This window comes from Nesoenas mayeri (assembly GCF_963082525.1).
Source record: "Nesoenas mayeri genome assembly, chromosome: Z".
NCBI classification, from domain to species: domain Eukaryota; kingdom Metazoa; phylum Chordata; class Aves; order Columbiformes; family Columbidae; genus Nesoenas; species Nesoenas mayeri.
Genome location: NC_137542.1, coordinates 20,462,720 through 20,606,898, shown reverse-complemented (window position 1 = coordinate 20,606,898; position 144,179 = coordinate 20,462,720).

Here is a 144,179-nt window from a genome sequence, read left to right as displayed (position 1 = left end):
CCCTCCGGATGGGAGCATGACCGCCTGGCATATCAGTCATTCCTCCCAGTTTTGTGTTGTCTGCCAGCTTGCTGAGGGAAACACTGTTCCTCATGATCCAGATCATTAATGAGGATATTGACCAGATTTTGATCCAGTATTGATGACTGGGGTATATTGCTAGTTACTGGTCTCCAAGTAGACTTTGTTCCTACTGATCACCACCCTTTGGTCTGTCTGCTCATCCAGCCCATATGTATTAACAGCTTGTCAATGAGGACCTTTTGGAAGGCATTGTCAAAGGCATTACTGAATTCTAGGTAGACCATATCCACTGCTATCCCCTCATCTGTCGGACCAGTAATCCAGTAATTTCATCATAGAAGTTAATCAAGATGGTCAGGCATTTTTTTGTCTTTATGAATCTGTGATAACTACTCCTGGTGTGTTTCTTGTTCTTCATGGGCATATAAAATTTTTGACATCTTATAATTTTGATTGGTTTTCTCAAGTCTTCATCTTCAAGAATGACAAGATACAAAAATGATGAAAACCAACAAAGTTTAAATTAAGATTTAAGAAAAGTTTTAATTACTTCAAAGAGTTGCAGCAATAATACTGATTATGAATAATGGGTGATTAAGAGGTCTTCTTGTTTATCTTTCAGACTGTCAATAAAACCACTCTGAATTATTCTCTATTGTTTTACATCTCTTTTGATCAATATTTTCCAAGTACATTTAACACTTACATATCTGAGTCTCAGATAATACCTCCTCAGAATATGTAACTGATTGTTCTTCCACTCAGTTGAATTGCTATATACACATGGTTTTCCAGAAACCACAGGAAACAAACTTCAGTTGTGTGAGGACCACAAAACTAGAAAAAAATGGGTTGCACAGAATTCTAGTCTGAACTGTAAGCTCTCAAAATACTGTAGAATAGATGTAAGAGCAAGTAAATTTCAGTTTTAGCTGGACACATGATAGTAATCTTAATCTTTCACTTTGTCTTTTGTACCTTAGCTCAAATCATTGTTTGATGTCAAGGTTAAAAAAAAGCCAAAACACTTTTGTCTTTCTTGATATTTCCTATGCAATAGCATGGACCAACAATACAATCAAAAGATTATCTCTATAAATTCCTTTTTTGTCTGTACTGAGGTGTGTACATTACTTGTAAATAACCATTGAAAAAATCCCATGTGGCAAGATAATTTATTTAGCTATTTAATTTGAAAAGGGCTTTCTCTGTTTTACAGACTTTGGAAACAGAAGCTATTTAAACGAGGCTCTTACCTCCATTTAGGGATGCATTTGTTACTGTCTGTCTTGAATGGAATTTACAAGAATTCTCCTGTGAACAAAATACCATTCCGGTCCCTAATTGGGTGGTGACACTGAAGATTCTTAAAAAATATACACACCAAAATTAATACATATAAGCAGATTACAGCTGTGTAACTGGAGATAGAGTTAGCATTCAGTTATGTGCATTTACAAATCAGTCTTCAAATTTCATACAGCTTTGCTATGAATGTCAAGTATAGGGATGTTAAAAGTGTTTTAACCTGAATGTGCTTGCTGTTGGATAACTTCCTGTGACAAAATATTCCACCCACATAGGCTAGTAATTGCCACATCCACAAACATATAGCTTCTACGCAGTATTTCTTATATAGGGCTAGGTCTCATTGCCACCAGTGGGACACAACTCCATTTGGAACGGTGTCATTTCTTCCACTGCACTTGTAGAGTCCTGAATACCTGAATGGCAACACACGCACACACACAAAATAATATTAATTGAAGCAAAATTGTTTTAAAGATCTGTAGTCAGGAGACAAACTGAAAACATCTTTTATCTCTCCTCTTCTTTTTGGAACTCTAATAGGATACTAATAACCTCCTGCAATGTTCAAAGAACAGTGATGCACCAACCATTTGTTATCCCATGTGGATGCATCAGTACCAACAATTTTAGCATTCTCCTTTGTGTTTCACGGTCTGAACTGACAGAAGACTTTGGAAATAAACAATTGAAGAAGACATCCCCTAAAGGTAACTATCAAGTCCAATAAGGCTCAAATAAAATGGCCCAGCTGTCAGAGTAAAATACAGCATATCCACTTAGCTCTTGAAAGGAAAAGGTAACGCTAAACCAGTTGCTGGAGACAGCCCAGAGAGGTAGTGTCGCAGTGACAGCTGCACAAAAGGATCCACTGCATAACAGTGTTCAGATGAATGAATGCCAAACAATGTACAATAGCTACATAAGTAATTCTCTTCAAAGGACAAAATAAAGAACAGAAATACACTTTGTTTAAAAGTTATCATTACTGATAGTAAAACACACACAAATAGACAAAGCATAATTTGGAAGAAAAATGAAACATAGGCTTTGAAAATGGTCATAGCTTGAAATTAAGATTATGTCTCCAGAAAGCATTTTAATATAACAAGGTCAGAATGTTTGTAAGGATTAGTGTGTGTCTAGCCTTGGGCAAATGTAAAAAAAAACCAACCAAACAAACAAACAAAAAAAAGAAGTAAAAGATAGAATAGGAAATGTTTGGAGCTCAGGGGCAAGTCTAGGTCATTTGAACCACATATGGAAAGCACACATGCTTCAGAACAGCAAGAAAAAAAAGAACTATTCTTCCACTGCCAGAGTCTGAAAGTGGGATAGGTCATGCTACATGATGAAATGGTTGTCAGGTCATTTCTAATGGGCTATATAGGCCACTATCTGTTGCAATGCCTGCCAATGTTGTCTTTGGTTACAGTGATTTCTGTAACTGGAGGATGTTAGAACTTTATGTTGGGTTGGTTAATTAAATTATTTCATTTGAAGTGGCACTGAGACGTAATGCTGTTGTCGCTAAAGACTTGCAGTGAGAGTGATTCCTTGACCTTAAAGGAAAGTCAGTACATTTGAGTTTCAACATACATTACTTGGTCTTGGAAATCAGACCAAAATTATGACCAAAGTCAGTTGATTGTTGTTGTATAATCTACTGGAAGACAATGTTCAGTACTTACTCTGAAAGAGACTCTATCTCCTCAGTCCTTCCTGTTATCATCTAGTAGGATGTTACAGCTGTTTACCATGAGCTTGTTCTATATGTTCAGCCTGTTGTGTTTGTTAGTAACTGGATTGCACATATCCAGCCATTAGCTTGATCAAAAGGAAAGAGCTCTTGTAAGAGTGTCCCAAACATTGGCTAAACTGCACATCTCACTATTCTCACCTTGTGCAGGAGCAATTTTGTTAATTCCACTAAAAGGAGCTGAAAAGAGATGAGGTACACACAGTACATACACACAGTATGCTCCAGACCAGTGGAGAAGATGGGCTTTAAGTACCTCGTTGAAATTAGAAAAAGCAGTACTGTGAAACTTAGCCACCATGCTGTTGTAAGGCAGGGCGTTATTCTTACTTTTCGTGTGGAGAGATTTCCTACTTTATGTGAACTAAGAGTCATTTTCTCACCCTCTGAGCTTGACTCATCCACCCACACCAAAACACCATCCTCTACTGTGAAGGTCTCACCACAGCAACAACTTCAGGTGACTAATACTTCATGAGAGAAAGGGAGGGTGCACCAGGCAGATGAGACCCTTGTAGTTCAGAGGCTATTATAGGATGAATACTGCAAGTGTGGCATTCCTTGTATGTAGAAAAAAAATACTATATACTTCTTACTTCAGTTGATAACCTGAAGCATTATGGATTTAGTTATTTGTCTTGGATGTGGCATACTGATTATGGCTTTATGAACTTTCATGATCCCATTTTTTCTCTTGTATATATTCAAATTTCAAGTTGGCCTTAGGATTCCATGTTGTGCTTATTCATCTATTCTGTATTGAAAATGTGGCACGGTGCATATCTGAAACAAACTTGGGAAGCTACAATTGCTACCTGCATTCTGCCTGATCAGATATCTTACAAGGGATGACTAAACCAACAGGCTTCTGAGTCCCAGTTAAGAGTTAGGATCTTCCTCTGTGATCCATCATTTTTGACACAAAGCATTATTTGGGAGATCTCAGGTCCTGGTCTCTCAGGCACTAGCTAAGCAAGAGACTCATCAAGTTACAAGAATATGACAGTCAAGCACACTATCTGACCAAAGGATCTTTATCTAGCCAGCCAAGAGGCAGCTGAAAGAAAATCACTGTTTTCAAAAGAGAGGATATGCTGCCAAACAGCATCTTTCCCTGTAGTTAGAATGCTTGGCTCAGACGTGTGTCCTTACTTAAGCCTGATTCAGACCAGAGTCCTCTATATTGCTGCCAAACACCTAATCAGATGGAGGATATTACCAGAAGCATGGCACTTCTCCTGCTTCAGATGTTCTAATTTGTACTAAAAACACTTCACAAGCTCTTTGGAAGAGGAAATCCTTGAATTTTCTCTCCAAGAATTAATTGTACACACAGCATAGAAACCCAGTGAAGAGACCAACAAGTATCCAACATAGCTTCTTAGCCAGAGTGCTGTATCCTTTTCAAGTTCAAGAGCTAGTGACCCAATTAAAAACTAACCAATTATGCCACCACCTCTGTATTTAGCCAGTCTTTATTTTCCTTGCCCTCTGATTTATTTGACTTTCATCAGTCTTCGGTGTGTAGTCCTTTGAGAGCTGTCAGTCCACAACAGTAAAAATTTAGTCATTCAAACTGAATATACTTATTGCCTGCTACAACCAGAATACTATATTATCAGTATTATTGAAAGTGAGACTTGGATTAACAAATCAAAATAAAAAATACTGTAATAACCACATACAAAATGTGGTCAACCATGTGTTAAATCTATGCAACATCACATTTCTCTATCTCTGGATCTGGATGAGAGAACAAATGTTCTCTGACTGTTTGGAAGCCCCTAAAACACCTCTTTCCTCTAAAAATATGTCCTTTTCCTCTGTGCATCTCATAGTGGCAAGGAAAAAAAAATACCTGTCACTAATTTCTCCTGTATTCCTCTCCAGCCTGTTGAATTTGTCAAGTGTGAACATCTGGGAATCATCATATTTTCTGCTGACCACTGAATCAGCATAAAAGGAGGACATGATGAGCTCCAGCTGTTAAACCTCCTGCTTAGAGGATTAGAGAAATTAACCCACAGGATGTTTTACTACAGCACCAGGAGTTATATTAAAGATACATGTGTCATCTTCTCCAAAAGGAACATGTAAGGGAGCTTAGAGAATGTAAGCAGGGGTGAGCTGTGGGAATATCATCAAGCACTCCCAACTGATTATAACAGCAGAAGGACTTTTACATTCAGAACTTTCCCTAAGAAAACAAACCTTCTACTTTAAGTTCTCTTTTGCCATATACAGTCAAGGGCAACATGGATTGAACAAACAGCAACTGAAACCACTAGCAAAAAGCTTTCAGAATCAAGTTTGGGTCTTTACCTCAGCTAAGGCGTTTATATCTTTTCTCATCGCACTTATACATTTAGGCTTCAGTACATCAGAACAGAAAAATGTCTTCTCTGTAAAAATAATATTTGACAGGCAGACACATTCATTTGTTTCCAAGCCTGTACCCCTAAAACTAAACATGTCTATGCATTACATATATAAAAAGAAAAAATTACCCAAACAAAACAAACAAACAAAACCCCAAACAAACAGGCAAAACAAACAAAAAGAAAACAAACAGACCAAACAAGGAATCATGAGTGACATTCAAAGTCATGTTTATTGCCTTTCTTATTGCTATTTTTAATAATGTTAGCAGCCTTATAATGCCTAGAGAGACAGTTGAGACAGTTCAGAAGTCTGTAAAAACAATTTACCTACTGAGCAACAAAGTGTTACACTGGCATCACACAGATTCTAGACAAAGATGAAATTAGAAAGGGAAGTACAGCTATCTTGAGGCAAAATTAATGGGCTTCTGCAGTTTTCATTATCAAGTTGGTAAGGAAGAATAATAAAAATAGATCTCATTAGTGACATTGTTGCGTGGTATTTTCCCCATTATTATTTGCCTCAAAGTGTTCAGAAGAGTGGTCAGATTAAGCTGAACAAACTCCCAACCCCATTTTGGGGGACACACTCATCACCTCTAGGTGTGATCACATGTGCAGTTATGGAGTAAAGAAGGTAACCATCTCAGTAATGCTGGGACAGCCAGCTGCTTCCTTGTGGGGAGACAGGGGCTCAAATCAAACAGGGAACAGCATACCCTCCACTGACTATCCAGCATCAGTTTCTGAGCAATGAGGAGGGAATGCACTGCACACATTATAAACAGTGTGATGGAGATTGAGGAGGTGCCACTTCTTTTGAGAGAGGTCTCCCAGAATTACCCATGATTGCAAATGATGGCAACTTGCTTACTACTTGCCCTGTATTTTTGTCATTCACCTGTCTGAAAACATATTTGCATATTTCTGCATTAACTATATGAACCATACATGCCTCTTTATGCAAAAGCCTCGTAAGTATTTGGTGGTATAAAGGATCTTTATAAGAGAACATATTACAAGGACCACGTGGGCCTGGAGGGTGTAGTTTGTAACACCCTTTGTTATAAGTGGCATCTGGAGGAGTTAGAATCAGGTCCTTTATTTGACGGAAGAGCCTTTGATAGCAAATCCAGCATGACAGTGTCTTACACATATAAGACCATAAAATAAAAAGGTCTGTATGTAACAGAGAGGCAACGGTATCCTTTTGATCCTGAATGTGGGATTCATTCTTGCTTGCACTGATCATTTCCAGGTTCACTCATTTTCCATAGTGATTTCCTAGCTAACATGTAGCTTTCAGAGCTGTGGCTTTTACCCTAGTAATGAATTTTTTAAAAACAGTGTTTATCACTAGGTTTTTTTCCAGCTTGGTGAACAATTGTTCACAACCTCCTTTCTTAATCTAGAGCATAGTAATTGTGCTCTTGGCTGCTCTGATGGCATTCTTGATGTTTCTTAAATCATAACCTGATTTTTGTTTCAGTTAAGACATAAATTATTATAATTTCCCCACTGCAGATGTTTTCATTTTCCACTAGATACCTAGTGAATAGTACAGACAGAGGAGCATATGTGATCCAGTGTTTTTGAAATATCACAAAACAGTGAGTGAAAAACAACATGTGCATATTGACACTCTACTCTTCTCCTCTTCCAGGCTTTTATTTTTTTCTTTCAGGCATTTGTTACCTGTGTGTTCAGCTCACATGAAGTCTGAAAGGAAGATGGTGGCTGTAGCTATATCAGGCACTGACATATTCCTTAGCTGGCAGAGGCTGCAGTTTGCTGACTACCTGAATTAGGCTTGGGTACCTTAGCACATTTCAAAAGAGACAGCTTTACTGAAAGTGACACACAGCTTATGGACCCAAACCTGTAAGTGTAATTGCCTTTGCTATGTACTTCTATGTGTGAATTGCTAGATATTTGATGTAGAAAGCTGAGCAGGACTTGCAACCTCTTTAATATGAGCTAAGTTAAAGTAAATATTAAATACACTATGTGGATAATGAGTCATGTTTCCTTGACTGCTATCAGATATTTTAACACTATTCACAGTCATGACTTATATAGCATCAGAAACCTGTACAGCCTATCTTGGAAGTCTTAACACCTAAATTTCAAAGTATTCTGACTATGAGACATAAGGCACTAACATTACTTCTTAAACCATGCCTAAGCTTTCCATTCTTAGACAGTTGGATTAAAAAAAATATTATCCAGAAGATTATTTATTTACCCTCAACCTCACTTGGCCCACCTCCTTTTCCAACCCCTACCAGCCCAGGGAGGAATAAAAAGTATGCAGAAATGTCAAATTTAGAAGTTAAGCTATTTTAATTTTGAAGTCAGAGAAAATGTGTACTTCTTTTTTTATTTAGAATCATAATTTGCATTGTAAATATATTCACACCTATATATGACTAAATCTAACATTTTTAAAGCATTCAAATAATCTACTCATAGAAAAAACAATCTTCAAGTGAATTTCACAGAAAAGTCTCCATTAATATTATGCATGCAAATGATTCTATTTTATGTAATGAGAACTGTTTGAAGATGTTCAGTAAAGGTATGATACAGGAAAGAAATTAATTTATTTGCAGGATTGTATAGCTGAGAAATTATAAGAATACTTTCAATTTCATTAATTCAGTCTTCTTTTTACTTGAGCAATTGTAGCAGATGAATTAAACTACCATTAAGACTGTTTTTAAACACATCTTAAGAAAGGATTTTTTGCATGTTTTATTTCAAAGATATAGTTCATTACTCATGAACAGTAAATATTTGCCTTCTGGCAACAGCAGGCAAAGAGTATACTAATACTACCACATTTCATCTTTAAAACATGGTAGGAAATAGGAAGGGCTGGGCATGTGCAAAAGGAGATGAAACCAAAGTAACGATGAATGAATTATAAAAGAGAAAAAAATATAAGGAAAAGATAAAAAAAACTAGCATTTCAAATAGCGTATATAACCACACAGAACTAACTGATCTGTAGACTGTAAATAGAGTATATCTAATCCTAGATTTTGTACATTTTCCCTTTGTAAAATATTGTGTTCGTTAATGTGGTTTGGGAAAATAAATGAAGTAAATTTTAGAGGTTCTTTTTCCCCGTCACAGTCTCATGCCCCCTATTCTTTTTCCTCCTCCTTCAGCCTATATAACCTAAAATATTCCAGGAAGTAATTGAATGACTGAAACTATGGATGTGAAATGAAATAGTTAGCAGAAGACACATGACAGCTTTTTAAGGATGGACATGTAGATGGTTTGTATTAAAGGCCTGGATTTGTCCCATTTTTCACTATAGTACTGATATAAACAGGATTTTTACTTTTTCTGTTCTTTTCAGTGGCAGTAGAAAGAATGGCCTTGTATTCTGTGACTTCCACGTGCATGTGAAATTATTACAATAGACTCGTGACAATTTTTACCCTTTTTTAGAAATAGTATCATTGCCACCATTGAATAACTTCCAAAATGAACGTTGTGTGCCTATGTTTTGTGATCCTGTCAGTCTGCTCTGATATAACCATGCCTATCCTGTGAAGCAGAGGGCCAAGCAAAACTTACCAGAGAAGATGATGTGTCTAGCCTTGGTAAAGGCAAAGATACTGTGGTTAAGATGTTTAACAACTGGAGAATTGTTTGTTCTTAGTTATCTTTCCTAAGCCTATGGAGACAACAGGAAAGAGTATGTAAAACTTTCATTAGCTCACTATATAGATGCTACACTTATTGCAATATGAAAAGAAGGGATCTGTGGGAACTCATCTAACCCATTGCAAGCAGCAGTTCATGAGCACACATGAGTTTTGTATTTTTTTTTTCACTAACAGTGCCTTAAAACTCTGAATTTGCAGCCTTGGTCTTTCTTTGGGCTTTTCAATAAAAGCATTTAAGAAAAAAAAAAAAAAACAACTTTCTGTCACTTATCTGCCAACACCAGCCTTCCCTCCTCAAAGAAATGATGTGGTTATTACTTCTGCTTTTGCACTGACACATGCTGTTGTCATCTATGGACTGCCTGGGTAACAGTGCTGCCTAATCAGTACTGCTAGGGCTAAATCCTTGCTGCAGAAACCAAGTCCTTCCTCAGATGGAAAGAAGAGCAGCTGATTATTTACCTTTTATCCACAAGGCAGGTATTATGTACAAATGTTGGGCATAGACACCTGAGTGAAATCAGTTTAGTTTTATGAAATAAACAGCAGTTTCATACAATTTAGGAATTATTTGTCTAGGCTTTTGAGAAGATACCAGATTGGGAATTCTCATCCACACCCCTATCTTCTTCCATGACCTCTTACCTTGGATTATTTTTCTACCAAAACAAACTGAGTATTCTGTAAATTGTATTTATTATGTATAGTGCTTTGGAAATTTTCACATACCACAAGCTGAGTTTCCTCTTGCAGGAAGAACATAACAGTTTGATGTGATGCATAATCGTAAGCATCTGGAATATGGAGACTAAAAATACTGCAGAAATTATATTGTGCTTGTGAAGTGAAGGACAAACAACAACCAAAAAAACCCTCTTTCTAATCTTTCAGATATCAAGCAGTCTGGTTCAAATTTTCTGCATTAAAGGGACAAACTTTTTAAAACATTAATGAAAAGATGAGTGCACATATTTGTGTGTGTCCAATTTGTTTAGGTGTATTAGATCTGCAGCTCTATGCAGATGCAAAGCGTACACACTTTCATTCAGTCTGAAAAACCTGAGAATCTGCTAATTCATTTTTATGGATGGAAGACTTGTAGCAAATGAGCAATTATTGCACCAAATCTTGATATCTAAACTCACCCTGTCTTGCAATAATTTTTATCTCAGAAAAGCACTTATAAACCTCAGTAAAGATTTCCAGATTTAGCTCTGAATTGGTAAGTATATGAAAAAATAAAGTAAAAAACTAAAGGATTTCCTTCTTCAGTAGCTTTTAAATACTTGCTGAAATATTTGATACATTGCAGAAACAGATTCAATATTTGCTAGGTTTTTTGTACCTAATTATAAACATTAATGACTGAAGATATTATAATAAAATTCTGATATCAGTTTTCCTAAAATATTGTAAACCCAGGAATATGAATACTGGTTTAATACTCATTTTTACAATGATCATGACAGTAAATTATCTAAGCTGTGGTGAAATGTCTCAGCAGGTCTTATAATTTAGACATATTTACCTCCAGAACTGAATAGCTTTACCAGTACCTTTAAAATCAGCTAATTTTCTGTCAATGCAAGACATTGAGTATTTGGGACAATATTTGTCACCAGGAAGTCCCTCAGAAGTGCTTGATCTTTTTTGTTTCATTTTCTGAAATGTTATTACAAAATGTTTACATTGAGATGGATTCAGAAACTGTCAATGGTTGGACTTTGAAATGTTTGGAGCTCTGCAAGTAGGCCATGGCTGAAGCTACCTAGAAGACAAAATACCATCAATTTGCTGTATGTTTGTACACCATCATCTTGAAAGACTGTCCTAACTGGAAAGACCGGCTTAAGGCTCTCTGATTACTCAGTTTCTGCTTCTAGTCTTAAGAGACTCTTGTCCAGCCAAGTCCAGCAGCAAAGGTCAGGCATTAGTCAGAAAGATCTGGCTGCAACTTTTGTGGCAGGATCACACAAACCCTTCCAGAGTTGCTCATCATTAAGTAGGCAACTAATCTAGCAGTACTGTATCACACCAAGCAATGTCTGTCTCAAGTAATTGAAAAGACCCTAAAAGTTTCCTAGTACTTTATGCCGGGATATTTATAAACGTATGAATGACTTATTTCCTCTCCCTGAAAGACTCAAAGACCCTTGGAGCTCAGTTACGGTCACTGCTTCATTAAAGTTAATCTCATCCAGAGCAGAGAATCAATGAAACAGGATTTGATTAAGGAAACTGGTAATACAATATTAATAACAGCAAATTCCCACCACAAGTACAGTGCCCAGGGAAAGAATAAGATGAAATCAGAATGCAAAAAGTTTTTATTTAAGGGTAGTCAGAAAACAAAGAACTCAAACAATGATAGAGAAAAGTTGTTTAATATGAATATCACAGCAAAGTGTTTGCTGTTTTAAATCAATATTTAGACACTTGAATACATTTCTGAATTCTCTTTTTTTTCAAGAGTATTGAGTTCCTGGAATTTTCCAAGGCCAAGTACTGGCCATTTTATTGAGGGGTTTTTTGCTCAACTGAGGTAAAACCTGGTCCTATGTTACGCAAAACATTTACATTAGTGAAGAGATGCAGTCTTAGGAAAGAAGAGGACAGAAAGAGACTGAGTTATGGTGCTCATGGTGCTCATGCTCACTGAAATGAATATCATTAACAACAGTGTACAGAGGAGCGTGTTTCATTGCTGAAGTCTATTGTGTCTCTGGCATACTTCAGATCCTCAATATTGCTTTAAAGAAACGTTTCACTGAGGTGTGGAGCATAGACCTTTCATGGGCCGATCAACCATCACATATTAATAAAAGCAGACCATATACAGATTATAAAATAATAAAAGTGAGTACTCAGAATGCACAGACGAAATTTGATACTTTATAAGGTGAACTTAATCAGCAAGAGAATTACCTCACAGAAATTACAGACCCAGGAGGTAAAATTACTTTGTGCCTCCTGGCTGGTCTTCCTAAGCTTTGTGAGTGCATGTCAAAAGACAATAGGTGAGTTTCAGTGCACAAGTAGCTCTCAGGAGCACTGCTGGGCACTACCTACTGTAATGGTACTGGATACTGCTGAGGAGTAGAGGGGCCGTACATCCCTTTGCTGCAGGTATGATTTTTTTGCTGCACAGACTCTCACATCTTCTGCCATCCTCTTGCATTTCTGGGTTAGTGATACAGGGCTGGCAATCAGGTACTGGAGGAAGTTCATCTGTCCAGTTTCTTGTCAGAGACATTCTGGCACATGAGACGAGACTCGAATTTTCCAGGCGGAGTGCCCAAGCAAAGCTATTTTTAGCAGTGCTTTCATTTGAACAAAAAAGTGAGCCTGAGAAGGGTTACAAACAGTGATTCAGATAAGCTGGTCTTACACCATCTGCCCCTACAAGGGAGGGTGAGTAAATGTGTGCCTGGCATAGTAGAGGCTCCCTTTCTATACATTATAGCAAGATCAGGGTGCTACGCTCCCGTGAAGAGACTTTGAAGACTCTCAGTCAGATAAATGGATGGAGTTGAGCAGAAATTCACTCTTGAATAAACTGGTGCAAGTTATGCAACTGAGTGCTGGTACTGCCACAAATTAAATGAAAGATGAATAGGGTGAGAAATTGACTGATGGGTCAGGCTCAGAGGGTTCTAGTAAATGCGGTTATGTTGGGCTGGTGACCAGTCACTAGCAGGGTTTCTCAGGGATCCATCTTAGGGCCAGTACTCTTCAATGTCTTTATAAATTACTTAGACTCAGGACTTGAGAGATTGCTTAGTAAGTTTGCTGATGACACAAAATTGGGATGCTCTCAAGAGCAGAGAGGCTCTGCAGAGGGATCTGGACAAATTGGAGACATGGTTGATCACCAATCACAAGAAGTTCAACAAGAGCAAGTGCCAGATTTTGCACCTGAAACATGGCAACCCTGGCTGTACATACAGGCTGGAGGCTGAGACGCTGGAAAGCAGCTCTGCAGAGAGGGATTTGGGAGTTCTGGTCAATGGCAAGTTGAACATGAGCTAACAATGTGCCCTGACAGCCAATAGGGCCAGCCATGTCCTGGGTACATCAAGCTCAGCATTGCCAGCCGAGCGAGGGAGGTGATTGTCCTGCTCTGCACTGGTGCGGCCTCTCCTGGAGCACTGTGTGCAGTTCTGGGCAACACAGGATAAAACAGATATAAAGCTACTGAAGAGTGTCCAGAATAGGGCTATGAAGTTGATAAAGGGTCTGGAGAGGAAGCCGTTTGAGGAGGTGCTAAATTTGCTGTGTTTGTTCATCCCAGAGAAGAGGAGACTGAGGGGAGACCTCATGGAGGTCTACAGCTTCCTCACAAGGGGAGGAGGAAAAGCAGGTGTCAAACTCTTCTCTTTAGTGACCGATGACAGAACCCAAGGGAATGGCAGGAAGATGTGCCAGGGGAGGCTTAGGTTGGACATTAGGAAGAGGTTCTTCACCCAGGGGGTGGTATAGACCCGGAACAGTCTCCCCAGGGAGGTGTCACAGCCCCAAGCCTGACAGTGTTCAAGAAGAGACTGGACAATGCCCTCAGACACATGGTGTGAACTGTGGAGTTGTCATATGCATGGACAGGAGTTGGACTCAATGATCCTTGTGGGTCCCTTCTAACTCAGGACATTCTATGATCCTATTTTTTTTTAAAGATAAACTTCTGCAGTCAATGTTATGGGTGTTTATTAACCAGTTAGTCCACAGAAAATATTATCCTTTTTTAAACAAACAAACAAAACAACAACCAACCTAAAACTCAGCTCTTTCTTTGTTGAATATACTAGATGAAAAGAGATCATTTGCCAAATAGTACATGTATGCTGGTCATTTGTCTTAGACTAGCTTTACTAGTTACTGTGACTCTATTTAGAGTAATGCTTTCCTCAACAAAATTGATCTCGTTTCTTTCAGCATTCATAATTTCTTGAATTTTTCTTGGCTTCACTTTGAAAAATTGTTTATAGGTTTTTAATTGCAAACCCTACTAGAGGGAATCAGAGGAACACAGGATTTGTCCAATGTGATGAATGCCCCACCTCAGGGAAAAGTCAATACATGATTTGTTAGAGGAAGGCCAAAAAGCCTCAAAACACTTTCAGTCAGTCATGCAGGAGATCCCAATAGACCAATGCCTGAAAGACTAGATCTATGTACATGACCTTACTTGAATACAATTCTAAAAGTGTTATCATACTCCTGCACTATCCTGTCATAGTTTCTCCACCAGTCATATGTATTCTTTTCTGTGTGGATGAGTAGGAAGCATGAAGCTCAGACTACTTCCTACCTTAGGACCTGATCCAAATGTCAGAGCAGAAGACTAGGGTTTCTGTTGCAGCAAATGAAGATGGATGTGCTCTGCCTTCATTACTGATCTGAGCAGAAATCCACTGAGGCATGGAGATCAGTCTGCTGTTGCCACTGTGCCCTCAGTCAAGGTGAGACAGTGTTCTTCCCTTCAGCTCCTCACCTAAAACTTTATTTATATTCACACAGTTGTACACAATTGCACAGTCCACAGTGTACCACATTTCATACCAACCCATCAAAACTCTTGGCTGCTCATTGTCTAATACCTCTACCTTTGGTCTTGCTACAGACTGGTGCCTTAGTGATGTATGAAAGGGCTGCCTGTTCTGTGACATGACTCAGTTCCTGACAATTTTCCTCCATCTGTAAAATGGAGCTAATAATACCTTCGTCAACAGCTTGTTGTACATTTTAATTGCTTAATGTCTGAGAAATGCATTAATCTTCTGAAGTGCAAAACGTATGACAAATTTTATTTTAGTTTTATGTTTTTGATGCCGATGTTTGCTTCAGTGACATCCCCATAATGGGCTCAGTCATCTTAGTTTGGAAGTCAAACAGCTAGAGTGCAAAACTGGATTTTTTTTTTTTTCCTAATTGTTACACTGTTTATATCATAAGTCATAACTTCTGGGGCTCGGCTGGAAGAAATTAAGAAGGCAATAAAAATGTCAAACAAAGATGTAATTAATTTAGAAATAATCACTCATAATTTAGAGTTCATCATCCCAAAGCGTTATTTCATTTGATAGGTTTAGATCACTATAAAGACTGTGCTCCTTCTTGCATCCAAAACTACATAAAAAGGGACAGTAGTTTATGGCTGCTATATACTTGATGAGACATTAAAATTTTGCAGCACAGCAGAAGATGAGTAGAGGGTTAGGGGAGGGGTAAGATGCTTTTCAAGGTTGTATTTCCCCTGGGCTTTTGTGGTCACTGTCACTGTTCTAGAATGGCGTCTCAGGCTTGCCTTTTTTTTTTTTCTCTTTTCTTTTCTTTTTTTAATCTATTTTGTTTTGTTTTCTTTTATAGCTTACCTTATGTGCCTGTCTATGCTTTCTACATAATTAACTTAAACAATATTATGGAAGATGCAGTTAATTGATTTTTAAACTTCAGTTCAAACAGACCTCTATGCAAGATGTTACCAAGGGAAGCAGTGCACTATGTGTCTTTTCACAGGTATCTCTTGCCTATGTTTTCTTTTCAAAACAGTTAATAGACCAGTATCCTGTCTGCTAAATATACCTTCTTGGAAAATCCTTCACACTTTACTAGGATAACATCACAAGAATAAAGCCTCCAGAAGTCAGCCTTTCCTTTCCTTCTCCTTTCCTTCTCCTTTCCTTCTCCTTTCCTTCTCCTTTCCTTCTCCTTTCCTTCTCCTTTCCTTCTCCTTTCCTTCTCCTTTCCTTTCCTTTCCTTTCCTTTCCTTTCCTTTCCTTTCCTTTCCTTTCCTTTCCTTTCCTTTCCTTTCCTTTCCTTTCCTTTCCTTTCCTTTCCTTTCCTTTCCTTTCCTTTCCTTTCCTTTCCTTTCCTTTCCTTTCCTCTATTCCCCTTCTTTTTCCTAATTCTTCCCCACCAAAGGAAGAGAACCTTTTCCCCCTTTCCCCCTTTTTCCCTTTTCCCATTTTGCCCTTTCTCTTCCCTTCCCTGCCCTTCCCTTCCCTGCCCTGCCCTTCCACAATTCTTTATCTTTGCTAATTCTGAATGGGCTGTGAGTATGTTTCAGTAGTCACAGGTTTTAAATTTTACAGTCAAACAGAACAAAACAAACTCTTCTGACTCGCCAGGAAGCATGCTTTTCAGCTAATCATTTATTATGAATGTCATTCAGGTGCTTCCATTAATCTGTAACTGACAGGTGCACTGATTCTGTCACAATTACATAGGGCAATAGTGTCAGGAAAGATTATTAGGTTTATTTTAGTTCAAAATTCTCAAGGTTGTGTTTTCTAAGTATTTTGTAACTTAAGAGTTGAAGCATGTATTTGAAATTAATTGGATTTTCCCTGCTGGAAAATAATGACTTGATCTTTATTTTTCAGTCACTTTATGTCCATGAATTTATTTATTCCCCCCTCCCCCCACCTTAATGACTCTTCCCCAATAACTCTCTCTATCAGTGTCTCTTTAGGAAGCTTGTGAAATTATGCAAACTGTTGTTTTATGAAGAATTCACATAGATCTCGAATGAAAGTCTTCAAAAATCCTTAATTTAAAATGATGTACAGAATCCTAAGACTAGGTTATTATTCTGTTACATTCTGCAGGGTGAACCTTCAGGGACTCCTGGAAGAGTTTCTTCCTTTTTTAAGGTTTTGGACCAGTTCTCACATGGGCAATCCTTGTGCCCACGTCAAGAGCTAATTATGAACTTGGAAAAGATGTACATAAGTTTTGCTTTTTCAGCCAAAGTACTGATTGTCCAGCATAATAAAATACAGGCAGACCTGTGGAAAAGTATTCTTTCACATCATTATCAGGTGCTGAAAAGACATGTGTTTTTTCCTTAAAACAAATGAACAAACACACACACAAAACCACCCAAAACCAAAACCACAATTGGTTTTAACAGTAGCTACAGGTGGTTTTGGGTAAGCCAAGAGCTTGCACTTCTACCAGTCACATAATCTGAAGGTTCTCACCACAAGCATCCTGGGAAATATTTTTTTTAGGATTAAGTGCATGTCTGTAACATCACTGCTTAAATCTGTAGTATATTTAGTTTGTCCTCAGCCCAGTTTATGAATCACATTTTCTTTCAGAAGCTGGTCCAATATTTTCCTGTGGTTTACTGAAGCTTAACTGCTGGCACCATTAAAAAGTGTAATCATTTTTCCCCTCTCAATGACAGCAATTTTACTTTTATGATCTTCCTAAATCCCATCTCTAAACTTTAAGTAAGTCCAGAATGATGTTCTGCAATATGGGGAAAACAAACAATGTTATTCTCACTTCCGGTTTTCCATTGGGTTCTTCTGCTTATTGGAACCCGTTTTTAAATCACCTACCCTGTCTTATCCATACCCTGTGCAAGCCACTACAACCACCTGCTTATTTTCTCCTTGAAGGCTAATCAATTATTTTTCCTACCAGGCAATGAATCTGTGCTAGTAGGGACTTTTTTTTTTTTTTTTGCATGAGTCTACTGGGTTAACAAAGCTCAGCAAAATATAAACAAGGCTTAACTCAGCTGATTTCAGATACAAATGTCTTCTCAAAGCATCTTCCCTAACATTCTGAAAACAGTTTTCGTTCTGACACACTTTCATCTTTTTGTCCATCCACATTGATGTTCCTCCTAAATGTAGGTAGATGAGCTCATCTATCAGTTTTCAACTTTTGTTTCTGTCATCATATCTTTGAGGTTTCTGGGCACCTTCCTCTTCTTTCTTACTTCCTTCATACACCTGTGTCTCAGTCCCCGCTGGGCGTTGTAGATTTTTGCCTGCTTCCAGTTTAGTGGAAAAGACCAAAAAGATACCCTTCTCTACTCTTCAGATGGATTCCAAACTTAGTATGTCCCCAATTCCATCAGATACTACAAATGAAAGTCGGCAAGACTTTAGATTGAAAAACTAAGGCATCATCACCAAATTCAAGCAAATTTATTGAATTTATTAGTATGTATGTTGTGCCCCTTCAAACCAGATGTTTTGAAATCTTGGGGACCAAAAAATCCAGGGCATCAGCTACTGCTGGTATGTACAAATGGAAGACAGTCTACTACTAGAAGTTTGCTTCAGGTAGGAGGAAGATGGAAGATTATTAGAGGAAATAAAGACATACAGAAAATTCACAGTGTTATTATAAAAAGATTGTGTAAACTTGAGTTCAAGGCTTCAGTTTCACACAGTGTTGAGGCTTAAATTTAATCTGAAATGTTATGAACTGCTGCAAATCTCATCTGTTGGTTAGCTTACAAATCCCACAAGAGTTGAGGAAAACAGCCTTCACAGACCACTGTTATGCTATTGAGAATCTCTTCTAAATGTATGTTTTAAATTTACTTCTGCTTTAGCTTCTGACAAAGTAGTGTCCCCTATCCAGCAGGGACACTATCTATTAAAGTGACATTATTTATTAGAAAGCCGATGAATCAACCCCAGAGATTCACACTTAGGTGAGTGCTCACCAAACTAAATAAAAAAATGTAAGAGGTGAGAGGCTCTAGTAATATTTTCTGTTATTTAAGGAATGTACATATAATTTTAATTCACTTTGAATGAATGTCAGAAATCTATATAACATATATATGGATGCAAATTAAAAAGAAATTGTATCACTTTGTTGTATAAGTTAACACTGTGCATATAGAAAAGTAACAAAATATTTGAAAAAAATTATTTGGCAGAAAATATTAATTTTTAATACAAGCAGGTTTCCCTAATGTATATATATGGGGCTTGAGGTCCCCTGAGCAGGTTTCATGATAAATTTTGATAGTAAACTCCAGTTAAAGTGACCTAACCAGAAAAATGAGTAATGCCTAAAATGCCTCAAATAGGCTTTTAACTCACATTTAAGAGACAGTTATTGTATGTAATTATAAGTTAATTAAATATTGATTATTAAAAGAGTCTATTTTTGATTTAAAAGGTAAAGCTATAAGATAAACTGTGTTACTTTATTATTTAAAATTACAATGATAATAAATGTGCAATTACACGTTATTGTTATTAAGTAGGATTTGTCTCATTATTCAGCTCTAATTGGTATTAAACATTAAACAAGTCAGATATTGTTGTTAAGCATTGGAAAAACTGTTCTAAGTATCTAATACAGCTAGTGATAGTACTAATCCTGAACAGTCAAAGCATTTCTTTCAAGTTTGATGATGCTAGGATGTTTATTGCCAATTGATTTATTACATCATATTAATAACCCTAACCTTCTTTTTAATTTCACAGGCATGACAACTTCATTTATCTCCAATATTTCCACTGGATCATCAAGTCAGGATATTTTTTCTTAACTCTCAATCAATAGCAAATTATTATGTAGCAAGTAGAAAAATTTGCTTTCCATTTCTGTTAGTTTTCAGAGGCAACGAATAAACTGGTGAATTTGCTACCACTCCTTCACCTGCCAAATAGGAGAAACATTTTTTAAGCCATAGATTAAGGTACTGGATACTTTTGTCACCTTTTTGTTTTGGTGGAGAGTCCATTATATATTTACAATGAAATGTCATGGAAAACATCTGGTTTCCTTAAGTGTCTCTTGAATCAATATTCAAATCTTTGATTATGCTATATACCTCCAACATTTATTTCCCTATCTGGATCCATTTGCTGCCAATAAATTCTAGAGGTAGCTTAAGGTAGTAAACTACATTTTTCCACCAGTACAATGGGGAAAGCAAGGCAGAGAGAAACACGGAATCTCAATATAAAAATCATTTTAGCAAGAATAAGAGAATAAAAAGGTGAAACTACAGACTCTAGATGAAATAGATTTCCCTTCCTCTCATCCTTAAAAAATAAACACAAAAGAAGCAACAGGCAGACAGAAGAAACTTAACTAAATGCAGTTTCCCTAAGCAAGAACCTGCATGTGAGAACATAGTTGTATTTCCTTATAAATAATGTCACTGAAAGCTATGTGAGAACAGAGTTGGCTAGCTTGCTATGAAATCTGAAGGTAATTAGTCTTACATGTTACCAGTCATTTCTACTGTCAAGGAGATGGGAAGCACAGGGAAGACATCGGTAGGGGCATGTAGGGAGAGGTAAATGTTTGTTTCAGACTCTAGAAAAAAACAGGCTGTTATTATTTCTCAGTAATAACACTGGGGCTTTTTAAGTTTTAGAAATGACAAATGTCAGATTCGGTGCAACATTCCAACACCTGTTTCAGTCCCATCAGAATCAAGATGGGCCAAACAAGATAAAGTAAGGAAGATGAGATCAGAGGAGGAAAGGAAAGGAAAGATGAGATCAGAGTTTATTTTATCCAAAATTACTTTGACCTAATCAGGGCTGAGAGACAAGGCAACACTGACCTGATTTTGAAACTTCGGTGTTTCTCATTAAAAACCTTCAGGGAAAAATTATCAGTAGGCTATATGATATGAAGGATGAAGAAAATAAGGTGAAGTGCCACTTATTCTCGGAGTGTAAGCAGGAATGTCAAAGAAAAACTCCACAAGCCACCAGATCAGGAGTGGAACCACCTTTTCTTCATGTTACAGAATGGATCCTGATGTGTTGCCTGCAGAGTGGCCCTGCATGGAGGTGGACAGGTAGTGTGCCTAGCTTGCTCCTCTGTGCTGTATCAGTTGCATTAATGCATTTTGCTTACTTTCACAAGAGGAATGTGAAATGAAACAAAACCACAGACAAGCCTTCTTCATGGTCTGTCCCCTCTAGGAGCTGTCCCTGAGAACTGCCCATGTCACAACCCTACAACTCTGACTCTGCAGATGTCTTTTGCACACACCCAGGAGAGGGAGCTGGGTCATCTGTGCAGGTACACTCCTGGTCACCCCCTTCCTGCTCCAAAATAACACCACTCACCTGTTGAGAGCACATCTAGATTCCCTTCCCCTTCCCCTTCCCCTTCCCCTTCCCCTTCCCCTTCCCCTTCCCCTTCCCCTTCCCCTTCCCCTTCCCCTTCCCCTTCCCCTTCCCCTTCCCCTTCCCCTTCCCCTTCCCCTTCCCCTTCCCCTTCCCCTTCCCTTCCCTTCATGGCATTGTTTTCCCCCGATATAGTCTCAATTACTGAAGAGGTACTTGCCCTTGCCTAATCACATGTCCAAGTAAGAAAATATTGGCAAAAAATAATAAATCTGATTGCTTGCTGCAACCAAATGGTGTTGAATTTGGTGGCCATTCTTGCAATTTATAAATATGAATCATAAATATTAATATATTTTGCCTTAGGGGATCATAAATAGACTTTCTCCTGAAAATAAGAGTCAAAAGCTCTAATTAAGCTCACAAATGGAGAGCTGTTAAAAGTAACAACAGAGAAAAGATGAAATCTGGAAGATTTTTTAATTTCATCAGATTTGCCCCAAAAAAGCTTACATCAGATGAGAGAGCAGAGACTTTCTTTACCAGTTCACATATATAGCTGCAAGTGGAATTACCTCCCCCCCCAGCAGTGTTCATCAGAATAAATATGAAGACTCTTCAAGACCATGAGCAAAAAAGATAAGGAAATAGTCACAAAGTCACAAATCAACTGCATTTACTGATCTAGATGGAACATCAATAATTGTGAAAGTTAATAGATCTGTTTGATGTAATTCCAGGTAGGACTTTTGTAGACTTGTAGCAAATGGAATTCTCTGCATCTTGCATCATCAGGCAAAAAATTGCACAGCTCATTGTTCTCAGCTCTCTCATTTTTCAGTCTCAGAAATTCAAAGGCTTTGCATTTGAATTCACAATAGCAATAAAAAAGGGACATTGCCAAGCAAGACAACCCATTAACCAACTGGGAATGTGTTGATTTCAAGACTCCAGCCGTTTTTCACCATTGTAAACCAATGTCTTTGATGTTACTAATTGTCTACTTCAAGGTTATTAAGATGTCATCATACATACCAATGAGTAGCACATGTGTTGTACAGTGGACATTTACAAAACTAAATTACGTCTGCTATTTTCCTTACTACTGATGATATTCTCTGGCCAGTCCTGGTGATTACATGGACAGCACTTTGTGCTGTCCTGAATGACACTAAATCCAAACCTCATTGTGGCTAGGGATCTACTGCTCATCCTTTGTTTAGTAAGGACGTGTGTAATACTACAACACTTATATGACTTTCTATGCATCTCTGAGCATGCACTTTAAAGTGGTTTTGTCTTTCAGGGAGTTCCTATGTGTTTGTTTTAACATCCACTTTTTGTTGTGTGTCATATCATCATGTTTTTTTCTCTCCAGCTAACACTCTGGAAGGATGGAAGAGTTCAGTGAGCAAAAGTGATCATGCTGATGACTGAGACGAGATCATCCTGCACAACTAACAGTACAGAACATAATCCGGGACAGTGCTGAATCTCTTCAGACAGAATCAATAAAACACATCCAACCATGTACAGCTTGAAGCATATGAACAGTGTGATTTCAAAGTAACTACCTAAAATACCATAACTTGAACATATGAAAGTTTTGCACTATGTGTGTCAAACAGGTCAGCCTCTTTAATAACTGAAGGTACAGTGTCAAGAGAGAATTGGAAACCACATCTAAGCTGACTGTGACACCTTTTTGCTGTTTGAAATTGTTCACAGAAAGATGAAGTATTTATCACTTTTAAGGATTAAGTTCTGTCAGGAAAAATAGCTATTGGCTATTGGAAAAATGATGTTGCAATGTCGACACTTTCACATGGATAAAAAATGAGGGAGGTGACAAAAACTGTAACTTAGGCAAAACCTGAAGACTAAGGGTATCAGAAGGAAAGAAGTCCCCTTAAGACACAGTTAGGGATAAATTGCACTTAGATACAGATTTGCCTTTCCAAATAAAATTAAAGGAGTTTCTATGTACATACCAGAGGGGAAAAGTTGGTCTTTGTAAAGCGCTGTTTAGGAATATATAAAAAGGTTCTCTCGAAAAATGAAAATACCTTATTTCTGGAAAATGTAGTAGCTTTGTGGGAATTTAAAAGTAAATTGCCTATTGCAATTCTACTCTCCCTTGTTGCAAACCTTTTAAAAGACAACAGACCAGGAAACAGTTTAGAGTAGAAAAGAGGTTTTTAAGAAAATATGGAAACCATGCCAAGATGAAAAAAACCCCAGCAATTTGCAGTGCCCAATTTAGAAAATAAGTGTGTATGATTCTAGGAAGTGCTAGGAAAAAATATATTTACAAAATCAAAATTATAATCTGTAGCAATATTGAACTACTTTCACATCTAAAATAAATGAAATAATATATCCATATTTCAAATGTAAAAATACAGAATAGTGCAAAATTACTCAGTTTCACTTTGAATCAAATTTAAAAGTTGATTACTTAGAGTTACATTGCTAAGACAACTTTCTTTCTGTCTGATACCTAAAAGATGTTTTTACTTTCAACTGTCATAGTATTTGAGAAAGGCAATGCTTACAGTGTAATTTGCAAACATACCACTATGTAAAATATGTGGAAGCTGGTCCACTACATGCCATTCAAGTTAAATGTGTTAGGTTTGGGTGCATCTCCATGGTAGTTACTAATTAAAAAATGTGAATAAGTGTAACTTGTCTTCTGAGGTTTTTCCCTGGAGAACTTAACTTTAATGGTATAACAATCATTGATGCAGCCTGCTTTTCAATTATTAGACAAATATCATGTTGCTGGACTTGAGTATTTTTGAAATCAACACCTTGTCTTTTTTGGTGACACTGAAGTCAATATTAGTAACTTGCTAGGTGATTGAGGATCCTAGGTAATGTACATATTAACCTTATGAACAAAATTGTAGTGACCCCACATATGAATGATTAACCTTTTGTATGGCTTTTAAATGCATTTTTTTCCCTTTTGTCTTGTTCTTGTCATGTGTTTTCATAAATCAGTAATTCAACATGGTGAATTTTCTTTTCTTCTTTCTTTTTTTTTTTTTTTCCTTTAGGGTGTGTGTGTGTGTTTGTTGTTTTGTTTTGTTAGTCTGGGGGTTTTCTTGTTTGGTTTTTGTTTGTTTGTTTTGGTTTGGTTTTTTTGTTGGTTGGTTGCTTGCTTGGTTACTTGGTTTGGGTTTGGTTTGTTTGTCAATGATTATTTAGATTCATCACCAGGTTACTTTGGGACTATGAAATCTTGCATCTGTGAAAGTCTGAAACACCCTGAAAACATCTCTTCCTTCTTTCTGTTAACAAATCTGACAACTCTTCCTCTTGCCATTTTCCTTTTCTTTCCACCACACTGCAAGAAACTGAAAACTCGTCTCATTTGCAATTCCACAAATTGTGCAGAGTCAGCTAATGCTTCAAATGCAGGTTAATGACTTGACTAAAGTCTCACAGTTTGTCTGAGGTCACACAAGGAAAGAGCTCCACATTCCTTAGATTGTCTTGTCCTCCTTCTGTCTCTCTATTCCTAAATATAAATGAAAAAAAACCTTTTCTTCTCACTCATTGCCCCACTATTTTTAGGTGTCCTCTAGTGATTTCTTATGGAAACTATTTCAGCTTGCTCCTATCGGCCAGAAGATACCTCCAGGGATGCTTCCCCTCAGGAGAGCTTTAGGGATCAGAAAGGCTCTCTCACTGCTCAGTGCTGTGACTAAACCTCACCCCATGATCACTGACTTTAGACTAGCAGGAATAGCAGTCCTGGAGTTAACTTGCACTCACCTCCTTGTATTTTTAGACACTGATTCATTAGATTGTAAATAGATGTAATGCTTATGCTCTTTGATTTTAACAGCAAACAAATATGAAGAGGGGTATTGCTTTTAGAATTTGCAGCAAGAGAAAGAGAAAAGGTCTCCAGTTTGTAATTCTTATCCAATTATGTTAGGGATCTTTTTTTTCTTCCCAAGATTGTACTTGCCAGTCTGTATAATTAGCAAAGTGACTAGAGTTTCATAAATTCAGACAGGGCAGAGGGAGCCTGTTCTCCCTATGACTTCAGTAGGTCACACAAGAAGCAGCATCCCATTCATCTGACAATGGGACCATAAAGTGCACAGAACACTACAGTAGCCTCGCTTTGTCCAAAAGCTATATTAAAAAGGTGCTTTACATGATCTTTTCTCCCTCTATCCTATAGAAGTAGTAGCTTCTGATTCCTCAGTGAGGCAAGTAACACTCCTCCAAACGTAACATACTATACTTTCTTCCATGGAAGAGGAGTAAGTAAGAAGACTAAATGGGGACAGTGACAGAAGAAAAATAAACCTTACAGTCAGTTAAAACATTGTGTGCAGATATAGAGCCATAACAAATCCAGCGTGATGGCTGTGGAATTACAGTCAGTTCCTGTGCTCCCTTTGTCAGCACTGTCAAGCATTGCTGAAAGCAGCCAGCATGTCGCCTTCATCCTGGCAAAGGGAAGGTCTAGGGGCAAAGGAGGAGTGGACAGAGCACAGCTGCATGTGCTTGGCTCCCTTTTTGTGGTGTGCTCCATTGCCCTAGATCAAAGTGCAGACACATCCCAAGAGCCAGTTGTGCCTATCACCTTTGCTGAGCCAAGTACAGTTCAGTCATGGCCCACAGCCACAGTATGTTTTTTTTTGTAAATAGCCTGACATACCCAGACACATATATTGATTGTCTTCGAAACACATATGAAAAAGCTATGGAAACTGAAAGGAGCTGTACATTCTCATTGAGGGCAGAGTTTGTCCCTATGTGATGTTTTGGGGCCCTGGGAGGATGATCTGTTGTATTGCATTAGCACACAGTTGACAAGTGCTCTGGCAAGCTTACCTCAAAATTTCTGTGCCTTTGTGGTTTATGTCCAACCATAATGTTATTTGAACACATTTAATTAACTGCTGTACCTGTTTGAAGTCTCTGACATTATTATTTTTATGCCACTACAGCCTCATACTACTGCTTGCTGGTCATTATAGCAGCTTCCAAGATCAGTGCAATTCATTCTGGACTCAAAGATAATCTCACAGAAAATCCAATCAGTAAATTGATTAGGTATTAAATTACATTCTTTGTTAACACTCTCTATCTCTTCCCTTACAGTACAAAAAACCATATTACTTTCTTTTTTTCCCCTTCTTTTTCTCCCTTCTCTCTCCTACATTTCTGTTAATATTACTCTGCTGTCCCACTCACTAGTATGGCAGAGGTGACCTATGGATTAAATAGTATCTCCTTCTTCTTAAAAGAAAAAAAAAAAAAAGCCATTGGTTAGGTGAAGTCAGATATTAAAAACATGTAAAAACATGTCTGATCCCAGGATGCCTTAGAAATGTTCTTTAGACAACTTTTCCAAATGTGTTTCTGACACTAACATCTGTAGAAAATATTTCTGGCATTAAATTTTACTCTAGCACTAAGTCACTTCGAGTTGATTGCCACTGTACTTTGTAAATGCTTTGGGCTTTTTTTACCATAGGCTGTTCCCAGTAGTTTGGAGAACAAGTGATTTTTATGAGTTTGGTTTTGTTTTGTTTTGTTTTGTTTTTTGAAATGAAAATAATTGATTGCACTGAATCCAGCAATCACAGGAACTACACTCCTGTCAAGGCCAAATGTGGTATGTTCAACAGAAGTCATATTAAATACCAAGCTAACATCAGGTTGTTGCCTCCTGTGTTTGTAAGACAGCCTACAGAAATAAGCCTGTGATCCTGGTGAGGCAGGAGATTAGCTGTGATTCCTGTTATTGCTAATAGCTCTTGCATACTGTGTTCACCAATAGGAAGTCTGCCACTGCAGTCAATATGGCCAGGATTTCATCCTTGCAGTTTTGTTAGCCTTCCTTACAACTTGAATGTAGATTGCCTTTGTCTCACACACATCTCATCTACTATGTAAGTCTTCAAGCTCTTTAGGACAGGTTTTACAGTATGCATGATTTTGTAAAGCACTGAACTCTATTAGGCCCAAAGCAGCAACAGCAGAATTGTTAAAATAGTCACATATAAACACATCAGGTAGCAGCTATTACTGTTTAAAAAATTTCCTCAACTGTTTTTAAAAAACAGTGGCTTCATTTTGCTTTTGTTTTGTAGTTATTTAATGTTATTTAATGCACTTTGGCAACTTTTAGTCCAAGTATTTTAAAATCTCAGCACAAAATTCAACCATTATTTCTAAATGCGTTTTAATACACTATCTGAACTCATGCTTATAACACTGTGATATAAAGGAACCCCTTGCTGTACTTTCAAAATTAGGTCTCACATCAGAGCTGCTTGGCAGGTTTCAATGCTCCTGGTTTTTAATCCGGTAACTCTCAACTCTCCCTCTCCTTCCATGAATATGATGCATCCCTCATGTTTTTCTTGTCTCAATGAACATGACATTTTAACTTGTTCACTGACATCTCAAAATCAGCATGGTAGACACCCAGCTTCCCATTTTTCTTCTCAATACTCCTGTCTTTATTTGGATCTTAATGGCTTCACTATTTCCTATGTGGCCTTGCAGCCTAGGAGACATTTCTGAATCTGTTCTCTTTCCTCATCCTAATTCACAGCAGCGACCTCCTACAGCAGTTTTCCCCATGACTGGGAGGGAGGGTGCCTGTCTTTCTATAGGAAGTGTTTGCTTGGTTTGCCCTGACAACTGCCACCTCCATTTCACCATGTTCTTCACATGTATTTTGCTCCTTTCAGCACATTCAGGGCCCTCAGTTAAAAACACCCTGTTTTATGTATCAGAGTAAGAAGTTCTTCTTTGTTCTCATTTAGAGATGATTTCTGCAGAATTAAGTTCAAATTTTTAGCCATGCTCCTGGGCACTTCAATGCTTAACACTTCTGCCATTTTATTACTCTCTCCCATTTTAATCACACAGACATCTAAGTCACCCACTCATATAGTTCTCCCATTGTCTTTTCTCCTCTGCTTTTAATTCCTTGTACTGTGTCCCCAAACCAATTTGCTGAGGTCCCACATTCATCTCAGTCAAATTCATCCTGAAAGGTCTCATCCTGTAGTCTGCCCTCAAGACTACAAAAAACATAACAGTTACATTATGCTTTACCATTTTGGTTTTGGCTTGTCACAGATTATCATATGTTGCTGTGTCCCATCTCTTATCTATTCTTTCCACTATTTCTTTTAATATGTCTAGGTTCTAGACTTCAAGCTTATTGAAGATGAAATCTGTGTATTTATTTTGTGAGGGACTTAACTAATCTGTTGGTAGGATATAAATATCAAATAATTATTTTTCTTCCGATGTTGGATTTAGCAATACACAGAGAGGCATTAAATGTCAATTCCCCTTGCTTACTGAAGAGACAGCTGCCTAGGAAGCTCCCAGAAAACTACAGAAACAAGGTCTGCACTTGAGAAATAAAATACTATTATATCTAAGAGCCCTCTTTGAAATGGAAGGGTGAAGTCCCTGATGCACTACTATATACTGCTCTGAATGTCTGATGGATCAGGACCTTAGGTTGCAACATGATAAGCCAAATCTTCCTTGCCAGAGTCCTTACCAGAACACCTGACAGGACAAACCCCATTTACTGTTGGTCATTAAGCAGACCTGTCAAAAGTGGTGGGAAGGATTAAAAAAAAAAAAAAAAAAAAAAAAAAAAAAAAAAAAAAAAAATCAATCTAGCACCAGTAACTGGATTCTAACAATAATCCAATAATCTCCTACATGTCACTGATTACTTTCTCAGAGACGCAAGAGTTTACTGATTACTTTTAAATTATTAAAGCATGGATCTGTGAAACATGGGCCCATGTTTCTTCACAGACACATGGTTCAGTGAGTCCCCACATTTAAAACTGAAAAGAAAATGAATCCAGTATCTAATTCATTCCAACAAAGAGAACAAATTGGCAATTCAGCCTTAATTATTTATTTAGTTCTTCTTTACCTGGTAGCAAAAATTGTTGCTGTAGCACTTGCTAGACATTAACTGGGAGAAAAGGAAAAATTTGATAGCATATTCATTAGGCACAGCCTGGATACAATTGTAACATTATAGACAGTTGTTTGCTCCTTTGATCTGGGTTGCTTAGATAAAAATTTTAATCTGAAAATGTAATAAATTATTATTTCATATAGTGAGTATGATAACATAAAAATAAAAACAATGGCACATCTTATCATCCCAGACAACAAATAATGAGATTTTACCACCAATCATGCAATCTTCCTGGATTTAGTTCAAATACCAGATTTATTGTTATATTACTCTCAATGCATAATTCAAAATATCTAATTCATTGGGGTCATTAATTGGCATCAGTTGTTGTGAATTTAATACTCTGAGATTAAACTTTGTTTTCAGACTATGCTGAGTTAGAAAAATAATAATGTCCAGATTCAAGAAGATAATAAAAGATGTTAGTTTTTTTCATTGTGCTATGCACAGGAAAACTACTATATATTGTTTACAACATCCAATATGAACTCAGGTTTTTTTTAGACTTTAGACCTTAGAATCTTCTGATGCTGGTGCCTGTAGCAAAGTCAGAGATTTCTCAAATAATATGTCTCATAGTAGTGCACATTACTGTATCTGGGCGATGCTCAGCTGAGTATTGCAGAGGAGGGCTGAAAAGAACTAGATAAAGGACATCTCTGCAGAATATGGCATTTATGTGCAATTGCAGAAAAAATTCCTTGCACAAAATCATTCCTTTTATCCTCAACACATTTGTAGCACAAATTCCAACATAATAATAAATTAGCACATAGCAAAGCCTGTTAGTCGTTTCAGATTCAAATGCCATTCTGGGATAGATTTTAGGATACCACAGCCAAAACAGATTTGTAATTCTGTTGCAATTCCTCAGGTCCAGCCATTTATCTGAACCTTTCCTCCTCTATCTGTTCTGCCTATTTGCAAAGGGTTTCAAACTGTATTGAACAGGTTTTGGCTCTTTCCTGACATGCTTTCACACTCAGATCTATGTACCAAGTAGATTGATAACAGTGGGGAAAAGGAATGTTAAATCCAACACCCTTTTTTTTTTTTTTTCCCCCCCTGCAGTGTGAAGTTTATTTTGCTCAGTAAACTCTAGGCTAACTGTGAGATTTGAGATAAATTTTTTATTAGTTTATCTCTCCAATTGAATATCACATGATCCTGTATTTAATGTCACCGGGTTAGCTGTTACCCATGCATCTGCCAAGATTTTTCTGTCACCTTGGTGTCAAAATTCAAAATTGGTGATTAATAAAGTGAAGTAAGTGAAAAGAGAGCTGCAAGTTACTTAAAGTGATGAGCATGATATATGAATATCATTATCTTTTCCTTAAAGAACATTTATATGATTATATGAATGCAAAAAGGCAATGCAGTATTTTAGTCTTTCTCTAGTCACTGGAACACTCTGAAGCAGATGGACTGTGTGACTGATGATTCAATAATTGCACTCATTAAAAATGTTCACGCTTTTAATTCCCCCCACACACACATTCTGTGAAGAGCTGAGGAATGAAATGGTTTTGTCATTGTCAGCAGATAGATAATTGAGTTTGCTTTGATTTCCTGGGGTGCTCCTTCCCCACCCCCATGCTGTTGGATTGACATCTCCAGAAGCGTAGCAGAACATCTGAATCAAGCCCAGCTGTCTTAAAGGAGAAAAACACTATGTAAAGACTCCTTTCTCCCTCTTGGTGTTCACTTGTGTGCACTCAGCCAGCAACCTACCTTGGTAGAAGGCTGCATGTATTTGCTTTTCTGCCAGATTACCTCCCCCATGATACAGTTACCTACCTGTGGGGCTCCAGGAAAGGAAAGATAATTCTGTCTTCAACATATGCACAGAATTCTTCTCCTGTTTATTGTTGCCAGCTAGAATCAGCCTAAAGGTGACAGAGGGGAGAGAGTGTCCAGCTGCGCAAGTGCCTGATGCCTGGTATTGCAAGAACACATAATCAAAATAATCTCACAAAAAGCCAAGAAAAAAATCTAATGGGAAGAACAGTGATAAAAAGAGCCATCCTGCTTTCTCTGAAGACAAGGATAAAAAGTATCTCCCAGCTCTCTTGAAGGGGTGCTTCTTTTTGTTTCTGTCATTAAGATTAAAGTTTTGAGTTAGTATTTAAACTGGAAAAAAGCAAAAGCATTCTCCAAATGAGACATTACATTCACTCATTCTATCTACCCTATTGTTTGTGCACCCGTTTTCCAGATGCTACTCTAGGAACAAATACGGTAGAAGTTATGTAATCCATGGTTTTCTGACACTCTCCAGCTGCTCCAAAAGACACTCACACCATCCATAATTTGTCTTTTGCAAACTTCTAGCTCAGATCAGTGCAGCATCATGTTCAGCCTTTTTCAAACACGAGAAAGCCCTTTGCAACTCTGGTTAATGTCCTTGAAGTGGACTTACAGTGGTCTCATATTTTGGTTTCACTATTCTGTACCTGTGAGCAAAAGAACAATATTTTTTCTGCAAGGACATTCCCTTTCTTTGACTTCTTGAGTATGCTTCCTGTGATTTGGTTCTCCATAACACCATTTTGACCTGCTGTTAGACACTTGGGAGTCCTGGGCAGAATACATAAGTGCTTAGAAACTTCTAGAGCCCTATCTCTGTGTACCTCCTCTCTTAGATCTCTGCCAGCTGAAGCATACAGTACACAGACTTCAGCATAAAAACACAGATCTAAAAAAAAGTTAGTAGGTCCTTATAGAATCCTTCGCCTCAAATTCACTGCACCCTGTTATTCTTTGTGTCTATCAAGGAGAAAGTTTTTTACACACACCTTTGATCTGGGGGTTCTCTTCTTCATGTATATTGTTTCAAGAGCTGAAAAGGGTGTCCTGTGAGAAAAGCAGGCCCTCTTGTTCCTTGTTCACCTTTTGTCTTTGTGAACTCCCTGAACTGTTCACCTTGTCTTGATGCTTGGGAGAAGGCTGCATCTTCAGATCGGTTCCTTCCTCTACATCTAAAGTAGTTATTCCTTTTTCTCCTCATATAGGTGTAAATATTCCGTGCTTTATAGCTACTTAGCCAACAATCTGTTCACAGTCATAACTGTGAATGTTATTTCACCTTTTCCTTCCAAGATGCAATACAGTGATGGTTCTACACATGATGTAGTGGTATTTGAAGTTTATAAAAATAAGCTGTAATTTATCAAGTGCACATACATCTGCTAATTCATGACACTGTGGTAACTTTAAATAGGTTTGCCACTTAGCCAGCAAAAACAAACAGCAGAATTAGAGTGGACACTTGCATAGCAAAGTGACATGATTTACACACAGTTCAGTAGCCTTGTACCTTTACGAAGGCATTTCAGTTAACATTCATAGCAGTTTTTTAAAGTCTCATAATCAATAATTTGACAAGAAATGTATGGGGAAATGGATCCCTTAACAGTGTTTTCTTTCAAGGAAGAAGCTGTCCAGTGAATGTGGAAGTTTCTAAGTTGATGTCACGGTAGAGGATAGAGCAACATGAAACCCTCAGTAAGAAGCTAGGGATTCAGGAAGAAACCAAAACCTGCCTTGAAATAAAATATTTCACATAATCAGCTACAGTCTGATGGCATCAACAGATGACCATAGCTCAAGAATGCATAACTCTACTTAAAAGGAAAGGTCTGGTTAGAAATGAGACTCTATGGTTAGAAATGAGACTCTATGCCAGTCACACATCACACAGAACAAACCAAAGCTTCCTAGGCGAACAGCCACAATATGCAACTTGAGAATTTTTATCTGGAGCTAAGCATTATGGCTAGAACTTTTTTTTCACTAGGATGGATAGACCCAAGTTCATGCACTCTACTGTGCTCAAATGCTTGAAAACCTTGGGTACAGAGCCAGAGCAGTTCAGGGTTACCTCTTATTCAAACAAGGTCATTGACACATTTAAAGCAAAATATTTATCTGTCAAAGTAGGATGTTACATTTTAGGAGCCAAACACAACACACGACAGGTCTGTATTTAATTTTGAATGCATGCTCGAGCCCACACTGTGTTAAATATACCTTACATGGGCCTTGACTGGGTCCATCCTGCAGTATGGGTTTAGGAACACACCTGCCTGCCATGTATCTGCCATGTCTCCTCCAGGATCATTACATAGCAAACGATAAGTTAGGTGTCCTAAAAGTAAGAAAGCATCACAGGTAGCCAGCTCACACCCCTAATCATCTTTGTAATGCACTACTGGACTCTCTCCAGTAATTCCTTGTCCTTCTTAAACTGAGGAGCCCAGAACTGGACACAGTACCCCAGATGCGGCCTCACCACAGCAGAGTAGAGGGGGACAATGACGTCCCTCGACCTGTTGGTCACAATTTTCTTAATGCACCCCAGGATACCTTTGGCTTTCTTGGTCACAAGGGCACATTGTTGACTCACGGTCAACCTGTTGTCACCCAGAACTCCCAGGTCCTCCTCCTCAATGCTGCTTTCCAGCTAGTCTACCCCCAACCTGTACTGGTGCCTGGGGTTATTCCTCCCCAGTTGCAGGACCCAACAGTTGCCCTTTTTGAATTTCACCTGGTTCTTCTCTGTGCAGTCCTCCAGCCTGTCCAGGTGTCACTGAATGACAGCACAGCTTTCTGATGTGTCAACCCTTTCTCTCAGTTTCGTATCAGCAAACTTGCTGAGGGTGCACTCAGTCTTTTCATCCAGGTCATTGATGAACAGCTTGTAGAGGACTGGATCTAATAATGACCCCTGGGGAACCCCAGTAACTACAGGCCTCCAACCAGACTCTGCACCATTGATCGCAACCCTCTGAGCTCTGCCATTCAGCCAGTTCATGATCCATCTCACTGTGCATTCATCCGGCCAATACTTCCTGAGCTTGCCTATGAGGATTTTGTGAGAGATGGTGTCAAAAGCCTTGCTGAAGACAAGGTAGACAACATCCACTGTTCTTCCCTCATCTACCCAGTCAGTTATGCCATCACAGAAGACTATCATGTTGGTCAAACATGATTTGCCTTTGGTAAATCTATGCTGACAATTCTTGATAACCTTATTTTCCTCCACATGCTTGGAGATGATGTCCAGAATAAGTTGTTCCATCACCTTTCCAGGGATGGAGGTGAGGCTGACTGGCCTGTAGTTTCCTGGCTCCTCCTTCTTGCCCTTTTTGAAGGCTGGAGTGATGCTGTCTTCCTTGCAGTCCTCAGGCACCTCTCCTGTTCTCCAAGACCTTTCAAAGATGAAGAGTGGCTTAGCAGTAGCATTTGCCAACTCTCTCAGTACTTGTGGCTGCACTCCATCAGGGCCCATGGATTTATGGGTGTCCAGGTTGTGTAAATGATCTCTAACCTGATCATCCTCAGCTCAGGGGAGAGTCTTCCTTTTGCCAGACTTCATGTACAGTCTCTAGGGTCTGGGATACCTGAGGGCCAGTCTTAGCAGTAAAGATGGAAACGAAGAAGGCATTCAGTAATTCTGCCTTCTTTCTATCATCTGTCACCAGGACACCCTCCTTTTTCAGCAGTGGACCTACTTTTTCCTTAATCTTCCTTTTACTGCCTATGTACCTGAAGAAGCCTGTCGCTGTTTAATGCAGGGTGACAATAAACCATAGCAGATGCTTTGTTAATCCCGTCTCCTTCCCTGTCCCCGCCCCCACCCCCAGCCCCTTATCCCTACTAAGTAAATGCAATAGGAGGGCAAAAAGAGGCAAAGAGAGAGAGGACTTGCAAGTTGGAAAAGTGTAAAAATGTTTTATTAATGCTAATAATAAAATAGAGAATATAATACAAAATATACAAAACCAATCTTGAATTTCCCGGCACAGCTCAGCACCAGCTGTTCCAGCAGTTGCAGGGCAGGCACCCGGAAGTCCTGGGTTGGACTCTGCAGCAAAGTAGAACTGGATTCAGGGATGCAGGGTCTGTCTCTAGGCCTCAGATCACAGAGATGACAGGCAGGGTCCTCTCTGGATAACTACCATAGTCAAAGAGAGAGCGAGACCCTCATGATCTCCCACCTTTATATGGTGTATGACATGGATGGGATGGAATACTTCGCTGGTCAATTTTAGTCACCTGTTCTGTTGGCTTCTCCTTGCAAATACATGACGTACATTCTTATCAGTGACCTTGCATTCCATTGCTGTGTCTACCAAAACATGTAGCCAAATTCAGAAAAGTGCAGTTACTAAGAAGAACTTAGCTGAAAGGAAGATTCACTAATAGAGAAACTGGTCTTGTTTTTAACAAAACCAAGACAAAGCCCTTCTTGATATCTTTGACATCCTTGGCTAGATATGCTTCCAAGTAGAGCTTGGTCTTCCTCACCACAACCCCGCATACTTTAACAGCTTCCTTGTATTCCTCTCAGGTGGTCTGTCCCTTTGTCTACATTACATAAACATGCTTATTCCACCTGAGTTTTGACAGGAGCTCCTTACTCATCCATGTTGCCTCTTAGTCCCTTTACTTGATTTCTTCCTTATAGGTGTGCATTGGTCTTCAGCTTGAAGAAAGTGATATTTGAACAATAGCCAGCTCTCTTGCACACCCCTACCTTCTAGAGCCCTAACCCATGGAATTCTTCCAAGCAGGACTTTAAAGAGGCCAAAATTCAACATGCTGAATTCCATGGTTTTAGTCTTACTTATTGTCCTGCTTTCTCCACACAGGATTAATTCCTTACCTCCCAAACCCTTCAAAGAATGGCACTTCATGTTTCATTACTTTTCCTATCTCCCTTCTTTTCAGAGAAAATAGCAAGACACTGCCCTGCTCATAACAAGTTGCAAAACACAGCACTGTGAGTGCAATAACTGCAGGGGCATGCAGAGAAGCCACAAATGGGTAAGATAGAAATGGACTCTTGTGACTTTAAGGGAAAACGCTGAGATGGTGCATGACACAAAATAAATATTGATGCAGTCATTAGGTATTGAGTATTTAAAGGTATTGTTCCTTTATGAATTCAAGCATCGAAACTACTTTCTTCTCAAACTGTTGCTAACTCATTATTCATAATTGGTGTCTATTTATCATTAAATTTTTTTTGTGCATCATTGCCCCACCTGAAAAAGGTGATTGCATTTTACAGCCAGATGTGACTATTCTGTTGCATAAATAGGATAGAGGAAAAACAAACAAACAAACCCCACCACATTATCAAAGCAATGATATGCAAAGAAAAATACAAAAATATGAAAGTACTTCTAACAGCTGGCTCTAGATTCAGCATGTGTCATAGTGATCCCTGTTGTATATTGCAGTCCCCATGTACAGTGTGAGTAACATGGATAGCTCTCACAGGGGTCTCAGATGTCTATTTCAACATTTCAGTTGTAACTTGGAAATCAAAGCATATTTATCATCCTAGAAGCCACACTTAACCTTTTCTGGGGTAATCAAGGAGCACACATCTTTCAAAGGGACATACTTTACCCTCAAAGCCCTACAAGATATCTTACCTGTTCAGCCTCCAAGTGCCACCAGTCAAGTAATGTTGCTTTGCTTGGGTGTCCTTCTGTGGGATTCAGCTCCAGGAATCCACAACATCAACAGAAAGAGTGTTTAGGACAGTCTTTAGAATAGACTGTACCTTCTGCATTTTAGAGGCCCACCTGTAAGAATGTTTATGAAAACATTACTTGTTCTCAGGATTCCTTCTCCACATGTCAAATAATAAAAGTCTATCAATATCACTTCCTTTCAATGCTGATGCAGGGACTTCACTATCCAACTTTATTTCTCCAGAAATATTATGCAACGGTAGCATAATTCTACTTTAGAGTATCCTGCCACTGCAAAAAAAAAAAAAAAAAAAATCCCTGAAACCAATATTGTTTCCCCAACTTTTGCAGCCAGTGAGAACAGACTGTTTTTTTCAGGGTTTGCAACTATTTTAGATAGCTAAAGAAAAAAAAAAAAAAAAATCTTGCCTGGGTGGAAAATTTCTGTTGTAACTGATAGCAAATACGGAACATCTAATTTGCATATAGATGTCGAAGCTTGCAACAATATACTCCCCTGAGAGAGCTCTTGTTGTTTAACTATGTACACAGTCTGGCACAATGCTGCCCAGCACCTAATAAAAGATAAATTAAAACTTTTTTAAAACTCTAAGGCTGTGAATATCCTTAAACTATCAATTTACATTTGCAAAGAAAAGGCAGAACCATACCAAGCTAAGCCTCATTTAAGAGGAAAAGCAGAGGGTATGGCAGCAAGGGCAAGAGGGACAAATAACTTTGAGAGTAAACATCAGTCAGATGTACTAATGCTTTAATTCATCAGCCTAGATGAGTTTTATTACAATGTTGGGATCAAGCAATATCAAGGAGATAAAAAGCAGCACTGTGTAAAGGAGAGAGACTAACTGATTATTAACAAGGCTGAAAGAAAAACAGAGCCAGAATGGCTGAATAGTGAGGAGAAGACAAAAAGGAAGGTGGAGAGAGCAGAAGAAGAGCACAAGTGGAAGACTAAAGTACTGTCTACATTTTTTTTCTTTCTGTCAATCCTGTTTTTATCTTAATTTTCAGTGTTAGATCACAGACTGTAGCGAAGCAATCATACGTACTGTGCCAAGAGAAAGGGAAAACTAAAGGCTGTCAAGAGAAAAAAAGAAATCGACAGTAAGTTTGTTTCATAATTTCATTAAAATAAATTATTTTAAATGGAACTGTATATGATCAATATAAAGGATAGGTAACATAAACTCAGAATCAGAATCTGCACAGATTTTAAGTTAATCAAATGAAAAACCATGGTTGATGCAAGAAGGTTTTGAATTCTAGGAGAAGCAGAAGCAGAACAAAAAAAGCACAAAACTGGTCACACTGTCTCATAGCTCTAGAGCCAGATTTTGCAAAAGGATACATATGGTTCCCACTGACCCACACTGCAGCAAATTATACACTGTCCAGTGAGTTCTTCCATCCTGAATTTCAATTCAGTTCTCACAATACCTGTTAAAATGATTAATGTCCTGTGGTCTTCTATTTAATAGCAGTGTAGCCTTTAGTAGGACTTTGAGACTGAGTATGAAGAGAAGTGATTGAGAGCCTGAAGTACAGAAAGGGAGAGAAGACCACTTAGGGATGTTTCTACAGCTTTGTCATACCAGTGAATGAAGAACAGAACTTTTCTAAATATGTGGTTCTCCTTTAACTCATTAATTAGCAATACAGTTAAGAGAAGCATGCCATTTCTTTCTGTCATTGTTTTTTAGGGAGTATTCTTCCTCTAGTCTTGTTTTTTGCACTGTGTCTCCTCCTTACTACCCAGTGATAGGGACCATCTGGATGAAAGGAAACTAGAGTTTATCACTTATCAGCTGATTTAATTTTTATTCACACAAGTGCTGTGATTGGATTTTCATTTATATGACTATGTAAAATGAAATTATCTTCTGACTGCTCCTTTCACTTATCCACTCCTATGGTTGACAAAAATTATTTGCCCCTTAATCTTTTCACTCAAGTTTCCAACTCTGGTAACATAATGCTGTCTCTCATGCTTATGCTTATCTCCAGAGAGTCTGAATAATTTCCAAAATTAGTCTTTCCTGGCTCGTGTCTAGAAAGTTCACTAAATCATTTCGTCAAGCATGTGCAGAAATGGTTAAATTAGCATTTATAATAACATATTCTAAAGGAACAAGGAGATCTACTTACAGCTTATGCCTAGAGGCTGTTTGATAGTGGGCTTGTGATGCTCTGCAGATTTAGCAAGCTGTAGGAGCTATGGGGTTAGATCCACCTCAATGAATTCATGTGACACGTGTGCTCATTACTTTGGTTCAGATCATGGGTGCACTTTTGACTCAGATCTCTGGATCACTCACTGTGTTCTGGTTCAAATCACGACAGGGTTACAAAGTACATGAACAGTTTTTCTTTCAGGCAGGGCTAAACCAGTGCTCTGAGAACACATCCAGTGCATCTGAGCTGCTCATTGGCATTGGGTCCATGGGACCAAGCAACAGGGAGCTTCAAATAAACTCTCTTGATATACTTATTCCATGGGTACTGAACTCTCTGCAGCTGCTGTTTTGTGCTTTAGACCCACTCTTGTAGGGCTGTGCTGCACAAAAATGCAGCCATCATATGTATCCACTGAAACAAGCTGAGCCCTGAAAATGATAGATGCCAAAAACATTGATGGTCCTTGCAGGAAAATCCAAAGTCATTATCTCCCTGGCCTTTTGACAAATATCAGATACAATGTAATGAATCTCTTATTTGCTACTTTAAAGCAGTTTTATTTTGACTTTATTTAATCATGTAAAAACTAAATCTGGTTTTCCCTCCAGTGCATTAAATATGCAGTCTCTTATAGATTGCATATTGTGCTAATTTGGGATCACATTAGCCAAAGAACTCTGTATGTTATTCTATTTGCAGAATGTGCTGACCTTGACGAAATTTATTTTAACCCTAGTGAATTTGTTGGTTTGGGGATAATCATGGGCATCAGAAGGTTCACAGATAAAAATGCTGCTTTGACCTTCAAAGTGCTCATCACTAACGTGTCATTATGCAAGTTGAGAACTTTTCAAACCCGTCAAAATGCATCACCTAAGAGCATCCTCTTTGCTTGTCACTCTGTATTATTCCTGTCTGAATGTCTTTATTATCTCCTCATTTTCCATTGCATCATATGCAAATGTCTCATGCCCACCTTCAATGCCCTTCACAACTATAACCTTTCTGTTTAATCAATTTTTTTTGCTTTTCCCTTCAGGTCTATAGTGGTAAACTCCTGAGTGACTGAGTATTCAGTGGTATCTCTATCCTTCTATACATAACAGTCTCTGTTTCTCTTCCTGTGACAAACCATACCGTATCAAATCCTGCTGTCAATCCCTGCACAACTAAGCATCACAGTTGCATGGTCTGCAGGGAATCAGCCACTGATCTTACTACATCAGCTGCAGTCTCACAGAAATATTTATTTATTTAAGGAAAATAAACTGATTCAGACTGTATCAACAGTGCACAGAGCTATTCACATTTGCTCACCACATTTCCTCCTTCATGACTGCTGTTTGCAGTAATCACTTATGGTCTCTTTGGTTCACACTAGATTGCATCTTCTTTGGGATCGAGATTTTGTTTATAACAGTGCTCATCAAACAATACAGACAGTGTCTCTTAGTAGTGCTATCAATCCAACAGTAAACCATGTATTGACACTGTATGAATTCCAATCCTTTATTTGTCCAGATAGGTTAATCATACTATATTGTTGACATATCACTTCTGAATACAGCATGTAAACATTTATCTCTTACTTTAATGCTCAAAAAGTCACGGAATGTTATATTTGTTTAAGTCAACACTCTTCCATCCTGAAAGAATGTGACGTATTGTTAGGAAGCCTGGCCCTTGACAAATGGCATTGGCAGAAAATGTGGGCAGTTAATGACACTACCGTGGCAGAAGTTTGATTATCTAAAAAAGAATGAGGATGTCTGAGAAGAAAAAATTGCATATAAGCACATGTTTTCCATTTCAGCAGTCCAAAAAGCCTTTCTTATTATCCTCACACAGAAAAGTGATGTTTCAGGGTGGATGGAGGGAATCTTGAAACAGCATCTATTTTTTCCAATGTCTTCTGATACATTTCTTAAAACTCTTTTTCTTCTAAAGTTTGTGACAGCCGAAGACTTGAAAAGGAAAATAAACAAACAAACAAACAAACAAAAGTAATTTGTGGTATTATTCTAGCTATTTTACTGAGGCAAAAGTAATTAAATGTTGAGCATTATCCCTGTGTAGAACTGGGCTTGTTTTCTTCAAGTATTATGATAAGTTCACTAAGACTATCGAGAAGCTGGAATGCTTAAAGAAAAGTAACAGGCTGAATTTTGTCCTGTCCTTTGGTATTATTATTTTTTTTTAAATGCAAGAATTTTCAGGCTGATGAATTTTGTTCAAACAGCAGAAATTTATACAATTGTATATTAGGATGTTGCTGTCTTATGTGTGTATAAATGCATGTATGTATTTTTTAGACAACATAGTTTTCTCTAAATTAAAACACTGCTCTTCTGAAGTGTTGTAAAAATAATTAATATGATTTTCCTGAAATAAATACTTAGCATCCACACATTTGTCTTTATATTTTCTTGTATTGCAATTCTACATGTTTTAGATTTCCTGTTAGTTCTCAATACACAACCTAGTGTCTGCCAGTCAGAAAACAAAAAGCAGTGAAAGCAAGGTACAGAGCCATAGCTTGATTTCCCTTGGCATTAGAGAGAACACCTTCATTTGGATTCAGTTTCATAACTCTTTTTCAAATTGTTATGAATTTGCTCATCTGAATTAAGTGGATTGGAGCCATGTATGAATACCTGCATACGGAAGAAACTATATAAGAATACTTGTAGATTAAAATAAGAATTGTACAAATGAATAGCACTCTTTTTATGTACAAGTGCTTTTGCTTGTAGTCCTTTTGCAGTTATAGAATCATAGAATTGTTGGGGTTGGAAGGGACATTCAGAGGTCATCTAGTCCAACCCCTCTGCCATGAGCAGGAACATCTTCAGCTAGATCAGGTTGCTCAGAGCCCTGTCCAGCCTGACCTGGAATATTTCCAGGAATGGGATATCTATCACCTCTCTGGGCAAAATGTTCCAGTATTTTACCACCCTGCAGTCAACATAGTGAAATAAAAATAGCACCTTCTTCAAAACATCTTTAGAAACAGGGAGCTAGGGCAAAACAAAGAGAGCACTTGGCTGAGTATTGTCGGTTCTCCTAAAAAGAGCAGTCTGTGTCTAGAAAGATTCACTAAAGTCCTAATCATAACATGCATATCTTTACTAATGCAAACATATATATGACTAACATAGATAAAAGTTCTTTAAGATCAGGATTTTCCCTGTGGAAGAAAACGTGAATTATCCTTCATCTTAATGATAGTGCAGAAGGAATCGTTGCATTCTTTTCTTAGATAAATCTTGAGATAAACAGTATCTGTTAATTAAATGTAACATGAAGTGAAAAAGTTAAGATGCCAGAAACAGTGAGTTAGCTGCATGTTACCTCAAATGGATTAGGCATAGTTCATTTGAGATTAGCATGGTGGCATTATATCTGGCCTAAGTTTTACTGAAAATATGTTTGCCTATTTTTTGCTTTTAGAATGGATGGAATCAGGTATTTATAGTAAGGGAAATGCTAATTATATTGATGATTTGCCTCCTTGTCTTCTACCATTCACATTGCACCTGCATATGATTGTTCATCAGAAAGCTTTCAGTTGCACTTTCCTATTTTTGTCTGCAGGTCTAAGCTCTAAGCAAATTCTGACTATTCCTTGATTCAGGATTGGAAACCAGGGCAAGGAAGGAAAAACTATTATTTTCTGTTCTAATTTATAACTCTGTGAGAATGTACCAGGAGAGTTAATGGACAACTTTTGCACTCCACACAATTTTTCATGAGTGGTATAGTTTAGATGTAAAATAGAATATGTTGTCAAACCTGTCATCATGCCTCTTAACACTTCTTGTCATTTCTTCTGTATAGCATGTCTGCTATACAGCCATTGTTCTCTAAACATTTTCTCTTGTAAAATCCCTCAGTTTTTGGTCAGTAATTTATGAAGAGTTTCACAACTTCTTTGAGCAAAATCTTTTCTGTGCTCTGGAAGCTGATTGAAGAAAAAAAAAAAAATATTCTGTGCCAAGTGGAAACATTATAGTTGCCCAGAATTACACTTAAAATTAGCTTACCTCTGAAACTTGGTAGAAAGACAATTCCAGTCCAACTTCTTTGGAAGGCATGGAGGAAAAGTACATCTCAATAAAAGCTTAAAAAAAAGAAATCACAAAATCGTAGGATAAAACAACATCACAAGATGGAAAGGCCCTGTAAGGATTTTGTCAAATCCAACTCCCTGCTCTTTGCAGAATCTCCTAAAACTTAATCACATGACTAAAAGCATCATCCAGACCCTCTTTTAATTCTGACAGGCTTGGTGCCATGACTGCAGCCCTGGGGAGTCAGTTGCAATAACCAGTCATCTCTCAGTGAAGAACCTTTTCCTAATGTCCAGTCTGAACTTCCCCTGACATAGCTTCATTCCATTTCCTCATGTCCTATTGCTGGTCACCAGAGGGATGAGGTCAGCACCTCCCTCTCAACTGCTTACCTTGAGGAAGCTATAAGTGGTGATGGGGTCATACCTTAGCCTTGTCCAAGCTCAGCAAGCCAAGTGACTTCAGACACTCCTCATAAGTCTTTTGCTTGATGCCTTTCACCACCCTGGTCAACCTTCTCTGGACACATTTTAATAGTTTTATGTCCTTATATTGAGGCACCTAACACTGCACACAGTACCTGAGATGGGGCCACATCAGTGCAGTGTAGAGTGGGACAATCATGTCCTTGATCAAATAACGATGTTGTGCTTGATGCACTCTGGGAGATGGTTCGCTCTTTTGGCTGCCGTGGCATACTGTTGATTCATACTCAACTTGCCTTCAACCTAGTCTGCCAGATATCTTTCCATGGGGCTGCTCTCCAGACTCTCCTTGCTCAATTTGTATGTATAATCAGGGTAACCCCATCGCAGGTGAAGAATTTGGTACTTGTTCTTGTTTAATTTCATATGGCTGGTGATTACTCAGCTCTCCAGTCTATCCAGATCTTTCTGTAAGGCCTCTCTACCCTCAAGGAAGTCCACAACTCCTCTTCATTTAGGATCATTAGCAAACTTACTTAATGTACATCCAATCTCTGTGTTCAGATCATTTATAAAAGCATTAAAGAACACTAGTGCAAAAACTGAGCCCTGGGGAACCCCACTGGTGACTCATTTCTAATATGCTTTCATTATGTCAGGCTTGGTGGAGAATCAAAGTTTCAGTTTGATTCCTATTTAAGGTAAAATACTAACCTAGTCTTCCCATTCTCATTCCAGCATCATGTACAACTTTTGGAGGACTTAAGTGATTATTCAAGTAGTTTATAGTTAGACATAGATAGGGACAAAAAAGATAGATAGATAGATAGATAGATAGATAGATAGATAGATACATACATACATACATACATATATACATATATAGAAGGTTGCTTTAGTTTATTGCCTTCAAAAAAACTGGTAATCTTGTTTTTAGAAAGTTTTGCTGGCTGTCTTTGAAAATACTCAGTCTGAAGTCTATGAAACTGAAATTATTCTATGTGATCTGATACAGATAATAGAAAATTATCAGTAGATGACAGATCACAAGTTCTGGTACATATGAGGAGAAAATAGAAACATTTCTTACAAACGAGTAGGGGCCTCAGTGAAAGGAATACCCTGAGCTTTGTTCTCACCAGTATCCTCTTGACTGCACTAGAAACTAGAAATTAACACAGAATACTCTATATTTGTCCTCTCTACAGTAAAACAGAAAAAGAAAAGTAAAAGACAGGAGAAGGAGTGGGACATGAAGAGGAAGAGAGGGGATGAAAAGGAGGATGTGGAAGGAGGAAAGTAGGAGGTGAGGATGTAAAGTTGTAATTTTCAGACTTCCTCTATGTATTGGGTTTGTGTGGCAAGGTTTGGGTAGCAAGGAAGCTGCAGGGGTAGTTTCTGTGAGAAGGTGCCAGCAGCTTTCCCAATGTCTGATTATAAACCTACTGTGCAACAGCAGCCAAGGAAGAAGTGAGAATGTTTGAGAGAAACAACTCTGGAGATACCAAGGCCAGAGAAGAAGGAGGGGGAGGAGGTGCTTCAGGTGCCAGAGCAGAGATTGCCCAGCAGCCCATGGTGAAGACGATGGTGAGACCAGCTGTCCCCCTGCAGCCCATAGAGGTCCATGGTGGAGCAGAGACCCACCTGCAGCCCATGGAGGACCCTATCCAGGAGCAGGTGGATGCCCAAAGAAGGTTGTGACCCTGTGGGATGCATGTGCTGGAGCAGGTTCCTGGTAGGACCTGTCTGTGATCCTGTGGAGAGAGGTGCACCCACTGGAGTAGGTTTTCTGGCAGGATTTTTGTGTCCATTCTTAAAGGACTGTACTCTGTGGAAAGGACTCACACTGGAGCAGTTTACGAAGGACTTCAGCCTGTGGAAGGGCCTCATATTGAACAAGTCATGGAGGACTGTCTCCCATCGGTGGGACCCCATGTTGGATCAGGAGAAGAGTGTGAGGAGGAAGGGGCAGCAGAGACAATGTGTGATGAAATGACAAGCCCTGTTCCCATCACCCTGCACCACTCAAGGGAGAGGAGGTAGGGAATTTTTGGATTGAACTTGAGCCCATGATAAAGGGAAGAGTGGAAGGAAAATGTTTTAAGATTAGCTTTCATTTCTCATTATCCTACTCTGACTTTTGACTGGAAATAAATTAAATTAATTTTCCAAAATCAAATCTGTTTTGCCCATGACAGTAACTGCTGAGTGATCTCCCTGTCCTTATTTCAACTTTATCTCAAAGTTGGAGGTACTTTTCCCATTGAAGGCTGGGGTCTCAACCACTGACCTACACCAACCTTTCAGCCATGATCTAGAGAACGTGGCATTTTCCAGACACCAACTTTTTTACACGAGTTTTCCAAAAGGTTTTAGGATCAACCGTCATGAAGATCTCCTGATTTTTTCAGTTCCACAGCTGCAGCATCTCCAAAACCTGTTCAGACTTCTCTTGACTATCATGGACAATAAAGAATTGCTCTCAATTGCAAAGAACACAGTATATTAAGAGTCAGTTTCCATAACAGATTATTATGGCTGAGAGAACCACACATTCTATGGATTTTATAATACAATCTCTTTTTTAGTTCATTTTGAAGAAGCTTATTCCAGGACTTTTAAACAAGCTAATCAATGGTATTTTAAAGAAAATCATGCACTTCTACAGTCATGTGTGCAAGGTCAGTTTTCAAAAAAGAGTATATACACAAATCGCTATGTATCAACTACTGCACAGCAAACTAAGTCTTTGTATATTCAAAGTACTAATTAACTCCTCAAATCCCATTTAAGTGAGCAACAATTAGATTTATAGCAATACAACTTTTTGTGCAAATATATTTATACGTAGCTCTATCTTGCAGTTTTGAAAATATGGCTCATTATGTATACAGTAAGTAAGGTCAAGGATAGGTAGCATGTCACTGATAGAAAAAAATTAAAAATATTCTAGCAATTTCCAATGAGTCTAATGTTATGATCTGAAGAATTTATGTGAGTAGACCTTATTCATCAATTCTCTTTTGTCACCCAATATGTAACAGTCTCAAATCACAAATTCTGTTTAATTTCAGAGATCATCTGTATTGTCTGATAACCACCATAATTGTGAAGGCATGCCTCTACTAATAAGAAACACCCTTAAACTAGAAGTTGATTATTCTCTAAAAAAAGTAAACTAGCTTAATGCCAAAGTTCTGCTCAAACCACACTAATACAAAAGACAATAATGATTTCTACCACATGTTGTTGACCATTCTAGACAGTGACTTTGCAGTGGTCTTTCTCCATTGCTTCTGTTTCATACTATGTCTCTTCTAGTGTGCCTTTCTTCCACAACCATATAAGTAAAATAAAGCGTATCAAAAGTGCTCTGTTCAAGGTTATGTTATCTCCCCACATCTTCATATTCTACCTAGAGAGTTTACATGAATCATCAGGAACACCTGTCTGAAATGCAGCAAAAAATCCTTAACGCCAACACCAGATCCAGACTAACAAGATGACAAAGGGTAACCAGCAACTATTGTTTATTTGTAAGTAGTTTTAAAGTCTACCTCCCAGTGATGAGGAATGACAGAAGTATAGCTACAAAGTCATAGATGATCTGACAGAAAATTAGGATTTCTTCCCCATAAAATATCTCAAAAAGAATTTTTGACCAATGAGTAGAGGTTCCTCATGGGGAAAAAAACAAAAAACAAACAAACAAACAAAAAAAAAACAACAAACAAAAAGCCTCAATAAGTAAACAGATGGTCACAATTTCCGGGAGGGAGTGTCAGAAATACCAGAACCTGCGCTGTAAAACATACACAATACTTTGTGCACACATGGTAGAGTTGTACAGAGCTTGGGACCATGGGCCTCTGGGGTTCTTGGTTTACTGACTAATGAAAGACACTTGAAAGCCCTACTCCTCACAGAACACCTAAAGATATGAGTAAATATAAGGAAAACATGAAAGCTTGCCATAGTAAGTTGTATGGTTCTGAAAGCTTCTCAGTTTTCATAAGGCAGTGTTACCATCCTCCCCCACCAAAACCAGTGTTTTGAAATCAGAAAAGTCCCAACAAGGTCTGCTTGTGAGAATTTAGTTAGTTGAGGCATTAAGAGTGAACATGCAAAACATTCTTTTGTTATATTGTTTCCATGTGCAAGCAAAATACCAAATGTATAGAGGAGAGAGAGAACTAAGCACACAAGAGAATTACAAAGAGGGATTTTTCAGCATTTTCTAACACAATAATCTATTAATAATATTTTTAGATATGATCGTATAATGTTATACAATGTGCAAGTCCTAGTGTTTAGATAATTAAAGGAACATTTTAAAAATGCATTCCGGCTACCAGGGAGGGATTATGCATGGATTGGTTTTAATCTTCAAAAGATCCGATATAAAAAAAAAAAAAAAAATCTTTCTATTGCTTGTACTTAACCTGATATAAAATATAAACTGACATTTTTTTCATCTAAAAATATACAAACATGTTATATATCAAAAAATTACTTTGCAAAACTTCATCAGAAGATCTTCACTGTACTAAGTCAGCAAAGCAGGAAAATGTCTTATTTACTAGAAGAATCAGCAGTTTTCTGCAGGTTGGCTTAGATTCCTCTCTGCAAGAACTATGTCTAATTCAGATTAAAATGTCATTGATTTCCCTGTAGGATCTCAGGAAATCTGTAAAGGCCCTTTTCTGCAGGGAATTTCACTTGTCGCTGGTCACCACGGCACATCAAAATGGTGCATACATTCCATGTGATTTAATTAAACATAATTATGCAAGTTAAGAAACACACTTAAAGATTTGTACTTTGATCAGTCCTTTGCTCTATCTTTTAACAGTTATCCACACCATTTCACACTATGTTTATATGATAAATAGCAGATACAATACAACTGCACACAGAAAAGACATGCACAGAATGGAAGAACGGAGAAGAAGATTTGCTTTTAGCCCTTAAAATAACTCAAATCATACAGGAACAGCTAGGTATGAACTTTAGTATAATAGCAAATCAAAACTCAGGTTTAAATTAAAAAGTCTTTTGCACCCTTATTCTCCCAACTATTTTTCTACTGTTCTTTTTCAACGGGAATTATTATTTGTTGTTGTTGTGGATTATCTGTAAAACAACCATCAGTTTCTGGCTTTTAACAGTGGAAGAAACCCCTGCCCAGGAATACTAAGTACTGTTTGGGATCCTATCTTAAGTGAAGAACCTTTTAATAAAGCACTAATGTACCTATTAAAAAAAAAAAAAAAAAATCAAAAACCATAGACATCCGCAACTGTTGGCTTTATAGGGCTCCTGTGAGGCAGCCTTAAAAGCAACCTTCAGCATCTGCTCCTCCAATTTGCATAAGTAATTGGTAAGTGATTAGGAACACACGCTGACAAAAACAAGCTCAGTGTGTGATAGAGTGGGTTGATTTTATTGCTTATTGCACTGAATTTCAGAAAGATTTTGAAATAATGATTATTTATTTAAAGAGTTTATGACCTTCAATTTAACAGACATCCATGACCTCTCTCAAGAGTTGTGCTCCTGAGGGTGATAAAACTGCCAGTGAGGAGCACAGAGTGAGGGACAGAGCTTTCCTTGCAGCCACGGCAAGGTTTTGGGGAGTTATTTCCACAGAAGACCGCTGTGACCTCCAGCTTACTCCACGACATGCACAGATTCACTTTCTGAATTCATTTTTACCAAACAACATGATGGGATGAGAAGACATGATACAAAAAAGGAAGCCTGCTAGACTACCATTCACTCCAGGGAAGAGAAGGGACTGTGTCAAGGCTGTTGTACAAGTTCACAACTGCAGGTTTGGGACTGATACATTCAGTCAAACCTGGCAAGCTCATCAGTAAAAAAAAGGATCTTATTTCATTGTTTAAGCTTCCTCTTTTCTCAGTGCTCTCTAGTCAAGGTGTACATTCACTTCAGAGTTACTCATGTCACTGGAACACCCTCTTTGCACAACAGCAGCCTCACCGGGATGCCAGCACCACACAGCAGCATCAGAACCACTCTGGAGTCCTCAGTTGTACCATCCAGCCAAAGCCAAACCAGATCCTTCTCTGTGTACAGGGATCTATGGCAAGGGGAGACTACTGTCTTCAGTGCTTTGACTGACTTTTTGCCTCATAAAAAGGTGAGTGACAGGTACATGTTATGCCCTGACCTCAGTATGGCTTGAGATCATTCTGGCAGGTGATACCCTTGTCAGATGGCAGCAGGGTTCTGAAAGGCTGGGTTCAAGTCCCCTGCACTGTCGTGTAGGTGACTGTGGGGAGCCAGGGCTTGCAGGATAACATTAGTGGGACATATGTCACTAGTCCTTTCCTCACTTCCCATTTTAACTGGTTACAAATACAGATGACAACATAAGAACTGGGTGCTCCTGAGACAGGACAGGTGCCCTGCAAGTCCAGTTCTCCTCTCACTTGCAAGAACTTGTGTGGAACAATGTTTCACTTGTCTGAGAATACAATAAAGGTACACAATAGGACCTTTAAACCAGTTTTGCTCCCGGTAAAAGGCTAATATCAAATGAATATTGAGCTGGAGGGGTGAGGGACAGGTAAATCAGCTGAGAGGTGAACTGCTCTGTGATTAAAATAGCACTATTTTCAGAAATAACGTTTTACTGTAGAAAATCATTGTAACAAAACAAATTTGAAGATAGTATCTACATTAACACAAACTGAAGCGATCATTTTATTTTTCCATCTAACAATACTTCTTCTCACAATATTCGAAGTCAAGACAGAATTCCCCAGAGTACTACTAACCTGCTGTAATTACCAAATACAGTTACATTAAAGTGATTTCATCACTTTAGTGGGAGCTGAGTGAATATCAGTTTAGTTTAATTTGGGCAGATTAATATCCCAAAAATTTGGCCTTGAATTTCATTGAAAAATATGGATAAGAAGCACGCAAATAAAATTTCTCACAATGACAACAATCTGCACCATTCAGGCTTAAGCATGGAGTTTCACAAATTATAACAAATCTAAAAGAACAATACCTTTTTCCTAGTTTGCCACTTACAACCACTTCTGCTCTCTGTACTGCAGCAGAAAGTCTTGTTCTGCAAGTATTCCTTCCACTCATTACATCACAGGCTATGGGGTACCAAAACATAAACAAACTCACCCCCGCTCCTGATCCTTCCCTTCCCATTATTATTGACAACCTGATGCTTGTGTGAGAAAGGGAAAGGTGAGCTGAGCATAGGATGTAAAATAATTTCGGTTTTCCACTCCTCTGTCTTTGGATTGCATATAAAAGCCTTTTCAGAAGCTGTGCCATTCCTGTGCTTGTGCACATGCTGCTTTCATCTATATGGAATTTCACAGGAAAAAAAAAAAAAAGAAAAAAAGTATTTAGTCCATGTACTCTGTCACATTTTCACTGGGCAGTCTATGGCTATTCAGGGTGGGCACAATTTGTTACCTTTCGGTTGCCCACTGAGGCAGCTGGGACACGAAGACAGTTGTGGGTACAACAGAGGCTGCTTTTCTGTAGTTACACCAGTTACTTCTGTGTCCAGAATACAACCATCCCGATATACTAGGTACTGAAAAAAGAGAAGGGTTATAAGTCAGCATGAAATGGCTTCAGTGAACATCTGCTATAAACTGTCTGTGTGGCAGGAGATGAATGTGAACTCTTGGAATTAATCAAGCAGGGCACGACCTTACTGAAACATTTACGAAAAAACAGTTGCATGCCATGGCAACAGTGTCTCTTTTCTCTCTCAGATGCAGAGGGCGGCTCTTCACCAGCCCCAGCTTCCACACTTCTCTGTGGAACAAAAGGGACAAGGAGTGCTATAGATGTAATTATTTTTGTGAACTGCACAGGTCACTCTTGAGCATTTGGGTTGGTGAATAACTGGTCTTCCTGATGGTCTGTAAGCAGCTCTGTAGAGCTCATCCAGTATACTGTATGATTTTGCTGATTGTCACAAGCACACAGGCTTCCTTATAGTCACAGTGAAAAAGAGAAAATACTGTACTTTATCAATTTGATGTCAAATAGGACATCTTCAGAAGAGCAGTCTGTGTTGTGGTGCTCTTTTCCATTTTAATTCACTCATGATAAAATTCTCAGTACTTTCTGGAGGCCAACAGATGCCACTGAAGGGCAGGGCTGAGTTGATGTTTGTGCTGATGTTTGTGACCTCTTGGACTGTGCTAGAGGGAGCTCATAAAGTTCTTAAATCATAAAGTCATAAAGTTCTTAATCTCAGACCCTCATTTTCACGTATGCTAAAAATCACACCTTCACCAGAGAGCATCTCTCAGAGCCAATGATTTTGTTTTTACTGTGGCTTTTGATACTGTTCATAGACACTCTTCCTTACTAAACTAAGGCTGTCAGAATTGCCCCTGTCATTGCGCAAGAAACGTTTCTCTTGGCTTTCCATACAAGGTTGTCCATATATTTTCCAACTTTCCATCATAACTTTCCTACTGTTCTTCTTTTTTGTCATGGTTTAACTCCAGCTGGCAAATAAGCCTCACACAGACACTTGCTTTCTTCCCAGCCTGGTGGGATGGGGGAGACAATCAGAAGAGTGAAAGTGAGAAAACTCATGGGTTGAGATAAAGAAAGTTTAATGGGTAAAGCAAAAGCCACACACACAAGCAGACCAAAACAAGTGATTCATTCTCTGCTTCCCATGGGCAGGCAAGTGTTCAGCCATCTTCAAGACAGCCAGGCTCCACCATATGTAACAGTTTCTTGGGAAGACCAATGTTATCATCCTGAATGTCCCCACCTTCCTTCTTCCCCTCCAGCTTTACATGCTTAGCATGACACCATATGGTATGGAATATCCCTTTGGTCAGTCAGAGTCAGCTGTTCCCCCTCCCAATTTCTTGTGCACCCCCAGCCCACTCACTGACAGGGTGGTGTGAGAAGCACAAAAGGCCTTGACTCTGTGCCAGCCCAGTTCAGCAATAATCAAAACATCCCTGTGTTATCAATATTGTTTCCAGCACAAATCCAAAACATAGTCCCATACTAGCTGCTGTGAAGAAAATTAACTGTATCCCAACCAAAACCAGCACAATGTTATATATGTTTACTTTATATTATGTCCCTGTCTTCATCAGCAAATTCAAAGAAGAATGACAGTTCAATTGGCACTTGTCTCAAGCTTGCAAGTAGCAGCATCTGTTGAAAAATGAACATTAATTTTGTGGGGGTGAATAACAGTGAAAAAGAAGAGAATTAATTTTTCACTGGAAAAAAAAAATGTTAAAGGGTTATGTATGCTGCTAGAACAATCAACACTACTTGTTTAAAAGTAAACCTCTTCCTAAAAATGCAAGGTACAGATCCTCTAGTTTATGACAGTGTTTAAATGGCAGGTTTTTGTACATAATGAGGTTAACCACTGTCCCATTCTCTTATGTTTTGTGACTATTAGTTACTGCCAAGTGATACTTTATTTGTCCTCCTCCAAAACACCACTCTTTCTTTCAGAAGACCAAACCAGAATAAAATATTATTATATGTTTGTATTTCTACCTCAGAGTTTTGTACACCTTCTGAACAATGTAGGCAAAGTGTTTCAACAGAAATAGTCACCATGTATCTTCTCCTTTACCCCTCCTTTCCAGTCCCCATATTTTCAGCAACTGAAAATAAAGGTATCAAATAAAGCTGTTACTCCAAAGAAATGACTAGTTTGACTTTGAAAGAGTTAAGGTACCACATACCCACTCACTATGTCCCCTGTTTCCTACTGTAATCAGAAATCCTATCTGAACTATAAAATAAACATGTATAACACAAAATTTGGTGGATCTTGCCTGGTTAATTTATCTTGACTCCCCTAAAATTACTAAACTCCGCCTTTCCCTCAGTAAGGACAATTATATTTCTCATCTCTATCCAACTTTTTTTCACATAATGTGAAAAGCTGGGTATCATGGCTTTGCCCATGTGCATGCCTGTCAGACTTGATTATCAACTCCCTTGCTAGTTTCTACAGAAGTAAGACAAAGAACTAGTTTGTGGCAATGGACTGGCATCAAACCCAGTGATTAATTGGACACCCAGTCACCTTCATAGCAAAATATTGGCCTTTTGATCCAAAACACCTCTAGAAATAACATTATGGGCAGTACTGAACATTTCTCAAAACAGTCCTTGCTGTCTATAGGCCAACTGATCAGCACTGCTTACGTAGTTAAATTGTTTTGACAAACAACACAAGGGAATTTGGACATCCCAGGAAGTAGCTCTTGCAGCAGAATCAAACAAATTATATAGAAAATTTTAAATAATTAGTAGAAGCTTCTCCTACAGATGAATGAGTTGACAAGATGCCTTCTATGTAATTTTAAATAATTCAAGAAAAGGACCACTTATGTGCTGGAGTGACCATGTAAGATTGCAGGTGATTTGAACTTGTCATGGTTTAACCCAAGCTAGCAATATAACTATGATAGCCACTCACTTACCCCTTCCCCACCCCTCCAAAAGGAAAGGGAGAAACTTGAATTGAGATAATCACAGTTTAATAAAATAACAAAATACGAATACACTACTAGTAAATATATATATATATAAAGTAGAAATAAAAGATACTTAAGGCAATTCCTTGATGCTTCACACCTGTGGGCAGAGCACTCAGAGTGTCCTTGGCTCTCAGACCAGAGCAATTAACACTTTAATTCAGTGTTATCTCTTGTTCTCAAACTAAGTCCAAATAATGAAAGTGCTAGCTATTGAAAAGAAAGGTTTCTAACTGCATGAAGAAAATTAGCCCATTTTTAGTAAAACCAGCAAGGAACTTTAAGCATCTGACTGAATGTTAGATTGAGAATTTCCTCTGAACCAGGTGAAGATGTTGTAAGAACCCTTTCACTGGAGGTTCCCATCACCATCCCCTCAGTGACCAGCCACTGTGTTTGAGAGTTTCAGTTCCCCATGTGAGACTCATCCTCTGCAAAATAGCCCAATAATTTAAAGATTTTGTCCAGAAAGTCTGTCCTTTAATGTCTGTATAGCAAAGGACAGGTAAAGTCAAACAAGAGGTCCAGAAATTCTTTGGGAGTAGTTGGTGCAGAACATAATAACTGTAAAGATACCGTATGATTATGTTGTCATTTCCTTAAGAAATCAGTTACAACAGGAAGTATTATCAATTTATGCTTGTACTTCATCCTCAATATCAGAATGAAATCTACATGGGGATCTCTCTCATGTTTAAAATGGCATACTTTGTATAATAATCCATTATTGCTGAAAAAATATGAAGAGAATAACTTTCTTCTGAATAGAAAAATGTTAAAAGTAAAAATAATTTTCAGGAATATGATAAATTGAGGTTTAATGAAAAATGTAAATATATGTATATTGTTTGTTATTCTGTGTTTATTTCATCAGTATCAAAATACTTGGTTAGGATAAAAATCCCTTTGCATGACTAAAAAATTAGTTTTGTTTAATACCACTTTCTTATGCCATTTTTATTTTTTTATTAGCATAAGATAATTGAATTTCAAAATCTTTGTTGCACATTGGAATAGATAACAAAATGTAAAATATTTGTGATTCTGTGATTCTTGATTTAAAATGCTGTTTAAAATTTCAGTTTCTTTTTACAAAGGTTGTTTGGTTCACTGTTTGGTTTTTAGTTATCTGGAAGGCCTTTATTTCTCTGCCTTGCTCAGTCTCTCAATTTATTTTTGTCATGTTATTGTCAACATGAATGAGCAAAGGCAGTTGAAAATGTCCCACTTATCTAAAAATGTCATAGAAATCACTAAGCCTTCTTTGGATTCAGTGAAGGATCACATCTTTCTATGAATGATCTGCCTTACTTTACGCATAACATAAAGTTAGTGTTACCTTTGGACGCACATAATATTTACTGCAAAGTTGCCTACTGCAGAGAATTAACTGAAGTAAAATGCTTTGACATAGTTGAGGTAAAATAAGGCAAAATATTTCCATAATTTCCAAATCATTGACAGGCAATTTTAAAAATTCTGTGCTATGAAAGATTTCAAAATAATGACTTTTTCTGCATGAGAAGAAATGGGAAAATGGCACGATTTCCTAAGTAGAGAAATTACATTTTCTTAACAGATTTGAAAAGTATTTGATGACAGACACAACATTACATGGCAACAAGAAATTTCTCATTCTCTTGGAAGAATACAAGTAACTGACAAGTAAAGTTTCATTTAGTTCTGATAAAGACTGAAAGTGTAAGGCAAGAGAAGAGTTGAAGAGGGCAGAAAGTTTCCATTCTTTACTAACAGTGAGTAATGTAAGTAACTAGAGGAAGGCTTTGGACACCAACATCCCTTTTGATTCTAGTGGTTTTTTTACTTGTGCTGGAATTGATTCTTATGAGATCCTCATTTCGCTATTTGAGCAAAGGGGTAAATCACAGGCACGTCGTATTTCATGGCACAAAAGTACACAAAATAACACCTTTCACACTCTCTTAAATGTGCATTTAAACCAGTAGTGAATCAGTATTTTATGATCCCATACACTGAGACTAAAATGGCTTTCTCTTCAGCATGCTTGACCTAAAGGAAGGAAATGAAAAATGGTCCCTAGCTTATCTCTAACTGCCTGCCTAGCATACTAATGCTGAATCTGGAAAAGTGGTAAAACTTAAATTATGTATGAAAATCAGTCCCTGGGTTGAAGCAGGGAGGTAATTCAATACTCCATAACCAGCAGTGCCAGTTCTGCAATGGTCAATCATCACCAGCAATTGTTGCAATAGGAAATGGGTCCTTGAGCTGACAGCTTGATAGGTTAAAAGCTTCTCAGCTCTTTCCAAAACTTTAGAGCCTGAAGAAGAGAACATTATCCTCATTCTGTTTTACTTTCTGATAATCCTTCTTCTTCACTAGGATAAACTGTTGGTCCTCAGACTCACTTTTTATACATCCATGTCATTGTTCACTGTCTTATGAAACACAGAAACTCTTCAGAGATCATTTAACCACCTTCCAGTCCCAAGTAAAATACATACATACATGTGTGTGTTATTCAACTTAGATTTAAGTTCTACAAAAGCTTAAGAAGCAGCCACTATCAGAAAACACAGAATGTATTAAACTCAATAGTACGTACACATACACACACATATACATACACATTTACCTACAAATGTGAAACTGAAAACACTTGACTAAGGAATGGTTAGAAACATATTGTAACAAAGGCAAAGAAACGCCAACCAACCAATGAAAAAAAAAAAACCAAAACATTTCTCAGCATACCTGAAAGGTAGCGCAGAACAGATAAATGTGCAACTTCTATTCAAGAATTTTCTCTAGCTCCTGCTAAGGTCACTAAGTTTTCTAATGGTGCTGTTACATTAACGTAGGAAAAAAAGAAGGATTTGCATAAGCAATATTTAACTGCAAACAAATAACATCATACTTTCCTTCATATGGCTATGAAGGATAATACTGGCAAAACAGGTGAATGTCAAGCCAAGAACTGTTCCAAAAGAGGTAGAAATATTATTCTTTGAGTAAAGTGAAGGTTAAAATAAAACTGTACCTGATTCCAGATACTGTGAATTACAGGATACTTTCAGGATTGTAAGTGTTCACTTACATTCTCTAAATGTATGAAAAGTTCTACCTCTTCTTCCAAATTGAGAAAACCCCACACACCTCTGCCTCTTACAGCCTGGAGTAACAAGTCTTGCTGATGAAGGAGCCTGAGGCAGAAGCACCAGATAAGGAATTTGTGTCTCACTACATCTTCCTGCCAACAAATTCGCCTTTGCAGGAAGAAGAATGGTAGTCTGCCTCTAAAATCCTTTACCCTTTCCTGTAGGAATATGTTAGAGTCCTGTGACCGAAACACAGCAAAAATAATTCCTGGCCAGTGCAGGATTTTGGTCCTGAGATCACCTGAGAAGCAACTTGGATATCTGAGGCCAACCCACATACTTAACATTTGAAGCAGTTTCTTTTGCAAGTATGCAGGTTTATAGCAGCATAAATTCAACATTGAAATGTCAAGGAAATATAAAGTAATCCATAGGTATATTTTATACCATTAAAGTAGTTATTTTGTGATTTGATTCCCATAGACAGGACTCATTACTTTAGTGAATGCAGACTAAGAAGGAAAACATGAGCTTACCCATCACATTTTAGTAACAGAAAAATTAGTGAGTTGATGCCCCTTAAAAATACAGTAAACCTCAAGTTGTTTGCTGTTTTGAGGGGGTTTTGGGTGTTTGTTTGTATTATCATGTTTCTTGATTTTGTTTCATTTTTTCAATCTGTAGTCAGCTGATGCTTCACCAGTGAAAAAACATCCACTGTTTTTTTCCCATGTTATACCAGATGTGAGTACACATTCTCAAGGATAACATCTCAAAGCAATGTGCAGTTCAGTCATTTGAATCTGAAAGCAGTTGACGGAGTGAAAGTTTTGCCTCATGAGCATAGACTAAATTTTCTGGAAAAAGGTGAAGCATGAAGCAACTTCTCAAGCTCAGTGCTGGGCTGATTAATGGACATATTTGGCCTTCAATTTTAACAGTGGAATTTTCCTTCAAGTGCTGTTGAGATCCTTCTCTCTCCACAGAACACAGAAACTCACATAAATTCTCTGAGTGAAATTAACTTTGGGGATTTTATTTTCTAAAGTTCTTTTCATAGTCACTCTATCTTATCTTTTATTTTGAGGTGTTAAAACTGAAGCTTAACACTCTCTTCCTTAACTCCTGTTCCTTGTCTCTGCAGTAAAGCACATTAAGAAACAGTAGTCACTTCCTTTTGGCTCATTTGATCACTTCCAATGTAATAGACAGTAATGACAGAAAAACCTACATGACCCTGAAGGACAAGCCAAAAGGAGAAAAGGAACCTTACTGTGAGGTGAAATGTTTGTGTCTTAATCACTGCTCACACACTTCAAAACTGAAATAGATGGTGCTTTACAAGGTGTAGATGTGACTGAAAATTTAATAGGGCTACTCATCTATTAATCTGAATATTGTTCTTATCTGAAACCTATTAGAAGTAATAGGTAGACTGCTTAGGTTTTACTCTGAACCCCAAATATAGTAATTATCTAAATATCATTTGAATTAAGATTGTATGATAATTCTAGCTGCCTTACCAACTCTGTTAAAATATTTTCACTTCTTTGCAACGTAGTATGGGAAAAATAATACGTGCTTTAAAAATGAAATTAATACCAAGGCAGATGGCCCTCTGCCCCATACAAAAGCCACATATGGCATTATAATCAACTGCCCAGCCAAGCCTAGATTCAGTATTTTAAAAATTTCTTTCCTTTTACACTGTATTTACCATGTTATGAGTTTCTCTGTGCAGTCATTTTGCCTTGGGATTACTTGCATATGTGACAGCTCACCAAAGGGAGCCAGTATTGGAATTCTATCAAACCATATGCATAAAGGTCAACCTGGTTAAGACCTGAAAAATCAAATCCTAAAGAAGTAAAAACAAGTATACCTGTCCAGCAGGCATGAATTTTAGAGAAACAAAAGAGAGGGGAGGTTAGGAGGATAACTTTAAAAAGAATACTAAATGTCCAACAATAAAGCTGAAAACAAGCAAAATTACAAATAAGCCTGTAGCTGCCCACCCCTTTCCCATCTATTATTTGTTCTCTGTGTGTAACATTGGCAATATAAGGTAAAACAGCTGAAGTTTTGTGTATATCTGTTTTACCAATACTAACAGTAACAGTAACAGTTGTTGGAAAAGTCAATAAAAAAAGGAAGAATAAAATAAAAATACTCTTGCATATTTGGTGATAGTCCCTAGGCAGACATGTTTTAAGTGAAAAAAAAATGAGCCATCAGCTACAGCAAGGTTTTGGCTATGCGGTTGAGATATCCATGCAAGCTCATCACATGCCAGACACTTCTCCCTAAGCATATTGCAATTCCTTCATTCTTCTTCCACTTCATATATAATGTCATTTATATTTCAGTGGGATAAATCCAAGAATAAAAGTGTGCTAACAGAATTCGGTGGTCACACAAATTGAGTAAGCATTTAAATAAAGCATAAATAGGAAAATATATTATGGAAAAACTGAATGCTCCTAAGAACATAAGTAACAGGGGCAGAACAAAATGTAATCGTGCAAAAAATAAAATTGTGTATTTAGTCGTTAGATTGCTTTTGCTCTAAAGGAAATAAATAAATTTATTAGCTAGAACCAGAGGACAGGGAAGAGATCAGAATGAAAAGTCTGATCTTAAATAATCAATGTAGATGAAGTGAACATATAGCAGCTGAGGTATTTCCATTACAAATAGGAACGTATTAATGAAATCATGCTTGTCATTACCAAGACCTGATGTGGAATGTAATTTTGTTTAACTCTATTTGAAAAAGACATATTTAGACTTCAAAATCTGCCAACAACAGAAGGTAGGCAAAGCCAGAAAATGACTTTTCTTTCTTATGGGTGGAAACTGAATGGGATTGACTGCTTTAAATAGCAAAATGAAGACTGAGAGAGGATGTAAAGCTGTCATATATATTGGGAAAGTAATGTAACAGCTTATCCTTGGTGCCATCTCAAGGCGTATCAATGATAAGAGGGTTATTAGGGGTAGTCAGCATGGCTTTACCAAGGGTAAGTCATGCTTGACCAACCTTATAGCCTTTTATGAGAATGTAACAAGGTGAATGGATGATGGCAGCGCGGTGGATGTGGTCTACCTTGACTTCAGTAAAGCCTTTGACACAGTCTCCCACAGCATCCTCACAGCTAAGTTGAGGAGGTGTGGTCTGGACAACAGAGTAGTGAGGTGGGTTGCACACTGGCTTAAGGAGAGAAGCCAGAGAGTGGTAGTCAATGGTGTGGAGTCTAGTTGGAGGCCAATATCTAGTGGAGTGCCTCAGGGGTCCATACTGGGGCCAATATTATTCAATATATTCATTAACGATTTGGACGAGGGAATTGAGTGTACTATCAGCAAGTTTGCCGATGACACTAAGCTGGGAGGAGTGGCTGACATGCCAGAAGGCTGTGCTGCCATCCAGCGGGACCTGGACAGGCTGGAGACTTGGGCGGGGAATAACCTGATGAAATTTAACAAGGGAAAGTGTAGAGTCCTGCATCTGGGCAGGAACAACCCCAGGTTCCAGTATCAGTTGGGAAATTACATATTAGAAAGCAGTGCAGGGGAAAGGGACCTGGGGGTCCTGGTGGACAACAGGATGACCATGAGCCAGCACTGTGCCCTTGTGGCTAGGAAGGCCAATGGCATCCTGGGATGTATTACAAGGAGGGTGGTTAGTAGATCGAGAGAGGTCCTCCTTCTCCTCTACTCCGCCCTGGTGAGACCACATCTGGAATATTGTGTCCAGTTCTGGGCCCCTCAGTTCCAGAAGGACAGGGAACTGCTGGAGAGGGTCCAGCGTAGGGCGATGAAGATGATTAAGGGAGTGGAGCACCTCCCTTATGAAGAAAGGCTGAGGAAGCTGGATCTCTTTAGTTTGGAGAAGAGGAGACTGAGGGGTGACATTAGTAATGTTTATAAATATATAAAGGGTGAGTGCCATGAGGATGGAGCCAGGCTCTTTTTGATGGCATACAATGATAGGACAAGGGATAATGGGATCAAGCTGGAACACAAGAGGTTCCACTTAAATTTGAGAAAAAACTTCTTCTCAGTAAGGGTGACAGAGCACTGGAACAGGCTGCCCAGGGGGGTTGTGGAGTCTCCTTCTCTGGAGACATTCAAAACCCGCCTGGACATGTTCCTGTGCGACCTCACCTAGGCGTTCCTGCTCCAGCAGGGGGATTGGACTAGATGATCTTTTGAGGTCCCTTCCAATCCCAAACATACTGTGATACTGTGATATATGAACACGTAGGAGCTAAAAACACTGAGAAGGAAAAGATCTACTTAGAACAGATGATAAGTGCCTCTGAGAGAATAAGAGGAACCTGAGGCTGGAAGCAGGAACCAATTTCCCATGGGAGGGCAGCCTTCTAACTCGACCCTCTGTCCCATGTCTTTCCTTTAGACATTGACCATAATACAGAGCTTGTTCACTTCTGTTGTGCAAAGGAGACTGCATGTAACTTGTTTTATATTTGGCCTGCTGTGTCGTGTTTTTTCTTTATCAGCTTATGTGATGAAGCAGATTAGACAAACGAATTCCCATTAGTAGCAATCACTCTCAGGGTACTGAATAGCAGGCCAGCAACTTATTCTGCTGCTTCTTTTCTGTGCACCTTTAGGCATAAATACCTCTGAAAATCTTAGTTCTACAGACTCACTTCAGAGTTTCATCTCTTATGCAAAGCTGTATCTGTAACCAACAGTTTCTACTGGCTACTTACATGTATGAAGATTTATTGCGTTGTTTAGCACAAGTTAGACCAAAGGATTAATGGAGCATTGATAGACATGTGTTATCAGTTGTGCATTTATTAAACTTCTGAGTAACACTGGCTAAAGTAAGACCAAGTTAATTTGGACTATATAATTGTTAAACCTACATGTTAACCTTACATTTTCCCAGCTCTTGTTAAAAGTCTGTGTATGAATTCAAGGGTCATTTGACTCTGAAGTGTGACATAAAACTAAGTATGATGACTGCAGACTACAGAATCCATATCGAAAACATACTCAACTGAATTATGGAGGCCTGTCTCATTAAGAGCTTATGACATTTCAAGTGGCAAACAGTCATCGTGTTCCAGTATAACACAGGTTAGCCATATGGAATTCATGCTATCAGCTTTGACTTAGAGGCTGCAATCGAAATATCTTCCTGTGTTACCAAACTTATTAGCAAGAAAGTGCTCAGGAACTAGCCTCAAAAGAATAAAAAAGACAACAGCTACACTGTTTCTGTAGCCTGTCTCTTGTGTCTTGTTCAAAATTTTGAGTCTAGAGCTCTAATAAAGAGAACAAAAGGGGAAGTTTAGCAGAAGGCATTGGAAAAAAAGGTTGCATCCTCCACAACCTACTTTTTTTTTTTTTTTTTAATCAGATCCTGAGACTGAGGAGTACTTAGTTCAGAAGTTTTTTTGATGGCACACAATAGTAGCATACATTTCCGATCACAAAAATGCAAGAACATCAAGAACCATAAAGCTAGTCTGTGGGAAAATAGCATATGAGTGACTAGATAGCTTCTCTTTGAAACCATATCATTCAGTGCTGCTGGAACACATCAGGCTTGTTTTTCTTCATCAAACAAATCTTTCTAACAATCAGACATGGGAAAATAGAAATGTAGCCAGTTAGCCCAAATGAAATTAGAATTTTACAGTCACTTCATATTCCAAGCAAAGTGGAAGGAAATGGAGTACTACTCATAAATCGTACTGTTATTTGCTTGTATGTAAATCACAAAGCATGTTTTTGATCCACATAACTTTACATTGTTTTTGGAGTCTGTGGAAAGATCTAGTTTCATGCCTGCAATAAGGTGTCTAAATGTATAAATTTGGTTGGATTGTTGAATAGTTGTAATTTCCTTCTTTTTTTTGTTTGGTTGGTTGGTTTGGTTTGGAGGCTTTTTGTTGTTTGTTTCATTTTGTTTTGTTTTTTTAACTGTTTAGAACTCATTAATATTGGCTAAATTAATTGCATGCCTTCCCATGTGTTTGGATGGCTAATTTAGGAAACCTAAGATAGCACTATCCAAATATAGTGCTTGTAATAAAAAAAAAAAATGCTCTCAAATGTAAAAACACTTCAACTGTCACTGCACGTTTTGTACATCAGTCACTGAAACATGACAAGGGTCAGTAGGTGGTATTAATATTGCCATGACTATTTACATACAGGGTACAGTTAAATTGTTTGTTAATGTTTTGGCACCATGGTGTGACAGAAACAAGTGCAAGAACATAGATCACTTATTCAATTTGCAGCTGCCCACATGTATCCAATATTTCATTTCAGACTGAGAAAATATTTTGGTTTATTGGGTAAAGCAGAGGGAGTGGTTTAGCTGTTGTGTGGTGAGTGTATTTTTAATGCTAGGATTAGAGAAATGTGAGGTTACTGAGACTATAACTTTCGTAAGTAGCTTGTTTTCAAGGGAGAGGAGATTGCCTCAGATGTATGGAGATAATGGTTGCTGAGGGAGTATATTCTTCTAAAGAAGATGAGTACCTTTTGTGGTCACAGAATCACAGTATGTTTGGGATTGGAAGGGACCTCAAAAGATCATCCAGTCCAATCCCCCTGCCAGACCAGGAACACCTAGATGAGGTTACACAGGAAGATGTCCAGGTGGGTTTTGAATGTCTCCAGAGAAGGAGACTCCACAACCCTCCTTGGCAGCCTGTTCCAATGTTCTGTTACACTCACTGAGATGAAGTTTCTTCTCAAATTTAAGTGGAACCTCTTGTGTTCCAGTTTGAACTCATTAACCCTTGTCTTACCATTGGTTGTCACTGAGAAGAGCCTGGCTCCATCCTTGTGACACTCATCCTTTATATATTTATAAACATTAATGAGGTCCCACTTTCTCTTTTTGCTACAAGAGGGGAGAGAAGGCACACTACTGGGGATGAATGACAGCATCACAAAACATAGATTTTGCAATTTATCGGGTAGAAGGGCACAGCAGCAGAGCAATTCTATCTATGAATTCTTGGCAATAAAATAATAACTTTAATTATAAACTCTTTGAAGATTATTCAGATACCTAGAAGGTCAAAACTGGTTTACTACAGGAACAGGAATGAGTGAGGAATGAGGAGACACCAGCCTACAGTCCAAAGCTACACTGTATCATATACAAGTGGCAAATTGCAGTTACATGTCTGCCTTTTTTTTTTTTTTTCTTTTAATGCAATACAAACTCCTCACAGAAGCACCTACTTAAAAGTTTTTACTGAAAAATGTTATTTAAACTACTTGGGAATCTAATTTTCTATTGTTCCACATCTTTATGTCAGCTATAATGCTCAAGGAAAAGGATCAAGAAGCACAAGAAGAGCAGTAGCATAGCAGAAATTGCCATCTTGAGACGATGAATCTTTTGTCACTTTGTGCTGATTTAGTGTATTCCTGAGGCTGCTGCAACCTGTAAGTGGAGTTAACCTCTAAAAGTTTCTTTGATTCACAGAAAGGTAGAACGCTTTTTGACTTCACAAAACTAGACTTATTTTAATCTAAACAAAATACTGGCATTCTTCTCACTGCTAATTATGTGATGTCTGGTAGTTTGTCAGAATAGTAGTATTTGTCACTTCTGATCAGTGTTCTATCATAAAACAACTAAATCAAACACTTACTGAGAAAAGGCCATATAAAATAGATTGCAACACTTTTTCCTGTATAAGAAGTACTGAACTCTGTGAGTATAAGAAATAAACTAATAATATAGATATATTATAAACCAAATGATAATTCATTTCAATTACCCAAGGCAATGCAACACTAAAATGCATACTGACTGGATATCCATGTTTGCTAATGTATCTTTCTGTTGCATTCTAGTACTAGTATCTCAAGCTGATATTTGTCATATATAAATCAAATTCCACACACTTCCCATTCAGTTTTATATCTGTGTAGATAACTAAATTATGAACAAAAAACCTCTCCAGTTGAGTTAACTGTTTACTAACATACCCAAGAGATTTCATTCCTCTTAGGTGCACATGGATATCCATCTGCAACCTTTCTTTTAAAGTTTGCAAAATTTCAAGAAAAATTTTTTAATTGGAGCTGCACATGCGAAGTATGTTATGGTATGAGAACAGAAACAACTTTACAGATTTGTTGCCCTTAACTGGTTTGTTGGTTTGTTTGTTCGTTTTAATTTTTTTTAATTTTTTTTTTATTTTTAGAAGATGCCCAATAAACCAGAGTGATAAAGAGTATTCTGACTTCTCTGAGTGTAATATTATAAACTGGAGTGGTAAGTGACTGTGAATTTTTTTTTTAGTGAGTTTTGGTCAGTTGGTTGTTTGGTTTTTGGGAGAGTGTGTGTTTGTTTGTTTGTTTGTTTAAGTCAAATTCACTTCCTGTACTGTAAACAATGTGACAAATTTAAACTAGGAGGGGGGCGTCTCTGGTGCACATATGTCTCATGGATGATTCCTTATAAATAATGGCAAACTGTGTTGATGAAAACATTAACAAGGCATTCAGAGAAGCTGACTAATAGAAGAGAGTTGTGTGTTTATAGAATCAGACAGGGCTTTTTCCTCAGTGTACCTCATCACTTACACAGCAGAAATTAAGAAGAACTGGACAGAGAAAGTGTAGCATGGACATTTTATTTCCAGCTATTTACCACCAAGATATTTTTAGAGTAGTGTAATACCGATTACTTCTGATTGACAGAGATCAGGATTACTTCTGTGTTTTTCCATTAGAGGTATATTATTATTATTTTATTACAGCAGAAGTTACTCTACTACTTCTAAAACATAAGATTAGCTGCAATGCTATCGTCCACAGTTAAATCACAACTGACACATTCCACTACAGGTATCTTTTTGCAGAGAGTCTCACAGCAACCTTATTTGCTGTCGTCTGAGAAGTAGGAATACTGACAAATAAATGCACTCGCTTTGGCTATATTTGGTTATATTTATAAAAGGTTCAATTGCTTAAGGAACTTCCTCTTTCCCTTCCGAATCTAATTTTGATGCCCTTTTGCTCAACTAAGAGGCAAAGTGATTGATCTGGGATTTGGAGCAAAGGATTGCTGAAAATGGTTTCCCTCTTGTCATTTTTGTGGTAGCTTATAGCCTTAGTGTTTTCCCTTCATTTTGTGAAGGCAGTGAAAAGGAAAGGACAATGGTCTCAGCCATATTTTCAAACAGTACCCCCTCTTGTCTCATCTGGGCTCTGCAGCCTTCTGATATGGTGATAGATGGGTTCTGCTACCCCTGTGTGAGGTCCTAAAAAGTTTGTTTTTCATGAGCTCTCATGTATCTGCCGTGGTAGTGCAGGTAGGCTGAAGGAGGTTCTTAGTTTTTTAGCAGAAGCTTGTTACTCCAGTTCTGCCTTGCTGTGGTTAAATCAGTATCCCTCAAAGCGCCTTCTCCTCAGTCCTCTACCTTCTTCCTGAATTAGTCCTCTGAACAGCAGATGTAATTTTCACCAGACACTCTTTGTTATTTCAGTTAAATCCTATTTTCTTACCTTTAGAAGAGCATATACAGAGACCTCTCAAAACTCTTCTAATCAACCTAACTCCCTTTTGTTTCAGATTCCTCCTCAAATTTTAATTCTTCAGTGAAAATAACAGTAGTATTAGTAAATACCCTGCTACATTAACAGGACATAAAAATAAGTAGGTGTTCTTCACACAGCTGAATAAAAGAATTATACCTGAATGAACTGCAGTTTTGATACAGAAATATAATTGATATTCCTTCTATATAGAAATAAAAACAACTTTGTTTCCAATCCAGGTAGAAGAACTGAGAACACAGTGTACCTTTGTATTTTTATTATTTCTTTGTTTGCCTTTATATATATGACTCTTGTTTATATTGTGGGGAAAAAAAAAAAAATATTATAAGCCCTTTGAGTCAACCACTGCATCTCTTTGCTTCTGTGAGGAACTTGGCAGCCTAGGGAGTACTCATGTAATAGGTTAATTCACCCACAAAAAACAGAACCAGAATTTTATGGTCTAAGGATGCTTACATGGGAAATAAGAAAAAGGCTATAGATGGTGCCTTAACTTATCCAGTGAGTTGAGGAAGAGTGAACTCTCTTACAGCAGTCAGGCTTGAAAAGATTAAGTATTAGGCCTTAAGAGATGAGACTGTGATATAGGGAATATTTTATTTACTGTCCTTTTGTCATTGTTTAAATACTTACCTAATCTTTATGGGTTGCGTTTTTTTTTCCTTGCCTTATTGAATAATACTTTCTTAAAAGAATATGTAAGGGGAAAACATGAATAATAAAAAGGCTTCCTTACATTTCTGTGTTTGAACTGCAAAACAATCAGGAAACACAGCTTCTTCAGAGGCACGGAAAACACCTGTACGTATCCTAAAAAAAAATATCCAGTCCAGTTTTGAGTTTTGTACCAGTGTCACAGGGTAAACATTCCATCATAGACATGCATGGATATGTGCAAACCTGTTCAGTTCATCTTTAATTGAAACTCTGAAATAAGCCACTTGGCAGTAAGAGAGTTTGCTGAGCTCTCAAACCGACTCTTGAATTAGTGCAGCTGACCCTGCTGTAGTTAGCTGCTTGCATACTAACTAGGTGATCAATTTTCTTTTATTGTAATGCTTAAAAACCTGTTGTCCTGTTGTAGTGTACTCTTGTTCTCAGTCTTTCATGAATAATTAGCAATCAAAAAAGAAAGGTAGTTGTTTTTTTAAAGTAAAACTTCCCCAACTCCCATTAATCCTCTGTGATTAGCTGCAAAATCTCCAGGGCTATCATCATTCATTGAAGCTCTACTTACCATCTGGCTAGTTCTTACCTGCTAAGCATGCCAGTGATAGGATTGACATGGCCATTTTAAAAATACTTGACTAGATTTTTGTACTGAACTTTTATTCATGAGTGCACATACACACAAAGACAGACACAGACAGAGAATTTAATTATATTACAGAAATTTAAGATAGAAGAACCTACACAGAAGGGGCTAATACAGTAATAATTATTTCATGGCACTCTACACATTAGAAGTGGTGTACAAACATAAACTACGTGATCTACACAACACCCTTGCAAGATAGGTAATTATGAGTTATTATAATTTTACACGCAAGGACATGGAAATGCCTGATCTTGTGTTCTGAGCACCCACGGCTGAACTGTGGTGGAGACTAAGGGGGCATGTTACATTTAGGAAGCTCTTAATCATTCACTAGATCTGCACCAAAGTGTTTATTAAATGGCTATTTTTAATGAAGAAATATTCACCACCCTGAATCTCCTGATAAGAGCAATAGGGTGTCTGAAATTGCACAGCATGAATTGCTGTTTCTATTAGACCCTTAAATATGAACATACTTCTTTTGAACACCCTAAAATGTGAGGACTTAACTTCATGGCAAAATGGGAATTTCTAATTTCCTGTCTTGGTTTGCTTACAAAGCTGTGCCACCCACTCCTCAACACTTCCTCAAATGTCTTTTCTGCACTCGTTGCTACCAACAACAGAAATGAGAAATGACTTTATATTGAAGACTCTTTTGAGGGAAATTCAATCCTGTTCTCAGCACTGGAAAGAATTCAGACTACATTGCTTTTTGGACTTAAGATTCCAACAACTGAGATGTGTGAGAATCATGGAATGACGGATTCATTTGGGTTGGAAAATACTTTTAAGGTCATTGAGTCCAACTGCATGCAAACCTAACGCTGCCAAGTCCACCACTAAACCATGTCCCTAAGTGTCACATCTACATGTCTTTTAAATACATCCAGAGAATCACTCTTCAGAGAAAATGAAACATGTTTATTAAATATTTAGCCATTTCTGGGCTAATTTAAATATATACTAAAAAGTAACTTAATCATAATTACTAAACAATAACAGAATAAAAATAATGACTGCTCTATAATGACATAGATATCCATGTGGACTGACATGATATGTACGCTGTATATGCAGACAGCCATTCTGCCAGATTTTTAAAACTTGAATGATCTTCACTGCTAAAAAATTGCTATTAGTCCAGATACGCTTCCTTATGCTGAAGTCATATCTTTCCAGAACTGTGTAGATAGCCTTGGGCTAAATTGATGGAGGGTGTCTGTAGATCTAGTTTTCAGTCACCTCTGGAACTACAAGCAAGTTGGTGTCTCTCCACAGAAAAAATTCACAACCTCACAATCTGCAGGAAAAAGTTACCAAATATACTATCTTCAGCTTAGAAAATAGTAGTAACTCTCATACTTGAAAAGGATGGAAAATCTAAGCAATGAATATATAATAGCAACCAAGGGCAAGATCCAAAGCTTTTGGTCAAGTAAGAGCATGTCTACATTTTCTAGCTATACCTGCTGATCTGAAACAACACATTACTTCCATTCCCTGACCTTGTTTTACCAGGACAAGACAGGCTTTAGCCTATTTTTAACTACCTACTTTTCAAAGAAGTTATTCTTTTGAAAGTGTAACTTTTTGTAATTATTATTTTTAATGAAAAGTAGACTAAATAATAATTTTATATTTACATTGCTGTAGGAACCCCAAAGAGTCCTGAAGTATTTGAATGGCATACACAAATGAATATCTCTCCTGGAATGGCTTATTACACCAACACAGATACACATCCTCTACGTGAGTAAAGAAACTGTCAGTCAATAAAAAGAAAACAAGGAGTGCAGGAGTCAGAATGTAATTCCTTCAGTTCGAATTTGGCCTGAAAACAGAAACAGCCTTACTTTTTTTACAAAAAATAGTATCATTTTTTGTTTCAAGTTTGATCTATCCCATGCACTCCTTTTTGCAAAAAGCAGCCAGCCTACAGACTAGCCCAGTACAGAGCTATTGGCAGCTAGCTGAAGTTCACACAAATGGCATGTTTTGATTTTATAGAGTCTATTTTTGAAAGGGCATTTTGAGGAGCATCAATTTGATATTTTTAGTAACTTCAATGTGAAATAAAATTGTTAGTGTACATATGCCCAAATTATATTTTCAAAGTGCAAGCATTGTCCACAATAAGTATAGACATACTTAAGGAAGCTCTTCATGCAAAACAAAATCTGAAAAGTGTGGTACACATCCTTCTGACAAACAGCACATTTTTATAAAGGCATTTGTTCATTTTCATGTAAAAACAAATCTTGCAAATTAATATTAGTACTAGAATTTTGAGGTCTTGATTGGGGTTATCTTTGTATTTGCAGAGAGGATATTGTTTTTTGGATGCACTGCAAAATACATTCAACTGCACAGCACTAATGGCAAATGTAGAGATTTAGAGTTTTAGGGAGTGTTTAATGAGAATACTTGAGTCTAAGAAAACATTTCTTAGCAAGCTTTCCATATCTGCTGAGAGACAGAGACAACACCTACACCTACACTGCAACTGAGATACAAGCCATGTTTCTATTAACCCTGCAGAAGAAAGTTAAGAAATGAAACCTGTAAAGTACTTTCATACTCACATTTCAGTTTTCCGTCCCTACGAAGGGGGAACTTAAATGAGGACACGTTGCCTCCACGGCCAGCCAGTGCAGATGGTTGGGCATCTGAGATCGTAATAATGTTTCTCAGAAGCATATCTATTGAAATGTCATTTCCTGTGGGGCTGTGTGTAACTTCTCATTAACAAATTATTTTCTACCTAAATGTTTGGAAACTTCTCATGGAGCTAAAATATATATAAATTCTCTCATGTAGTCTTCCTGGTGCCTAACTTAGGGTGAATACTGCAGGTTTTCTAGAGAAATTAACAGGATATCTCTCATGTTACTTTCTGTGTATTCTTGTGAAACTTGCAGTGCTTCAGACTTTGGAGATCTTCACTCTGCCCAATGTTAAAAAGGACTCAATGTGCAAGTTTCAGTGTCATTGTCAAAAGATGGTAGTGAAAAGGTGCAAGGACACATCTTGGTCACACAAAACCACTTTTTCAGTAAACTAGGTTAAAGAATGTGCATCCAAACCATTATATTCATTACGAAGGCACATTCATTATACTAATTACATTCATTACACACATTACTAAGAGACATTCTTGGCAGTATGAAGGGAAAGAGTCCCGCCCTCTTTATTATTTCTTCATGTTATACCAGACTGGCTGTGAAGGGCCATCCTTGTGTCCTTCTCAAGAAAGAAAATAACTTGATGGCCAGACAAACATTCTGCTCTTCTGCCCCAGTCATTGCATGTGAATGTCACATTGCTCAGGTTCCCCAGAAGTCTCTGCTCTCTTTTTCCCTCTAAGACACATGAACTACAGTTGAAATGGACCACTCAGGAATGCAGGTATAATTCGCATGCAGACAGAGCAGGGCTTGACCATTTTATAGGTTCTCAATGCCTTTTCTTCCAATCCTTATAAAAATGCAAAAGCTTAGCCTAAATTTTTTCTATCTTCTGATAAATTTCAAACTCACATTTCCCTGAAAGAATAGATTTGTCTACTTGAAGGCAAATCTGTTATTTCTGCTAGGTGAAGACTTGGCCCCGTCTTACCTAGTTGCTAAAATATCAGGACTATATTAAGAAAAGTCACTGTTTCAATACTGAGATGTTAACCTTTGGAGAGGTCTTCAGACTAGAACAAAACTTCGAGGGCATGTCTTATATTTGGGTATTTTCAGTAATGAGTTTGTTTCATTCCACAGTACCATATTGTTCTTACATACCAAAAGGAAAAATATAGATTGAAGGAAAAATAGAGGAGTCATCCTTTAAACTCATCAGAATGAAGCAGTGAACATTTTTAGTATGCTCTCTGTTGACCCAAATCCATAAAATCTCCATCTTATTTAAACTATTATTAGATAAAAATAATTTATGCATGGTTTTCCTCATAGCATGCCTGTTTTCATCTCATACCACCAAGAACAAAGCCAATGGTATTTGAAAACTTATTTAGAAATATTTGTAACAAGTCACTTTGATACCTGAATGCTCTCCAGTGATAATACAGGTAAAATAAACCTTGTAGTTGTAGTCAATGGCAGTACCAATGACACAACTCGTTTCAACTTCAAGTCTTACAAGAAGTAGAGATGTCTATCATTGCACACAAGATATCAAAAATATCATTCACCTTCTGGATGTCCCCAAAATGCAGAGTATTTCTGCACTACCTAGATTACACCAAACGTATCAGGAAAACTGTTAGCTGAATAGAAATACTTCTGTTGCAAAGACTGAAGACACTACTTCTATAGCTTAGCTTTTCCCTGTTGTCAGAGGACTGTTCTAATGGGAAAGCTTGACAGGGGAGATAATCAGACTGTGATGAAATAAAGAGCTACAGTCCTTACTGTCAATACATTTTTATACTTTTACAAAGTAGTGTTGATTGTACTTAAAGGATGATCTGAAAAATGTGAGAAATCACTAATATTTTAAGAAGGTATTTTACTATGTAGGCAATTGAAGGAATAGTGAATTCAGGTTTATCTACCATGCATGTTTTCATCGATGCTCTGGATGAATGTACAACGAACAGAACATGAGTGAATAGGGAACTGCCATTTCATTAAGCTACCTAAGCAAATTTATACTCCTTAATATGACAAATTATTATTGCACACAGATGCTTCATGATATTCACTGAATATTTACACAGGATCCAGGGACTCACATAGAATCCTGTGCTGTTCTGAAACCCTTTTATGAGCCAAAGTAGCCCAATCCAGATCAGTTAAGAAGGATGTGCATTTCACAAGCCTTTTGGAATGCCTATTCAGTTTTTATTTTCTTTCTGGCTTCTGATTTGTACTCTGTCACCATAAGCCATATAACATGTCTCCTAGAGCTGAAGTCTACAAAAAAGTCGTAGAGCAAGAAAGGCTGGTTTTTTGTGTGTTTTTTTTTTGTTTGTTTTTGGGGTTTTTTTGTTTTGTTTTGGTTTTTTGTTTGGTTTTTGGTTTTTTTGGTTTTTTTCTTTTGTTCAATACAGTGCTGCCAGTAAGGAAAATAATGAGGAAAGGGATAAAAAAAAAAAAGCTGAATTCAAGTCTGTGGTCTGTGGTTCTTTTTATTTCCTCAGAAGTTTCATTCTTTTCTTCTTCAGTGGAAGGGCTAAAGTGGGCCATTGTTTCTCTGTATGCTGTTAACAATGCTTTGTTGATCTAGAATCACACAAAGGCATTTATTAGCTGAACTATGTAGGCACTTTGGTTTCTAACTCAATAAAAAAAAAAAAAAAAAAAAAAAAAGAAAAACTACAGGAATTCATTTCTGTTTAATTATCATGCATAGTTCTTTTAGAATTTACTAATAATGAATACCTATTCCCGATGACGTTACATTGATCACAAATTTACACTGTTACCTAACTGATTGAACATGACAAATGTCACAGACCAGACTCTCAAAGCCATTGTTTTTGCATATGTACAGCAAAAATAACTTATAAGGCAATCCATACTACATGTGTAGAGAACAAGCTATTAACACAGTATTATAAAAAAGTCAGTCCCTTCAAGGAGATTTACTCGTGCTGAGCAGGAATACGCAACTTATTTCATCAACTTAAAAGCGGTGCTCTGACTTCTTTCTTTTCTTCCTCCCATATTACCTCTTTCCTAATCCTGTAACTCCACAACGAATGTCATGAAAACTAATCGATCCATTTCAGTTTAGGAGAAAATGCCCCCAGCTGATGTTTTAGCTCTCTTTTAAACAATGTTAAATGATTGGAAACTGATGAAATGAAAGACTTTCACTGCTTGCTGCAAGTGAATAGTGTAAACAATATTGATCTGCTATGTGGGCTTTACAGTAGAAAAATATTTGCACATTATTTAAAGTGTTAATACCTGTTTGATTTATTTTTGGCTTTTATCTAGACATTTATAAGATGGCTTTTCCCTCCTTTGCAAAGCTTTTTTTTAAAAATACAAATGTGATTCTGGCCCCTCTTGCAGAGGAAGTTTCCCCCATTTTCGTCAGCCAAAGCTAAAACCCTCTCAGGGAGAAAAAGAAATAAAGCAGAGAAGGAAGGTTTGATGCTTCTGTAAGTGAAGAAACTGAGAACTGAGCATCAAGAACAGGAAGTGAGAAAAGATTCACATCTTCAAAGTTGGAATTATAAGCCAGAAGACAAGGCTGGAGATACTAGAAGGCACAACCTTGTATCTTCATGTCTGTTATATCTTTGCTTTTGATAATATTCATCTGAAAAGACTTAAAGGGACAACTCAGAGATCACAAACCTGGAACAGTAAGAGCTGAAGAAACTCAGAGTCTGGTATTGTGATACGGGGAAAAAAAATCAGCAGCATACCTAATTTTTCCTGTGTGAGGATATGAAGGACTATTCCTCTTCTGTCATGACTTGTCTAATACTTTCCAGAGAAAGGACAGGTTTGGTTGCTTTCAATATTCTGGCATTAATTTCTTTATTAATAAATCTGTACAAACAAAAAGACAGAAAGTAGTGTTAGTGATTGTATTATTAGTTTATATTATTTTATGTTTTTATTTATATTACCTGGTTGTGTAGTTATTCACTGACCTCAACCAAGAAATCTACCCATTGAAGATTTTTTTTTCTTAACTGTTCACAGTCATGGACTGCAGAGCAAAATACTTCAAACTCCTTCACAGAGGCACATGATCAGGAGATCTAGCTTCAGCTGGTGTGACAGAAAAAAAAAATAAAGGCTTTTTCTCCTCTCAGAGCAAGCCAAAGTGTGCTTCAGTGCACCTAATGCAGAAGACCAGATCTGTACAAGATTTCAATGTAAACTGACAATAAAAGAGATGAATTAGCATAACTGACTGTTTCACTTATGAAGATTAAATAGCCTTTTACTGCAGATGTTTGCCAAGGAAAATGCTCCCTAGTGGAAGACTATAAGCAGTTAAGATAGATTTGATGAGGATTTTAATTGCTGTTATGCAACCGGTAGTGGAAGGTTTTTATTAAATGTCATGCAAAAGCCAATCGATATTCTGGAGGAAAAAAAGAAAAACTCTTGGTTGTGCAATGCTTGGACACTTTGCTAGCAGTATTTCAGCCAGCAAGGAAGTACCTTCTTAATTTTTATTCCTATTCCTGCTCTCTGACTTTAAAAAACAGTTTCCTTAAGAAGGCCAACTCACATTCCAATGAGGTAACGGCAACTGCCTAAAAGCAAAAAAACTGGCCCATATAATTTTTTTCTCCTGAATGGGGCTGAAAACACTGACGTAGACACTTGACCACCTCCCTGATCAGAAGTGACTAAGAACTTCTTTCAGGAAGGACACAAATAGATTAACTTGTTCACATGATGGTAATTCACTTTGCACAGGAAACACATAAAAGTGGTGCTATGTGGTGTTATAGGTTTTTTTCAGCTCTTCCTCTTGGAGCTATTCCATTTTGCATGAAATTATTAAATATTCACCACCTTGCTCACCAGAAGGGAGAGGGAGGGAACATAGCTGCATAACATAATGGCTAACTCTAAGAGACCTGACTTTCTTGCTCCAATGCATACTTCAATTCCTTGCTCCAGTTGGTTCAGGAGCTGAGACCCATGCTTTTCCCTCCCTAGTGAATGCAGTAACAGACTATAACATCATGCTTAGCTTATCCTCTGGAATAATTATTTACTGGGCCTTGCAAAGTGCAATAACATTTGGTTGGTAGAGCACTCACAGCAGAGGTATGTATTCAACTCTTCCTTCTCTGCCTCCTTGTCTCTCTAAAGACAAATAAAGTATCCTGCTGTCCTTCCCGCCCAAGGACTGTAGCTACTGAAGTATCAAGAATAAAGAGAAAAGGAGAATACCCTCTTGGTCACACCTAGAATACTTTTTCCTAAGTCTAGTGATATGGTCCCCAAAAATTTGCCCTAAATATTACATTTGAGGACACTGGTGCAATCTGTGTGTAAAACAGGAGTGTAAATGCTCAGCACTAGGAAAGTCCCACAGGCAGTGGGGCACCGAAAACATATTAACTCTACTAGGGTGGGGCTGCATCTGAGCAGGGAGTCTAGCTGGAAGAAAACTCCAGAAGAGCTATTGCACATTAGGTAAGCTTCTTCAACAAAATATGAGATAGAAACTATGTTTACTGAGATTACATCATGCTCGCTGTTTTGGGGAAAAAATATAATTATAAACTTGAAAACATCTTGGAACCAAACAAACAATTCAGTGATGCTTCTTCTAAGGTGGACACTTTCTTGGTAGGCAGCCCTAATTGCTACAATAGCTTTTAGGTGTTCTAATGCACTCAAGTGAATTATGCACCACACTGCTTCTGAATGACACAGACATTTCTGACTCCATTAATATGGAAGAATTCAGCCAAATGCTTTTAAACTATAGCTTCTCTTTATTTGTAATTTCAGACTCTATTGATTTCCTTCTGTTCCCTTCATTATGATTTCAATTGATTACCTTGGCAACTGCAATAACAATGATTGCACTTGACACTGTCTGAGACTCTTGAGATGGTATTTGAATAGGAATGGTATAATTTGGGGAAAAATGCCTACAAAAACCTGCCATTAACAGTACACTTACACTTTACTTTTATTGACTTCCCTCTCTTTCAAAGAGGCCCTTGTCGGGGAATCTGTTTCTAGATATCGGTTAGGATTTCAGTGACTCCTTGAAATAAAAATTCTTGTTAACGAAGAGAACAGATTTTATACTGATGGGCTTTTTTCAGCACTGTCACCACTTAGAGAAACCTTGCAGTTTAGATGAGATTTTTGTTCCTTTGGTAGCAGGGCTACCAAGCCTTAGTAAAGTGTTCATGGCCAACACTTTCTTTTACTAAATGTTTACGTCCTTGCACACAGAATTATTTCAGGTACAAAGGCATTACTTCAGATGAAAAGTTGAGATTACTTCATTCAGCTTTGTTTCAGCTCATATCATGTAGAGGATCATGCTTTTCTTAGGGGCTAAATGCCTATTTAGCTTATTTAGCATTTGCATACACCTTGTAACTTTATTTAGGAACTGTCCTCAATGTACTAGCAATATTCTTCCTATGGAAACAATACTATACAGGAGGTCTCTTTTTCTTATTCAAGGTGTGTCACAACTGTATTTATGACAGAACAAATATCATAGGAAAGAAAGGATAAAGTAAAAGAGGGACATCCTTCTCTGCAAATTGTAAAAGTAATTCACATTTATCATTACAACATCGGAAAGATACAGCTTCAATTTACTCTTTCTCATTGTGTCCATGACCTTTGATTTTTATTTTATCCCACAACACCAACAGTATTGTCTGATTACAGATACCTTCCACCAATGTCAGTCATTTTGTACTTTATATAATAATAGCATTCCTGAGGAAAAAAAAAAAGAAAAAAAAAGGTGGAGGGGAAGACAGAAAAAGAAGATGGGCAGCTTGGAAAAAGAATCTTTTTTCTTAAAAACTAGGAAATTTGATTTGATACATGGCAAAGGAGTCATTTTAGCAATCTGCCCTTCTGTTATCATTTATGCCTTTGTAATGAAAAGCAGTGCTTTTCCTCCCCAGCCGCTATTGTATAGGGAAGCTGCATAGCTACAATTAGTAAGTATTGATAGCTTGAAGTCATAGGTTATGAGACGAACACTGAAAGTCAGACATCAACACTTTCTTCAACATCACAGCCCCTTTCTGCCATCTGACCAGCAGATTCAAGTACAATGAGAGTCAAGAAAAGGTAATTGTAGCGTGATGAATATTACATGCTGTCACTGTACTTTCTACCTAGAATATTTATTCATAATTATCCATTTCAAAATTTGAAGTGAACTTTTGCTTTTATCTCTTGCCCTGATATGCTTGGTGAGGTAAAAAAACTCCTGGGTAGCCCAAGTCAGCCTTTGATCAGACTTTAGAGACATGAACTTCAACTATGCAGAAATTTTCAGAAGTGATTCAATCACTTTATCTCTGGTGTCATTCAGGGCAATGCAAATTTCACCCTAACTCATATGAAAACAGCTTTATAAACTGTGTTAAAGGAGTCCCTGAAAATTTCTGACTCTATCTGATAACACAGGCCCAAAAAGAAAATAAGTCTTTGTATTGTTCTATATAGTTGTTTTACAAGACTAATGAAAAGATTTGAGAAGGAGGTTTACATTATAAAACATCATCTTGTCTTCCAGCCAACTGGCAGATGTTACAGCCAAATCTGGAAAAACTGGTGATATCAGTAACTGGATAGGCAGGTAAGATCTTTTGGAGAATAATTAGAAAACAATAACACAACAAACTACAGTACAATAGAATACTGTACAGTTATATGATCATCCAATAGGAAAAAACCAAATCATTTGAAAAAATAGATTATGTTGCACACACATCCTACTTTAATATTTCATTCACGAATCCTAGAGGAATTTTCAGCTACACAGCCTGATATGATTCAGGGTTCATTAGAATAACTACATCATGAAGGAAAGAGAGGAATAGCCAACTGAAAACCTGCAAGGTATTATAAGGACAGAGGAAGGAATATTAAGGAGTGAGAGGGAAGGATGTGGATGCAGCATCTCATTGTCATTCTCAACTAAAGCCATGAGAAGGAAAGCACTAAACTGAAGTGTGTTAAAGAAATAGTGTTAGTGAAGGCCAAAAGAAATGAGATGGTAATAATGACTATTATGAGTAATTTAACATTAAACCAGATAAACAACATTAAATATTAAATATTTTAGTTAGCTAGATGGAAGTTCTCTAAAGTTCACATCACCTTACTTCTTTTGAATGGCTCTCACTGCTATGATACTGGAGTTGGACCCTCAATTTTCACCTCAGTGATGACCAAGAAACTCTGAGATACCTTGACTTGAGCCACCTGATCAAGTGTAGGAAATGGTAAGTTACCTTAGCACAGTTTTTTTGCAGCCATTGCCATTTGTTATTTACAATACAACTTTATGTTGTTTAGATATTGTGAGGGTATGTAGAAGGACTGTGTCTGCTTTTTCAAGGGCATTTGGACAAGGACCTTTTTCAGTGCAGAAAGTGGGTAATAAAGAAAGGAGGAAAGCATAAACAAGAACCTGCAGGGACACAAACCTAACTGGCAAGGGACACAGTGAGGAAAATCAAGCCTGGTCATTCACAATAATAGAAGAGGACATGTAAAAGCATGAGAAAGTTTATTCCAGCAAGATTTTCTGATAAGGAACCTGGTCAATTGGTAAACTGAGGGGAAAAGGATGAAGCCAGAAACAAAATGCACAGACATACAAATCTAACAAAACAAACATGGAGACAATAACAAGAAACAACTTCATTAATGACACCAATTGATGGGCTACCAAGAAACTGCAGGTGCTCTTTCAAGAAAGATCAACCTGGATGCTGCAGCTGATAAGATTGTAAACCAAGGGAGATCCTGGACACTGGGCTGGGAGGGGTGAGGGAATCAGTGGAGCTATACAGACCCACAAAGGGATGTACAGAGGATGGGGTAACCATGAGGACAAAGAGTAGGAGGTAGACAGAAAAGTGATATAAAAGAGGCTGGTTGCATGTAAAGCAGGGATAGTTTCTACACTTGTCTGCCTGAGCTTTAAGCCTGATCACTGTAGTCTATCCTATCCTCTTTTCTTCTTACTAAATCTTTTCTTAATTGGCTCTCTCATCCCATCTGTATGTGTGCTGCAAGGACTGCATGCCCGCTACTGGTGAGATCTCTGTGTGAGTGAACTCTGGAGACAATCACAGTAGTCAGGCTGTGGGTGTAGGCAACTGACCTATGGTGTCAGATACTGGAGTCAGTGAGATCTCAATACCAAGGACAGAAGTGAGTGGAATTCTCTAACTTCCAGTCTCTGGGGCAGGGATGATGTATGCCTCAAAAAACAGCTATGAGGGAACTGGCATGAGTCAGGTGATTGAAGAACTCAGTGCCAGTGACTGGAGCAGGACCGTCAGTCACAGCCTGGTGTCAGCTGCTGGATGTCAAGTGTCTGTATAATCCATAAATCCAGTGAATGTTTGGCAGGGGGAGGTGCATATATTCACTGGGAAACTTCAAGCTGGACTAACTGGCCAGGGGGACTTATGAGTGTGGGGAGCCTGAGGGACAAATGTGTGAATAACACGTGTTTCTTAGAGAGTATTGAGCTGGTCCAGACAGCAAGCAAGGAGCCCATGAAGGGAGTAAGAGGCCCAGGATGCGGGCAGGGTTGCCGGGTCGACAGAGCGGCCATGCCAGCACTTGGGGGGTCTGCAAATGCCCTTGTGCTTGTGAACCTGGAGATTGTTGTGTGTGTGCAGCACTAGTGATCTTCTGCCTCTGCCAGCCCAAGAGGAGGAGGGGACTACTGACCAGGAAGACCAAGAGGATGAGGCCCACTACAGACAGATAGGAGCAGCCTCACCTTCATAACCTCTTGTCCTCATGGGGGACTTCAACTATCCCAGTCTCTGTTAGAGGGACAACATAGGAGGACATAAGCAATCCAGGAGGTTCCTGGAATGCACTGATAATAACTTCCTTCTCCATGTGATAGAGGAGCTCATGAGGAGGGATGCTATGCTGAATCATGTTCTCACCAACAAAGATGGCCTGTAGGGAATGTGAAGCTCAAGGGCAGCCCTAGCTGCAATGACCATGAAATGGTGGAGTTCAAGGTCCTTAGGGAAATGAGGAGAGTGCACAGCAAGCTCACTATCCTGAACTTCAGGAGAGCACACTTCAGCCTGGGGAGTAGCCTGGGGAAAAGGACTTGGGGGTGTTAGTTGATGAGAAGCTCAGCATGACTCAGCAATGTACGCTTGTAGCCCAGAAAACCAAGAGTGTCCTGGGCTGAATCAAAAGAAGTGTGACCAGCAGGTCAAGGCAGGTGATTCTCCCCCTCTACTCCACTCTTGTGAGACCCAACCTGGAGTACTGCATTCAACTCTGTTGTTCCCAGCATAAAAAGGACATAGACTTGTCAGAGCAAGTCCAGAAAAGGGCCATGGAGATAATGAAAAGACCCCACCTCTTCCGTGAAGACAGGCTGAAAGTGTTTGGGTTGTTCACCCTGGTAAAAGAAGACTCTGAGGAGACCTTATAGCAGCCTTCCAGTACCTAAATGGGGCCTACAAGAAAGCTGGGGAGGGACTTTTTACAAGGGCAGGTAGTGATAGAACAAGGGGTAATGGCTTTAAAACGAAAGAGGGTATATTTAGATTAGATACAAGGAGAAATTATTTACCATGGGGTTGGTGAGGGATGGGAACAGGTTGCTTAAAGAAGTTGTCGATGCCCTATCCCTGGGGGTGCTCAAGGTGAAGTTTGATGGGGTTTTAGGCCTGCTCTAACCAAATGTGTCCCTGCCTATGGCATGAGGGTTGTAACTAGATGATCTTTTAGGTCTCTTTCAACCTAAATAATTTTATGATTCTATGGCTCATTTGTCTGTACTTCTGTTTTATGCAAGTCCTGTCTGCTGGTGCTGTTAAAGGCAGCACCTTCTCTGTCGCAACCTGTGTGACCAGTCAAGTCAGTGTCCTGCATGTGTGTGTATCTGTGTCTATGTGTGGGTCCCTGGGATACATGCTCAGCATCATTACTGGATGAACCAGCAAATGGGACAGCAGAAATCACATCCCTCAGCCTGGGCAGAGATCCCAGGTCCCTGGGTGCATCTGGCTGGGCTCCAGCAGCCCAGTAGGAAGGAGTCCTTGGCCAGAGCAGCTGGATGTGGTGGACGCATTCTTAGAGTTATAGAGTCCTAGAATGTCCTGAGTTGGAAGGGACCCACAAGGATCATCAAGTCCAACTCCTGTCCCTGCATATGACAACCTCACAGTTCACCCCGTGTGTCTGAGGGTGTTGTCCAGTCTCCTCTCGAATACTGCCAGACTTAGAGCTGTGGCTACCTCCCTGGGGAGCCTGTTCCAGAGCTCCACCACCCTCTGGGTGAAGAACGTTTTCCTAATGTCCAACCTAAACCTTCCCTGGCACATCTTCCTGCTATTTCCTTGGGTTCTGTCTTGGTCACTAAAGAGAAGAGTTTAGTGCCTGCCCCTCCTCCGCCACTTGTGAGGAAGCTGTAGCCACCATGAGGTCTCCTCTTGGTCTCCTTTTCTCCAGGCTGAACAAACCAAGTGACTTTAGCCACTCCTCATAAGGCTTCCCCTCCAAATCCTTCACCAACTTCATAGACCTCTTCTGGACACTCTCCAGTAGCGTAATATCTTTTTTACCCTGTGGCACCCAGACCTGCCCACAGTGGTCCAAGTGAGGCCACACCAGTGAAGAGCAGAGCAGAGCAATCACCTCCCTTGCCCAGCTGGCAATGTTGTGCTTGATGCACCCAGGACACGGGTGGCCCTCTTGGCTCCCAGGGAACACTATTGGTTCATGTTCACCTTGCTGTCAACCAGAATCCTCAGATCCCTCTCCACAGAGCTGCTCTCTAGCATCTTTCCCCCAGTCTGCATGTACAGCCAGGGTTGCCGTGTTCCAGGTGCAAAATCCAGCACTTGCTCTTGTTAAACTTCATGTGGCTGATGACTGCCCTTTTTTGCAGTGTTTCCAGAAGTTCTCAGATTTGTCCAGAATAGAATAGTAATTTATAATAATTTTTCATTATCCTTTAACAGCTAGTACAAAACCTTCAGACCTTTTTAAAGTCAGATAGCTCTGTCCATTAAACTACATGCATTTTGCTGCATGTCCTCAGGCAAGGGCCCTGGGTTTGCCACACAGTTACTAGACACTGCCAAAATGTCTGCATCCTATCTCAAGTTCTTTAACAGCTGCCTTTTTCCACCCTCCGAAGGTTTTGTGGTTATAGTTATGATAACGTTTGGCATTGATCAATCCTTTCTTATTGCCAGCGAAGCAACAACAAATTCACCGAACTTCTCAGACAGTAGGATTACAGGGGACACTGTAGTTCTATAGCCCTGTGACACAATATTGCAATTGGATGGTAACATGCCATAACCATTGCATGGAGTTTTATGAGTTTGCGGAGACTTGCTATGCCCAAGTTTCTTCACCTGTCTGAAGTCACGTAGTATCACAGTATGTTTGGGATTGGAAGGGACCTCAAAAGATCATCTAGTCCAATATCCCTGCTGGAGTAGGAACGCCTAGGTGAGGTCGCACAGGAACATATCCAGGTGGGTTTTGAATGTCTCCAGGGAAAGAGACTCCACAACCCCCCTGGGCAGCCTGTTCCAGTGCTCTGTCACCCTCACTGAGAAGAAGTTTTTTCTCAAATTTAAGTGGAACCTCTTGTGTTCCAGCTTGATCCCATTACCCCTTGTGCTATCATTGTTTGCCACCGAGAAGAGCCTGGCCTCTCTAGGTGTCACACCAGTCAGGCTAGTGTAGCTGAAAGAGTAGTTTGTCTAACCAGTTTTATACAAACAACACTAACAAGTAGTTATTCTGTGCAGAATTAAATATTTACAACTCTAACACAGTGACACAAAGCAGAAAAATACAGGCCTGGTACAATAAGAGAGACCTTGAGAAGTGGAAACCTGAGATCTGGTATAGAGGAGTAGAGTCATGGGATGACAAGACATGAGACACAGGTTTGGCACTGAAGACTTGACAGCTTTAAGCAACTCCCTGATTGTCAGCCAGAGAAATGAAGACCTGGAACTGTACAAAACTGACATTAGGGTTAGCAAAGAAAACCAGGAAAGGGATAATACTGAACACATTTAAAGGCATCATACAGTGAATTCGTATGTAATGTGAAGCTTCAGATCAATGAAGAAAGAGAAAGGTCTTAAACCTCAACACATGTTTTTACACCTTTTACACCATTAAAAAAAATGCTCCAAGTGGATTCCAGAAGGAGGAATAAGAAACTGTCAACATATTCCTCTGGGTGGAGGGCTCTAGATGCTGACAACTCACTGTAACACCTGCCTCTCACCAAGCATAGGACCTAGAGAAGCTGCGGAAAAAGGTGAGTGTAACACCAGGAGAACAGGTACAAACTAAGAAATGTAGATGTCTAACAATCTTAACTGTATTACTGTTTTTTCTTGTTCTGATAGAATAACATCTGGATAATAATTTGTATCTAGTTTTCAGTTCTACTGAAGAATTACTTTGTTTTACTTATATGTAAGGTGGTCTTCTTTTTGTCTGTAAACAATATTTTGAGCATAACATCAAGAAATTCAGAAGCACTATTACTGGAAATAGATATGTTTGGGACCTTATCCCAAACAACTCTATGGCAAAGGTTTATCTCCTAAAATTTTACAAGTTTTCCCCTTTTTTGCCAATTACCTTGTTGTTTTCCTCCAGTTCTCTCTACCCCTTAATCTTTTTCTAATCCCTTATTCTTTTCCTTCTCTTTTCCTTGCCTTTTCCTCTTTCCCAGCTTCTTACTGTTGTGTCTTGTTTTTCACAGTCCTTCTGTCTCTTCTTCTTCTTGCTCCCCTTAAGGTATTTACGGATGTTGCTGAATGAAACCTCTGGGTAGAAAAAAGTCAACATACTTTACAGTACTGCAGCACAATGGAGCCTGAAGCATCTAACAAAGGAGTCGGAAGTAATTCCCTTTCTTTGAGACAGCAGTAACAAGACAGTGGAACTGCCTGCTTGGAAAATCCTCCAGTCCTCAATGCTCACTTGCTTGCTTTGGAAGTCTCTGAGGCCAAGCTTTCCTGCTCATTTTCTGAGCTGAACTTTGGTTCCCATTTTCAATTATTTTTATGGGAATGTCTGTGCTCTTTGGCATCATTGGAAAATACTCCAGATTACCTCAAAAGCTTTGAGAAAGACACTGAGAATAACTGTTTTAAAGGCTAAAAGTACTATTTGCCTCAGCTTCTACAATTTTCATCTCTTCAGCACATCTAAGTAGACAGCAAACATCAAAAATAGTTTGCTGCAATAAAGTTTTGCCAACAACTGTTAATAGCATGACTTTATAACCCACATTTCATCCAGCCAGTTTTCCATAATGATCTTATTGTTTAAAGATAAAAGCCCCTTGTCTGTTCATGTACCTGTAACAACGGCACTAGTTCTCTCTGCAGACCTGTGACACACAGTACTGAGCTCATGATACAAAAAGCTTATACACACATAAACATTTTTGTCACAAAGAGGAAGCCCCTCCATTTGTTTTCTTCTAAGTTCTAGACTTCCCTGCATCACAGAAGAAGTAGCATTCTCAGTCATATTATCTGAGGGGGCTGCAGGTACAAGGTTTAAACCTGTATGTAAGAATATGCAAGCTTCTGAAGACCAGGTAGGAATAAATGTACTTCTATGTAGAAAATTGACTTTTTTTGGAAGTCATGTTGACTTTAGTGGAAATAGTTAAAGGAAACATACCTCTAAATATAGCGGTTTGTATTGAAATAATGTATCAAGACTTGTTTCTTATGATATTGCAACAGTACAGAATGATTATTTTCCTAAAAGCAATTCTTGCCTGACAGTTTCATCATAGTATGTAATCGTCACACACCTTTATGACCAAAAAGATAGAGTATTACAGCTAAGGTAGTTTTCATTTTTAAAGTAGAAAAGTTTTTATACTCCCCTAAAGAGTGGGGTTGTTCAGAGAAAGATTTTTTGGTTCAGCCTCATTTCCACTTTATGGTTCTTATTTCTTATTCTCTTTCTAAAAAAAAGACAAATTATTCAATTTCATTCTGACTTGCCAAGTTGCTGACTACAGTAGAGAATATCACTTTTCTGAGTAGCAATCTAACATTTAAAAAACAGCCTACAGGTGCACTTTGTCCAACATCTGGTGTGACGGAGCAATCATAGTATCTTATTATGTTGACTTCTATACCTTACCAAGAACTAAATATCAAGCTATTTTGTTCCTTTTCACTTATTTTTTTTCTCATATTTTTCTTTCGTCTAATGAAGCATTGCAAATGTTGTTAAGTAAATGAAGTGCTATTTGGTTTTTGGTGTAAGGTAATCTCATAAAAGAAAAAAGGGAATAAACCTCCATAATGGCAAAATTAATGGAAAACCCTTTGCTTGATAGAATGAAAAGGTTGTTATGAAAACAGTAACTCCATTACAGGGCAGTACTTGCTCTTAGCTTGTAAGTACTGTAGCTTAGAATGTATTTAAGAAGCTAATGGAATTAGCTGACTATAATTAGGGCTGATAAGAACAGCAGACTGAGGCTGGAACAATAAAGTATCTCATTCAGTTGGGCAGCTTTTTAATACTTCTTTCTGTGGTCAGGAGTTGTCTAATCACATATCTATATGAACTACGTGCTTCATATAAGGGATGTCATGAACTTTCTTGCAGTGGCTCCCCTTATGAAACATGCTTAATTATGTGAAAAGCTGGGAATCAAATAAATTAATCCTAAAATACCATTTTAAGGAGCTATGAGAGCTGAAGAATAATACTTCCCTTTGGTTGCTTGATTTGCAAAAGTGAAAGTGTTGGAAAGCAGTAACTGTCACCACCCCTCTGCTTCCTCTTCTCAGAGATGATCTCAGCACTTCATAGTACTTCTTCCTGAGACTCATGTGTTATTTCTTTCCCTTTCCACTTATCTGCCCCTTGCAGCAAAAAAGTGCAAAACTATTCTGCACCACTCCTCCCTTCCCACCCTAAACACAAAGTAGAAAGGCAAATCTGTTTAGCATTCTGCTTTTCTTTAGTTTTACTTTGACATATATCACGTTTTTTCTAGTTCTTAGCTGAACGTTTTGTTGCAACTCATTGTTTCCACCTAGCTCTTCCACTGCAAGGATTTTTATAGACCTCTGAACAGGCCTAATATGCTGCCTTGTCACATATGGAGAAGAAAATAAGTAGGAGAAGACTTCTGTTTCCCAACAATTTTTGTGAAACAGACCTCAATCCCATGGCTGAAGCTGTCGGACTGAAGGTACATCTCATCTTTGTTGTACTTAGTCACCAGCCATAGGTCACATAGCAGGAGAGGATCCCACTCAGTAAGGCCTCCTTGAGCATTGTACTGTCTGAAGCAAATCTTTATATTGCATGTCATATGTATGTCTCAGCTGCAAGTCAGAAAGGAGATCTAGAGTATCTAGACAGAAAAAATGTGGCATATGATATGCATTTCAGAGTCATGAAATCATGATAAATTCATCCACTTTCACTAAAAGAACATTTATTAAGGAGCAAAGTTTACATACATGTATATAATAATATACCTAATAAAAGTGCTATGGTACTAAAGTACATGGGCTTTTTGTAAGAGAAATGGCAGCCTGGACTTTTTAATTTTGGTCAAGACAAGGTGAAAGCATATGGGATATATAAGATACAACTCCAGGATGACTGCATAATAAATATGAAAGTAGTTATAAAAATCTACAAGAGCATTGAGTATTATTATAAAGTATTCACTTGCATTTCCATCATAAAGTACTTAGGACCATGTTCTTCCCACTCTGCCATAAGTTCAGATCAGTTCTTATGGAGCCAGGGGCATTTCTGGATATATAAGAATTTAAACAAAGCAGAATTAAACCCAGGCATTTGTTTAGGTACAAGTGGTTTTAGTATAAAATAAATAATATTCTAGCTACAATATTACCCTCAGTGCTCAGAACCAGGCTATTTAAAATAGTTGCAAACTGGATTATTCAGTGTAAATAACACTGCCCCAAATTTCTCAAGCTCATACTCCTAACAAAAAGCACAAATTCATGTTGACGAAGTTCTTCGGCAAATTCATTTCAGTTTTTCCAAATTTTCCTGTAAGTCTAAAATGCTTAATTAAAACACAAGCTGCTTGAAACGTATTTTCTGTTCATCTTTTTCTTTACCAGCTTCACTTTTATGAATGGTAACTGAATCAGAAAGTATCAAAAATACCCCCAAGAGTAACACCTGACGAAGCAGACTACATCACAGCATCTCAGTCTAGGTTCATGTGGATTTGTTCTTAGATCTGACTTGAAGCAGCATGTGCCTGAAAGCTTTTGTTTTCAGCAGTTATTGCACCTGGTGTAATGAAAAGTATTGGTACTGCTACAAGTTTTGTAGTTCTACAATGAGAAATATTCTTGTACAGGAACTTCTCTCCCACTGGTGGTTAAACACACATATAAAAGTTCACAGTAAATCAATTACAAAGAAAAAAAAAATAATGTGTTTATTGTTAACTCAGTCTGGAACCGTATCAGTAATGAGCTCTGTGTAGAACCTCAGTCAGTTGTGAGAAGGTTGCTTGTTCCACATTCGGAACTGTTCATCTGCACATCGTTAAGGAAAAATTGTTGAAAGCCCAAACTCCATAGTAATCAAAAGGCAAATTTTTCTCTTATCTGATTGGCATCTACACATGTAAAAGCTGATATAAACATTTCATGCAACATGAAGAAATAACTTTTTTGTATTAAAAAGCATTCTTTAATTTTTTACTTAGAAGCCAAATACATTTGGTATTTTCCTTCTTGCTTAAAGTGAGTCAATTAAGAGTCACAAGCCACGAGCTGTCACAGTATATTGTGAATGAAGAAAAGTAGACACTGAATTCTTTCTAGAGTAACAAATGCATTTGCGTTTTTCTTGGTAAGCTCGTAAACAACACTGTTCAAAAAGAAATTGTGATCAATTAGACGTCTGAGTAGCTAAAAGCCTCTTCTTTGCAAAGTTGAGACGCTTTCCAGGCACTGCCCTAGCTGGCTGTTGCTCACTAAACACCGAGTTTGCAACTCTTTGCTGGGACAGCAGCAGCATGTCAGGAGGACTCAGGCATATGCCTGATCTCATCCTTGATATATACTGGAGGAATTTATTTTTTAGGTAATTGCTAAGATTCAGGATACGAACCAACAGGATCATTTAATAAATGAAGTCATCAAGATGGGAATGTCTTCACATTGTAAACTTAGTCAGGGATATGGTGTAAATCTTGAGAAATTTAAGAATAATTGTATCTTCCTTAGAAGTGAATGGCATCTGTCTAAATATTATCTGGTAAGCTATTGCAGTCATCAGTAACATAACGACAGTCCAAGTGTCAAGCACTCCGGTGTGAGCAGTTCCATCAACTAGCTTGAAAGCATCTACCATCCACCAAAGACTACTCCTGAGCATGCAGAGATAGTGCACAATACACAGAAAGTCAGGCATGCACATTCTAACATGGCAGTTAGGCAGGTATGGTGAGGTTCTGTTTCCTTAGCCTGTTCTGCATCATTCCCATTACTCAAATAAATTGTAAATCCCATACAGAGCTCTTTCAGCCAAAATATTTTGAGTAGACATTAAATGAAGTGTTTCATTTTAGTTTCCAGGGTTGCTTTATTTTGTTTCTTTTCAATCTACTTTAAAACTTTAATGTAGGCAACTTTTTCCTTCTCTTCCTTTTCCTCTCCTCCTGTTGCCTTCACTTTCCTCTTTTCTTCCCTATGTTACTTTTAAAAATTATTGTTCTGGCTATTTTTCCCTACTGTTTTTTTCTAAAAACTTCATCAGATCTGCGGTGAGCTAAAATCATTCTGATACGTTCAATAGAAAACCTACCTGTCAAAAACCTATATTTTTGACTGTCAGTGCAGCGTGGACCACTTTGATGACATGTTTCAGTCATATTTGTTATTACCTATCCACACACATTTCCTCCTGCTGTGACTGGAAATTAGACTTTCAAGTGCCTTGTACTACATACTTGCAATACTTCTACCAGCTCTATATACTTGCAATTCTCTTGCAGGAGAGCTTTGCAATCAATGACACTTTAGAAATAGTTGTACAGTATGTCTGTTACAAGATTTTTAAGCTCACTTTGCTCAGCGTAACCCTAATGCCCATTGGATAACCTACAGTTCCATATTTTAACCATAGGGTGTTTGATTCTTACTTCTTTCCTTTTTTTTTTTTTTTTTTTTTTTTTTTTTAAGAACTTATTCACTCTTCAGCAAAAACAGCAAACAATTTCCAGGTATTCGCCTGCCAAGGCAAATCATAAATTATGCTTAAGGGAAAACTCATTACTGAGCTTCAATCATTTATTGCATAATTAATGTATATCTCATGTACAGTGAAACATTTATAAGGTTACTGAAGGTATAGCAATTAATAAAGCAAAGGCAAAGTCAAACAGCAGTGTATTTGGTATTTAAGAGTTCACTGGTGATATATAGTATAGCATGTTAAATACACTTTAAATATACTACCGTTTCCTATCATAAAACCCCAGACTCATATTACTTGATTACCATGAGTAACCAAACGTGTTTATTAGGAAGTATTCATTAATAAAACATTAGATTAATTATAAAAAGCTGTATTTTTCTGATTAAGATAACAGCAAAAATTAATCTGGCACAGCATAAAGGTCAGATTACACATCTCATGTGGCCTTTTTTGGTTGAAGCTGTGAAATGTCTAATCATATTTCATACGCATTCACTGTATGGAAGTAGCCAGATCTGCTCTGGTATGATTTGCAAGTTCTGAAATTAGGTAAGATCAGAAATGCTCCCATTCTCCATTTCTTTTTCTTATCATTCACATTTGCTGGATTCATGAAGGCAACTTGTGATTCTGGATTAAAACATTGGCATAAATCATAACCAATAATTGTATTACAGAATCACAGAATCACAGAATGTTAGGGATTGGAAGGGACCTCGAAAGATCATCTAGTCCAATCCCCCTGCTGGAGCAGGAACACCTACATGAGGTTACACAGGAAGGCGTCCAGATGGGTTTTGAATGTCTCCAGAGAAGGAGACTCCACAACCTCCCTGGGCAGCCTGTTCCAGTGCTCTGTCACCCTCACCATGAAGACATTTCTTCTCAAATTTAAATGGAACCTCCTGTGTTCCAGTTTGAACCCATTGCCCCTTGTTTTATCATTGGTTGTCACAGAGAGGAGCCTGGCTTCATCCTTGTGACACTCACCTTTTACATATTTATAAACATTCATGAGGTCACCCAATCATGGTTAAAGACAGAAAGGTATATGTAAAAGTTCACTAGGAATGTGCAGCTGACACATGAGAGAGTAGAGCAGATGGTGGACAAAACCACTCTTCACACAGTGTTTTGTTTTGGAACATAATTGCTGGAAATCTAGCCACTACAACTGTTTATCAAAAATGTGGAGTGACTGTAACAGAAGACAAGTATGATAATTATGAATGTACTTGTTTGTGACACTTCAAAGTAGGAGCAGAGCATTGACATTTAGCCAAAAATCGCTACTACACAGCGCTGCTCAGCATCAGGTCTTCTTTCAGATAAGGAAAGGCAAGCCTGTGGGAAATGTAACTTGAACTGTACTCTCTACAAGGAGAGAACAGAAGTAAACACTTATTTCACACTGTGGTGTTTGGCACATAAGCAATTCTTGGTTTGCCAGTAGTAACAAGCATAAATGTAGAGTCAATATTGTAAAGCAGGAAGAAGTGAATTCTGACATGTTTACAGCATACCAGGCTGTGTTTGAAGGGCTTGGGTGTATTCCAGGAAAACAAAACATAAAAATGAATTCAAATGCTATACTAGTAGGAAAGTAATGGGGAAGGTAATGGTGACATTACGAAGCAAAGAGAAAAGATAGCTAAGCTGTGTTGGAGAACAGTAAGTTAGAGAGAAAGTGAGAGAACATATAAATAGTATACGTATAGTAGTTTATTAAAATGTCAGTGCATCAGGCAGGAGTTGCCAATACTTCCTTGCTTTTAAATAGTTGAACACAAAGAGGTCTTGTTTTTTTTACCTCTAATTCAGATTTCATAGGATCAATATGTTGAGGCAAACTTTCTGATAGTGTAAACCACGCCTTCACTAGTATTTTACAAATAGGCTGCTTATTTCTCAGTGCTTGTGATGCATATGCAACACAGCCCAACAATATAACACTGCAAAAGAAAGTAAAATATCATTATATTATATTTGACTCTGGTGAACTTCATCAGTGTGTCTAAGAGAAAGACACAAATTAAGAAATTAATTGCAAGTCACTTGGGGTCACATTTAGGAACATTTTGATGAGCAGTGCTTTACCAGCAATAGAGAGAAAACAAGTTAGCATGACAGAAATACCAAATGAAAGCTGGATGTAAGCCATTAAAGTGTTCAAAAGTAGCAGATGTCTTTCTCAGAGCATATTTGCATTTAGAAGAAGACTCAAGCATGGAAGTCAGGTCATAAAGAAGGTGTGCATGAACAGTTGGGATTTATTGTGGTATATTGCACGTCACCATGACTGATCTGTCATCTTAGGTTACCCTTAATGTGTACTGCCATGACGGAGAGCAGACTTTAGCTCTGTGACACTTCAGTCACAACAAATACCAAAACATTGCAGGGACTGAGACACACCACATTTTAAAATATTTTCCCTTCACAATATTTTCAAACAGTTATTTTAACAGAGCATCATAGGAAAAAGAACTGAATGAGCCACTACAGTGGGCTAATTTTCCAGTTCACTTTCATAGAGACTTTGACCAGTGAGAACACACCTGTATTTTTCATATATGCCATTCAACCACTTTTGTTCACTGAATGAAAAGCATAAAGAGTTTGGAGGTGAGGGGCTGTTTTTTGGCTTGAGAGAGAAATGAATAAGTAGACGTACCCTGATATACTGTTCACTGCCATTCTCTAAAACTTTCTTATACTTTTTCTCGTCTTGACACTAAAAATGTCCTACACTTCCTTTTGAACTGTCATTGTCCTACTCAAGTGAAAAATGTAATTTCAGTGTTATCTGTACTATGCTATCAGGAATTAGTAGGATGTGCACTAAAACACCCTAAAACTGCATTCTGTGTTGGCCTACCTTGAAGTCTGTGGCATAAATAACCACTCTAGTTGTTTCATTCTTTTACTTAATTAGTCCATTAATAGTTTTGGATTTAATATTAGACAAAGCCATCACCAAATTTCCACTCTCCACTGCAGAGGTGACCGCAGATCATGAGTTTGCCCCAGTGTCTACAAAATTTTCAATAAGCCTTCATTACTTTCCTCTGCTATCAACTTCACTATACTGTCATGTCATTAAAACAAAACCTGCCTGCCAGCTTCATGATGCTGTCTTCCAGGACTGTTCAGCTTTATAATATCATCTCACACTGTACCAGCGAGTTTAACCTATCTTAAGGCAGCAGTTTGGCAACATCTCTATGGGACTGATATGCAGGAATGCAGAAGTTTCAGCAAGGGTGAAGGGACAAAGTGCCTGCAATAATGATATTAATGATCTCAGTAATGTATTTATTAGTCAGGGTGTAGAGCAGAAATGAGAATTGATTTATCTGTCATTATCACTTCCTCCATCAACCTGGTTCCACTGCAAAGAAAAATGTCAGATTTGCTAGAGTGATGAACAGCTCTCTCACTTTCTTTCTAGCATTTTTTGTTACAAATCAACACGGCACTCAAGAACTTGGCAATCCCAGGAGGAAAACTGCAGGATAGCAAGGGTAAAGTTTCATAATGCTGTGTATGACACGGGAGACCAATCACTCCTAAACAATGTAGATACTTTTGAAAAACTTCTACCTATCCTAACATTAATTTTACATGCCAAAGCAGCCAGGTTTGCTTATGCAAACTTATGCTCCACCTCTTTTATTTTCCTGCATCTGAAAGTCAAAAGCATTCATCAAAATTTCTAGACAGATATACATAATATTGTCTCTGATACCTGATGTTTCTCCTCTGATTTTCAGCTGATAACTATTCATAAAATGGCTGCTTACATTCTGCTTCTCTGGGGAATAAAGCTTCGTAAGAACTAAAAAACACTCTAAAAGCTTATTCGAAAGTAATTAGTTAAAAATTATCTTTTGTCTTTTTAAAAAATATTTCTTAATCTTAGAAGGTTAATGGTGTCATACTGAACTGAGACATAAAGCGATTGTATCAATATTAATAAGCTCAACAGAAGTGCCACTGGCTCCACCATAGTTTTGACATCATGCAACCTGACTATTAAAATAAAAACTAATTTTGAAAATAATTTACCTCCTGGAGACCTTAAAATTGATTTTAATAATGAAAAACTAGCATGGATTTTTCCTGATAGGTGGAGCAAATAAGAACGTGGAAGCACATGTATGTTCAGAAGGGCAAAATGAAATACCCAATAAGGTGGCCTACCCAATTTGAAGTTATTTTGAATGTTGTCCATCAGTATTCATACAACAGGGTTTTCTACCACAGCCTAGGCAAAACAAAACATGAAAAGTTTATATAGCAAGATGGTCATTAACAATTTTGTTTACCAGAACTCCTCTCTAGTGACCAGTGATATTGTCTAAATCCATAAAATAGCTCTGTGTTTTTTTCAGCTGGTGAATGAATGAGACTAATCATTAAGAAGTACCTGGTTCAGATCCTCAACCTAACTTTGCCTGTGCAGAGTACTAATTAAGCCAGATCGAGAAACAACCACCTATGCAGAGATATTTTTAAAATTTTATTTTATTTGCTCTTATTTTAGTCAGGCTTTATATTACAAAAGGAATTGCAGGAAACTGAAACAATCTATCCTTTGAATCTTCTAATCCTTTGAAGGACAAAAGGGCGAGATCTACTGACTTATAAGTATTAGAAGCTTGTAGAAGTGGCTTCTCCATAAAAAGCCAACAAAGCTGACACAGGTAGCATGAAATACATGCTGTATACTATATATGACATATGCCCACAAATGTATTTTGGTTTAAATCCACAAAATCACAGTAAGTTGGATAAAATCCCAAACAAGAACAAAAGTTTCAGGGTTTGGTTTTTAGAGTTGCTTGTACATGTGAAGTAAAATATTTAAATCCCCATTAAAGTGTTAGAGTCAAAATGGTTTCCACCAAAGGAGGGCAAAGCTCATTTTTAAGACAGTTTTCACACTTGAGAGCAAAGTAAAATGAATCTTACAGAGACTAAATGTCCTGGCAAGATACAGAATGGATGGGTAGTCTGTGAGATGGGTAAGAAATTGGCTGACAGGTTGCAGTCAGCAGGTGGTGATCAATGTTTTTTATTCAGGATGACAACTGGAGTCCCTCAGAACTCAATATTGGGCTCCACACTGCTTAGTTTCTTCTCTGGATAATGGGATTGAAAGCACCCTTAGTCAGTTTGCTGATGATACCTAATTGGGCGGTGAGGTGGACATGTCAGAAGGGAAAACCAACTTGCAGGGAGACCTGGATAGACTGGAAGAGTGGGTGTTCAAGGACTGTATAAAGTTTAATAAAGAGAGGTACAAAGTCCTGCACTCAGGATGACATAACCAAAGAGCCCAGTATAGCCTAGGACTGTGAGAGTGGAGAGGAACCTTGCTGAAAGAGACCAGGGGGTCCTGGTGGACAGCAACCTGAACATGCAACAGCAGAGTGCTGTTGCAGCAATATAGGCAAATCAGATACTCAGCTGCACCCTCTGGTACATTACTAGCACAGATATAGACACGATCATCCACTCTTCTCAGCACTTGCCAGGCCACACCTGCAGTACTGTGTCCAGTTTTGACCCCCACAATCCAAGAAAGTCATGGACTGGCTGGTGAAGGTCCAGAGAAGCGCAGCAAGAACAATCAAAGTGTTGGAGAACCTACCCTTTGAAGTAAGGCTGAAGTCTTTTCTACCTGGAAAAGAAAAGTGACATGGGGGACCTTGGTATGGTATTCCACTACTTAAAGGACAGTTACAAAGGGAATGGAGCCTCTCCCTTCACAAGGATCCATATGGAGAAGACAAGGTGCAATGCCTATAAAGTAAACTGGGAGAAATATGATCTCAATATAAGAAATAATTTTTTTTTTATGAGAACAATCGTTCACTGGAGCAACCTCCCAAGGGATGTGTCAGAGTCCTCGTTGTTTGAGATTTTCCAGATGCGATTAGACAGGGTGCTGGATAGTCAAATATGGTATCCCTTTCCTACGAAAAGCTGGACTAGGTGATCTTTCAAGGTCTCTTCTAAACTGGGAGATCCTGTGATTCCATGATTTTATGAACTTTTCATGACCAGATTTGAAAATTTGCATCCATATTATTTCCATTAGGTAATCAATAAGTAAAATATGCATATTTAAGGCATATTAAAATTAAAAAAAAAATTAAAAAAACCAGAAAAAATATAAAAAACAAACAAAAAGCAATTGGAAAGCTTTGCTGGTATTACAATTTTGTTTATCATACTTCATATTAGGTAAATAGCTTGCTGTTGTATTTTGTTATTTGCCATGAGAAACGTGACCTTCAGTATTCTTGATTCCTCTGCCAGAAGTGGGAAAATGGCTTTGAATGATTTCCAGAAAGATTTAGAAGGGGTGAATCCAAACTTGAATTAAGACCTTTGCAAAACAGAGTACACTGTACATCCATAAACTTTCAGTTCTCTGGGATGGTGTTGAAACCAAGTTTAGACATTAGATCTGCTGTGAAAGCTTTTACCCTCTTCAATTCCTAAAGGTGTGTCAAATACACATCCTATAAAACTGAGGAGTTTTTGTTTGCATTCTTTCTCTAGCCACTTTCCCTTCCTTTCTCCCTTCCTCCCTTCCTCCCTCCCTTCCTTCCTTCCTTCCTTCCTTCCTTCCTTCCTTCCCTTGTTTAAACTTTCTGTCTTTTTCTTTTCTGTCTTTTCCTGTCTTTTTCTGTCTCTCTGTCTCCTTCTATCAGCTATGTAATAAACTCCAGATATACAATAATTAAGTTCCTAAGGACACTTCACATGAAAGCTTCAGTGAAATAGTCAGCTTTAAGTGAAAAGGGATTTAGTCAAGAACTTGCTTTTATTTGTAACTGCATAATCTGTATGACTTTTTACAAATAAAACTAGACACACCCAGCAATCTATAAATATGTATGAATACATAAATAAACTTATACATGAATGTATAGAAAAGCTATCCAGACTGGAAAAACATGCTATAATTTGATCAGGTTTGCTAATGAAGAAATGAGGTGCAGATACATGAGGAAGAGAAATGACCATGCTACAAAGAGCATTTGGGAGGAACTGAACAATGCTGGAAATAGACTTGAAAATATTAAGAAGTGAGATGAGAAGTATTTCATTGAACTGTTTCAGTAGAGCTTTGTTTTGTCTATAATAAGTACTCAAGCAATAAGAAAGAAGTCCAGTAACCCTAATCTCTACCTCAGAACAGAATATGTGTGTCTAAAGAGAAAGTGTGAACCATTTTCAGCAATGGTGGTTGAGTGTTCCATCAGTTGTTGTCAGAATAACCCTTGTGAAAACTACAACAGCTTAATAGTTTAAATGTATTACTCATAACTGGACATACTTCAGGCCATTTTCTGTGTTGGTAAACAGACAAAACTTCCCCCCTTTAAAAAAACCAAAAAACCAACCAAACAAAAAAAAACAACTACAGTGGAATACAACCCTCAGTGTCCAGTCCACCTAAAAGCTGTTAGAAATGTCAGTTGAATCTTACTCAGAAACCAAACCAAAAAGTACAGCAAAGCAGACATCAAGGAACTACCAACTAAGCTGGAAAATACAGTCTGAAGGCATCATGCATATTCAGTGTATCAACCAGCACTCAGTCTAACTTGATACAGCAGCAGGAGAAAATACTGCTCATGTATCTTACCATTAACCAAAGTGTCTCACATTTTGGTAAGAGACTGTGCATAAAACATATGTCTGTCTATAGAGAACACACAGGATATGCTTGAATAAACATAGCTTTCTTATTTCATGACTATGCCTATGAACTTATGTCTTCATTGAGATGAGTCTTCATGGAGTGACCTTACTCTGTAAAAGACTAAGAGCATTTTTTCACAGTGTATCATGCAGCAGTAATGCCTCTATGCTTACAGGAAGTCTTCTGAACTAGCAGCAAGGCTTTTGTCAGTAATTTTTTGAGTAGTTTTAATATTTTTTCACTGTTGCTAGAACTAGTGATAATACAGTCCTATCTAGACAAGTCATTTGTATGAGATGCCATATTTATCCCAGATAGTGGGTGGTGATCTTTTAATTTCATACTGTTCTATAATGTTTTTAACTTAAGCCACCCTATCATTTCCAAAATGATTTCACCTGAGAAGTCAGGCCAACCAGAGGTTACACGTACATGCACATTTTTTTTTTGTTATGCAAACAAAATGAAAATTCCTTTTCCTATTTTTTTTTGCAATGTGGATATGGAAAGATTAGAATATTCAAAACCAGGCTAATCCTCTTATGCCTATATTTAGTGCTGCATTAATGGCTGTTCATGATAATTTTGGGACAACTGTATAGTGTTACTTTACTAGGTTTACAGATTAAATACTGAATCTGAAAAAGTGCTCAATGGCAACTCCATTTGACTTCAATTGTCTTGTTCTTGGTGTGTCACTGACATCACCTTGATTAGCTTAAGTAATCTTCAATACCTTCAGGAAAACAACATCCATCCCCCACCATGCCCTCCTACCCCACACGTTTTCTAGCAGCAAAGCTGGTTCCAGACTAGAAAGAGTCAACTCCTTCTTCAGTGCACGTTTCACCTATGTGTGTGGAATATGTTCCTGTTTCACCCACAGCTTTTGGATCGGAGGAGGAAGAAGTACACATTTTCCAGTACCATCATGATCTCACTCCTCCTGAAATAAAGATCTTCCAAATAAGAGGTCAGAATATTTGAAGATAAAAGCAACTGTCACACTTTCCTAAAGTTTTCCTTTCCTAGACTGTGATCCATAGCTTGAGTGTGCTACTTGTTGGCAAATCCAAAAATACTTTCAATTTATCTACAAATTTATCTCTGGCAGTTATAGTGGGTATCTTAGGCAGTTGCTTATAGACTGAAGGCTAAAAGTGACAAAAAGGATTTAAAACAAAACATAGATTTTTTATTTAGACATATGGACATTTTTTTTTCTGCTTGCCAGCTGTTAAAGTGACTGTAGTAGAGGAAAACCTAGCATGGCAGTGGATTTAGACTATTTTGTTGCAGTCTGCTGGTAACTTCATAGGAAAAAAATGTGTTTTTTTTTTTAAAAAAACTGTTCCAAACAGCTATATCATAAAACCTGGCTTTCACTCCTTTAACTCCTGTACACTATTGCTGACATCTTACAATCACGTAGTCTAAATTTATGAGTGTTACAGACTTACAATTCACATTGTCTTATGAGTATTTAAAGGCAGCTCAAAGCCCACTGGCTTCTTCAGTGACTAAATTGTTATCCTCCCATAATTTGAGGATGTCACAGAATCTTTTGAAGCAGCATAACCACTGTCAGGGGTTTACAAATAATCATGCAGGCCGCAATTCTGCTTAGCAAAGTGCTCAGCTTCTCCCTCATTAACATTCCAGATAAGGAAACACCTTCGCTTCTGGTTTGCCTAAACCAGACCAGCAGGCAGCGCGCTAAACTCTTCAAAGGCAGATGCTCTTAACCTTTTACGTTTCAGCACTTTGCTTTTATCATTCTTTTAAACCAAACTTAAAAGCTCCTGCTTACTCCATTGCCAGTCCCAAAGTGTTTGTTGGCCAGTCCCAGGGTGGTTTTGATACACTGCACGTCAGCCAGAACCTGTGTTGCCCTTCACAACCATCAGCTTTTCCAATAATGCTGCAATTGTTTTAAGAATGTGTATACACATACCAACACACACATATACACACAGACACACATATGCATCACAGATTTACAGCACCACAATGATGCTGATACACACCAGTACATCAGCAGATAGTCCAGTCCCATTCCTGCTGAGAGCAAGATCAGCCACATCCAGTTGCTCAGGGAAGGACTTGACGAGTTTGGATATATCCAAGGATGGAGGTTCCACAGCTTCTCTGGGAAACCTGTGCCAGAATTTGACCCATCACAGTAAATAAGTTTTCTAATGTTTAACTGAAATTCCCTTTTTTCATTTTATGCTCATTACTTCTCACCACGTCACTAGACACCACTAAGAAGAGTCCGGTTCTCCTAATCCAACATTTATACACATGGATGAGATTCTCCTGAGTCCATTCTTCTCCAGACTAACACTCCAAGTCATGTCAGTCTCTTCTTGCATGACAGATGCTCCAGCGTCTTCATCATCTTTGTGGTTCTCCTCTAGACCCCACTCCAGTGTGTCCACGTCTCTCTTGTAGTGGAAATCCCAGATTTGGACACAGCACCTGGATGTGTCTTACCAGGCAGAGCAGAGAATAGGAATCAAGTCCTTTGATCTACAGACGATGGTCTTCCTAACACAGCCGATGAGTCTGTTGGCCTCCTTTGCTGTGAGGGCACAGTGCTTGCTCGTGACAACTTGGTGTTCATCAAGTTTATTCGCTACATCACCTTCCTAGGAACTGAGATGAGGTACTGTCTTGGATGCACCCCAAATGACTGCAAGCAGCTAATAAGCCTAAACCAACTTTAATTCAGACCCGAAATTGGAACCAAACATCAAACTAAAACCAAACAACAGAAACCAATTTAAAGCCATGGTGTAATACAAAATCAATCAGCACTCTGAAAACATTTAACAAACTGCAGGTTTGATAGACCACTTGGGGATATTATTACCATATGACCACATGAGAGTGATGACCCACAGCATGCATGTACTCATTCAAAAGAGAAGCCTCTCTCAATCAAGTGTACCCAGAAGAAAGAAGCACTTGCCCAGGGGGGAATAAGGGCTCACCCATGGATATATCCAGAAGAAATAATCACCATGAAGGAGGTGAAGACTCACAATCCTAGGAAGTCTCCTTAGGCAGCATCACTGATCTAAGGGAAGGGCTCTGATCACTGTCCTACTGCTCCAAGAAGACCACTCAAAGTGAGTCTTTGACAGGGGCCCTGTTTTACAGCCTGCTTGGATCTGTGCTGGCGTTATTATAAGCATAGTTCAGAAGCTTCTCTGAGCCTGAGGCTCCTTGTTGGCTGAGGACCCTATCTACTGGTCAGGGGTCCCACCCCTCCTCTTCCCCTAGTGGAAGGAAGGAGGTGTACATGACTGGAGTCACTGTGCCCTGTGGATGCTTGTGATGGTCGGCATTGAGCAGGCTGTATATGTGAGGACAACCACAGCGGGGCACAGAAGGTGCTAAAAGGCCATCAACTGTCATATTGAAAGCTCTGGACCTTATCTGGGTGTGTGCTACCGCCACAGGTATACTGCCCTGTAATTCCCTGGATCCTCCTTTCCTTTCTGAAAGACAAGAATGACGTCCAAGTCCTCAGGAACATGGTGTGTACACTGAGGAATACAAGTGCAATTCCTAGATATGCAAAGTCTATTATGGTACAAGAAAGCAATAACGATGTTACACGGACATCACTCAGGCTTTCAAGGATATTATGGAAGGCAATGAAGTGGAACATAAAGCAGTTATTTTCATTCCTCTCTCCAGAAATTCAAGATGGCAGCTGGGAAGACTTGCTCATTCTTCCTAAAGGCAATTACTTATGTGGACTTGAAAGAGCCATCTCTTCCCACTTCTTGAGCAATACATGCTTTAAGTACACTTGTAAAAATGTATCTAATATAGCATTGATTAGGCAGGTTATTGCATTTCCCAGCCAAAAACCAGAACTTTCAAACTATGATCTACATCACAATGTTTCACAGCTGCCTGTATTTCACTTCCAACATATTGCTGTCTGAGCAAGAGCATTACTTTCCTCTCTCTCACTTTTCATGAAAGCTAAGTCCTACTGCTTTGTTATGTTTACCATGTCTGTAGAACTACAGGTGGCAGGTCTGGGTTCTTTTTGATCACAAGTATGACCTAAGGGAGCTACTGCACTGCAAGGAACAGAGAGGTGTTTTTTGGTTTGGTGGGGTTTTTTTGTTTGTTTGTTTTTTGGGGTTTTTTTTGGGTTTTTTTGGGTTTTTTGGGTTTTTTTTTTGAAGGCACAGTATTTATGTAAGTAAGCATTGGAATTGAGGTGGAAAGGGATGAGATTTTATATTAGGGAAACTAGTCCTGTACACAGAGGAATTAATGAAACTTCACTTCCTAGACTGTGGACAGATTCTCTGTTGTCTAGGAGTATGTCATAGCTGATGGATTTTTTTTCTGTCAGTTAGATTATTAGTAGCTTCTTTGACTTATGTGGCTATTGTTTCTTAATAAGGCATAAGTGCATGCAACAGCTTTAATCAAAGGAATATTTCTCATTCACTTGTTTTCAGTAACTTTAATCTCTTTGAATTCTGCAGTCTTTTGCCAAGTTTCAATTACATTTGGCTAAGGACTCAAAAAAGGGAAGAAAAGGAGGGGGCTACAGACATAAAATGAGGGGAAAGAAAACAACAAAACAGCTTTAAATTTGAACTGCAGATTTTGCATAAGGAAACTGAGTTGAGGAATGGGACATCCCTGTTCAGTGTCCTAGCCTGAGTTCAGAGGGTAAAGACCAATACACACTGTAATGCTATACACAAACATATAGCATTTTTGGATTGAGAAAAGGCAAAGTTTTCTTCTTTATTCTATATTCATACTTTGGTACTTGTGTCAGCTCGGAAGGAAGGAAGGAAGGAAGGAAGGAAGGAAGGAAGGAAGGAAGGAAGGAAGGAAGGAAGGAAGGGTGGGTAAGGATAAGGATAAGGATAAATTAAAACAATGTTTGATTGTCAAAGCATGCTTTGAAAGACTTTGAATTAAACCTCATGCCATACTAGAAAATACAAAATTTGAAAGACCAGTTGAAGTGGGGTGTAGACCTGAACTAATGCCAGTTCATCAATAATATGTTTTCCCTTCACATCATAAGAATTACTATGAACTTTAAAACACACATCTCCATACCATAGCATTATTAATTATTGGAAAACTTTATTTCCCTACTAATACTTGGAAAACTGCAATTTTCCCTACCAGGAAATGTAGGACTTTGTTACAAAGAAGACCCTTTGAAAGACAAGAGCAAGTTGAGGTTGGAGAAGTTTCTATGCAAAGGTGATACTTGAAGAGCTGTTAAGCAGTTTACAGTATATGTTTCTCTGGCACCTCAAAGAGAAGGAAGTTTATAAGGACAGGCAAATATTACACATTTAATTAAGGAAAAAAATACGGAAAAAGGAGTTCAGTAGACCAAGAAATCATCGAGAGGTGTGATCCAAACAAAATGACTGGCAAATACGACAAAAAAGTTGCAAGTGCAGGCTCATCATCGAAAGCTTTGCTAGACTAGAGGGGGATAACAGACATATAGACCTGAAATAGCAGAGCAAACTAAAATGTTGTGTAGCAACTCAGTAACTGCCAGGTTTAAACTAGTCACCTGGATCCTTCTTGCCCTTCTTGAAGATGAGAGTGACGTTTGATTTCTTCTACTACTCAGGCACCTTCTCCAATCTCCCCAGTCTCTCAAAGATGATTGAGTGTTCTCACAAAAACATAGACCAGCTACCTCAGCAATTGTAGATGTATATCAGGAGGGCACAGGGACTTGTGTGTAACCAGTTTGTCTAAATATTTGCTTGCCCGATCCTACTCCAACTGAGGAAAAGATTCCAGTGCACCAAACTTGCTGAGTTGTCTCAGAGGTCTGGCAATTGTTGGAGTTCGGTTTTACCAATAGAGACTGAGGTGAAGAAGGCACTGACTACCTTTTTTTTTTTTATTTATACTTTGTGCCCAGGTCTTTTGCCCCATTCAGCAGCGTCCACATGTTCCCTGTGTGAGACCATTCACTGCTGATGTACCTGTAGAAATTTTTCTTGTCCTTTATGTCCCTCACTGGATTTTACTCCAGTGGGCTTTGTCTTTTCTAACCCCACACTTGCACACTCAGATAGTCTCTCTATACTTGTCCCAGGTCACGTCCCTTCCTTTGTATGTTTTCTTGAGATCTCATTGCTTAACCATGTCTCTTTCTGCTGTCTTTGTTTAGTTTCCTACATATGGGAGTGAGCTATTCCTGACCTTGGAATAGGTAAACCTTGAAAAATCAATGAACATTCCTACACTCTTCTCCACAACCATTTCTCATGGCATCCTTCAAGTAGGTGTTCAAAGATGCCAAAGACTTCTCTCCTGAAGTCCAGGGCTGCAGTCTTTCTTTTTGCCTTGATCCCTCTTCTCAGGATCCTGAATTCCACCATCTTGGGGTCACTGAAGCCAAAGCTGCCTTTGACCCTCACAACCCCAGTGAATCATTCTTTGTTGGTGAGTACAAGGTCAAGTAGAGCACCTCTTCTCATTGGCTTCTCTGTCTTTTGGGTCAGGAAGCTCTCATTGATGCTCTCCGTGAAACCCTTGGACTGCTTGTTTCCTGCTGTGTAGTTTCTTCAGCTGCGATCAGGGTAGTTGAAGTCACTCATGAGAATCATGGCCTGTGAATGTGAAGCTATTTCTAGCCTCATCTACTCATTCTTCCTGATCAGATGGCCTATGGCAGACATCCTCTAGGTCATCCATATTTGTATGCTCTCTAGTCCTTTCCCATAAGCTCTCAGTTGGTTCATCCTCGATCCCCAGGAAGAACTCAGTGTAATCGAACTTGTCTTTTATGTAAGGGCAAATTCTACTCCTCATCTTCCTCCCTGTCCTTTATAAAAACCCTTTTTTTCTCTACCGCAGCACTCTAGTCATGCAAGACATTCCACCACATCTTTGCAATCTCAACAGGATCATAATCCTGCAAATAAACACAGATGTCTAATTTCTCGTGTTTATTCTCCATGATGCATACATTGCTGTACAGGCATTTCAGAGAGGCAGTATTGTCATGTTGATTTCCCAGAAAAGGTATGGGTTTTGATTTTTGTTTTTCATAAATGTGTTTTGTAGGCACTTCCTTGCTCGAGATGACTCTACTTAAGACGTGTTTTATTGGTTTTGTATTCCCTTGCATTCACCTCACTCCAGGTTGTTTGCTAGTCAACTCTGTTTGTCATTCCCTCACAGGTGTTCACTTTATCCCTCTCATGTAGATCCTAACTTAAAGCCTTTCTTACTAGGTCAGTCTTACTAGCAAAGATAGCTTCACTCTGCTTAGCAGATGTTGATTCTTGAGCAGATTCCCATGGTTGTAGAAACTAAAATCGTGTTGTTGACACCAGCTCCGGAACCAATTGTTGATACACTGTATCAGTGTCCTTCTCCTTATACCCTCTCCCCTCACAAGCCGGCCTGAGAAAAGCACCACCTAGGTCCCCATTCTGCTAACTGCCATCATCAGAGCTATATACTAATTTTTGATACACCACAGGTTGCCCCTTGTAGTATCATTAGTGCCTACATAGGAGAAGAACTTGATAGAAGTCAAAGCCTCCTGTACTTCTCACCTCTTCTGACAGCTGGACTTCCTCAGCATGTTCCCAGGAGTTTGCCAACAGTCTCCAGTGACTTTCACAGTTTATTTGAAGCAGGATCAATGAAATGTTGCACAATTTGTTGTGTCTGATGGCTGCTTCTGTTAGCAACATGGAGAGGGAATAGTCAAAATCAACACATTCTCTGGTTAAAAGTCTTTTGACACTTCTATCTGACATCTCTGATCTTCCCATGCCTTTTCCCCTTCCCTCAAAACACCTTTCTGCTTGTTTAGTCCAGAGGTGGGTGTGTACCCAAAGGGTGCTCCCCACCTTCTCTTAATGGGATTCCCACCTTCACAGCCACTCCACTCACTCTTCTCCTCTTGCAGGTCAACTAGGACAACTTTCATAAAATGTAACTACGACACTTGTGTAAGCTAGAAACTCCTACTCACTACTAGCCTGAAAGAGAGCTTATTATTACAGAGAGATTATTATTACACCTTAAATTTTAGGACACAGATTTCTATGTCACAATCTCCTTCGGGATTTCAGAGAATCAGGGTAGTCTCTTCTGCTTTCCAATGTATCAGAGCACTTTCCTGGCTCTCATTGCTAACTGTCTCACACTTCTGAGTGATTATACCAACTCCTGAATTAGCCCTTGTAGTTGATTGAGTTAAAGTGCATGCATAGCAGACAACACATTTATGGGAATGGGGGGCAGGAAGGGGAAGGGGGAAAAAAAAGAGAGAGAGAGGGAAAAAAAACATGCATTTATTGGACTTCCACCACCATCAGAGCTGTGTAATCTTTCTCCTTCCTGACTCATGTGCTGTTTTTTCTGATTAGAGATCACTCAGAAATTATGTTTACACTCTGTCATTTTCTCCTCCCCTCTTTGCCCCCCCACTACAAGCCTATTTCCCTATAACTAATTTGATTAAGTCAGTTTACAGGACTACCAAAATGGAGGACTCGTTAATCTATTTGAAGTAAATATTGTTGTGATAAAACACATAGCATTGCCATGTTTACTCATCTTACTAATAACTCTGATTCAGTCAGGAAAGAAAATTATCTTACTTTCCACAAGCACTCACCAAAAACTTAGTGACAATAGATCTATTTATAGACTTGTATCCTATTGCCTGAGTCATATATGCTTAAATCAACCTGTATGTTACACCTATTGTAGTTCTCCAGTGGGAACAGATGCAAGCTCTATATGCTGGGTCAGATTGGGGTGAGATACTTTGATGTTAATGATGGCCAATGAATATCAGACTCCTCATATGCAAATCTTTCCTTAATCTTCCCTTCCAAGCCTATCTTTTAAGGAAGTTCCTAGGTCAAAGTTTTCATAAATGTCATCTTCCTTTATTATACTGAAAAACTGATCATATGCTAGTTGTCATATTATTCCCCCAAATCCCATCAATCTAATTACAGGTGTCAGCATCCTTTTCACTCTGAATGAGATTCAACCTGTTGATGCCATTGGCTTATTTTGCACTACAATGCTGCTGCACAACATTTGCTATAACATCATCTCTTGTAATCAGGTCAAGTAACTGTAGAAAATTTCCTTTATTGACTGATTCTATGGACTCATCATGGGCTCTCAGTGCTAATTCTTTCTCTCCTGACACAAAAGATAATTACTTCTATTACTGTCCTAAAATAACATATTTAATTGGCAGTCATTTTCTGAAGATGCCCATTAGTTCAATGACACCTCAGTTTCCGTGTGACAGGGTTTGAGTGTACAATTTATTTATCCTTGAAACCCCAGTCCAGTACTAAAATCTGATGAACAGTAAAGCACAATTTTCTACTCTTTTTCAGTGTGCTTTAAGACAGGCTAAAGAATGCTAAATAATTTTGCCACAGTAGATGAGCTGGAAGAACAGAGGTACTCATACTGGTAGTTTTGAATACTGTACAAGATATTAATGGCTTTCAGTGCTTTCACAAGGAAGTCTGAAATTCTTCATAGCATAACATGTGAAAAGTAGGGGGAGAAAAGCTTTCCAGCTGATGCCCCAAATTAAATTCATAATGCCACTCTCTAAGTTCACAGTTTTTGCAATTTAGTAATAATTTACTATTTACATTGTGTTGCCTTAGAGATTCTGCCTGCAAGGAGAAAAAAAAAAAAAAAAAAATAAGTGCCCCACTGCAAGAGTTATAGACTATATAACTACATTCATTCTTTTAGAGATCTCTGTATGATTTTATACAAAGATTAAGCCAGCCCTTAATCTGGAAAGACACCTGAGATGCTCTGGTTTTGTTTTAAAACTGTTTTTTAATGAAGAAGCTGAATTCTCCCTGTTTTCTATGATAAATTTATTATACTTTAAAAGTCAATTTTTAATTGAAATCAAAATAATTTTCATCAGTTTTGACCATCCTTTTTTAAGTCTTACTTTCTTAATGCCTAAAGATAATTTCCAAGCCTCACCTCCTCTGCTGACACACACAATAAGATAAAAATCATTAGACAAATATAAAACTTAGTATGTAGAAATTTTTTTTTTATCCTTACAGAGTTATGTTGTTCGTATTTAAGTGCAAGTTATACAACCAGTAGAAACATTATTCCAGATTCACCTCTTTCCTCTCTTCATTTAATCCCTGTGATACAGAAAAAAAGTATGTATTCAGTTTCATTTGCATTGCAAAAATTAAAATGGAACTACCGATGAGTCGATATATGTGTGTAGGCAGGATCTTCTGTCATTTTAGGTAGGACTCATTTATCCAGTGCATCCACCTATTCAGAAATCTTGTAATAAAACAAGAACAAACAGCAGCAGTGTGGAAACATGATGCCAAGATTTTTATCATAAAAGATGTACCTTGAAATTCTGCTTTCAATTTTGAATTTATAAAGGAAAATATTTATTTGTGATAAGCAATCATAGTTCTGCCTAAGTTTTATTAATACAATGTTTTACTTAATTTCCCCTATACATCCAGTATTTCTGCAGATCCTTAGAATAAACTTCCAGAAGTCAAAAATTAAGATACAGTTTTCAAGATAATACTTCTACTGCACATCTCCAGAGACAGAAAATGTTGTACAGTTTGTTTGACCCAGAAACAAAGAATGCAGAACAGGAAGTCAGGAGTGCTTCACCCCTAAACCCTAACAGTCTCTCACCTGCCACCTGCCCTTGTTTATCCACTTTGAAAAGATAAGTTGTTGTAAACATTCAAAAGTACTAGATGTCTGTTTTTAAAATAGCTACCATTAAAGACTACTCTGACAAAATAAACTCTATACAAAACTGTGTACTTCAAATAAAAAAGTTGCCACTAGCAAATGTAATTTATTCTTATGAATGAATTATTTCATAATGGAAGAAATCTTTCTGTATTCTACTTCCTTCAGTTTATGACAAAGCACTGGAGTAGGTATAGTAGTTGTAGAGTGGGTATTCTGAGCCTGATGTAATATGACAGACACAGCTTCCTTTGACACAGCCATATTTGGACTTGATATAGCAAGAAAAGCCTCCAGAGGTGGAGGGGGGGGAGGGAGGAGGAAGAAAAAGATGGTGTGATCTGATTTTTTTCTTAACCTGCTTTTGGGAAGCATAATTAATTAGAATTTATTCCAGACTGTGGTACTGGAAAGTATTTCATACTGGGAAGTTACTTTAAAAAATATTGCTGCAATCTGGGAACAGTAGCGATGAATATCCTTTTTCTTCCTTATGAACTGGAACTGAAGAGAACACTGACATCAGCAGGCTAACAACCACATATGAAGCTGGACCATCTCTTCAAGTTTCAATCAGTCACCCAGAGGTCACTGAAAAGCTGTAAGCGGTATTCCTAACTTTGTGAGACCTCTGCCTTTCTTGTTAGATGAAAGCCCATGGGGAATTCACGGAAGTTGATATTATAAGGGATTGCTAGTACAGCTTTGTAGGGTCAGCTGAAAACAAATTTCTAGCAGTCTGTGGAAGGCTTATTAAAAAGACTTGTTCTGAAAAAAGAAAATGCCCAACTAATGTTTCTTAATGAAACAGTGGCAGGCCAGCCCTCTTATTTGATATCCTTCATGTCCTTGGATGCCAGAAATACTGCCTGAACAGCAGCTGGTAATCCTCAAACAGCAATAACAAATAGCACTGGAAGAGAAATGTTCTTCCTGCCTATATAACAGGTCATTGATACTTTTTATCACAACTGTATGACATGACTGAGGTGAAAAGAATAACTAGTGATGAAGAGCAACTCTTTTCTGAACCATTTCAGAACAAATTGCTGGACAACTGATCCTTTTCTGCAGTCATTCAAATATGTGGTGTCTCAGAGGACTCAAGCTTGTGAAAGGAGAAATGATTTAAAATGAAATGTCATTCTGCTGCAATGATACCCATTCCTAAGTGCTACTTTCTGCAACTACAGGCAGACACAGGGTTATCTCTTATGTTCCCACAACTGTTGTGTGGCTGGGAGACAGCAGGTTGTGCTCCAGTGGGTTAAGAAAGAGGAGGGATATTAAAGAATGGGAGTGCTCCAGAAAATCTTGGACAACAGTGAACTGGCCCATCAGTTGAAAAGTCTTCACAAGTATTCCCAGTTTGCTTTCTAACCTCTGCTGCTCTTAATGGCTCCTGGAACGTCATGTCACCTCAGATCTTTTTTCACTATTTCACCTTCTTCGTGCAAAGAGTTTGTGATCATTTTGTTCTGACAGGAACACCATCTTAGACATGTGTGTCACTGTGATGAGAGTCAGTCTTGCTGTCCCTGCCTCAGTGGGTTCTGCCTGAAACCTGGAGCTAGTGAAAATGTTACTGTTCATCTCACAAAAGGACCACTTTAAAAAACCAGTTGTGTTCTTGCCTACTTTTCCAATAATTACGAAACTTGCATTTAGGATACTCTAGAAATTAGGATTCTGGAAGTTTTGGAACTTCTAATACAAGCTAGAGAGAATCAGTTTATTTGCAGGCCAAGAAACGCTGTACTGCTGACCAGCTCAGGTTTTCAGGGAGTATACACATATAAGGAAATAAATGATGAAATAAGGAAATAAATACTGAAGTCTGTCCTCAAAGTCTGCTAAATTCCTAAGCATATATTTATGTTCAAGACTGACTTGTGCTGGAGGAACAAGTCAGGAACAATGTATGCTCACAGGGGTGCACAGGTAAAAGACATGCATTTCTCCCTTTTTTTGAAGAAGTAGCAGGTTAGGACAAGCACTGATAGCACAAATGTGAAAGCAAGGCACTCTCGATGGCTGTTGATTGTTGAACTGCCGATGTGTAGTGCCCATGGGATTTTACATGACTTCTGATGACACTGATAGAGCTGAATTCCTAAAGAAAAGCTTTTTGCCATCAATAGCACAGTAATGAATCATGCTTGATGCTGATCTCTGTTTCTCTGGCAGTTTAGGTATACAATTTTGAGACACTCCTACTGTGCTAACACTTCACATATTACAGAAAAATACTGCTCAATTTTTCCAATGAAAGTAAAATAATAAACATATGAAGAACTGTATGAAGCCAGCTTTGCAGAGGATGCAGGTTCAGGAAGCATTCTGATGTATATTTGCAGGATAAAATACACACAGTGAAGGAAGTATGACATATTTGTCAGCATGATGGTAACTTTGGAAGAAACATGCAACACTACAGAGGATTGAAAAAACGCAAGTAGTTATATGTCGTGTCACACACTTTGATCTGAGCTCAGCTCACGGGAGAGGTGATCTCCGGCAATCTACAGTACTAACAGAAGTTTAAACTATCTGGGTAACTAATAAGATTAATAAGACTATCTGGGTACACATTCTGCTTATTTTTTTTAACAATCTGACAGCAGCAGGGTTTTTTAAGCAGAAAACTACATAAAAGACATTCTGTAAGTTATCATTTATTAAAAGCAAAATTTTATCTCAAAACCTGCAGTTGTTCTGACAAGCTGTTGTAAAGACAAGATTTTTAGCCCTTCCAGAAGCAGGGTCATTTCTGTCTTTCACTAGTCTTGGGTATTTGGTCGGTGAATAAAATTTTTGTTGTTTCTGAAGTTTAACAGGGCCCTAGAGATCAGTATACTGGGACCTGTTAGTTCAAATAGTGCTTACTCTTCAGTCAGTACCATTCATTCCTGTATATCAACAGCTGATGACAGGTGATCAAGAGGATTAAGTCTTAGAATGCTTTTCACCACCTTGCTTTTGGCTGTTTTAGCAAATTAAGTTCTTTATGTTTGACAGGTTTTGCTTATTGTTTCTAGCAATCCTTTTAGATTCACAGAATCATAGAATAATGAAAGATGGGAAGAGAACTGGGTGGGAAGGAGAGGGAGGGGAGGGAGAATCTCCATCCTAACTGGAAATAAGTCATTATTAGATTAATAAACCATGCATCTACAGTTTTGATTTTCTCCACCCTTATTTTCAGTGATAATCCAAAATGGGTGACTAGGATGCAGACTGCTCTTTATTCCCAACCTGTTCAGTTAAAAAATTCAGACATATAATATACACATATTTGATAGGTGTATCAAATATTCTAAGAGAAAGAGGAATGCAATTTGCATAAAATGCTATTTCCTTCCTCGATTATACCTCAAATGAAATTCTTGGGCACCAATGATTCCCTGTTTTTGGAAACAAATGAAGCATTAAACCTCCCCAGACCCAGTCATATCCAAGTAGCGAGACTCCTGAAAACTAAATCAATCATCTTTTTGTGTATCCTCATGATACACAGGTTCTTTCGTGATATGCAGGTTTAACTTTGGAAACAGACCTCAGAGTTCATCCTTAGGTAACTAATGCTGAGCTGATCAGCAACCACTGCAAAACACTTTGAATTACTTGGTAGAAAAATTTGTACTAATAGCATATACAGAATCATAGAATCACAGAATCACAGAATCAGAGAATGTTAGAGATTCGAAGGGACCTCAAGAGATCATCTAGTCCAATCCCCCTGCTGGAGCAGGAACGCCTAGGTGAGGTTACACAGGAAGATGTCCAGGCAGGTTTTGAATGTCTCCAGAGAAGGAGACTCCACAACCCCCCTGGGCAGCCTGTTCCAGTACTCTGTTACCCTTACTGAGAAGAAGTTCCTTCTCAAATTTAAGTGGAACCTCTTGTGTTCCAGTTTGAACCCATTGGTTGTCACCAAGAAGAGCCTGGCTCCATCCTCCTGACACACACCCTTTGTATATTTGTAAACATTAATGAGGTCACCCCTCAGTCTGCTCTTTTCCAAGCTAAAGAGACCCAGCTCCCTCAGCCTTTCCTCATAAGGGAGATGCTCCACTCCCTTAATCATGTTTGTGGTTCTGCACTGGACTCTCTCCAGCAGTTCCCTGTCCTTCTTGAACTGAGGGGCCCAGAACTGGACACAATATTCCAGATGTGGTCTCACCAGGGCGGAGTAGAGGGGAAGGAGAACCTCCCTCGACCTACTAACCACCCCACTTCTAATCCACCACACGATGCCATTGGCCTTCCTGGCCACAAGAGCACAGTGCTGCTTCATGGTCATCCTGTTGTCCACCAGGACTCTCAGGTCCCTTTCCCCTACACTGCTGTCTAATAGGTCATTCCCCAATTTACTGTGGAACATGAGGTTGTTCCTGCCCAGATGCAAGACTCTACACTTGCTCTTGTTATATTTCATTAATTTTTTCCCTGCCCAACTCTCCAGCCTGTCCAGGTCTCACTGGATGGCAGCACAGCCTTCTGGTGTGTCAGCCACTCCTCCCAGCTTGGTGTCATCAGCAAACTTGCTGACGGTGCACTCTATTCCCTCATTCAAGTCATTTATGAATATATTGAATAATACAGACCCCAGTACTGACCCTTGAGGCACTCCACTAGATACAGGCCTCCAACTAGACTCCGCCCCATTGACCATGACTCTCTGGCTTCCCTCCTTCAGCCAGTTTGCAGTCCACCTCACTACCCGGTTGTCCAGACTGCACTCCCTCAGTTTAGTTGTAAGGATGCTGTGGGAGACTGTGTCAAATGCCTTACTGAAGTCAAGGTAGACCACATCCACTGTTCTGCCATCATCCATCCATCTTATTATGTCCATGTCCTGATTTTGTTAAAAACAAGACCTGTTCTCTTGTAATGATTTTTCTTTCAGCTAAGTTCTTCTAGGTGGCTGTACTTTTCTGAGTTTTAGCCTGCATATTTTTCCTAGGATGCTGTACTCGGTGTTGATAAGAGAACAACGGAATACTGAAGAAGCTCATGTTTAGATTTATTATTATGGTAGCTAAGAAAGACTCATAAGTTTTCCCATGTTCCATTGTGAGAGGGGAGTGTTTAAGGAGGTTTAGATGGAACAAGTGACTAGAACTGACCAACGGAAGTATCCCATCCTATAATCGTCATACCCCTATATAACAGGGTGATCACAAGGGTCATACTCTCTTCAACCATGGCGGGCATCTAGAGAGGATCCTGTCTGTCTGCCTGTGATCTACAGGCCTCAGGCCCTGCATCCCTGCAACCAGTTTCTGGTTTGCTATGAAGTCCTGCCCATGACTTCGGGGGGCCTGAGCTACACCTGCTGGAGCCGCCAGCTCCGCACACCCAGCACCTGCTGCTGGAGTGACACCAACTCCACATTGAGCACTTGAGATTGATTTTGTATATTTTGTAGATATATTGTCTATTTATTAGTAGCATTAGTAAAACCCTTTAAAACACTTCAACTTGAAGTCTAAGTCTCTCTTCCTTTCCTCTTATCTTTTCAATCAAGGGTGGCGGGAAATAAGGGGATAACAGGAAGCGTCTGCCACGGTTTATTGCCGCCTTGCCTTAAACCTTGACAGTCCTCATAAAAGTCAATGAGGTTGGTCAAGCATGACTTCCCCTTGGTGAAACCATGTTGACTGCCCCTAATGACCCTCTTATCCCTGATATGCCTTGAGATGGTACCAAGGATGAGTCGTTCCATCAGTTTCCCAGGGATGGAGGTGAGCCTGAGTGGTCTATAGTTACCTGGGTCCTCCTTCCTGCCCTTTTTGAAGACTGGAGTAACATTTGCTTTCCTCCAGCCCTCAGGCATCTCTCCCGTTTCCCAAGACTTGGCAAAGATGATGTTGAGTTGTCCAGCAATGACCTCAGCCAGCTTCATTGTAGATATCAGATTATTTATGTTGTTTCAGAATAATTCCAGGTAGTTTTTCCATAGGTGTTTTCTGGTTAATCAGCTGTCGTAGGATTATTTATGTCAATGCAAACATAGTGATTCTAATTAAAGAAGTAGAACTGCAGCGTAGGTAAATAGTAAACTTAATCCTTAAATTGTACCATTAGCATATTTGGTCTCACGGTAGCTGATAAAGAGTATTCATTTTTAAAAATAAATTATTAGTATAGATATTATGTTAGAATTAAGGAAAAACATAGTTACTATTAATAATTCCTATTGTATAGCTTTACTTATGTAAGCCAACATCCTGGTATAAAGACTGTTGTGAGATGGGACTCTGGCAGAGTCATTATTCCTATTTATTGAGTAGCAGACTAGTTATAAGAACAAAAAATCAATATTAATGGCTGGAACACAAGTTCAGCCTGACCCTGAACAGGTTTTATTAAAGTGATGGTATTTTCCTTTTTTTTTTTTTCTTCTTTCTTTCTTTTTAAAGCAAGATAAATTTATTTCTGCAGCAACTCTCTCCTGTTTAATAACATCTACATAACACATACCTGTCTTAGAAAAAGTATCACAGTATCACAGTATGTTTGGGATTGGAAGGGACCTCAAAAGATCATCTAGTCCAATCCCCCTGCTGGAGCAGGAACGCCTAGGTGAGGTCGCACAGGAACATGTCCAGGTGGGTCTTGAATGTCTCCAGAGAAGGAGACTCCACAACCCCCCTGGGCAGCCTGTTCCAGTGCTCTGTCACCCTTACTGAGAAGAAGTTTCTTCTCAAATTTAAGTGGAACCTCTTGTGTTCCAGCTTGATCCCATTACCCCTTGTCCTATCATTGTTTGCCACCGAGAGGAGCCTGGCTCCATCCTCATGGCACTCACCCTTTATATATTTATAAACATTAATAAGGTCACCCCTCAGTCTCCTCTTCTCCAAACTAAAGAGACCCAGCTCCCTCAGCCTTTCCTCATAAGGGAGGTGCTCCACTCCCTTCATCATCTTGGTTGCCCTACGCTGGACCCTCTCCAGCAGTTCCCTGTCCTTCTGGAACTGAGGGGCCCAGAACTGGACACAATATTCCAGATGTGGTCTCACCAGGGCGGAGTAGAGGAGAAGGAGGACCTCTCTTGATCTACTAACCACCCTCCTTCTAATACACTTCAGGATGCCATTGGCCTTCCTGGCCACAAGGGCACAGTGCTGCTTCATGGTCATCCTGTTGTCCACCAGGACCCCCAGGTCCCTTTCCCCTACACTGCTCTCTAATATGTAATTTCCCAACCGATACTGGAACCTGGGGTTGTTCCTGCCCAGATGCAGGACTCTACACTTTTCCTTGTTAAATTTCATTAGGCTATTCCCTGCCCAACTCTCCAGCTTGTCCAGGTCTCTCTGGATGGCAGCACAGCCTTCTGGCGTGTCAGCCACTCCTCCCAGCTTAGTGTCATCAGCAAACTTGCTGATAGTACACTCTATTCCCTCATCTAAATCGTTAATGAATATATTGAATAATACTGGCCCCAGTACTGACCCCTGAGGCACTCCACTAGATACTGGCCTCCAACTAGACTCCGCACCATTGACTACCACTCTCTGGCTTCTCTCCTTAAGCCAGTTTGTAACCCACCTCACTACTCTATTGTCTAGACCACACCTCCTCAACTTAGCAACTAGGATGCTGTGGGAGACTGTGTCAAAGGCTTTACTGAAGTCAAGGGAGACCACATCCACCGCTCTGCCATCATCCATCCACCTTGTTACATTCTCATAGAAGGCTATGAGGTTGGTCAAGCATGACTTACCCTTAGTAAAGCCATGCTGACTGCCCCTAATAACCCTCTTATCCTTGATATGCCTTGAGATGGCACCAAGGATAAGCTGTTCCATTACTTTCTCAGGGACAGAGGTGAGGCTGACTGGTCTATAATTACCCGGGTCCTCCTTCTTGCCCTTTTTGAAGACTGGAGTGACATTTGCTTTCCTCCAATCCTCGGGCACCTCTCCCATTTCCCAAGACTTGGCAAAGATGATGGAGAGCGGTCCAGCAATGACCTCAGCCAGCTCCCTCAGCACCCGCGGATGCATCCCATCTGGACCCATGGATTTATGGATGTCCAGTCTATTTAATTGCTCCTTAACCCAGTCCTCATCAACTAAAGCAAACTCCTCCATTGACCTGGCTTCACCCGGGGTCTCAGGGGTACCTGTATGTGAACCTTTAATTCAGCAAATTCAAGTGAAAAGTATTAAGCTCTGAGTGTTTGCATTGCCCTTATATTTTCATTTAGATATCACATACTTTATTTTCTTCTGCCCTAGAGGTTGTGCTGATTCGGGCCATACATGTAATTGATTTTGAGTTTTGTCTGCCAAACTGAGAAAGAAAATCTGATTAAAATCTGCTGACTTTTCCTTGTTTACCACACCAAAAGTGAAGAAAAATTCTCACAATTAAATGATGATAGAAAAGAAAAGCATTCATGATCTGCTAATATGTTCTGCTGAAAGCTTAGCCATTCATTTTCAAATAAGAAGAATCCTTGAGGAAGTAAAGAATTTTAAATGGACAAATATGAAATAATTTGCATCTGAATAAAAATATCTTTCTAATGACAAAAATCTAAGGCAGAGCTCTAGCAAATAAAATTTCTGCCTGGTATTTTTTTTCTTAGAGGTAAAGAGAAAAAAGTTTTAGCAGAACATATCAACAATCTTATCACAGGATCCTTTTACTGATACACAGGTTTACATTTACAAGTAGGTTTTTGTTTGTTTGTTTGCTTATTTTAATAGAAAAAAATAAAAGCAATCACATCTACTCATCCTGTTACTCATGAGTGTTGTTTTTCAGGCAAGTGTTCCTTTTCAAATCAACAGTTTAGAAAATAACATAAGACATATGAGAACATTATTGGTGTTTACAAAAATGATTGAAAAATAATAGCACTAGAGTAAAGTTGAAATATGAATTTTGACCAGTAATTGTCTGTCACTCCTAATGGCATCTTTCTGATGAGTTCCTTATCATAATTCTTCACAGAAATTTGTTATGCAGCTAGATTTGTTTATTCATATTTTGCTCAGCTCTGTATGGTGTTCTTTCTATTAATCCTCCAAGAGTCAAATTATTTTATGCCAAATTTGACCCATCAGATTCCAGCTCATGAAGCAGCTTAATTTTTACTGACTTAAGACACATCCTCTTGAGAAATACCAGGAGATCTGTTACCAAATTTCATAAACTCAAGACTAGCCATAAAGTTAATCTCCTAATAGCAAGGAAACAAAACAAAACAAAACAAAACAAACACAAAACAAAAAGTAAAAATGAAACAAAACACACAAACAAACAAACAAACAACAACAACATCAACAACAAAACACACACAAAAAAATCTCAAACCTCAGCTCGTAATATAATCTGTTGTATTTCTTGCATATGAGTAGACTTTTGAGAACTGAATGGATATTCACAATGTTTACGTAAATTAGACAAATCAGAAGGCTTGCAGTTCCAAGCAATGCTTCCTAATTAAAATAAATGCATAGAAACACAAGCTGTCACTGCAATGTATTTGCATTGCAGATTAGCAAGCAGATCTGTATACTCTCCTTCCAACAGTCAAGTTCTGACAGCTTAAGACTTCAATAGCTTGTGAGAGGAGCTTTGACATGTAAAGTTTAACAATCAGGATTTAAAGTTGCATCACACTTTCTTGATTTATGAAGTTGATCAACGTTTGTAAGTACACAGGTAGAACTGCAAATAACTTTGATTTTAACCACCTTATTAAAAATCAATACATAACTTCCTTATTCTTGAAGGTAACACTGCTTTCTTTTTGTATTGGATTGTTGATAGCTCTTGCTCATGGAACTTCTTCCTAGAAGTCAGAGAGGTTGAAGGGATGAAGCCATCAGTCCATAAAAAATTTTCATCTTTCTAAACCATGTAGAGAAACATCAAGCTACTGAGACCAGCATTAATGCAGCGTTTTTCATAATCAATCTGGAGTGTCAAGAAAGATATCTGCTGAGGTGACCCCATAGAAGGAAAGAAATCGAAGACTTAAGGACTCTAGTCCTTTCTTCTCTGTATGTCTGCTCTCATGTTGGAGAGGGAGATTATCAGGTATGTTATGACAGCACAAATTCAGAATGGATTTGAACAGCTGTATAGCTTGAAGATCAGAACAAGTCTTTATAAGTCTAGGTTAACATGTAACCTTGTACTAAGTAACGAGAAAAATCCTCTAGCTAAACAGAAGGCCACCATGACTTGTTATATCTCTCAGACTTTTCCTTCTACCTCATTCTCTTCTGATATCTAATAAACTTGTGCAGCAATTTCTCTCATAGGCTTCATTGCTCCATGTTGAGAAATAGAATAAGCACAACATTATATGTTCTCTGGTCCTATGATTCAGAATTTCAGAGGAAAAACAGTAGATTCCAGTTGAATTTGTGCTTGTGAGGGATGTGAAAGCACAAGTTTTCAATTTTGTCAAGATGACATCATCTGTTCTCAGGAGAAGGTGGACATATTTCCAGAACAAACTAGAACAAAATGCTGGACCAAGACACAACAAACAAGCTTCATGCAGGTGTCCTCAGTGGTATGCATTTGTTGGTTTACATTTCAGCTCTTACTATTCTGGTAAGTGCATACAAAATTAGAGTTTCCTTGGGTGGAAGTTAAGCTTTGATGAAACTCTTAATTCTCCTATTATTTGAAGTTTGCCTTTTATAATACAATAGCTTCCATCTGTTTGCAAGGCAACTGCAGTGGAAGATGGAGAAGAGAGAAACTGAGCCCATCTCTATGAAGGAATTGTCTTTGGGAAGGCTACTATTGCCCAAGCTGGGCCTTCCCTGCAACAGTTCACTTCACACATTTGTCTTTGGTTCCACTAATTTAAACATATGGGAGTCTGAATTATAATGGAGGACTGAATAGTCTTATTTTAATAACAATGATTTTTAAAGAACTAAGGATTTCTGACTTTGAGTTGAATTATGCAATTTCTTGTGTTTTTTATCTTACAAAAGGGACAACTATCTTAGACTTTTAAATAGTAAGACATTTATGTCATGTTCTTAAATTTCTTTCACTCTACTGTATGTGACAATAATAGGAATAGGAAAATGTCACACATACTTCAATTGATCCTTCTGTTTATATTAACACTAGTAATTACATTCTCTCTCAAGTTTCTTTTTGCTAACCTAACATAGAATAATCTTCTGATATCATAAATAGAAATGTATTTTCTTTAATCCTCAGTTTGTCCTTCACTGAATTTGTTATAGTTTGAATTAATGAAAAGTCATATGCATATCTTTACTTTGGTACTACTCCTCCTCTTCCTCTGGAATTCTCTGATGTAAATATGGGCCCAATATATCTTCTTCATTCTTGCATCATCTTGGAGTCTTACAGTTACTCCATTTTCATGTAGTATAAAAATTTCTTCTGGTCTTCTGCAACTGTCAGCCAGTCATCCTGAACATAGAGGAATTTTGCTGAAACCTAAATTTGTGAGTTTGCCTTTTATAACAGTAAGTTTTCTCCTTTTTTTTTTTTTTTTTTTTTTTTCCAGTGCTTGAGATCACTCATTTCTTTGTATATCATACCTAATTGCCTTCTAGACTTCTAAGGCCTAAAGCTTTTTGTCATCAGAAATATTTGTTAACATTTACTTAATTTTTTCTTTCAAACACAAAAAAGATATAAATTAATTTTAGTCTATCAGTCTCTGAGGAATTCACTGGTAACCTTCTATACAGTTGATATTTCCTCTGTCAACATAACATGCAGTTGTCTAGTATTTATCAAATATTTAATCCACTCAGCATCAGACTCTTTTTTTTTTGTACTACCACTGATTTTTTTTCTTCAAATTGCACTGCAGCAAGTGTTTTATTGAGCCAAAAATTATCAAATCTATAGTACAGTTACAGTGTTTATTCTGTAACTGGTAATTTTATCAGAGAAATATATTAGGCTACTTTAGCATGGGGTTTTTTTGTCATTAAACTTATGTTGCACCTTAATCAGGTGCAACATTTCAATATGAGTATTGAAATATTGACTGATTCAGTTAACCTACATAGAATCGGTTGGAAGGGACCTCTGGAGATCATCTAGTCCAACTCACCAGGTTCACCTAGACAGATCACACAGGAATGTGTTCAGGTGGGTTTTGAATGTCTCCAGAGAAGGAGATTCCACAGCTTCTCTGGGCAGCCTGTTCCAGTGCTCTGCCACCCTCAAAGTGAAGAAGTTTCTCCTCATGTTGAGATGGAATCCCCTGTGCTGCAGTCTGTTCCCATTGCCGCTCATCCTATTGTTGGGCACCACTGAAAGGAGTCTGGTCCTATGCTCTTGCCAGCCACCCTTGAGGTATTTATGAACATTGATAAGATCCCCTTTCAGCCTTCTCTTCTCCAGGCTGAACAGACCCAGCTCTTTCAGTCTCTCCTAATAAGAAAGATGCTCTAGATCCCTCACCAGCTTCATAGCCCTCCGCTGGACTCTCTCCAGTAATTGCTTGTCCTTTTTAAACTGGGAAGCCCAAAACTGGACACAGCACTCCAGACGCAGCCTCAAAGGGAGGTTTAGGTTAGACTCTAGGAAAAGTTTATTCACAGAAACAGTTGTGAAGCACTGGAACAGGATGCCCAGGGAAGTGGTTGAGTCACCATCCCTGAAGGTGTTTAAAAGATGTATAGATGAGGTTCTTAGGGACATGGTTTAGTACTTGAGTTAGGTTATGGTTGGACTCAATGATCTTTAGGGTCTCTTCCAACCAAAATGATTCTATGATTCTATGATGAATAAAGAAGAGTACAAATTAAATGATCCAGGGCCCAGTTCAGCAAAAAAGCCTAAGCACGTCCTAACTGTGAAGCTTGTAACAATACGTACTTTCACCAGCAATGTGTGAAAGCATGTGTCTGAATATAAATTAAAGTATCTTCTTGAACATATGCCTCAGTATGAGGCAATAATGATGCATATTGGCTGATCATATATCCATGTGTTTCTTACAGAAGCCATATGTCTGAAGTTAATGCAGTTTTCCTAAATGACATACCAATACACCAAAACAATAGTTGACTGACCAGAAGGACTGAGAAAACAGGTTATCTGAAGATTATACACAGATAGTCTTTACTTCATTCCTTCCTTACTTAGTCGTTCCTCATTAGTTGTCAGTTTTCAGGTTTTCCTTTGTCAGTTATCTTGATCAACACCAATAATATTTGCATATCATTATTATCACAAAGTATATCTTTAAAAACCAAATGTTATTCTGTTTCTGACACCAGGAATTGCAGCCTAGTCTACCCTACTGGCAGTATCCCTAGGTGGTACTTAGTACCTGCAAGAGTTTTCCAGAGACATCAGCTGCAGAATAACATCCTCAATATTTTTACTAATCTCAACTCACTGAATACACCTGAGCACTGCAATGTAGTGCCTACAGCTTCCTGCCTCAGGGATAACGTAATTACTGCAGATAAGCAGAAAAGGTGTCTCAAAACAAAACAATTAAATTTAATTAGTCTATCAGTTGCAAGGGGCAGAAATACAGGTCATGGAGTCAGACCATCACTGAGGTCCTGAAGACTTCTGAACATCTGAGGAAGAAAGGATAGTGCAGAGGGGGGCATTAGCACCAACAAGGTTGAGAATGAGATAGCATAACAAGCCCAACCCTTCATGGCATCACCTTTCCTTGCCTCATATGTTTAAACTGCAAACCTTCATCTGTTTAAAATGTACTGTAATAGCCTGACCTTCAACTTGTCAGATGCTTTTATACCACTGTAAGATGCCATAGTTTTAACCAAAGAAACACGACAGAAAAATTCATAGCATAAGTGCAAACTGTATTGATAAAAAATGGTAATATTTGAAGTTAGGAGGGGACACCAATGTCTTGTTCTCTTGAGTCTACTACTTAGAATATGAATTTGGAGACATAACACCGTAGCTAATTTAACACCTAGAGATCATGTAAAAGTGGAAAAGTACAACAATAAACAAACCATCATGAAAATGCCTGGGAAATAGCAACCATGAGGGAACAATAAACTCACAAGATGTTTTTTGCACTCAGGGACATAGCCATGTCCCTGAGATGTCCTGAACCAGACTGTTAACTCGTGTACTTGTTATTCTGTATGTATTCTGTACCCTCTTTTATGAGATTACATCATAGAATCTCAAAGTGACTGGAGTTGGAGTTGGAAAGGACCTCTGGAGGTGATCTTGTCCAACCCCCTGATCACACAGAGTCACCCACAGCATGTTCCCAAGGAGTGTATCCAGTTGGCTTGCGAACATCTCCAGGGATGGGGACTCCACCACCTCTCTGGGCAACGTGTGCCAGAGTCCAGTCACCTTAACAGTGAGAAGTGTTTCCCGGTGCTTACGGCAAACCTGCCATGTTTCAGCTTGTGCCCATTGTCCCTGGTCCTGTCACTGGGCACCACTGCAAAAAGCCTTGCTCCATCGTCTTTGCAACCCTTCCTTGGGTATATATATATATAGTAGTAAGATCCCTCTAAGCCTTCCTTTCTCCAGGCGGAACAGTTCCAGTTCTGTCAGCTTTCCCTCACAGGAGAGATGCTCTGGTCCTTCATCATCTTAGTGGCCCCTTGCTGGGCTCTCTCCAGTATGTCAAAGTTTCTCTGGTACCAAGGATCGCAGAGCTGGACACAGCATTGCAGGTATGGCTTCACCAGTGCTGAGGAGAGGACAAAGATCACCTCCCTGGACATGCTGGCAATACTTTGTCTAAAGCAGTTGAGAATGCTTAGCCTTCCTTGTGGCAACAGCACATTGCTGGCTTGTGTTCAACTTGGTGTCTCCCAGGATGCCTAGGACCTTCTCTGCAAAGCTGCTGTCCAGCATATCGGCCACCAACACATTCTCCATTATGCCTGGGTTTCTTCCTCCCAGGGGAGGGACTCTTTCGTTGAACTTCATGAGGTTATGTGATATATCTCTTCATTGCCTGATCATTGTTGAGGTATATATGATGCTGCTACTTTTTAGCACAAAACCAGTCAAAGAAAAGACATACATTCTAGAAGAAGGATATGTAGTTAAGATGCTCTCTCTGAAAAAAAATTATAAGAGATGCTGAGTTCTTCTGGGTGCTCAGTAAAAGATAAGGTTTCACATACTTTGCTACAGTGGTCAGCTGAATTTGCACTTAAGACCATAGTTGATACTGATTTCCCTAACTGTCCATTTTCCTGATCTAAAAGGAGGCATCTGATGGCACAGCCTCTAACCAGACCAGGTGGCAACCAGGAGCTGATTATACTTGACTTACGAGAGCTTGGAAAGTTAGATATATGCCAGTATCAAAAAATTGTATTGACAGTTTGTTGGAGCATTTCACTTCCTGGAATTGAACTGATATTTCACTGTAATCCAACCTCTTGGGGGAAGTATCTAGAAGGAAATGCCGTGGGGTGGAACTGTCACCATACAATTTAGGTCAAAAGATAGTATATGTGACATTTAAAATGCTATCTGCTTTGTCTGCCTTCTTTCTGGTACAATAGTCTGAAGAAGTGCTCTCTACACCTTGAAATTGTCAATAACTTTGAAAACTCATAAAATTTAACAATAGTTGTAAGTTTTACAAGTAGAAAAGCAATCTGAAACTCAGCACTTCACTTTGGCAAGTCACCAGCTTACACTTTTCTGAGACTGCAATGCTTTTATTCGCTATATTTGCTAGGCATTCCCAACCATTAGTCTCGATTCAGCTTCACTAGACTTTTTTTTCTAAGGCACAGGATTTTTGCATAATAGCCCTGACACCAAATTATTCTTACTTAACTGGGCAATCAGTTCCTTGCCACCATGATGACCACAGACTTTTACTCTTCCCAAACCAAAGCAGTGGGAAAAGGATTTCTGATCTCATAAACCTCTGTTTCTCAGAGCTCTTGGACATGAGGGAATGAAGGAGTATGCAGTCAGTCTCAATTTTCAACTTTTCAAAGCAGTCTTCTGTCCTCTCCTCTCCTCAAATGGTTTGTTTCAAATGCAGTCTTCCATCTGCTTTGCTAGCCTTTAACCCTCTCCTGCCTCATTGCAGTTGGATATATTATTTCATAACTTCCACAAATTATGAAAAGACAACAGCAAACAGCAAGGTCATGCAAAGACAGAAAACAAATCATTATTTTTCTACCATATCATCACTATTACTACACAGTGAATAAAAGATAAGTGCCTAGATGAAGAGGCAGAAAATTTCTAATTTATCTGACATTTATTCTCTCTTTTTGTACTCTACTTCCTTTGCCTAACACTTTTATTACCCAGTATTTGGGGTATAAAGATAAGAAAAACAAGAAAATCCAGCAGCTTGCGTTACCACCCCCATCCCACCTACCTACACACATACAACTACATACTCCCAAGTCTCACCTTCCTTCCAATTCGCCTTCTTGCCCTTTAAATATCTTTTCCTCCTACTCTCTCCCAAGACCCCTTGCATTCTTGCTTTACCACTTCTCAGCCTGAATAGCTGTGTACTGAGAGTTCAGCCCCTGCTTTGCACATTCAGAGAACATGAGCTTCCTCCTCAGGACACAGATCACAAAAAGGCTTAAATACGTATTTGTGACAGAGGGTTGGCATCTGCTATGCAGAAAGTAAGGTGTCAGTGGGAGGAGAAGGAAATACATAGCAATTTATCTGCCTATTATGCTTCATCAAACCTGCTGGCAGACCAGGTGTTGTCTGTATAAGTAACAATTTTTCCTGGTGAGGCATTAGGTGCTTAGAGAACCAACCTTAGAAACATATCATCCTTTAAGAGCTGGCCCTGAAGCCTATATACCCCGTTCACCTTCTCAGGCTAGCCTGTCACCATTTCTCCTGACAGAGGTCAACTCAGCTCTGCCAGACAGTTTTATGAGCCTGTCAGAAGGGTGAGTAAATTGTGTCCTCCATCAGGATTGCATTCTGCCAGTCCTTTTTCCAATGCTTGATTTTGTTACATTTAGAGAGAGGAAAAAAAAAAAAAAAAAAAAAAAAAAAAAAAAGCTCTTATGTTTTCCCCTTAAATATGCAATTTATTAGTGTCTTACCTATAACAGATTCTCTTCATTGATAACCCATTCTAGTTTTTCCCATCAGGATAAACATTTCTCTGAGGCACACAGGACTCTGAGATTAAATGAGTGCCCTCTTGGCTTTCTTACCTCTGGTTAGTAATGAGCTTCCTTCTCTGGAAGGATGGGAATGGGAAAGCTGTTAGAAAGGGAAAAGGGAGCTTACAATAACTCTACAGTGTGAAACTATCTACTTTGGTGTTAGTGTTGGGTGATGGATGCAAAGACCTTTCCTATAATCTGACTTAATTTTCACTCTCTTCCTGGTTTACACAATCACCCTAAAAACCTCAGCTGACACTGCTTGATGTAGCTGTTCTGTATGTATCTCCTCATTTGTTTAGATTACCTAGATGAACTTCTCTGATATGGTAGACATACTTGGCATTTTTGAAATCTGCATATTTATTTCCTTTGCTTTCTATAGTGAGAGGGACAAGAACAGCAAAGCTAGAGATTGTTCAACAGGACACTTTAAGACTTTGTTACATTCTTGAACTACATAAATGCAGATATATTTAGGAAAATCACATACATGTATTCTCATATTCACAAAGTACAGGTGTCTTCAGAAACCACTGAGGAAAGGGCAAAGGCAAAGGTAAATGCAAGGGAATGGACATACCAAGGCCACAATTCTAACCCAGTGAGTGAGGTGTTGTCTGGTGTGTTAGTGACATATATTCTATCTCCTGGTGCTCAGGGAATTAGTGTTATATATCTGAATAGCAGTCCTTCAAAAAGGCTCCCAGTTCATAATTCTTGCAGCAAACTAAATGTGTCTGCATCCTTCTTGACAACATTTAGCATCATCAAAATTGCCAACTGCGTTTCATTTTTAGAATCTACTTTTTCTCTGTGTATGAATTGGTATGGTTCCTTTTTCAGATGCTGCAGTGAGCAGCATGGAAAAAAAAAATCAAAACAGGAAAATCTTGTCTTGAACGACAGACTAGGGTAAATTGAGGTGGAAACTGTTGTGGAAGAATTACTGTCAAAACAGTAAAGCCAAGGTTGTGAGAGATTCGTTTTTTCTGAATGTGATCATGTTGAAGTGGGAATAACTTCTGGAGCTCATGGCTTATTAGTTTAAGTATTTAAGGACTGTTCCTTAACCTATTCAAGGTCAGGTCTTACTTGATATGCTCTTTTACTTAACAAAAACATACTCAGCATGTGTGGACCCCATTAGCCTGCCTGTAAACAGTCATGCAAATGATTGGTTTAGATTCTTTTTGTATGTTTGGTGTTCCGTTTGTTTGTTTGGGTTTTTTGTTTGGTTGGTTTTAGCTTTGCAATCAGGTAGATCACTACAGACTTTTAGAATTTGAAATTAAGAACTCTTGTTTCTAAGAGGCAGTGTTTGGGGAAAAAAAAACCACTTGGGTTTCCAGGAGATATTTTTATTTGTGTTTCTTTTGCTTGGGAGAGTTGTTTGTTTATTCTTTAATGTCAGTAAAGCTGCTGAGTACCTAGTACACTTTCTTTTAACAGTCAACGTAAAAGCAGCATTTGTCCTCACAAACACCTTGTGTCAACTGTTTAAATTCCACTTGCACAGGAAATGCTGTTATGCAAGTGATACATCAGGAAATAAATAAAGAAAGAAAAGTTCATCCCATATGACATCCCTTTTATTTTCAACAGCAAACCAGGTGAGAAGCCAGGAAAGAGGAGCTGACAGGTGAATTCTGTTGGTGGAGAAGTTTGCTGCAGAGTTAATGATACTTTCAACCTTGCAGCTGCAATGAAGACCAATGTTGAGGGGTAGCTGTATGTGTAAAAGTTTGACAGTGCTCTGTATTCCCTGCAACAGATGAACTGTCACGAGAGTAGGAAGCATTATAAATGAGGCAATGTGTTTTTGAAGTGCAATGCTATTTTTAAAGAAAATACTGAGCTCAGGGACTTGGGCAAATCAGGAGATGGATTAGTTATCAAATAAGGGGTCTTTCATCTTTGTCTGTCTAGTAAGAATCAACTATGCATGAACAGAGACTGAAAGCTTATTAATTTGTGAATCATTTTGTATGACTTACAGAAAATGAAGCAATTGACATCAAATAATGGAATTACACAATAATTTGGGTTGAAAGGGATCTCTTGAGATCACCTGGTGCAAATTCCACTCAAGACAGAGAAAACTTTGAAATTACATTAGGCTGCTCAAAGCCTTGTCCAGTATTTCCAGCACTGGACATTTTGCAACTTCTCTCTTACATCTGTTTCCATGTGTAACCAAACTCATCATGAAAACGTGCTCAGCTTCTATCTGATGTGAAGTTTCTCTCATGGAGTCACACACTACTTCTCAACAGGAAAGTGAGTATTTAACATGCAGAGAGGATGAAACCTCTTGCTTCCACATATTAATATATGTATAATATATAATGTATATATAATGTATATATATGTATATATATATAATGTTGGTGTACCACTTGCTGCCTCTCCCAACACGATTAAGTTCTGTTGAGTCTTTCAAAAGCTTATCTTCTATTCTTGAATATTCAGTTATCTGAGGAAAGGGGGGGTGGGGAGTGAGAGCTAGGAGGGAAAAGAGCTCTTTTCTTCCCTTACTGACTAGCTAGTAAAGAAAAGACAATGTCAACAAAACAAAAAGTTCTAACATATGACCAAAATATCTCTGATTTCTAGGAGAGAATAAATCTCACTGAATACATTCATCACTCAAAGTATATCTGTTTTGAAACCTTTAATGAGAAGTATCCTCAGGGAAAAGTTTTCTCTCATTTTACTTGAGAATCGCACAGTTTATCATTTGAGTATCCATTGGCCATATTAGAATTCAGACAAATATCTGCATATTTTAGATGTCTGCCTGACTGCTGAGATAATTTGTCAATGTCCTCACTGAACTGCTAGTCAGACAGAGTCATGCACATTATTTGAGACAGAAAATGAACTGTTTGCGTTGCTATGGTTACAGCCAGAGAGAAGATAAATTTGTGCAGCTACTATCTTTCTTGAGGGGGTTGGGTGGAGAAAGATAATTGAAAAACTAAAAGTTAATCCAACACATCAGGATAAGGTCAGAACTGCAGAACTGAAACAAAGCTTTATGTGTGCATTTCATCATAGAGGTGAAAGATACAATATATTCTTTAAAGTAAATAAACATTAACGGATGCTTCCATTACACTCCCCTTCTCTAAATTTATGCTGCAATTTGTACCGGTCAGGTGATGGTGATTGGGCTGATTCAACCAACAGAATTTGTTAATTTGGATAGTTGTCTTATTTAGAGTAGCATGATGAGACGGTGCTTTCCTCTCCCAGAATTACTGCTAAGATTTTCATTTCATAGAAATGCAGAATCAAAGAATCATTTGGGCTGGAAGGGATCTCTTATGATCATCTCTTCTAACCACCCTGTTCAAATAAGGTCACCCAGAACAGGTTATCCAGGATTTTGTCCAGTCAGATTTTGGCTATCCCCAAAGATGGAGACTCCTTAAGCCCTCTGGGCAATGTATTATGTTGTTTGACAATCATCACAGTAAAAAGGTTTCCTTGTGTTGACATGGCATTTACTCTTTTTTTTAATTTGTGCTCATTGACTGTTGTTATCTCACTGGGCACTCCTGAAAAAAAGCCTGGCTATATCGTCTTCGTTGTCTTCTGCCAAGTATTTATACATAAAGAGAAGATCCCCCATAAGCCCTTTCTCCAGGCTAGACACTCCCAGCAGTCTCAGACTCTCCTCATATAACAAAAGCTCAAGTCCTTTCAGCATTTTTGTGCCCCTGAGCTGGATTTACATCATTAAGTCAGTATATTACTTGAACTTTGAAGGCCAGCACCGCACAGAGTACTCCAGATACAGTCTCATTGATGCTGATTGGAGATGAAGGACCACCTCTGTTGATAGCTGGCAAAGCTTCTTCTAATGCAGAACCGGATACTATTTGCCTTCTTTGCTGTAAGAGTGCATTGCTGGGTCATGGTTAGCTAGTTGTCCATCACGACCTCCAGGTTCTTCTCTGTAAAGCTGCTTTCCAGCCAGGCGACTGTCTGGCTGAACCAGCAACTGGGGTTATTCATTGCCAGGGGCAGGACTTTGCTCTTCCCTTGGTTGAACTTCATAAAATTTCTTTCTGCCCAATTTTCCAGCCTGTAATGGATGCTCTTGAATGGCAGCACACTCATGTGATATATCAGCCACTTCTTTCAGTTTTGCATGATCAACAAACTCCCTAAGGGTGTACTCTGCTCCTTCATTCAGGTCGTCAATGAAGATGTTAAAGATTATTTGCCTCAGTACTGACCCCTGGGATACACCACTGGTGTCTTGCCTCCAACTGGACTTCATGCCACTACTCACAACCTTCTGGCTGCAGCCATCCATCCAGTTTTCATTCCACCTCATTTCACATGTATCTAACCATACTTTGTCAGTTTGTCTGTGGTGACATTATATGAGACAGTGTGAAATAGTTTACACTAAAGTCCAAGTAAATAACATCGACTTCTTTCCCATTTTCCGTTAAGCTAGTTACCTAGTTGTAGAAAGCTATCAGGTTGGACAAGCGTGGCTTCCTGTTTGTAAATCTATGCTGACTAATCCCAATCGCTTTCTTTTCTTTCATGTGTTTGGAAATGCTTTCCAGAAGGATTTTCTCCATTACCCTCCCAGGGAATGAGATAAGACTCACTGACCTGTATTCCCTGGATATTCTCTTGGCCTTCTTGTATATAGGAGTCTCATTTTCTGTGTTCCAGTCTTCTGGAACCTAGCCCAGTTCTGTTCAAAGATAGTCAAGAGTAGCCTCACATTGACATCAGTCAGCTCTCTCAGCACTTGAGGATGCAATCGGTCAGGGCCCATGGACTTGTATATGTCCATTTTGTTTAAGTGTTCCCTAACCTGGTCCTAATGCACTGAGGCTAAGTCTTATTTGTTCTAGACCTTTATTCTGGTTTCTAGGTCCTGGGATTCCTAAAGGCCAGTTTTACTCAGGAAAAGAAGGCATTGAGTACCTTGACCTCTTCCATGTCATTTCTCACCAGTTCCTCTGCTGCTTTCAACAGCACTCCACCATTTTTCTGAGTCTTCTTTTTGCTGTTCATGTATGTGTAGAATTCTTTGTTGTTGCCCTTCACATCCCTTGACAGATTCAAGTCCAGCTGTCTAGAAAAGCCAAGGCAGCTTTCCTAATCCTATCGCTCCAATATTGGATAGCAACTCTTCTTAGGTCACCTCTCCCTGGTTCCATGTCTTGTGCAAGTCCTTTTCATGTCTGAGTTCAGTTAGGAGATTTTCATTCATCTGGCCCTGCCTCTTCTTTCTTTTTCTGGATTTCCTAGTTGTTGGGAGCTTAGAGGAGGTTATCCTCAAATTTCAACAGCTCTACTGGACCTACCATTCTTTCCAGGGCTGCATCCCATGGATTTTTCCAAGTAGATCTCTGAAAAGATTGAAATCTGTCCTCCTGAGGCCCAGGGTTATGGTCCTGCTTTTTGCCTTGCTCTCTCCTATTTGGGTCCTGAACTCCATGATCTCATGCTCCCTGTAGACAAAGTTCCTGCTCACTCTGACATATCTCTGACCACTTCTCCCTTGTTCCAGGTCTAGCCATGCACCTCCGCTTGTTGGTTCCTCTGTCATTTGGTTTCAATTCAGTGACTAGTATGAGGTATCAACTCAAGAAGTCAAAGTCCTAGATCTATCCACTCATGACTGAGTGTCCTTATTACTAAAGGAACAGGATTCTGTTCCTCAGCTTCATGCAGGCAAGAGGGATAGGCAAGCAGGCATTCACTTCCTCACTAAAATAGTTTTCATTTAGGCAGTGTCCTTTTGAGATACCTGAAATACCGTGTAAAACCCTCCAGGATGAACAAGGTCTTGAAACATCTGTGCTCTTTTCTAAGGCTTTCATGATGCTCTAACCTATATACTAGCTATAGCCAAAAGACTCATGTTATGATGCATGTAGCTCAAGTGAGGCTTCTGCCTCGAAACTCTCTCATGTTCTTGGTACCAGGAGGCCAGGATATCCAGATCCCTAGCTGTAGAAAGAAGCAAGTTAACAGGATGTTCCAAATACAACCCTTTGTTTTGTTTCTGTTCAGTCCAAAAGGAAGTCACAGTCATCTCCTCAGCAGCCATCCAGCAGTCCATTTTCCTGAACAGTCTCTGGCACGTCTTTATCATATAATTGGTCTAGGGAGCTTGACAAGCTGTTATTATTATTAGTCTAATGGGAAACATGGGGCGGCCTGGCTACTTTTCCGGACTACATATATGGATAAATTTGGTCTTGGCTACTTTCTTAAATTAATGATTTTTAATGCATCTGGAGCATACATGTCTGGACCTTTAAGCTCATAGCAGAGGTAAGGCAGGAGATAGCTGTCTACCTAGTCAATCAAGAGAAGGCTGAATGAATGCAGACACCTGAATTTAGGATCATAGGAGATACAAAGGTCCTCCAAGAAGCACCTACTGCATTTTAAATATCTGTGGGATTAACCAGTGAGGGAGAGTGGAAAAATCACTCGCTCAAAACTCAGATAGTGTTGGTCTTTCTCTTAGTTGTTATATTTTAATTTAATAGCTAGAAATCCAAAATTTCCAAAGACATGAATGAAGTTTGGTTTGATTTTCTGCTTGGAGGTTTTTTTCTGGTGTTAGCAGAGGTACTGCTAACTTATAGCAGAGAAAAGAGGTCATTACTAGGCCTGTAATAACCTAGAACAAGTCATTCAAATTATTATGAATATATTATTTGACACATTTATTCTTGCCTGTGGACTATTTATGAACCAGTCCAGATATCTTACAATGCCAGTGTTATTTGTAGCCATTCGCCAGTAGATTACTACATAAGCTAATTTCATGAGTATTTTTGCATGTTATTCATCACTGACCTTGCTGATTGCTGATACCCCATAGCTGCCAGCTCATTATTACCTTTCTGAGAAAAAGCAGTCATTTCCCAAAATAAAAAGACTGAAGAGTTTCCAATGTTACTCTGGTCTACTAGGGGCAATAAATGTTTTGATACCATGAGAGCATATTTTGGAGCTGAGTAATAATTGCAATTGTTAGTGTTCATTAAACTTGTTGAATCAAAAAAAAAAATTATTTATTTCCATATATATTGCTGAGAGATCTACAGTTGTCAAAACATTCTTAAACTCTGAATAAACAGAGGAATATATTTGTGATTACTCCAGGACTTGTATCAGTGGTGCACTATTACTGATGCACTAATTAATACTAGGTTTTGATTGATTCTGTTCTGTTTGTTTAAATGAGCTTTTATAAGAGACCTAATGACCAAGATGGTTTTAAGAAAAAAAAAAATCTCTTAAGAACTAAATTCATATTAACAAAAACCTTCTTATAGAAGAAAGGATTATGATTAACTAAATCTAAATTAAGGCCTAGAGTCCCTTTTCCTACCAGTACCAATACTTTTAATTTATTTCTCAGGAAGGATTATTTAAGATATAAGGTAAAATTAGATTAGGCACCTTGCTTATCCACACAGATATAGGATGAAAATAACATTGATAAAAATAATCTTTAACCCAAAAAAACCTTTTGGGATAGGGCACAGTGTAAGAGTGGCAGGACCTCTCCATGACAAGGAGAGGCAGCTGGGGCCCATCCCACCACCCCAGGCAGGAGCAGGGCAACTGTAGAGTACTGGAGCTTGCAAAAAACTCACAGAGGTATTTCGATTATTTAGATGCTGTAGGTTTCCAGGGAGCTATTTCAGGGGATGTAGAGCTGATGCATGGGCAGTGAACTGGGTGCATGGCACAAGAGACTTGGGCTGCGTGGGTAGGCTCAGGCTTGCAATGAGAGGCTCTGGAGGCTAGGTGGGCTGGGAGGATGATGGACACCATGTTTAAGCAAATAGTCCTGTCTTATTGTCTGTACATGCATTCTTTACAGAAATTCCTCTGAAAACTTCTTCTCCAGACCCCAAATAGAAAGTGCCAGAGCTGGGGAAAAATTTCAGTGTCCTTTTATTCTACTTCATAAGACTTCTTTGTCATTTGGTTTTATTTTTAGGTGTGAAAATAAAGTAAATATCCTGTCATTTTTACGATATTGCATTCCTATCATAGATAAAAAGTCACATTAATACAATAATTTCATTTTCCAGTTCACTGGCCCATAAAGTGCCTTAATGCACTTGAGTATTTAATACAAATACAGAAAAGTATTTACCTTGATATATTTAAATTCCATCAAGAGTTGTGGTGAAATTTTAACAATAAGAACTAGCAAATGAGTTGTTTAGGCCATTAGCCTTTCCCTTCCAGATCAGCATCAAATTCAGCCCAGGTGAGACCACATAATCTCTAAACCAGTTTTTATCCAGGGGCTGATGTGTAATAATCTACAGAAGATTTGTATTTGAAACCCCTTGCTCCTTGGAAAACCTAGAAGATGTCATTGTTCCTGGAGAGAGAGGCTGAGTGGCCACGCAGGGTTGAGAGTGGTCCCTCTCATGTCGTTTAGCCTGGGGAATTTTCTCTGCTCTGCCCAGGCTGAGTCTTATCTGTCCAGTGAGCAGCAGAATAGTCACTAATGTCATGGCTGTTTCACTCCTCCAGGTATCCTCAGACACTCCAGCCTGCCCCCCAGCTATCCTTTTGGCAAAATAAAACAAATTACTGTAGTCAGAACTATCAAAAGCAAAGGACTGAACACAATCTTCATCAAACCAGAGAACTGGAAATCATGGCCTCTCACATGTTAAGAACTGATACATAGAAACTGTTGTGCATCACTGCACAAGTGGTCCATTGCCTCTCCCCAACTCCCCACATATTTAGCCCTCCTTGATCCCAAATGCCTCTGTTAAATTGTTTGAAATTAACAGTCTTCACAGATAAGTATGAAATGGAAGTGTGTGTAAAGTCATTGCCATATCCAGTTTGGTTTCTTTCAAAGAAAATATTGAAACTGAAGAGGATGAGAGAAGGTGCATTTCTTTATAATCTTATAATTTGTTGACAGTGGATATGGGTCTGTAAGGGGATTTTTCATCTGAATTTTAGTTTAATACACAGATACCAAGGTAAAGAGAATAGTCCCTCAGCTATAGAAATGCATAAACTGGAAGAGGCCTGAGCATGGTGAATCAAATGAGATTATCTCACTTTGTAAGACCCTATCCTGTGTTACCACATTACATTGTACTGTGAAGGGACCACAAAGAAATGTGGCACTTCCCTCTTCTGGACTTCCTCTGATGATCCTATATATATATCCTAATTTCTGTCTGTGAGGCAACTTGTTCACCTTTTCTGAAGTGTTCTGAATTATTGACAGTCTCATTAAAGAGTTGACCATTATGTGACATCATATGTATGTAAAACTGGCACAAAAAGAACTTTCTGTTTGTCACTGTGTGCTTGACAGGGGCTATAGAAAATTATTTGTTCATACTTATAAAGACAAAGAACAGATCTTCTGGTTCAATACAGTATTTCTCCATTTAACTTCAAAAATGGGGGCAACTCTCATGGGAAAGGTTTGTAATGGAAGGCCAAATGCATAATAATCCAGGTCTTCAGATACACTAGTTATTAGCATTTATTGAAATTAAAACCAGCATGAAATCAAACAAGTAGCAGAACTGTGGCTCCCTTTCCACCTCAAATCTTTATCTGTGCCAAAAGCAATTCCAAGAAACAAACAGGAGTAAAGCTTTTTCAATGCATTTATCCATGTGTGAACATTTTTTTACATAAATCATGAAGATTAGAGTCATTGATGAAACCCAAGATTTATGTTCAGTTGGAGTGTAAGAAAAAATTAGTGCATACAGATACCCCAAACTGAACCTTCCTCCCTATTTGAATAACCTCCTCTCTCTCTTGCTGAATGTTTTACACCCACTTGATTTGAAGAATGACTTTATATTAATTTTATCTGCTCAGCTCCCATAACTTTTTTCTATGTTGTTTTCTACTGTCAGAGGAGCAGGTTTCTTTGTAAAGTCTAGCCACTGTCAGGGAACATAAATTTCCATTTTTGTTCCCTCAAATCTTAAAAGAATAAACTAGGAAGGAAGATTAAGTTGAGGGATTAGTTCTTCTTGTAACAAAGAGAAACAAAACACACAAAACCAAACAAAAATGACAAACACCCTCCCCAAAACAAAAACAAAACCACCAACCAACCAACCAAAACACCACACCAACAAACAAAAAACCCACACCATGTGTGGTTCAGCTCAACTTTGAAAGCATTTGATTTCAGCTGATGATGCATGTTTGGTACAGTTGCCACAGGTCTTCTTAAGTTAATGATACCTCTCAGTTGGTACCACCTAAGGAGCTGGTTTCTGGCAAATGAACACAAGGACTGATTTCTGGCTGTAGTAGAGGTGAGCCTCAAATTCAAATACCTGTCTAAAATAAGAAAATTACTAAGAAAATTAAAAAGATCTTTCATATTATTTTTTATGACTGTATCTTTATCCCAAATGCTAATTATTATAAAATGACAAGGCATTTCTTAAAGTTCTCTTTGCTACAATGGACTTTTGATACTTTCATATTTCATTGAGAGAGCCTGGGACGACATTAAAAGCTTAGATAGACAACTATTATTAATGGAAACATAGAGATCTGTTGGTACTTTTGCAAAAAAATGCATCTCAGAAGTCAAAATTATCTAACTTTAAACACCGCAACATGTTTTAAGAACTAGGAGATAAACAATGTCTTCGACTGCTGAGTTAATGGACTTAAGCCTCTAGGCAGAAGTCATTTGAAGTTTCCCTTGCCTTCTACACACCAAGTCTTAATTTCTTTTCCAATTTTTTTGTTAAATATGTGATGATTTTTGCAGCAATGTAATAGAGAAAGGAATTAGTGGGTCTTGTGGCTGACTGAATAATCAAGCACTTAGTCATTTACAGAAGGCTGTTCATTATACTACAGCATAGGACAATGAGGAGCTCATATACATTTGAGTGATTTGTTCAGAGAAGTAACTGATGGAAAAGACGTCCTAATACTGTTCCCACTGGCCTCTTGTGATCTTTAACATTGGTTTTGTTCACTCACCACGATTAAATTAATAGTAATTGTTTTGTTAATATAGCAATGGCCAGAATAGTCACATGGCTTTGACAGATACCATTGTTTGCCCAAGTTTCTCTTACCTGGGAAGTTATGAGAAAAGGTGTCTTTTATTTTCTTGAGCACTGGAACAGGCTGCCCAGGGGGGTTGTGGAGTCTCCTACTCTGGAGACATTCAAAACCCACCTGGACGCATTCCTGTGTAGCCTCACCTAGGTGTTCCTGCTCCGGCAGGGGAATTGGACTAGATGATCTTCTGAGACCCCTTCAAATCCCTAACACTCTGTGATTCTGTGAAAAATACACAGCAAAATATGGATTTAGAAATCTTCAAAGAAGTAAGAGAAATGTATTTTACAATGCTGGGTATCCTTCCAGTATGCTAAGAGATATAGTAGCTTTTTCCATAGTTAAGGGCAAAACTTGAGTTGACTTAAATTCTATCAAGACCTGGTCTGATATTTCTGGTAATTTTTCTGCCCCTCTAGAGCTGAGCATTTTGCCCTCATTACTTGATTTATAGTCTACATTCTTTGCAAGTTAACACTGACTGAGAGTAAGAAAAAAACTGTTTCAAATCACAGAGGCATATAGATATGTAAATGTTTATTTAAATCTTAGTCTGTCTTCTTGGGATGCAAGAACTGAGTTTTCTAGAAATGTTTATTTTCAAAAATAGCCAGTGTATCAAAACTAAGATTCAGGAAACCTTCAGAAACTGCAAGACCACAAGACAATTCACTTGGGAAAGTCTTGCTTTTCCCCCTCTCAGAAGCTCGTAAGATTTTCTCGTTATGAACTTGTGGTCATTACACAGGGATGAGACAGGATTCCCACACAAACTGCCCTTGGCAGCTAGTCCTGTTTTTTTGAAGGGGAGCAGTGAGAAGCTTGTAAGGAGGTAAGAGGCTATGGGTTTGAATGGTATAAACCCCCAAGGAAGCAGAACCGTTCTTTTGCAATACTAAGCAACCACGTTAACAAAGTGGTGGGTGCTGCTATAACCACTTCCAAAAATGATCACACTGCTGTTTGTGAGAACTTCAGATTGCTGGGGAAATGCATAGTATGCTCTGCTGTGTGTGTAGTGAGCATCTAGCAGAAAGGTTTCCTTTAGGGAAATATGGGCTGAAGAATTTAGGCTTAGTGGATGAGGGAAAAGCCAAGGATGCTGTCTACCTAGAATTTAGTGAAGCCTTTGAGTGTTTCCCACAGCATTCTCCTGGAGAAACTGGCTTCTCATTGCTTGCATGGTCGTACACTTCACTGGGTAAAGAGCTGGCTGGATGGCTGGGCCCAAAGAGTTGTGATGGAGAGAATTGAATCCAGTTGACAGCCAGTCATGAGTGGTGTTGCCCAGGGCTCAATACTGGGGCCCATTGTCTTTAATACCTTTATTGATTATATGGACAAGAGGACTGAGTTTGTAAGTGACACTGGGACAGGTGGGAGTGTTGGTCTGCTGGAGGGTAGGAAGGTTCTACAGAGAGATCTCGGCTGTCTAAATGTTTGGACTGAGCCCAATTGTATGAGGTTCAACAAGGCCAAGTGCTGGGTCCTGCACTTGGGTTACAAGAACTCCAGGTAGGGCCACAGGCTTGGGGAAGAGTGACTGGAAAGCTGCCTGTTGGAAAAGGACCCGGCAGTGTCGGTTGAGAGCCAGCTGAATGTAAGATAGAAGTGTGTCCAGGTGACCAAAAAAGCCAACAGTATCTTGGCGTGTGTCAGAAATAGTGCGGCTAGCAGGAATAGGAAAGTGATCATCCCCCTGTACTCCGCATTGGTGAGGCCCCACCTTGAATATTGTGTTCAGCTTTGGGATCCTCATTACGCAAAAGACATTGAGGTGCTGGAGAAGTTCAGAGTAAAGTGACGAGGCTGATAAGGTGTCTGGAGCACAGGTCTGATGAGGAGTGGCTGAGGGAACTGGAATTGTTTAGCCTGGAGAAAAGGAGGCTGAGGGGAGACCTCATTGCTGTCTACAATTACCTGAAAGGAGGTTGTGTCATGGAGGGCATTGGTCTCTTCTCCCAGGTAGCAAGTGATAGGACGAGAGGAAATAGCCTCAAGTTGCGCCAGGGAATGTTTAGATTGGATATTAGGAAAAATTTATTCATGGAAAGGATCGCAAAACCCTGAAATAGGATGCCCAGGCAAGTGGTTGAGTCACCATCCCTGGAGGTGTTTAAAAGACGTATAGACAAGGTTCCTAGGGACAGGGTTTTGTGCCTGGGTTAGGTTAATGGTTGTACTTGACAATCTTGAGAGTGGCTTCCAACCAAAATGATTCTATCATTCTATGAATGTGTTCATTCTTTGTCAGGATAAGATAGATGGGCCAAAGAACTGTGCACACCAATAATGCTATGTGTGCTCAAATACTTAACTTTCAAGTGAAACATAGAGAAGCCCCATAACTTCAGGTTTTCCTAAAGCTGTTCATAAGCAAAACGGTTGTAGATGAAGGATTTTTTTGGTGATTTTGGAAAACCAATATCTTGTGTGTTCTTTGACCTGAAGATAAGCTGCTTTAAATAGGACTCTGGATTCAGCTGCAAGCAGAAAACATAGGGGGTATGTTTCAATTGAATGTGTAAAGACTACGTTAGTCTTTTACTGCTGCCATGCAAGAAACTCACAATCTCAAGTGAACTTGGAGAAGTATTTCAAATGTGTTACAGTGCTATCAGCATATTTTCACTTGGAAAAGATCAATCAGCAACACAGTCATTGTGCCATATTACAAGACATCTCATATAAAGCTTGTAATTGGCTTTTATGTTGGGAAGGACTGCAGTGCTACGAAAAATCTGATCCCAAATTTGTCTGGGAATAGAAGATAAGGTAAAATAGTATGTGGCGCAATGAAATCTCCTTCCCAGTCTAGGTGAGGTATGGATTTCTGGTCTAGGTATGGATTTTTTTTTTTTTAATTTTTTTTTTTTTTTTTTTTTTTTAGCTATAGTTACACAGTAAGTTTTCCATAGTTTTCAGGCAATCCTTTATTGTGTAAAGCTTAGGTGGTAGATAGGAACATCTACTCATGTCTACCATAAACCCCTGAGTGTGGACTGAAAGCTACACACCACCTCTCAAAAAATTAGGTATTGTACAGAATCTGTCTCTTTGTCAAGTTTTTATATGAAAGAATGCTGGAGGCCAGATATACTGTTCCACAAGAAAGGCTTTTGAATTTCTACAAAAATACTGAAGTTCACATACTACTGATGAAGTTCGTCAAGGGAAAAAAGTTACAAACAAGACAGGGTATGAGCTATAAATGGTGGAATGAAGTAGTGAGGAAAGCACAGTTCTGTAACTATGGGAAAAAAAAAAAATCTTAGTGCAATTCAGTTAAAAGTTCAGGAGACACACATTCAGGTGAATCATCAATGAGAACCTGAATTAACAACTTATTTTTCAAGATAGAGATGATCTAGAGAGATGTCCTCCTTGGAAAAGCTAGGATGAAACAAAGATCTACAACTGCCATATGATACCTAATGTGATTCATTCTACTATTACTTCATAGAAAATACTTTTTATAATCTAGATTTAACTAATGTTTTTATTCTAACACCTTCTGCTTCTGGTGTTATAAAGTAATGCAGCTAGCTTTACAACAGTTAACACTTTCTGGTTTCCATAATTCTTTCAACAATTCTTATATGGGCTATACTGCAGGAATGGGTAGATCTTGTTTGATATTTTAGAAATTTATTGAACCTGCTAACAGTTTATTAGTTTGGATGCATGATTGTTTGGATAGCTAAGCTGTCAGTCCAAAAAGGAATCAGACCACATGTTTGAAACATGAATGATCATTTTTCCTGGGATAATAGGTTTCCCTGGGTGAAATAAATTGCAAGTTATTGTTGGTTCATATGGCAGAAAATTGCAAAAGCAAAATAAAATAAATATATTATTCCATTACTAGATCTTAGGATTGCCTGTAACGTTGGAGGGTCTAAAATGAGGTTGCTTATGAGTTGGACGATCTAAGTCTATTTAATGGGAAGTTATTAATAGAAAAGTACTCAAATTATACAATCATCAGAGCAATTTTCTTGGTTAGATGACAAAAATCCTGTTTATTTCTGGCCTGTATTTAATAATAATCAGTATCTTTGGGTGGTGAGTTTGGCATTCTTTTTTCCTTATGACACATAAGTGACTGTGGTAGAATAAATACCTGCTTCAAAAATACCTTAAAGAAAAATTGGAACTATACTCAGTTCCACAGAGCAAAAATCTGAGGTCTAATTTGTAAGAAGATGTTGCAACACACTAAGTAATATGGATATATTTAGACCAAATGAAGCTAAATTCACTTTCTTTTTCAAAGATAGAAAATTTTAAAATATGTTTTTAATACTCAACCCAGCTGGACAGATCTGCACTTATGTACAGGAATTCTGCTGGATTCTGGAGGAAGGAAGAAGTAACTTATCTGTGGATAATTTTTGCAAATCCATGTGTTACATTATTTTGTCATTTTATGACTTCCTTTTTGGCATTTGTAGGTCTGAAAAGTGTACCAGATACAAGCCACAGAGAAGGAAAATCTTCCTAGACTTGCAACACGTGCAGTGCCTCAGCCATATCATTTCAGTCAGGAGATGTCCTTCCCTTTTGTTCCTGGTATCAAAATTAGCCTTTCACCTTGCATCGTCAAGCCTCATTACTCCTGCTGGCAAAGGGATCCTTTGCTGAGGAGCATGCCCCACCTCTACCAAATGTAAATGAAATATGACATAAAATTAGTCCACACAATTATTCCACTTGGAAATTAAAGTTCTTTTTCTTAAACTAGGTTTACTTCCCTGCCACTGCCCAAACTCCCACACAATAGTAAATGTATGAAAAGCTGTGAGATTTCTTTTTTTTTTTCTTTTGAGGGGGGAAGTATATTCTTGCTTTTTGTGACTCTAGTTTGTACTTATTCTCTTGCTTCTTTTATAAGTAAATGCTTGTTTTAGATTTTCACCCTTTTCATCTAATAGTGACACAATTAGGCGGATGTCCACTTGAAATGACATGTTTTTGGAGATCTCATTTGGATATCATTTTAGTTGGCAAAGTTATCCTCTGTTTTATACCCCATTTAATCTCGATACATCTATTTTCACAAAGAAAGAATAGACCCTCACCTTTAAAATCCTTCTAAAACAAAATACAACAACCAATCAAACAAACAAGCAAATAAAACAGGAAAAAAAAGAAGTACAGGGTCCATCCCAGGTATACATATACGTATATATTACATATATATACGTATATATACACACAAAAAGGTTGTTCTTTGTTTTTCTGAATGCTTATTTATGCTTTATGCAGAAGTGCTTCCCATTTATGAGCTGGAGGTATCCTTAAGAATGAATTATGGAAATGTATAACTGAATAGGAAATTAATATAGCATTTCCAAAGTAGCAGGCTTTTCTCTAGTTCAGGCTTGGTCATTGTAATGGTCTGTTCAGCCTTCAGTGGTAACCTTGTGGATTTGCAGCTTTATTTTGTTGTGTGTGGGTGTCTTTTATTTACTTATTTTTAGCCCTGTCATCCATTCTGCTCTCTCTGAGCAGAGAACCTCCTATCATCTTCAGTGAATGCAATAGTAATAGCACCCTTGTCTGTCGTATCTGACAGAAAGAGATATACACTCAAAGGTGTTTTCACCTGTTTCTACCTATGTCGTCTATCAATCTGTCTCTAGAACATGACTTGCCTTTCATCTTGGTGAAAAACCCAAGCCTACCCTCTTTGACTGGGATCAAAAATGCTCCATTCAGTTAGGCAGTCACCATGCACACAAGATGTTATTGGTATCTGAACCGGTCATCAGGTAAAGGTTGTCAGAAGACAAGCATAAACTCTCTCCCACAGTTAGACTGTATTTTGCATAAAGAAGAAAAACAACAACAACAACAAAACAAAACAAAACAACAACAACAACAAAAAACAAAACAAAACAAAAACCAAAAACAAACAAAAAAACCCAGGTAGTTCCTCCCCAGTCTGTTTCTGTGGAATATCGGACTTGTCTAGTTGCTGCTGAATGTTTCACTGGAAAGACAAGCATTTCACCTAATACAATAAAGCCGCATCTAGATAGCTGGTTTTCCCATGTTCCACCATGTAATCACGTCTTTGGTCATGTTTATCCAAAACTAGTACCAGACGAATCCTTCACATACTTATTTCATTCTATGTAGTAATGATTTTGTGAATCTCTAGCTTAAGATAAGAACCTAGTTTAAGAAGTCTGGAAGGACCTGATTTTAAACAAGTTGGTGACTTCAAAAGTTTCAAAATGAGTGGTTAAAGTTAGCTATGCAAAAAAATAAAGAGACAAAAAGCCCCTGAAAAGCTGAAAAATAGCAGGTGTGCTAAGAACTACTCTTTCACATTTCAATGCTGCATTTTCATTATCTTCAAGCACAGACATGCAAGACAAGCATGTCTGGCCTAATGTGATTTTGGAAGAGTGAAAAATCCCAGTGGAGCAACAGTTCAGCACAGATATTGTTGCTGGCTTCTCAAATTCCTGGATTGTGCTACTGCTAGTTGTTACACATGTGTGGATGAGAGATCAGAGCTTAATCATTGTGAAAAGCCATTTTACACCCATATAAAATAGCTTATTTCACAAATGAACAAGCCAAAGTTTTAGCTTATTTGAATATCTGAATGAGATCCAAAACAGATTTAATTGAATATTCATTTCACGCAGCTTTAGACAACTGATTTGCTTAAATGAATCGATCCCATGAGTAACAGTATATGGATATGGATACTTCATGAGTGAATCAACAGTAGCCTTCAGCAATGTCCTGCATAAAGTGGCAACAGTGTTAGAAAAGACTAATTTATACCCTAACACAAAACTGTTTTACAACACACTAACTGGATTGTTGAAGTACCCCAAGAAACTTACAAGATGTCAAGAGGTTGTCTTCTTTGTCTACTGAGGCATCAAGGTACTGCCATTCCTATAGGAATCTTCCCCTAGCCACATAGGTCCACTTTCTTTTGGGCACATTTTAAGTTTCTCAGTCAGATATAATAACACCTTCTCATTCACTTGCTGTCAGCATACTTCTGGGCATCTGTCTTCCTACAGATATTTGCAGCATGCAAATTGGAGCGATGTAGCAGTGTCCCAGCCCAAGAGGTATTACTTTTTTTGCAAAAGAGTGCACGAAAATGCATTTCTGACATTTTCAGCTCTCATCAGTCTCAGGCATCTTCTTCTATTTCTTTAGGTTAACTAAACTTCTCACATGATTGCATCCCAGTGGGTCTAAAAAAAGACCTTAATCACCTTCCGCCTTGTGGGAGAAAGACAAGTATTTCATGCTAGTACTGCTCCTCCTACAGTGGGATTCTTGCCTTTCTGTGCTTGCTACAAAATCTACAGGGCAGAAGATACAGTGTATTTTCAAAAGAGTGGCAAAACCTTCTCCAAAACATTCTTAATTTGCCCCTGTGGTGGGTTGGCCTTGGCCAGCTGCCAGACACTGACCTAGCTGCTTTCACTCCTCCTCCTCCTCTGACATGACAGGATAAGAACACAAGATGAAAAAGCTCATGGCTTAAGGTAAATACAGGAAGACAACTCTCTAATCACCGTAATGGACTGAACAGACTCAACCTAAGGAAAATTAATTTAATTTATTGCCATTTAAAATAGTTTTGGATAGTGAGACAACTTTAAACAAAACCTTCCCCTGCCTCTTCTTCCCCAGGCTCAACTTTACTCCTTAATTCTTAGCTCTTCTACCCCTGACTCCTGCCCTGGGTGGCACAAGGAGATGGGGAATAGGGGTTTGTGGTCAGTCTATAAACACTCCTCTCT